We start from the raw sequence: 136,581 nt of genomic DNA on the forward strand, positions 1-136,581 counted from the left end.
AAACAATATCTCCCAACCCAATAGGACAAACTAAGATTATTCACATTTAACATTTCACCGTATCTTAATCTTAGTCGGGATTACCTCCAAAACAAAAAAATGCATGTAAGGAAAAAAAAATTGAATATATGTTGTAAAAAAGTATTTAATTTTAAAAAATATTTTGAAGTAATAACACCTATCCATTATGAAAAAAAAATTAAACTCATATTTTGTCGAGGAAATTAAATGTAAGACTACTCTTTTTTTAGTTAATGGGCTCAACTTTAATAAGTAAAGACCCATAGTCAGTCACATGTATTCTCATAAACCTATTCAGTTGTTCTTACTTTCCGTTCTGTCTCTCCAACCTAAAATATTTCACTCTTTTTCCTCTCTTTCTAAAGTTGGAACTAAGCTATGGAAGCTGCAAGACCCTCCTCCAACGTTCCTCCTCCATGTAAGTTAAACAAAACTCTCTTTCTTTTCCTTTCTTTTCATGTTCCAAGTATTGGTTGTTCCTGATTCGTGATCATAGACCTCACTGTTTTCCTTGCTCTTGGTTGTCAGCTCCTTAAGTAGTAGTCGTGTTGTGGTGCTTTGTTGTTGGAGCTTGTTTGATGGGTTAAGATATGTCAATGTAAGGGAAGCTAGGGTTTAAAGCTTTTTTATAAATTTTGCATGTTTTCTAGTTTCTGTATCATGCTTCCAATGCCTGTTTGATGTTCACATTGTATGAAAATGAGTTGGGTGTGGTGTTGCTTGAGTTTTTGGGTCTACATGTGCGAATATATGAAAAACTTGTTAATCTCGTCCAAACAAGCAACTCTCGCCAAAGTGAGAGTAGCATAAACTCAATTCTGCTTTTGCTCGAGTTGTAGCTCAAGCAAGGAGCTTCAGTTTTAGGCGAAGAGAAATCTCGCTCATGCAAGAAGGGCCCACGTAAGTGAAAATTCGCAAAAACATGACAGTGCTCACTGTTCGAGCTCTCGTCCGGGTGAGAATGCCTAGCTTAAGAGAACTTCTGTCGCTTAAGCGAAGACTTCCAGCTTGAGCGAGACTGGTGCAAGGATGTGCTTTATTGCTGCTCTCTTCTCTGATTTGGTTGTTTGTCTCCACGATTGAGTGATTTAACTTCAAGCATGAAGTAAGATACCATGTATGTTTTATGTGATATAATGAGGCTAAGATTTTTCTATGCTTGATATGAAATGATAATGGATGTGTGAAAATATGTATATGGTATGAGCTAGACATAATTCCATGAGTCTCTTAGGGAAATTTTATGGTGGTGTTTGTATGTATGTAATGGAATATGGATTCAAGCAAGGCTACATCCTAACACTCTAATGAATTAGTTAGACTCACATAGAATATACTGGTTTAAGTGGTAAGAGTAGCAGGAGATCCTAGTCTCTGGCAAGATAATGACCTTAGATGATCATTGACTAACCTTATGCTTGGTAGGGTGAAACTCATTGGCAATGACTCTACAAAACAGTAGAGGTCACCACAAGTGCAAGGAACCAGTGAATCCGATCTCATTACATGTATCCGAATAATGAAGTTAGAGGGTCTTTTATGCTTGCAATCACATGCTTTGTGTGCTTACTGTTTTTGTTTTTGCCTCTATTCATAATCTGTTTAATAAATTGTTTGTTCATTTATATGTTAAAAATTATTTTTTTATTAGCTTACCATTCTTTTCTCTGTGTCTGATTTCTTGTTGGTTTTTTCCTTTGCAAGGATCACCAAATTTTGGTGTGAGCAAATATGAAGACCCTTATTGATCACCATGGTGATGGAGATGTTGTTGTCTAGTTAGGCGCATTGGATCATGCTCTTTGAGCATACGTTGATGAACTGTTATTTTGAAATTCTTTGTTCTGTGAGCAATCCTTTTAAACAACTATTTCATGTTTAGTCTATGTTTATGACATTATTTTGTGTCTATGATACTTCTGTTCTAGTATATTTCGGAAAACTGTAATAAATTAATTCTGATATACTTATATTATTACTCTAATTTATTATAATTTTGTGATATTTTTATAGTGTCAAATCTCGTATTTATATTTTACATACTATAAAAATAAAAATTGAATTATCTTTCTTTTCTCTAACTTTTTAATTTTAATATATTTACATAAAAGAAAAGTTTTGTAACTTTAATTTATTAATGAACTTATGTTTAATATACTGAAAAATAATTGTTTCTGTAATTTAACATATTCTTAATAAATACACAAATTTACTTATTTATAGAACATTAATTTATTTCTGGGAAAGCCATTGCAAGCCTTTTATCATTCAAATATTTTTTTTAAAACATGACTAATAATTTACTGATTCAAATTATACCTCTTTAAATAATGTTTCCAGCATGATTCTCCAATAAAATTTAGTTATTCCGTTCTGATGACTCAGAAGTCTTTTTGGATAAAACATTAAGTTGAACTAAAGATTGATGTTTATGTTATAAGATAAAATACTTGTTTTTTTTTTATTTTATAAATTAAAAAATGTTTTTTTTTTTATTCTAGTAACTTCTATATATATATATATATATATATATATATATATATATATATATATATATATATATATATATATATATATATATATATATATATATATATTATCATTGAGTTAGGAAAGCTATACTAAGAATAACAAGTGTACTTTTTTTTACTGTGAAATTAAGCAAAACCCTACTTTTAATTTGAAAAGTAACATCTAAAACATCAGCTTCGACCATGTTGGTGTTCATCTCGGATTAAACTGTGTTGTTTGTTTAGTTTGCAGTTGGTACAGCAAACACAGCACATGCACTCTCCTTCTTCTATATATCATCTCCACCTCCACTCCTAAACGCACACACCGCATCTTCAACCCATCACAATGAAGATAATGGTAGCCGTCAAGCGAGTCGTCGATTACGCCGTCAAAATCAGGGTCAAGCCCGACAAGGTAAGAAACTCACTCACAAGCTCACCTTTTTTTTTTCTTTCCGCTCCCAATTTGGCTCAACACGACGCCGCTTTGCAGACGGGGGTGGTGACCCAGAACGTGAAAATGTCGATGAACCCCTTCTGCGAGATTGCCCTGGAAGAGGCCCTTCGCATCAGAGAGTCTGGCTTGGCCTCCGAGGTTGTCGCTGTCAGCATCGGACCCTCTCAATGCGTAGATACTCTCCGAACGGGTCTTGCCATGGGAGCTAACAGAGGCATCCACGTCGAGTCCACTGCTTCCCTGTTCCCTCTTTCGGTTGCCAAAATCTTCAGAAAGCTCGTGGAGATTGAGAAGCCCGATCTTCTCATCCTTGGCAAGCAGGTATTACTACTACTGTTATCCTTTCCTTCTATTTGTGGAAATTCAGGTTTTTGTTTGTGCGGGTGTTCTGCAGATCAATTATTAGAGTAGAAATTGTTGTTTCAACTTGTGTTGTTCTCTATAAAGTGTTCTTGCTATTTTTTTTTACAGGCTATCGATGATGATTGCAATCAGACAGGGCAGATGGTAGCAGGACTCCTCAACTGGCCTCAAGGGACTTTTGCTTCAAAGGTTAGCGTTGTCCATTTCATCATCTGCATAATTAGTAAACAATGTCTTCATGACTATCTGTGATGTGCTAAGTTACTTGTCATTTTAATGCACTGTAATCAGATTATTTTACTGTTTCTGTCCTCCATTCTTCCCAATTTGGTCAAAGCTAAATGTTTTTCTTTGAACATCAAATGGGTTCCTTCAAATGCAGTGACGTTGGTTGGGTTTTCTCATTTTTTTTTCCTACTATTTATCACTGCCCTGCCCATCTAGAATAGGATTATTGATGCCTTTGTGAAGTCATTAGGCGTTAGTCATAGGACTTCCTTTCTTCATTTTATTTTAGGATGGGTATATACATGACATGTTAAGTTGGGTATGTGTACATGACAAACCAACCGCTAATAGCATGCTTGGTTCTGTCGCCACCCCAGATAGTAGTGGTTTGTGGGAAAGCTCCAACGTTTTAGAACGAAGAACTTAGTAGTAGCTTTTCCACAAACCATGGTTTGGGGATTTTCAAAGCCTAAATCTAAGATGTTATCTCCGGTTATTATAGAAAATTTATCAAATCTTATGCATTACTTGTTGCACCCTTGACTAATTTGCTCAAGAAGGATAAACTTTTATGGGGAGCAGAGCAAACGAAGCCTTCTCCTTGCTCAAGCATGCTATTACCAAGGCACTAGTCTTAGTTTTACCTGATTTTTCAGAACCATTCACTTTGGAAACCGATGCCTCAGGGTGGGTATAGGTGCTGTCCTGAGTCAACAACAACATCCTATTGCTTATTTTTCATTAAGACTGATAAAAAAAGCCTCAGATCTCTCACGAACAACGATGTCATACACTTGAACAATAGAATTGATTGCACAAATTGATTGGGAATGACTTCACCATTGAGTATAAACCTGGAAAAGAGTGGAAAAGAGAACGTGGTTGTTGATTCTCTTTCTAGATCCTTCTTGATGGTACTATCTCATTCTCAACTCCAGCTACTTCCAGCTTCGAATCCATCTTCCCCTTTCCCTTCAAACAGCAAATGACATCAAACCTTTCCCTTCAAACAGCAAATGACATCAAACAAACACAGGCTAAGGGAAGCTCTTGCGTCAGACCTGCAATTGCATACAATTATGCAGATCTGTTTACAGAACACTCCTCCTAATCCACATTACTCAGTTTCAGATAAATTACTATATTGGATAGATTAGTTTTACCCAAGGGACATAATCTGGTGCATAAAGTTCTACAGAAGTTCCACAGTACATTGTTGGGTGGACACTCTGGTTTCACTAGAACATTGCAGAGAATCACAGCTCAAGTTTATTGGCATTGTATGCAAAAAGACATCAAGGAATTTGTGCAAAATTGTCTCATTTGCCAACAGGCCAAGCACAATACAACACTACCATCTGGATTGCTTCAACCATTACCCATTCCAACTCAAATATGGGAAGATGTGGCCATGGATTTCATCATTGGCCTCCCTTCTTCAAATGGGCATACTGTCATCATGGTGGTCATTGATATGCTTTCTAAATATGCTCATTTGGCAAGCTTGAAATCAGACTTTAGTAGTAAGCAGGGGGCTGGGTTATTTATGAGAACCATCGTAAAGTTACCTCTTCAATATTCTTGAATATTGATTGAACTTATCCTAGATTCCTTGTAAGATCAGACCTTGTGCCATCCTTTCACCTCAATTTTTCTATCAAAAGTAGTTTAGAATTTGGTCATTGTTGTTTCTTGTGTCAAACTGTTTGGTAACAAAAATTATTGATCAAGTTACTTAGCCACTGCTTTCAGAAAAAATCTCTTTATTTGGCACTTGATTTTCTTGGAAGGATACCCGGTCATTTGCTTGATTTGAATTAGAGTAATCAAGTTTTCATGTGGTAGAATTTATTAATTTTTCGTTATGTAGGCATATAGAACATGTTCTTTCTTCTGATTAAATTATTTTATAACTAACTGCTGCTTTCCAGTAGGTTGTCCTCGACAAAGAGAAACGGGTTGCCACAGTGGACAGAGAGGTTGATGATGGTATAGAAACTGTGCGTCTGAATTTACCAGCAGTAATAACGTGAGTGTCATATTCTTTTATGTTTTAAAAGAATGTTGTATCCACCCTATCTATATTTCTAAGAAGCCTTGCCTTTTTATACTTGCTCTCATCTGGGTTTATCTTTATCACATGGTGGTGACCTAAGACCCATTTATTTTCCATTTTCTTTTCATTTCTTTCACAACTAAATTTCAATTAATCAATTGGATCATGAAGCAACGTACAATCTTTTATAAACTAACTTCTCCCTAAATTCGTAAGAAAAGCTTTCTCTTTGACTAATATTATGGGTTTGTATGCATGTCATTGAAAAGAAGGAATATCATGTTAATTGTAAGGTTGTAGTTTTCGTTTTATTTTCTGTATTGTTTAGCATGGGAGTGTTTGAAATCACAACAAGTGTGGTATGAAATATTGTACCCTTTACCAAATTTCTGAATGCAAACATGAATTGTTTCTTGTTTAACATACAAAGTCACTGTGTCATCTTCAAATTTCCCTGGGATGCGCATCCTTATGACAACTATATCAAGTTTCGTGATTGTTCTTACAAGATTATCTCTTTTCTTCATGCAGCACCGATCTGAGATTGAATCAACCAAGGTATGCTACTCTTCCGAACATAATGAAAGCAAAGTCGAAACCCATAAAAAAATTCACTCCGGAGGAGTTGAATGTGGAAATAAAATCTGATTTGGAGATAGTTGAAGTGACAGAACCTCCCAAGAGAAAAGCAGGGGTTATTGTTTCATCTGTGGATGAGCTTATCGACAAACTAAAAAATGAGGCTAATGTCATTTGATTATTCTCTGTTTACCCCAGTTACTTCTCAATAAAAGATGAATAATCATGATCCGACATTCTTATATATTTCATCAAATAACACGATAAGTTAAAATAGTGTTCCTTTTTACTTTATTTATAGTAAAATTGAAATAGTTTGAATTGAATATAGAATCAACTATATGAAAAAGAAAATCACATTATATTATAGCAAGAGTTTCGGCAATAGTTATTTCCTTAACAAAAATCAACTTTTCGTGATTGGTAGTCATTTTCTATTAAAATATGAGAAACACTGGTGCCACTGTTAAATGCATTTTTGCATTTACATTATCCCAGAGATGAGCATCTAATCACAGGAAAAGAAATCCACAGTTTGATTTATAAATTGTAGTGTAATGTCAACTTGTTTCTGAACCACTAAAATTCAAAAATAATTTGTAAAATTGAAGAATTCAATCTAGTTAGTTCCACTATAGATTTTTTTTTCTTTTCAGAAATAATGTTTTGAAAGATATTATCTTAGTAAACTCCTAGTTATTCTGTTTTTCGCACTAATATGGATCACTATAGCAGTAGGGAATTCAGAATTCGGAGAACCAAATTCCCAACTATATTTCGTATCTTTGGCGACAAAAACACATGAAATTTAGTTTCTTGGGGTCGAATTTTGGAAGGTCTTTTTTTTTGTCGTACTATGTTATTTGAGGGGTGTCGAAAGTCCCATTTAATTAAAAATAAAGTTAATTTATAATATATATATATATATATATATAAATAAATTAAGTGCAAATCTAATTTTATAATTTAATTTTATAAAATTAAATTAGGTTTATAGTCTACAACATAATTTTAAAAAGTATGAGTTAGAGTTTATTGAAAATGGTTTAAGGGTTTTCGAGATTTAAAGTAAATTTAATAATGAAACATTTTTATTTATTAATAAAATAATTTGTTAAAATATATCATAATTTTGTTTTTTTACATTTGTTATGCAACATTGTCTATTAAATTGTCGGTACTAATTATATGATTAAGTATGTTTTTAGTTCTTTTAATGCAAAATTACAAATTGTCCATCTCCGAAATTTAGATAAATTTTTAAAAATTAATTGATATAGTCATTTTAATTTAATTATGTTTCTATACATTTTATGTTAATATTTGAGTTGTTTATTCCGTTTGACACATTCTCATTCCATAATGATAATGGTGGTAGAGGAGGAAGGAAAAAAGAAGAGATGAAAAGAAAGAAAACAAAGAAGTGGATGAGAAAGAAGATCTAATTATGATATTTATTGATGAATATTTACCGATGAATTTTAATTAATAATTATAAACTGCCATCGATAATTATTAAAAAATTCAAAAAACAAATATATTATGAACTAATTTTTTATGTATATATATTTTGTTTTTAAATAATTACCCATTTTTTTTATAGTGAAATACTTTGACCTTTCCTTCATGGTACTTTACTGGTCAATTACAATAGTTGTGGCCATTCCTTAAATTTGAAAGTTTTAAATGTTTAAGAAAGGAATAAAAAAGTTTTATAAGGTGGGGTCTTGTGAAAAGTATTTAGACAACGAAAAAATATTTCCATACTTAATTTGGTTATTCACCGCTAGGCATACAATCTTGTCTAATAGACGTCGATTTTTTTTTTCATATGTAAAAGATTTTGGAATAACAAATATATTAAAATTTAAGGAAATTAATTAATTAATTATATATATATATATATATATATATATTAATTAGGATCCTTCACATGTAATCCGTCTAAAAAGAAAAAAGAAAAACTTGTTCTTCTTTATTTATAATTTCTTTTGAAAAGTGATTATACATTAGCAATCAATTTTTTAATGTTAAATTAAAATATAATTTAAAATATTTAATAAAAATGTAGTTAGACGTTGGTATGGAATTAGAAGTTAACACCACTTAAAAAGAAAAGATACGTTAAAGCTGTATACTGTTGTAAAGGGACATGGTTTTTCAGGTTGGTTCATCGTACTTTTAGCATTTCTATTTTTATCTTATATCTATTTACAGTTTCATAAATTATTATTTTATTATAGCATTCATTAAGTATTTATTTTTATTATGTGAATGTAATAATATTGTATTATAAAAAGAAATTATGAACGACAAAAAGTTATGTTTCATTCCTCTGCATTTCAAAGGACATTTCCAAACACACGGTAATGCTACAAACTTTTACTTCAACACAAACACGATCTGATTTTTAAAAGGAATACTTGAGAGGATTGGAAAGCAGCAAACTTTGTTGGTTTTACAGAAAAGTGTTTATCCAAAAAAAACATAGAAACCTAGCTTCATGACTTCCATGTTCTGTTCTCTTCCCAATTCCTGTTAAATTGACTACATTCTGCATTCTGGGTCTGCAGAACTGCACTGTGATTTATCTGTGCTCTTCATGCAAACCACTTGGTCACGTTCTTTGCCCCATAACAGAAAGTAAAGACCAATTATGACAATGAGTGAACCTATGATGCTGAACATCCATCACAAACAAATTTCAGAAATGTATTAGTTAATTTCTCATTCCATCTACTGCATGTTCTACCTTAGGTAAGTGTCGCATGCTTTAAATCATGGATAATGTGATCAAGATCCTTATATCCTAATAACAAAACTGCTATAAATTAACTAAATATTCACTATTTTTAGGATAAAGAAAAAACGATCATGTTAAAACCAGCTTTAGCAGAATTGCATTCTTTTGTAAATTTTGAAAGGCATCGGTTATTACCTTCCCAAATAAAGTTTCTCACCAAAGACAAAGTAGGCTAGAATTGCCACCAATATAGTAGAAAGAGGGTTGAACATTGTGACAAAAACTGGTCCTCTTTTCTCAGTGCACCATAGTTGAATGTAGATGATCAAGCCAGCAACTACAACTCCCTGCGATCAATGATTGATATCGTTAAAATTATGGATTTTATGCTTCCTTTTTGTTGGTACTAAGATTTTATACACTTCATTTAACAGCTTATTGTATTATATATATACTGACACCATATATTGTGGACCACAAGTCAATGTTTAGCCCCATAGTCCATGCAGAAGAGTCGTGTTCTATTATAACAGTAAAAACAGCTGATTGTGCTGCTCCAACAAAGCACATCCACGTGGTGAGTGAGAGTTGAGCAGGGTATCTTTTCAAAGTCGATGCCTGAATTCCACAAAAACATGATAAAACTAAGAATTGTCACAATTTCTAGTTACAACCAAAAGAACACCAATAAGAATCCCTGTTGTCCGTATATAGACACGGATACAGATATCTCACACACAAACGGAGATATGATTAAATTTTAAAAAATATAGAACACGAGATACAATAAAAATTGTGACACAAATATACATATATATTAGTTTGAAACTGTCAATTAATACATTATCCGATTAAAATAAAAATAAATCTATTTATCTAATATTCAAAAAATGAAACGAAACGTAATGATTGTATAAGAAAACAAAAATGGTTATTAATATTGTGTTGAAATCATGTAAAAAAAAATCTTTTAAAAGTGTCTTACAAGTACAATTATTGATATCCTATATGTGTAGAATACCGACACTATTTATGAGAAAGTTATGATAGGTTAACAAAATGTTTTTGAAAAAGTTTTCACAAACTTTCTTATTCAGGCAAAAAAATATTATATTATTATTTTATTTTTACTGAAAAATAAAAATTTAATCTACTTTAATTCTATTTTTAGAATCTTCATTAAGTTTGTCAAAAATTTTGTTTTCAAAAGATAATTTTCCTTTATGAGGCGCGTCCCTGCTTCATAGATAAGAATAGAAAGTAGAAACGAAACTACTTTATGCATGGCGTGAAAAATGTAGACAGAAGTTGAGTTAAGGTGAAAACCTGCATAATGTACCATAAAGACCATGCAACACAGCTTGCAACTGTAAGAATCGAACCCTTTAACCAGTCTTCGGTGATAGCAGCACTTTTCGGTCGAATGTGGATTAGAGGACGCCATAAATTTCTCATCACGGGTCCTTTGTACAGGGTCATAATCAAAACACCAGCTAAGGAGATCATGGTCCCAATAACTTTTGCAATACCTCGAGGATTCCAAACATCAACAACCTCAAACCTACACATAACTCAACTCTTCTAAGGATTAAATAAATGTATTTTAATAACTCTAAATTCACGTCGATGAAGAATTAAGCAAACCTGATTGCTACTGCAATAATGAAGGTAAGGGAAGCTATGGTGTTGACCATGGAAGCAACAAAGGTCGGATTTGTGTAGTTCAGGCTTGCAAAGTACATGTTAAGGGTTACACTAACCCTGAAAATTTTCATGTTAGACAAATCAAGTTTCCACTCTAAGGTTATAAATATTAGAAGCATGCATGGTCCTTACCCTAACAGAGAAAGCAAAAAAATTTCCATGAGAAGAGCAAATGTCAGCTTTGGTCTAACATCTCTGCATGATAAAAGTTATAGGATCATACCAAACTCAATTGTTAGCATAAATTGAAGTTGATGAGGAATGAAAATGCAAAATTTGATATGAAACAAGTGAAGTGTGTATACATATGTACCTCTCCAGAAAGTATGCAAAAGGGAACATAACAAGCGTGGCCACAATATGGCGATAGGTTACATAGACATGAGGACTCATCCCATGATTGAAGGAGGCTTCAGTGATGAAATATAATAAGGTATATCCCACCTGAACTATAACCATGAACAGGTGTGGCTTTAACTCTCTGAACACAAACACATCAGAACCTCTTTTCTGTTGTTCCATAGCTTTAGCCATTACTGAATGACTATATGTGATTCAGAAGCTCAAAATATAGCTGATGAGCTTGTTGAATGTGATTCTCATTGCAGTTGATGCGGTATCATGTTCTTTATTAAATTCCCACAAAATGTACTCAACATTCATGACTAGACTGTGACTTCAGAATGCGCAACTAGATGGATACTGGAGCAGAAAAAAAAAAGTATATATTATCATTTTCAAAAGTATACTGATTGAACGTTTACTTACCCGAAACTATAACTATTCTCTTTATTAATTTATTTGTTGTGCTTGCTGAAGTAGAGTGAGATCATACGTGAAGCAAAATATAATTCTGAATTTGTTCACTTTTTCCTGCTATGTTTTGCTGACAAGGAATTTCTGAAACACCCCACACGTTAATCTGATTCAAATTTAAGTTTGAGACTAAGTCTTGTACGAAGTTACACTGCTAAATATTCTGAAAAACTCAATAATGATATGATAGTCGAGATAAATTTATATGGTCCAATGGCTGAAAACTACAGTGACCCCTTATAAAATGGTACGTCCCATTCATTTTTGTACTGATCTAATCTGATATGGGAAAAATAATTCAGTGCTTTAATAAATTGCCCCACAGTGGGTTGAGATGTTTTATTAAATTTATTAAAGCAATTCAATTTCCATGTAGCCATGCATTATGATATTTCAGGAAAGGAAATATAGCACTACTTTTGGTTTTCTTCTACCTAAAACGCAACATCTAAAGCAATTAACTTTTATTGTATGGCCAGTACCAAACACTATTAAAGCAAGGATAGCTCACAGCATTAATGGAGATTATACAATCTAATAATTTATTTATAATTTGTATATAATCCAAAATTCAGTGTCTGTCCTTTCATCTTTTTTGATGGGGATTATTCTTTAGTTGTTTGATTTTACAAACCTGCTATGGACTGAATCGGTATATGAGACAATAATTGTTATTCAATAATTTGGATACTTTTTTTATTTTCTTAAATCATTGCATTTCTTTTCGTTAACTGTTTTACTAAGAAGTGATGTTTCCGGTCAAAGCTTGTTTTGCTTGTATTTTTATTATTCCTGATCACATGTCACTAATGTAAGTAATCCTTAACCACCACTTGGATTTAGTCTCAAACAGAATAAATATCTATTAATTTCTAAATTATTTCTTCCTCTGTAATTTAAATACATTCCAATTGTTTTCCTTCTCACTTGGAATACAAACAGAAAAGATTAATTCCAAAGAATAGATACGTTACAAAAATAATAGCCATTTAGTAACGAAAAATATAAATAATTAATTTAAACTATCTTATAAATTAATGATTAATAATTTTTTATTTATAAAATAATATCTAAATTAATCCCTAAAGTAACTAATTATCTTAGTCTCTAAAATTAATTACTATTTATATAATAATTATACGATTAATCAACCATATATTTCACCAGTTTTCAAGTTTTGTACATAAAGTTTATTTTATTTGCGATATATATATATATATATATATATATATATATATATATATATATATATATATATATAAACCATCTGAGGTTTGAATTAAAAAGGAAACGAAAATTATTTAATTCAGATAAGGATTAACATTCCATTAATAAGGTAGTGTCTTTTATTAATATCTTTGTGTAATAAAAAAATAGGCTATACATCGAATATTATCAAAATTAGTAAAATTGAACAACAAGCACCAGTGGTCTAGTGGTAGAATAGTACCCTGCCACGGTACAGACCCGGGTTCGATTCCCGGCTGGTGCATTTGTAATTCTTTTTTTTTTTATGCTTTTCCTTTTTTATTATGATTCAATTTTTCAATAGTCGATGTATTAATTACAAAGTATGAATTCTTTTAAATTAGAAGTATTACTTTCAAACATTAATAGTTGCAGTTTAACTATATAAAAAAATTATTAATGAAACTTGAAAATTATTATTATAAAAGTAAAATAAATAACGTATAGTTGGAAAATTCTAGTTTAAATATTAGAAAAATTATTTTTATAAATGACATTAGACTTACTAAAATCAACTAGTGATATTATATCAATAAAATTATTATTATTGTATATTGCTATAATTATAAAAATAAACATAAATAATTTTTATTATTTTATTATAAATAGTTTTAATTTATTTTGTAAGTAGTTTTATAATTATGAAAATGATTAAGTTTAAAAAAGGGTCAAATTAAAAAATGTTAAATTTAAAAAAAACAATTAATTAAAAAGTAAAATTGATGAAATAATTATTTTAGTTTAAATAGTAAAATTGAAAAATAAATGTGAATAAGTTCATGTATATTCTAACATCCCAAATTAATAGAATAATTCTATTAAAACACAACTATAAATAATTAGAGCACCATAGATGAAATATAAAGACTTAGTCATTATAGTCATCCCAAATTATACCACAAAAGAGAACTTAAGGCACAAAACAATGCCAACAACAGAACTAAAAACAGTTTAGCAAAAGATTGCTGACAGAAGAAGGAATTACAAAGGCAACAATGCCTCAAAAGATGCCCAAAAAGAATAATAACTAAACACATAAACTAGACAGCAGCATCACTATCCCTACACAATCACCAGAAACTCCCATATCTGCTCACACCAAAATTGGTGATCATTATAGTAAGAAAAAAAAAACCAAACAGGAACACAACATAAAAAGAAAGGGTAAGCTAGAGATAAAAATAATTTTCATCATATATATATATATATATATATATATATATATATATATATATATAAACACTTAAAATTGTTTATCATCTTGCAAAAATTTGTTTTGATGTTAAGTTTTTAACATCTTTTTGTAAAATGTGTTTTGCAGATTTACAATCGACACAAATTAAAAAATTTTGGTTAAGCAAATCAGATTGAAATTTTGAAACACAAAGAACAATTGCTAAAATTTCTTTCTTAACAGTCGAATAATTCTGCTGTGCAGGATTAACCCACCACTTTACATAGAAATTCCTTTGTAATATTGGTAGTCTGTTTGGATGTTCTTTCTTTTCGAACTTATATTGCCATGAGAATACCCTTGCTAAGGAAAATTCGGAGTAGTACTTCAAATCTGCAAGAGTCATTAAATCGATATATCGATATATATATATATATATATATAATAAAAGAAGATTTTTAAACCGGCATTTCAATAAGCACACAAGGCATGTGATGACAAACAATAAAGATCCTTTAACTCAATTATATGGATAAATATAAAAAGATCAGATTCACTAGCTGCTTGCACATGTGGTGATCTATACTGCTCTACAGAGCCATTGCAATTAGGTTTGATCTTACCACGCACAAGGTTAGTCCATGGTCATCTAGGATCATTAGCTTGTCAAAGAGTAGCTTGGCAAAGGAGAGTTTTATACTATTCTCGCTTAGGCTAGAGGATTCTCGCTTGGGGGAGAATAGCAGTTTCTCTCCTGTTCTTGCATGCAACATCAGAAGCCATCCAAAAAATATATACATCATATTATCACACCATCATCCAAGCACTTCAACACAAAAACAAAACCAAAACAAGCAAAATATTTTAAAAACATGCAAAATCCTAGCCTCCCTTACTTAGATAAAGAGCTACACTTGAGATGAGAAAACCTTTAGTGGAAGGAGCACCAAGGCCACGAACAACTTAGAGAGTTGTAAGTGAGAACACAAGAACGAGAATGAAGTCATAAAGAAGACCCTATACAGAACCAAGGTTGGGTATTGAACTTACATGAAAGGAGGTTTCGACTAGCTCGGAGAGGAGTTTTGCAGTGCCCTAGCTCAACTTTCTACTTCAAAGGAGAAGAAAGGATGAGAACGGGTCTCGATGCATGCGAAAAAAAAAGAGAAAAGTGATGAGTGAGAAAGTTGAAGGGATTGTTTGAAATAGAAATAAATGGGCTGACCTAGGACCTACCAAGTTGAGCCCAAGACTTAAAAACAAGAAAGTGGACTTCACTTACATGTATATATAACTATATATGAATATATAACTAAATATATAAAAAATTATTTAAATGTTAAACAATTATTGTCGATTAAAATTTTTCTTAGTCAATATTTATAAAATAAATCAAGTAAACTATTGATATATAATAACATTTGAATTGGTAATAAAAGCAATATAATCACAGTAAAAGTTGATAAAATCATCACGAAAACGTGAATCAAATTATATAATGCACATTTTTTAAAAGATAGTTTTCCTAATATTTATTAGTAAAAATTCTCATATTACACGATATTTTTTTTATAAATTTGTTAAAAAGAATGTGCTAGAAAAGACTTTTTTCTGTTATTTTTTTTAAGAATCTTAATTGGCAGGTCATTTCTTTATGAGTAATTATTTTCTACAAAATTATAAAATTCATAAGTATTTCCTACAAAATTTATTATGAAAAGTATTTTATACAAAATAATTGGCAGCAATTTTGTGCAAATTTTTTTCATAACAAAATTTATAAGTATTTCTTACAAAAATAAAATTTTAAAACAAAATTAACAAGAAATATGAGTTGTTTTAAAATTTAACAAGAAATATGAGTTTTTTTAGTAGATTTTTCTACAAAATTCTGGTTGATATTAAGTAAAAAATAATAGTGGTTAAACTCAATAAAAATACTTCTAACTATCTAAAAAGAAAATATTTTGTATCAATAACAATAGAAATCCTAATCGACATCAACCTAAAATTAATAATTTTAATACTGGTTCTTTATTAATGTCCATAATCTATAAACAAAAGAACGAGTTGAAAAAGAATTACGATGATAAAACATGTGAGTTTGAAAATTGAAGAATTTTAATTTTTTTATTTTGATATTCTTTATTTTGAATAATCCAATTACTTTCATAAAGTTCTAAAGTTTCAATTTATTTGAAATTTTCATATTCTAATAATATATTTTGTTATAAAAAATTCAAAATTTCCATCATAATGAATTATTCTCTATAAGATTTATTGTTTAAATATACTATCAAAATTATTTTGATTCAGTGTCATTTTTAAAAGCTACAATTAAACTATGCAATTATATATAAATTTATATTTTATTAACAAAATAAAAACTTTTATTTTTTTAATAATTAATTTAACATCAAACCACAGATTTAGACATATATATAAGTATTTAAAGTGTGAACCCTTACTAACAGCTATAGCTTTTGGTCAAGTGGCTAGCGCTGCATGCTCATCCCTTTATTTTCCATAGTGGGAACAATTATTATGCAGAGGTGTATGATCTTATCTTGGTGAAGCAGAAGTTTGGCCCCGTTAACCGTAGGCAAAATATTAGTGCTTCCTATATGTTCCACTTTCTTTTCAACTGTGTACAGTAATGTTTTTGTGGTGGCGATGATACTGAATTCCACTTCGCTTTTTCTACTAAAATAATGCAATCACATTAACCCTTTTTTAGTGCCTTTCCTCGTATAGCATAAAGATGCCACCAATTGCATGCTTCGTATTTTCTCAGCCACAAATTTATCTAAACAAACTGCCAAAACTGCCACAATTGTTTTAGGAATTTGCAGTAAACATGTTACTTGGAACTGTTACACATGACAATCCCACTCAGCGAGCATGCATATTTGGAAAACGACAAATATATTTTAACTTAATTTTTTTATTATTTTTAACTCATCACTTCGATCATTATTAAATCATCACATTACATCATTAAAAAAAGGTAAAATACCTTTTTGGTTCCAATTTTTGTCAAAATTTTTCAAATAAGTCCTAATTTTGGTTTTGTATTCAAATAGATTCCAATTTTTATCAATTTTGTTCAATTGAATCTTTTTTTGCTAACACCGTTTAAATCATTAACAGCCATAAACAGTGAGTGTCACGTGTCATTTCGTGGTTTTTTTGAATTTTTTTGAATTTCTTTTTGAATTTTTTTGAAATTTTTTTAAAATGTACACGTGTCAATCCAAGAGTGTGCCACGTGTCACTTTGTGGTTTTTTTGAATTTTTTTTGAATTTTTTTTAAAATTTTTTTGAATTTTTTTTAAATGTCCACGTCTCAACACATGTCAAAGTCAATGTTCTAAATTCAATTTGGTCCCTATATTTGTTATTTTTGTTCAATTAGGTCCCAATTTTTGTTAACATTAACCAATTTGGTCTCTCTCCAAATTAAAACCAAATTTAATTTTTATATTAAAATTCACATTTTTTATTAAATATTTTTATATAATATATTAAAATTCACATCATTATAACTTTGATATAAAAATTAAATTTGGTCACATCTTCGATAAGAACCAAATTGGTTAATGTTAACAAAAATTGGGACCTAATTGAACAAAAATAACAAATATAGGGACCAAATTGAATATAGAATATTGACTTTGACACGTGACATACTACTGGGTTGACACGTGGACATTTAAAAAAAATTCAAACAAAATTCAAAAAAAATAAAATAAAAAATTCAAAAAAACCACGAAGTGACAAGTGTCACGCTCCTGGGTTGACACGTGTACATTTAAAAAAAATTAAAAACATTTAAAAAAAATTTCAAAAAAACCACGAAATGACACGTGGCAGTCACTGTTCATGGCCGTTAATGATTTAAACGGTGTTAGCAAAAAAGGACCCAATTGAACAAAATTGACGAAAATTGGGACCTATTTGAACACAAAACTAAAATTAGGACTTATTTGAAAAAACTTGACGAAAATTGGGACCAAAAAGGTATTTTAACCTAAAAAAAAATCAAAATAAATGATTTAATGGTGATTGAAGTAGTAGGTTAAAAATGGGTAAAAAAAAGTGGATTAAAATATCATTTTCCTTTGAAAAATGAGTTAAATATGTTTTTTGTCTCTTAAGTTTCAGTTAATTTTGAAATTAGTATCTTTTTGAAACTTTATACCAATTTAGTCCTTCATTTTTAAAAATGTGTGAATTTAATTCTTCTTATCAAATTTTATTAAGTTTATTTGACATTTTAAATGTATTTTATGATAATTTTTGAGTTAACATTAAAACGAAAATGTATCAAACGGTGTAAACAATTCAAATACTATCATGAAATGCGTTTGAAATGTCAGATAAACTTAACAAAATTTTGTTAAAATGATTAAATTCACGTATTTTTAAAGATGAATGACTAAATTGGTCGAAAGTTTTGAAGATGACTAATTTCAAATTTTACTAAAACTTGAGGGACTAAAAACATATTTAACCCTTAAAAAATTATTCATTGTGATTATGTTTATTAATATTTGGACAATAATAATATGAATTTTATTTTTTTGACTTTTATCCTCTATTTTTTAATGTGACTTAGTGTAGGTTATTGATTAATATATCACTATTTTTTTTAATTGAAAAAATCAATAATCTACACTAAATCACGTGAAAAAAATAAAGGATGGGACTCAAAAGATAGGGGTCAAAGTATAATTTTTCTTAATATTTGATACTATGATCAATTGTTATATTAATGCTAACGGAAAATAATGATAATATCATTCTTTCTTGTTTTCACATTGAATGTAAGCTAAATGTAAATCTTAATAAAATTGAGTTAAATTGAGATTTGAAAGGGATTTTTATTCCAGAACGAATAATCAAAAGGTTATGTTATGCAGGTACATATTACATTCTTGAAGGCACATTCCTTCCTACTTGGTATTGGTAATTAAGATTGTAATCAAAGGATCGAATAATTCATATGTGAAATTAATTATAATAATAGGCAGCATAAAGTTCATTCATTGGAGGTGTAAGGTTTCTCTCAAGAATTTCACCAAAGAAATCTATGTTATATTTTTAATAGAAAACACTTTTAGATGGGTCAAAAAATGCATTCAATAAACCCACATCACATCAAAGGGCCCAAAATTCTTTTATTCCGTGAGCACAGACGGCTAACAAAATCTGTAATTCACTTTTATGAAATTACGTCAAGATTACAACTTTTTTGTTCCGTGATTCAAGACGTTGTAAATTTTACCTAACCAAATAATTAAACTTTTCTTTATGCTGTACTGAATCTTGACACTAATAAAAATTTATAAAAGTAGTTATGAAAAACTATGGAATTCGTACTAAAGAAAAAGTTTTGGTTTCTCCTATTAAGAATCACTAGAGTATTAGGAAGCCAAAAATTGACTCTTGTGGGATGTTTGCAAAAAAAAATAATAAGAGCACTTATAGGGTAAAAATAACACTTAAATTGTTATAAAGAAGTATAATAATAATAACATTAATTATATTTTATATTAAATTACTTTTATGATAAATGATAAAATTTTATTTTTATATATTAAAATATATTTTAATTTATCAATCATATCACATCACTCTAAACTTTCATAAATTTTTATTTTATTTTTTTTTAATTTTTCATCACTTTCATTAATCTAAATAATACTATATTCATCCGTTTCTCCCCTTCTTCAAATTCATTCTCTCAAATCCATTTTCAAATTCAAATACAGAATAAAAAATAAAATAAATAAAACAAATAAAATATAAATTCTTGTAAGATACATAAAAGTATTAAATTTTGTTTAAGGTCAAAACATGTGTATTTTAGACTACAATATAAATACTTATCATTTTGGCCAGAAGTCTCTTGTTGTTAATGAGCTAAAAATTTAAATTCTTATTTAAAATAAATAAACAACAATGTTGTATCATTAGCTATTATATTATGTCATGTCACAACGGTAATAAAGTTTAATTGATTTGAATAGTGATATCTAATGTATTGAATTAAAGTTTTCATTGTACATACTTGGTAAATATAAAAATCTCGTTTTACTTCTCATTCAGCTATGTCTTAATTTGTATGTGATATGAACTATTACTGAAATTAGAATATCTCTCATTTGTAATAAGTTTTTTTGTGCTTAATATTTTGATCCTAGATTCCCAATATATACATTGTGTATATCATATAAATATATGCATCTCATTATTAGCACATTATATATATATATATATATATATATATATATATATATATATATATATATATATATATATATATATATATATATATATATATATATATATATATATTATACATGTATATAATCATTACATCATCGCACATTGCTTGAACGATCTTACTCTAACTATGCAACTGTAGCTTTCAAATTGTAATCCTACACCTTCAGCACATTCCATAATAAACATCCAAAAAAATATAAGAGAAGAAAAATCAAATAAGAGTTCAGAGAGAATTTGAATTCTAAAGAAATGAAATTCTTAATGAAATATAGAACAAATTATTGTAACACTTAGAGATGGCAAATAAACCCGTCCCCGTGGGTATTGTCTGAACCCGTCTCCGTTTTGACGGAGAATCCCCGCATTAACTGGGTATGGGTATGGAGAATCCCCGACTTTTTCAGTTGGGTATGGGGATGGGTATGGAGATGTACATATCCCCGCCATAATACCCGTCCCCGCCATATCTCTATTCTCGTTTAAATTATTAAAATATCTACAATTAATTAAGTAACCATATATATATATATATATATATATATATATATATATATATATTCTATTTTTTATTTCTTTTAATTATTTGGTTTGTCATGAAACTTATTCACATTTCCAAAATAATTTTTATCTTATCATAACCTTTATGTAATTATGTTAAAATAATGTATATTAATTAAAAAAAATTATGCTCACAATATTTCTATTATTTTTTTAATATGTTTATTTATTATATATTTTCCTTTTACATGAGAATGTTTATACTCTCAATTTAAGGTAATATAAAAAAAAATTCTTTACTTATTATTATTATTATTATTATTATTATTAATTTTTGTTTAATTTGAATAACTCTTTTGTTTCATTAAAATAATTTTCGTTATTTTTCAACCACTGAGTATATATGTTGATATTTGAAAAGTTTTCTTAGTTCTCTAAGATATTTTTCATCTTATCATACCTTAATTATACATTTGATTTCCTTTGTGCAATTTCTTTCGATAGTCTCTAAAATTATTTCTAAAACACACATTTGTTAGTTTTTTAATATTTTTATTTATTGTTTATTATTTTCATCATGTAGAATAATATTTCGATATATTCTATCTAATTATTTTTTATTTTATAACTCATTATTAATCATACTGTAATTTTTTCACTTTAAATTATGTTTGAAGTGGTTAAGATTATAAATATATATATATATATATATATATATATATATATATATATATATATATATAATGATATTTAGGAATAGTATATGATAATTCACTATAAGAAAAACATGAAATAATGATTGATTTAGTCATTAACCCATATCAGTCACTATTTTTCGTCATTGGTGGTAGTAGTTGATTTATTGTCTGAATTAGTGATTAAATTAGTGACCGATTCAATGATCGAATCGGTACTTGATTTAGTGACCAATTTAATTACTAATTTATTTATAATTTGATGACAACTTTTTTGGTCACTAATGATATTTCTATTTAATTTTAACCACTTCAAACATAATTTAATAATTAGTTCTCTAAGGTATTTTTCATCTTATCACATCTTAATTATACATTTGATTTCCTTTGTGCGATTTCTTTCAATAGTCTCTCAAATTATTTCTAAAACACACATTTGTTAGTTTTTTAATATTTTTATTTATTGTTTATTTTCATCATGTAGAATAATATTTCGATATATTCTATCTAATTATTTTTATTTTATAACTCATTATTAATCATACTTTAATTTTTTCGCTTTAAATTATGTTTGAAGTGGTTAAAATTATATATATATATATATATATATATATATATATATATATATATAATGATATTTAGGAATAGTATATGATAATTCACTACAAGAAAAACATGAAATAGTGACTAATTTATTCATTAACTCATATCAGTCACTATTTTTCGTCATTGGTGGTAGTAGTTGATTTATTGTCTGAATTAGTGATTAAATTAGTGACCTATTCAATGATCGAATCAGTACTTGATTTAGTGACCAATTTAATGACTAATTTATTTGTAATTTGATGACAATTTTTTTGGTCTCTAATGATATTTCTATTTAATTTTAACCACTTCAAACATAATTTAATAATTAGTTCTTTAAGGTATTTTTCATCTTATCATATCTTAATTATACATTTGATTTCTTTTGTGCGATTTCTTTCATTAGTCTCTCAAATTATTTCATAAACACACATTTGTTAGTTTTTTAATATTTTTATTTATTGTTTATTTTTATCATGTAGAATAATATTTCGATATATTCTATCTAATTATTTGTTATTTTATAACTCATTATTAATCATACTGTAATTTTTTCACTTTAATTGTATAAATAACTTTTATTTACTACAATATAAAAATTTAATGTAATTGCTATGAATATTTTTTTGTCACTATCCAACATATATTGAAGTTCAAAAGATACAAAATCTATGTCAAAATTTTATTATTATATTTATTATTTGTTCTTTGTGTCATTTTGATCAAGTGACGTATTATAACTTTTATTGGTGTATAAAAAAGAGATTCATTAGAATTTAAATAATTGAAGTAAACAAACATTTAAAATATATTTTAATTTGAATATTTGTTTTCCTTTTATATTTTTTTGAAATATTTTTTAATTTTATCAACTAAGTTCATCAATGTTGTAGTTTACAAATTTAATAAATGTTTTGGTTCTCATAAAATTTTATTTGGTATTCTAATTTAAAATGTAGACAATTATAATTTATTTTAAAGTATTTGATATGGAAGAAACAATCATCCTCCTAATATTAAATATTTGATAATATTATGTTTTCTTTACCGTAATTTTTTTTCTTTTATAAAAATTAATATTAGTTAGAACACGGGTACGGGTATGGGTACAAGATTATATTCGTTACCCGGTGGGGATGGGAATGGGACAAAAGTTTGATACCCGTTAGGTTTGAGTATGGGGATGAGGATGAATTTTTGATGCGGGGATGAGTATGGGATAACGAAACCCGTCCCGCCCCGCCCGGTTGCCATCTCTAGTAACACTATTATTATTTATACGTTAGAAAACTATATTTGGAAAGAAAATTTCAGGTCTTACATTATATAGATTCTAATTAGGCCCACCATGATTCATATGAGCTTATCCCTAACATACAATATTAATAAAGGATTTAGTGCATCAAATTAGTGATTAACACCATTACCATGCATTTCTTCTTGTCAATTTCATCATGTTTAGACATATATAACACTCTGGTCACTCTCATCGTGATCATCCATCATCCCCATCCCATCTTGGTCAATGTCATCATCATCATCCATCACATTTTTCATATTTTCACTGCACCATCACAACTTGTCTGTGAACAACACATAATTTTAATAAAATGAGGTGGTGGAAGAGTGTGTTCCACAACTATCTTGTTTCACTTCACATATACACTTTAAGGCATAGTTACCCAATTACATGACATTCATGTCATTCTCAAATCACTTTATATTGGCTTTAAAGGGCAAGTTCTTCGATTCCCACCAAAATTTCATCAAATCCATCGTACGACAAATTATTCGACAAACTCCTAACCTTAAAAGGAATATCACCGATCAATATCTACACCATGAAAAACGTGGACCTCCACCAACATAGTCCACACTAAGTTCATTTTGGAATCTTCCATGGAATATAACACAAAAGTCCTTTTAGTAAATCCACACTTAGTGGCGGATTTTTGAAAATTATTTTTTGGATGTCAAAATAGATATAAAAAGCTTTTCAAAGTCTGGATATGCAGAAATCAATTTTTCAACCCGCAAAATCTTTCTCTTAGCAATTGTCCACTTAGAATCAAACTCATGGCCTTAGGCTCTGATATCAATTGTTAGGATTGAACACTTTCCACTAGGCCAAAAACTATAACCATTAGTCAAGGCGCAACTATTTTTACTTAAGAGTGTAACAGCCCAAACGTCACGATTTGATTGTGACTCGGCCCACTTGGCCTCCGCCACGGTGGCTGCGAAGTGCAGATGTTCGATTTGTGGTTTTTCGTCATGTTGTGTGGTTTTGCGTCATGGGTTGCAGTATGGTTCCGTCGGACAAAGGATGTATGGTGTTTATGCGCGAGCATTGGCTAATATTAATGCAATGTGTGTGGGCATTGGTTAGCATTGATGCAGGGTGCATGGAAATTCTTGGGATGACTATTCAGAGTGAAAATTCTTGGGATGATTTGATTTCAAGTGGAAATTCTTAGGATGGTTTGATTCCAAGTGGAAATTCTTGGGTTTGTTTGATTCCAAGTGGAAATTCTTCGAATGGTTTAACTCCAAGTGAAGATTCTTAGGATGGTTTGATTTCGAGTGGAAATTCTTGGGATGGTTTGATTCCAAGTGAAAATTCTTGGGATGGTTTGATTCCAAGTAGAAATTCTTGGGATAGTTTGATTCCAAGTGGAAATTCTCGAAACGACTTGATTCCAAGTGATACCCCTTATGGTGGAGTATGATTGCTGGTATAGACAATGAAGATGTGTTTATTTTAATCGGGGTGAAGAATATTGGGTGATGAAAATAACATGTCTTGAAAAGTCCCACGTCGCCTAGGACAACCAAGGAAGTAGGTGTTAGTGACTATATAATGAGCTCTAAGTCTGTGATGTTTTTTGCCCCGAGTCAAATCACTTCAAGCTTATATTTGACTCTTCTTATAATAATCTTGTAATAAGAGTGTTGTGAGGTTTGATTTAAATTATTACTTTGGAGAGTGTGGGTGTACTCGGTGCCAAAGGGCATGGGTGTGTTGTCTATGTGTTTCCTTATGTTTATTTTATTTCTCTATTAATAAAGTGATTCTCGGGGGTTTTTCCCAACAATACTTTAGGATAGAGGAACTACTGCAAGGATTCCTTCTCAATCATGGATCGTGTTTGGTTCTCTTAATACATGTAGAAAACAAAGGATAAAGAAATACATGGAGAAGGAGAGGAGATTGTGTATTATATATGATACATGTAGAAAACAAAGGATAAAGAAATACATGGACAAAGGATAAAGAAATACATGGAGAAGGAGAGGAGATTGTGTATTATATATTGAGTGTTATAAAATGTTACAAGATGTATACACACAAAGGTAACCTGAGAGCAACAAGTAAATGGGTATATGCGAACATAACATGTTAAATGAGGTTAATTATGTTTTTGATCTCTTAACTTACACGAAATTGAAATTCATTTTTTGTCTCAAACTTTGATACAACTTGATCATCAAATTTAAGAAATGAATAAATATAGTCTTCTTAATTCAACTACATTGAATTTGTTTTTGACTTGTCAAATGACGATTTAATTTGTGTTTAAACTGTTTTCACCATATGTCTACCATGAACGTCGTTTAATACGTTAAATAAATTTAATGTCATTGGATTAAAAGAACTACATTTATTCATTTTTAAAATTCAGAGACCAAAATTTATAAAAGTTTAAGACAGATAAATTTCAATTTCATGAACATGTTTAGGGGTTCAAAGTATATTTAACCCCCTCAAATACACTAATTAAGATCCGTCCTTATCCATGCTCATCTTTTCCATCCACACACATTCGCTTACATTCTTTTTCGTCACCCCCTTTATTCATATTTTTCTCAACATCTTCATGGTGTTCTTCTCCTCATCTTCTTCTTTTATATTCATTTCTTTCATTCACATTCATCTTCCTTATACACATTCATCTTTTTCATTTTTTTTCTTTCTATTTTTTTCATTTATATTTTTTGAATATGAAAGTAATATACGAGAATTTATTTTTTATTGTTCGACTAAGCGGACACTAAATCAAATAAATCTTAAAATAAAAATATATTAGTATAACACTAAATTGTTTTAATAAAAAATAATTTAAAAATTAGTTATGAGTTAACATTGTCAAAAGCTCCTACTAACAAATTAACATCCGTGATTTTAAAATCAGATGCACATATTATGCAAATTTGGTTCTAAATATTTAGAGTCAATTTTAACTTGTTAGTGTCGACTCTTTACCAACACCAACATTAAATGTGTGTTTTCTCATATAGTGTTTTAATCACAAGTACCAATACCTCTGATACAATTTTCTAACGAGTACATTGACCTTATTAACTTGCTGTTTACAATTTTAGCTTCTGTAGTAAAAGTCTCGATGTTTTTACCTTCACCATATTTTCACATTTACAACCATATACTATATGTTAACTTTTTGAAAAATGTGGGTAATTGAAATGCGACAAATGTAAGATCTCACGAGTTTATATCTCCTTCTAAGTGTCATTGTCTTTTCACTAAAATTAAAATAACACCTCGATGCTAAATTTGAACTCCTTTAACCAATAAAAAGTTCAATAACACTCTTTGAAACAAGGAACTAAAATGAACATATACAAAACTTTGAATAGAATACTGTAGATAAACGATTGCATAGACAGGGGAAAAAACATATATAAGCCTAATATTAATAAAAAAAGTACTTTTTTAAAACTAATTACTTTTAAAAATCTTAGTTTTTTTTTTTTTTTTTCTATTTTTCATCCACCAAACTACATTTACAACTCTCATATCTTTTGTTCTTGAAGCAACTGCAGACACTTGTAATGACAATTATATGTTCTACACGGTTTCTTCTTAATGTTAGCGGTAGTGAGATGTGAAAAGAGAAAACCATCTTGCAAAAACATGCATTAGCAACCCAATTCCCTGTAAACATAAAATGTTTAACTTTGTTCTAGTTACATAGTTACAGGAACAGGAAATCAGCATAACACTTTGGTAACTTAATTTCTTTGCAAGGCAAAATCACGTATACATTTATACTCTTTACAATCTACAGCTAGCACATTTGGAGATGAAATGAAGGAATCGTTTTAAATGCGTGTAACCCTGTACTCTATTTCCTTTCCTATTGACACTTCCAAAGAAAATTTCCAATTAGATGAACACGTGATGGTATTCAAATATAGAGTATGCTAGCCTGCTGCTAATAGCCAGAGCATAATTAGGGATGATATTGAAATCGGTAACCAGCTCAAGAACGCTAAGGCCACTGAAATCTGGTACTTTTGGCATTCCTCTCCAAAATGGCAGTGCCCAAGATCATTGAAGTACAAAACTGTGATGCCAGCTGAGGAAGAAGCTGCAGCTAGTGATAGTGTTGCTGTTACCTGTACAAAACAGTCAAGAAGACTTTTGAATGAAAGATCATAACTTCAGAACTAATATTATGTAGCAAAAAAAATGATGAGGACACAAATAGGTAAATTCCTGACACATGTTGAAACACTATCCTTAAGGATTTATCTGCAGTACCAGTCAAAAACTAACTAGTAAGAGTAAAAGTTTAGGCAGAGGCTAACCCAATCTCCAACTACAAAGAGGCTAACCAGTACTGCGTTGTGGAGGACCTTCTTACTCACATAGGCATATGCGTCCAATAAAGCAATCCCAAAACTCCAAATCACTTGTAAACCCATTGAGGCTATCAAATAACTGTATCACAAAAGGAACAGTAAGCGTCAAGTTGATGTTCATCAACAACTTAAGTATATTTCCAGATTATCATGTCAACGATAAAACAGTTTATGACATACATGTTTTCAAGAGGTTCTTAGTGTCAAAGATTACAGAGAAAAACAGTTTTACTACAGACATCATTTGCTTTGGAGAACCAAAGCTCATGTAGCATTTTTAGTTTCATATCTTCATTTGGCATACACACCGATTAACAAGAAGAGCTTGAAAGTAATATTCATAGGCTTTAGGGGAACATGACAAGTAGAGGGAATATCATATGAACATGTCCGATAGTGAAACAAACTGAACTGAGATAGATTGCGCCTAATGAGTAATCTGTTGAAACAAAAACAATGACCTCGAAGTAATTGTTCAGTGTAATTCTTTTTCCACATAAGTATGTCAAAATCTTCGAGCACAACTTGAGTGAAAAAACCAAATGTATTTGGAATTGAATGGTTAGTAGGTCCATGTTCTATAGGTCTAACTATTTGAAAATCAACAGACAACAAGAATTGTGAAAAATGCTGCTGATATCAATGAATAGTTGGGAACTTGGGATGCAGTTATCAACCAAAAGTTATTAACACAAAAGTATGATGATTTCATAAGGCTCCCACCTAGTGGAGTCTAGAGAGGGTAAACAAACTAAAATTTTTTGTCATTAAACATGTAAGTCATTAAACATTACAGTTTATTGTCAATGCTGTGGATATATAACTAAAGATCAAGGAGGCACAGACACAAAATTACCACTTCTTATGTACAACTTAAGAACGAAAGATGTTTTGGTGAATCTTTCCAAGAAGTTACCAAATAACTTTAATCAAATTGTAGATAGTACCAAACTCAATAAGAAGATGCTATTCTCATTCTCATCATCCTCAAAACCATGAAATAACCTTTCATTCCTTACCTTTTACATGACATTCAAGTTCAGAAGCTCATTTGCTCATACAAAAAATCGGATAGTTTTTATTTAATTTGAATCCGCCACAATGTTATAAATTTGAATTCTCACTCTTGATAGGATAATTTCCATCTGTACACCTCCCCAATCCTCATGTAGCCAAGTTTTCCTCCTTAATTAGTTATTCATATTAAACCTTTCTTTAAGCAACTTCTTAAATTTCTTCAATCAATATACAAGGTTTAAGTACGTTTTTAATACCTATAAAATGATTGTGTTTTAATCCCTCTATAATTAGAAAACATTGCTTTAGTTCTTATAAAATGTATGACTTTTGGTTTAAATCCATATAAACTATAGTTCTCTGGTTTTCATTATTTCAAAATTTTACATCACCGTTTTGATCCTAACATCTATTGTTAAGATAGATAAATAACAAACATTTTACAGACCTTAACAGTTTTTTTAAAGGTGTAACTTGCTGATACCATGAAACAGTCTCTTTACTTTTCATTTACCTCCCAAGCAGTTAACGAGTGTAGCATGATACAAAGGATAAAAAACAGTATTTTCAATTTCAGAGGGATGAAAAACATAAAGAAAAAAAATCAAATTACGCATCTTTTACATGCACTACAAACATATTCACAGCCTAAGTACAATTATATATTTGCAAACCATTGGTGAAGGAACCTTCTATAAATTACCACATAAAGGTTTTTCAAAATTTGAACACGTCTACTTTTATGATACAAATTTGTTTTCTGAAGTATACTTTTGTATTTTTCACATGTGTTTAAAAGTACCTGCGACATACACAAAACTTATAGAGATTGATCAGCACCATGAACAAGTTGGTCCTGAATTACCTAATAAGTTATCCTCCATCAAAATAACTAGCACTAAGTTTCTTCTAGGGGAGACCTGTGTCAATTTCAGTTAAATGGTAAACAACTGATAAGAGAATTTCCACACAAGTTTGATCATAACGTGTTTGCTTTCTTGTTTCAGATGTGATTTTTAAAAGCTAAGAACATGTCTGGTTCCACATTTTGGATATGATTTTTATAAACCAAAAGTTAGCTTTTACATCCCATTCGAATCCTCTGTTTCCAAGCATAGCCTCAGTCAGGTAAAAACTGTGATTAGAAAGCTTCATGAATATCAGATTTCCCAATTCTCATTTCCCAACAACAATGACAAATTTCCACTACACATTCTTCACTCCAATCACGACCAAAACAGCCAAAGTGCTAAACCTGCTTGAAGAAGCTGGATTAACTCAAATTACATGCACAAAAACCGAATCAACAACAGTTGGCTAACATGCAAGTTATGTGTTTCAAGGATTTCATCAGTACTGAAACAAAGTCACACCAGAACAGATAAATGCAAGAAAAAGTTTCAGAAGAGCGAAATGTATAACTTATTACCAAAAGGCCGTAAAATTAAAGAAACTGGGAGTGGTAGCCATGGAAGCAATTGATCCAGCAGCAAAAACGAACTGTGATATCCTCAGAGCCAAAGCAAGGAGAGTGCCCGGTGTTCCAGGGAAATCTTTCATCTTTCCCTCCAAATCTAGGATTCTCAATGGCTATGGATGAACACCCATCTTCATATTTGACCCAAAAGTAAAAAAGAAAAGAAAGTTAAGAGTTTTAAGGCAAACAGATGAAGACCCAGAAAGAAAGAAGGGAAATTGAAATCTGGGGTGAGGAGAGACTGTCACGGGCAAAACAGGACAGGGAAATGAGGAAGTTAGATTAGATAGATAAGGAAAGCAAGGATGTTAAGGTTGGCAAATCGCAATAGTCAAACGTGTGACCAAACAGAACAGCCTCGGTTCGGTTGCTTGTAAATGCATTTCTCTTTCTTTTCTTTTCTTTTATTTTCTTTTGGTTATGTTCTTTTTCTGGCACAGTGAAAGTGAACTCTCACCCACGCGTCCCCAGTAGCGTGCAGGTTATGTCACAAAAGTGTATGGACCCACATTATGTATATACTATGTCATGTTCATATTTTTCATAAATTCTTTTTGAAATTGCCCATACAATTTTAGTATGGTCATGTCAACTTCCAAGGCTATGTTTGTCTTTTTATCAATATTTTTTTTTCTATTTTCTTGAACTTTGGGAAGAAAGAAGAGATTGATGTTATGTTCTGGGACTGACTTCTGGTTTAACAGAGCCGCCATCCCACAGAAATGAAGTATACTGGTCTCTTCAAAATATATTTTTAAAATATAGATTAAAATAAATATATAAACTGTCTATTTATAAGTTTTGCTTTATTTTTAACAAAAATGTTTCAGTAATAGTGTTTATTTTGAAAAAAAAAAAGGAATCACCATATTAAAGTCAAGGTTACAATATTGAATTGAAATAAAAGAGATTTTTAAACATAAGAATAGCATACCTTCAAGTAGACATTAGTCTTCTTTTACTGTAACTGATGCATGAATAACTTTTAACATAAGAATAGCAGACCTTCGAGACTACGACAAAACCTCTTCTCCTACCACCTTGATTTGACCATCTTAAGCAGTCACAGCCACAGCCACCAAATACTTGAAAATTTCTGTGTCACATAAAATGCACTGAAACTTAATTCAAGGAATACTTTTGTACTTGTTCCCTTCACAACAACCTTTCAAATGTAGAAGTCAAAGGTAGCCTTTTCCCTGCCAACATACTACTAAAAATTGACCTATAGGTATCAATTACAAAGATTGCTCAAGAAAAATCTAACTATTAGCTAGCATCATTTTCATGACATTAAGACTTTTACAAATTTAATGATATAATATTCATTGTATTTCTATTATTGGAATAGAAAAATTCTATACAGTAAACAAGAGGGAAGACCCAGAAAGAAAAGCTCCTAAAGAAAATAAGTAGAACAATCAGAGTGAATGAGAGAAGAAGAGCATAAGGGAAAAACTCGGGAATCGCTATAACTCTATTGATGGTTTGTTCACTTTGAAAATTACCTCCGGTGGATTGAGGATGAAATATATGTATGATCTTCAAGCAAACTTTTGATGCACAAGTCTGAACAAACTATTTTTCAGATGAGAAAATCAAAATATGAGAGGGAAAGTACTACTTTGTATTAGGATGTATTAGGAATAGAAGGTAATCCCCAATTGCTAAAACAATCTCATTTAAATGACACTCAATAATAACACTTTTGCTACAATTTTCAATTATCAAGTTGAATTTTCAAATATTAGTGCTCTGTATGATTAGGCACATAAATAAAACTCCCTATTTTTTGCATTTTAAAATTGTTTTAGAAAAAATGCAGATTTAGAATGAACCAGATTTAAATCACAGGACACAGCACAGTTTATTTAATTGAAAAGGAACAATAGAAATTGCAAGGAATTGCTATATAGGATAGCTTAGGTTTTATAGTCTTCGATGTGGGACCAGAGAGCTGTTTATACCCTCAAGCGTTTACAACCTTCTATGCATGCTAACGAGATTTCATAGTTGTAGTTGATTGGGACTACCGACGATTTTATTTTATATTTTTTAAAATTTATCACCTTCAGTCAGAATTTTGTAGACGATGTGGAACTAAGTAAGTTTACACCATTTTCAAAGAAAAACTTAGTCTTTGCCTTTTTCGTTAAGACAGTATTTCTAATTTACTTTTTTTAATAATTGTAGCCTAAACATGTTTCATTAATTCTCTCCTTGCTATATATATATATATATATATATATATATATATATATATATATATATATATATATATATATATATATATATATATATATATATATATATATATATATATAACTATTTTCTTTTATCTTTCGTAAACTTCTCCTTACCTAGCATATGTAGTTTCTTTCTTCTACTCTTTTAAGATTGTTCAAACTATTTCTCATATTTTACTTTATCAAATCCCACAAATGAGACTGTGACAGGAAGAGATGATTTTATTTAAATTTATGAATTTAATAAGTTTCAAATTATATTTCAATGTGGTATTGTTCATGTTGAAGCCTAAAATGTACAATTTAGTTTTCATTAAGTTATGAAATGTGTCGAAGTAAAATATTGTTTCAAAATCGAAAGAAATTATCTAAGATGCCGGCACAAATTTCTAAGATAAGAAAAATCTTAATTTCATCTATCATTAATTATAAAATTAATATTAACATTCGTTAAAAAAAATAATTTATTTTGTTATTGGTTTCAAAGTTATTGATTTTAAAGTAATATTAAATTTCATTAAGATAAGTATGTATTAACTCCTGTTGACATTCTTAAAGGGTGACAAACAATAAGTATTAATACCGTTGACTTCTTAATGGTGACAAACAATTTATACCTGATGTAATTATAAATTTACCTTCTACTGTCACCGCATTCTTTTATTGAAAAATAAAGAAAATCGCGTATCAGTTTACAACAATGTGAGTCACACTCAACTTGTATCAATTTTTAATTTAATGAAAGAAACAAATAAATTTTTCTCGCCTTAATAATCCTAATACTTTAAGTAGGTATAACAGGTTGAGTTGAAGACAAATAGTACTTATCTATTATTCATCTTACCGTTGAAACAAATTCGTTTGGTTATCTATTTTATTATTTTTTATTATTCGTGGGAGTATTAATAAAAAAGTATTTGGTCGTCCTTTTATACTCATGGATATACTCATAGTTATTCACACAGATTTTTATATCTATTTTTTAAAAATTTAAATTAAATTATTAAAGTAAAACTTAAAAATAAAAATTTAATTTTTAAAGTACAATTCAAAATAAATTAATCAATAACGTATTAATGTAAACAAATTTGATACTTTTAGAAAACAAATTAAAATGAGTTGTGTTAGGATATAAATTTTAGAAAATTAATCTTTCATAAAATAAATTCAAATTCCATAGGACTAAATAAAAAATATATATAAATATATGAAGCCAGTTTTGTAAACATTTTTTCATGATATTTCTTTATTAATAATTTTATTTTAATAATGTGAATTTAAAAAAATATTTAAATAAAATTTATTAATAATTATAGTGGGTGAAAAGTATATGTAGATCGGATGTCATGATATTTGTATATGAGGATGACAAAAACAAAAATCTTCGTCACCAAAGATATTTGTGAAAAAAATTCATGACGGATGATAAATATCGTTAATAGATATTCACAGGTAATAGATAAGGATATTTAATTACCCGATTATTGATGGAACGAGTACGGATATAATAGTATCTGACCTGCGATACTTGTTACTTACTCATAAATATTATATATTTATTTATATTTATTTTTGGCTAATAATTATCAGTGAGTTTTATGTTAATATTTTTTCAAATCAAATTATCAAAATAAAGTTATTAGTGAAATAAATATTAATTATTAATAAGTATTGATGTTAGTTTGGCCTGAAGGTCACAATCTCGCTAAAACTTTTAAATATTTTTGAAAAGTATATCCCAACATTTATTAAAAAAAAAATATATATATATATATATATATATATATATAATACATATTATATTGATGAAAATTAAACTATAAATATTTTTTTAATTACAAATTATAATATTTAATTTTAATAAATAATAAACCATAAAATTAAATATAAAAAAAATTATTGGGATGTTTTTTATGTTCTCTTTCATTGTTTTTAAGTTTTTCACATGTTCTATCTATCTTTCACTCTTATATATTTTCTTTTGTTCTTTTTTTATAAAGGAAATTAGACACAAATTCATTCTTTCCATTCTCATTTATTCATATGTTCTCTCTATTTTTTTTAAGATTAAAAAGGTAACTCTTTCATCTCTTGATAGTGAACTATTTATTTAATAGTTAATACTTTTTTCATCTCATAGGTTTTTTGTATATTTTTGTTTTGAATATTGAAGGAAGAGTTTGTACTTTGTGTTTCATAACCATTTTTAGTTTTGACTTATCAAGTTATCATCATATATATTTCTTTTAGTAATTGCGTCTCTCAATTTTATATTAAATTTTGATAAATTATTTTTAGTCTTAATTTTTTTTAAATGATAGAAAGAAAGATATCCGTGAAGATGAAAACCAGACAAATTTACTACTCTACATATTTTTAAGCATGAGGTTGAAGATTCAATTGTTGAATTAAACGAACCATTTTTTAAGATTCAACGAATCATAAGTGGAGTTTCATATTAATTTTTTTGAGTAGGAGTGAAAAAAAATGAAATTAGAAAAAAATTATTTAAAATGAATTATATCTCAAATATAACTTCAAAACTGTATTTTTTTTTTCAAGAAAAAATATACAAAGAAATTTCAATACTAAATACTAAATTATTTATACTCTTTTGTAATATCAGTAACAATAATTAAATATATAAATTTTAAATATATTATTTTGATTTCTTTAAATTTTTTTGTCAAGATCCATAATCGTCTTATGTGTGTTCATACAATACTTAACAATCAAACTCCAATTTGAAATTCTCTACTTCCTCCCCCTCTCTCGATAAACAATCATGTAGGGATTTCATTTTTAAGATAAATTAGATCGGGAAAAAGGAAAATATTATTACCTAATATCGGATAAAACTTGAGATTACTACCTTAAGGATCTTTTGCAAATGAAGAGAGAATAAACTTTTGCAGCTCTCAAGCTTTTTCATTAATTAATTTGATTTAACTTGGATTGGAGTAAAGAAAAAAGACAATGATTTATTTCAATAGTTATCCCTTATTATTAACTCTTTCTCAACCCATCCCCTGAGATTTATCAAATTCTTCCTAAAAAAAAGGTGGAGGTATCAAATCAATTAATAGGAAATCAACAATATAGTACGGAGTCACGCGCACTTTAAATCTTAAAGCGATTGCAAACTAAGTTAGTTGAAATCAAAGGAAAAAAGAAAAATGACAAATCAATTAAAGCAGTAAGATAAGCATATGTGTTAATGACAAAAATAAAAAAGTGTTAAGCAGTATATGACATTTGTGTTTTTCTTGCATAACATTTATCCTCCTCTCACTAAATATTCCTAATGTTTCGGACCTTAAATTTGGTTCAAATTCTTTTACAAATCAAAATAGAGACCAAATCCAAATTGATTACAATCCGCAGAACACTGCGACCCTTTTTCTTTTATTTTCTCCCCTTCTGCGTCTGCTGCTGCTACTTCAAAACACAGTCACAATAATGGGGTTTTCCTCCTTTCTGGGTCGTGTCCTCTTTGCCTCCCTTTTCATCCTCTCAGCATGGCAGATGTGAGTCCTCTCTCTCTTTCTAGATCCATTCGTAATGTTCAAATTATTTAATGTTTGTCCATTAAATTTTCATTTTTTCCATCTGGGTTTTCATTCAGATTTGTATTTTCACATAGCTATTGTATAAACCCATGATGTTGTTTAATGGATACATTTTTTTGTATAATTGGGCTTCTTCGTATTGCTCAATGATTCTTTTGGGAACTATGCTCTGTTGTTCCAGTTTAATGACGCGTCTTTTAGTGTGAATGGTTGTCTCTGGAACTTCATGGTTTACATTAATGTAAACTATTAGTTAATTGCTTAGTTTTCTTGGGTGTGCAGGCATGTTGGAATAAAAATACAAAGAGCAATTAGTAATAATAACAAAAGCGATCCTGAACCCTTGAGTTGTTCATTGCGTGTATGTTTGATGTTGATTTTCCTGTAGTTTCTTCCTTCAAACCATTGGAGATTTTTAAGTTTGCAAATTGCAATTAGTACTGTCTTTGATGTCAAGTACAGTCTGCAAATCGATGGTTTTAATGGCTCATTTAACATGGCTTGAATTCAGGTTTTAATGGCTCATTTACAAGGAGCTTCTAGGCATCAATAGTTGATGATTTCGAATGATCTAGTGATGTAGCCAAAATGTACCATTTAAGTGAGGTGCAAACTTTATGTCAAGAACTGATTTTGTAGGGTTGAATAAGCTTAAAACTCAAACTCTTACAGCAATAGTATTTTTTTTATGAACTATGCTGCCTGTAATTTTACATTTTTGTCTTTATTGGAGGATGGATGGATAGTGAATATAAGACCTCAGTAGAAGCCTTGTTGTGTATCTACTGATAAAGTAAGAACTAATCTGTGGCTTTCCAATGGCATTTATTACATAAAAATATGAGGACCCAAATCATTCATATGCAATTTGTGCAGAGACTACAGCTCTATTAAATTTTATTGTTCTGATACGATGTCTTGCAGACATGTCGGTTGGCATGCATTTCAGTAACCAGACACAACCTTTTCAGCAGTTTTAAGTCCTATTACTTTTTGTAACTTATTTCGTGGTGCATCACCATTTTGATGTTTATGAAAGGGCATAGCTATGTATACCTCGTACCTTGTTTGACAACATTTTATACTATCAAATGTTTGGTTGTTAATGTAATTTTTAGTTTGTTAGTAATACTTTTAAAGCAACATTTAGTACATTCCTACTTATATAGAATGCATATTGCCAGGTTTAATGAATTTGATGACACTGGTGGACCAGTTGCAAAGGAGTTGATTCCCAAACTTGCGCTTGTGAGGAGAAATTTATCCTCCAAACTGGGGGTAGCGGTACCAGACATTAATGTAAGGCCATCTTTTCTCACACTATCAACTTTTTAGAATGGAATTTAATTTTTACTTGTATAATCTTTCTGGATAAAATGTTAAATGCAGGTTCGGCCAGTCATTGCCTCTACCATATTTTTAAAGGGGGTTGGAGGAATTCTATTTGTGCTTGGCAGTACATTTGGATCTTATCTTCTGGTGAGGGCTTACTCTCTTGGCTTTGAAATGAATACATGTTAATCTTAAATTTACTTTTCAGTTTTGATCTTTGTTTTTGGTTCTAAAGCGTCATAACCCTGATTACTTTTATTTGTAGCTCTTTTATCTGGGACTTTCTACACCAATTCTGTGTGATTTCTACAACTATAGACCTAATAACCCTGAATACAGTTTATTGCTGAGTGATTTCATTCAGGTATGTGCAAACTATTGTTATTCATGCGTTCCTATCTGATGATTTTACCTGAGTCAGAACTTAAAATGTGTTCACTTTTTTTATGGCAGAACACAGCACTTTGTGGTGCATTGCTTTTTTTTATAGAGATGAAATACTTGATTAGCAGGAAACAAATCAGGAGGAAGACCCCAAAAGCAAAGACAGTTTAGAGATTAGAAAAAAGAAGTATGTATCTGTTGCCAGTAAAAAGGTTATTAAATTCTTGGTTGCAGCGTTATGGAATAATACTTAAACCCTTTTCGCATTGATTATTTTGTATGTGGGCACATAATTGAATTATGGACATGCTTATGCGTTCTCATGGAATTCTTTTGTATTGGCAGTAAGAATAGCTATTAACAAAAGCTTTGGATAGATTTTCTCGTCAATCAAGGTTTGATGGCCAGGATACTCTGGCAAATATTTACACAGACCAATTATCTCACAATGTTCAATCCGGTACAATTTGTTTAATGTTAACATAATTAAATGTAATTGAAAGATATCCAATACATGATATATATATATATATATATATATATATATATATATATATATATATATATATATATGTTTTTGGATCTTAACCGAGTCCAGAGAAACGTCAATCCGTCAAGTCTCTTCCCTCTGTATTTGCTGCATTGAAATGCAAGAACCTCATAATAAAATAGTGCAAACGAGTTTCCAAACACAAACTTATCATTTATGTACCAACAAGTAAATTTCACTTTTCTTGTCACGAAATTCTTCGATCCAGTAGACAAAATACTAATTCAACGTATAGTTCTTTGACTATTATCAATCCAATAAATTTGTGCATACAGTGAAGATCGACCACTGATATATTCCCTACCAATATTATTCAATTTTATAATAACTCAAAAAAATGTAGAAGTCTGTGTTAAATGCCGACTTGAAGCTACAAATAATTTCCTTTAGCCATTTGATAAACTAGAGACACCTTGTCCAAAGCCATAAAAACTGATACAGTACAAATATTTATAAGTGGTCTCGATGTTGGTTAACCAACAGGAAAGCGAAAGACAAATTTCACTACAAACAAGAAGGAAACAAAGCAAAGAAAAAGAGAAGGGTACATTACAAAAATAAAATTGTCCGTAAAAAATGTATTGTTCAGGAAGCATCAATTTCTCAACCAGTAGATGATATGTTCAAAGAATGTTACTAAGTAGCCACTATTGATCTGATTAACCACTAATAGCAGTTAATTATTCCTAAATTGGAAGTAGAGAAAATTTTGCTTCCAACCAAGTCGAAATTCTTCCTTCACCCCGTTATATACAAGACAAGTGCACATCATCAGCGAGCGGAATTTCGACGCAGCCTTGGAGGAAGTTAAGAACTTGATGATTAAATAGCCATCTAGATCGAGGGGGTGTTACATTACAACAAGATTTTTTTTTTTCACAAATGGATCAAACTACGAAGGGTCGACTCACAGTTCAAATAACTTCTTCTCGCGGCATAAAGTCCAGTCTAAATCATCCCCTGAAGCAATTAGACCACCACCATCAATGCTTAGGGACTCGGCACCTGAACATGACATCAAAGCTCGAAACTTTTCTTTGCCAAGGCCATCAATTTCCTGTTCATTATCCTCAGTTTCAGTAATTGCAATATCACTGCTCAATTTTTTACCATCTTTTGTTTCAATAATGACTTGAGGACCTGAAAATTTATTGATATCAGAGTCATTGACATTTTCCTCTTCATCTGACAAGCATCTACAGCAGTCACATTCATCTAGATCGTAAGGTTGGCTCAGTGACCCTTCCCTCCATGATATCCTCATTTGGGACTGTGAAGCATTCACTGTTGTAGAACTCGATAACCAAGGGTCCTGATCATCCAAAAATTTTGGAAGTTTACTGAGATCAATAGATTCACAAGGCATATCTAAACAATCAAATTGAAAACTTGAATTAACAGAATCCACCGGGGGCATCGAACTATTGAGAAGGAAGCTTTCTGATAGAAGTGCGTTTCTGATAGAATTATTCTCCTTTTGATTGTCTGCATGCACCAATGATGATCTAACATGTAATTCTGAACTAGAATCTGACTGTGGAGTTTGAATAACATTTCCACTGCCAAATGAATTCAGGGAAAAGGGTGAATTCTCATCAATGAGATTGTATCGATCGCTTTTTCCTTTTCCTGAGATACCTGCCCTACAAATAGGTGTGGGATTGGGAGAAAACAACAAGGATGAATAAGAAGGCGATAGCATGTAATCAGAGGGTACTTGAAATTCAGCAAGCCCATTTGGAGAAATCGAAGAACTGATTTTTCTCATGATACCATTGGCACCACCAGACAAATCACTGTTATCACTTACATCCCAAAAAGTCTTGGAACCGGATGATGGGGAAGTACTGGAAGCAAGAGTTATGGATGATGCTAGTCCCTGACTTTTATTTAGTCCATTTTCAAACTTCTGACTCAGAATGTTCTTTCCCTTCTTACTTGGAGAAGAAAGCCAATGCACTACAGCTTCAGTTGGCAAAGGTAACACGGAAGGACTAGCATGGTCAATACTGTCAATTACTTTTTTCTCATCATCATCAAAACTACTATCAGCTACTTTACCACTGCCTAAATACTTCTTCTCTACAGTGAGAATCCCTCTGGGCCTACATTTCCTCTTGTCAATAACACCAGAAACAACATAGCCAGCGCCATAACAAGCAGGTGTTACTGTTTTTGGAACCAGAGAGGACCCACATTGTATCTCTGGGGAAACAGAGTTGTGAATTGGAGGTGTTCTACTGATGCTTGCATTTGGATTCTCCTCCAAATCCTCAAAAACTCTAACATCTTTCAAACACGACCCTGTTGCGTTTTTGCTCGAAGGAGTCAAGTTTAAATCACCATGACACAATATGACATGGTCATGCTCACCGGCATTATCATTTCTGTCTACCAAGATATTCTCTTTTTCCTTTACCTGGTCTGATGAAGATGGCAACCTAGGTAAACACTTGCCACGGTCTTTGAAAGTGGAGCAAGTCTTGGACATTTGGTTTTGACCAGTCCTAGAACCTGATTTCTTCCCAGACTGCCATTGGTTGAGGCAAGGGGGCCTCTTCCTATGATTCCGTGGCTTATCCAATGCAAGTGTCTTAGTTTTCAACCCAGCATCACCCTTTGGAATGTTTTCCTTGGAGGATTTCGATTTAGAAAGTTTCAAAGCAGCTGCATGAGGGGCTGAGCTGGGAGTTTTAGTGAGATTCTTGGGTCTGTGGACAGGGGTTCTAAAGGAAGAGGATGACAAAAACCTGAGGCATCCCTTTGGGGCTTCAGTGGAGACACTGCTAGAAGCATAACTACTGTTGCTACTGGTGGAAATGCGGTTGAGATCCTGCAAAGGGCTTCTAGGACTTCGCTTCTTTTTCCCACAGGATGATGCAACTGTGCTTGGTGTAGGTGGTGGGGGCAATGAGGAAGATTTCTTCGATGAAAATGCTTTATTCATAGTGAGGCCTGCAGGATCTACATCACATTGAACTGATCTAGATGCATTAATTATTTAATTAATCAGTTAATTAACATCACATTGACACATTCTGCAAAAGCACATTAGTTTTTCAAACAAGATGAACCCAACGGTAATCTTCGATGGAAATTGGAAACCCAGCACCCAAATGTAATCATGCGAAAACAAGAATGAACAATTACTAGTACGGAAAATTGAAGCCGTAGAATTTCTAAGTTGGGTCATTCTCATTCAATTTCCATAACATTCTTTAAAAAGTTGCTCTGGGAAAAGAATGTGGTGAGAAATCGGAAAGGAAAGTATAAGTGGGTGTGACGTTACCTATGAAACGGTGTGATGGATCTGAGTGATGCAGATGAACCAGCAAAGGATTTCAAACTGCAACTCGCTTCAACCTTAACTGGGAACACTCCAACGATGAGTGTGTGGCGCACTTGCTTTGGTTTCGTTTTGTTTGAACATTTCACTTTAATTAAACTTTAAAATTAAAATGATAATATAATAATATTATAATAATACTTTATTTAAAGTTTAACTTAAGTGGTTTCATCATTCCAACCAATTCAAAAGCATGAACTGAAGACCGAAAAGACTACTATACCCTTTAACCCAAGTTCATAAATGGTTTAATACAGAAAATTCGTTTTATTCTAATTGCAGTAAAAATAAAATTGAAGCAATATATTTGCATATGGATAAAAGATTCATACGTTTAACTTAGGATGTTTTTAATTTATATTTATTTATTTTTTAAATAATTTGTTTAAAATTGTATTTCCTTTAAGAAATATTCATGATATCTATGGTAAGAAAATCTATGAACAATTTTTAGAAATAGATATCTTGTAATGACAATATAGGTAATGCGACGAATTTCTATCACATGCTCACTTATGGATTCAAAAACATAATTGACTCATTAGGAATAAATTTGTCATTATTTCAATGAAAAAAAAAAGTCTAACTTTTTTAGATTATCTCGTGTTATTGACATAAAGCATTTTTAGATTTTTTTAATTAATCTCTAACAAAAATTTAATTGATTATCATTAATTGTATAATATTCCAATAGTATAAAACTATTAAACAAAACATTTCATTACTGATAATCTTAAAATATAGAAAAACAAGATGTACTTATCACATTACAGTCATTCAAAAGATAAACTGAAATACAAGTTTATACATGACTAAAGACCCACTGGTTAATTAAGAATGCTTTTAGATTTTTGGGGTTAAATATACATACACAAAGCTCCGTCTTTTAAAAAAGTTTTAAACCTTTATAATTTTTAGTTTGCAATGATCTTAATCAACCGTCTTGAAATATATATCTTTAAATAAATTAGACTTATCACATATTAATTATATGTATTAATTATATGCATACATTAATGAAATTTTAAGGTTGTTACACTTAACATGTTTTTTAATAAAAAAATAACGAAGCATATAAACATTTCTAACTCAATCAAAGAAATTCTTAAAATTTTAACGTATAAAATTAACTCCTGGACTTATTTATATGACAGTAAGAATTTATATTCCTCAATTGATCAAGATAAATGGAGAGAAAACACATAAACATATAGGGAAAAGAAAAGAAAAATAAATTTAAAAATAAAAAATGTGTATAAATCAAGATTTTGATCAATTTATTAATACAGTCATTTATGGCTCTAAAAGTAAAACCAAGTTGTAAATCATAAATTTTTAAAAATTTGAAAAGAAATTTATAAAAGAATAAACTAAAACTTAGAAAAATTATACTTTTTTCTTTCAATATAGTGATGGAACTAGAGGTTTATAGAATATAGTATTGTGACGAAGTTGTGATACGCACTTTATGAACAACAATTGAAGTGAGAATAGACCAGAGGTGTTTTTGTTTTTAAGTTTGCCTTTTTATTAATTAAATATTTTTTTAGATAGATCCATTTTGATTCTTTCTAATTAATACAATTAGACACAATTTTAGACTGTTGTTTAAAACTAGTCACTGATTAATGATATTTTAATCATTTAAAGAGTAAAATATTTATTAAAAAATTGTAAATTATCGCTATTTAACTTTATACGAGCAAAAATATTTATTTTTTAAAAAACAAATATTTTAAAATAGAAATCTCATAGTCGGTTTAACCATTATGTAATATCATTCAACTTTTAAAATACTTTAATAACTTTATTTTATTACAGTTAGTATTAAAATTTATTTTTATTGTTAAAGTTTTTTTTTTAATTTATAAAACAATAATACCATAATAAATAATTCATATCAATTACGTTATTTTTCTATTTATTAATTAAAATCAAAAAGTGATAAAAACGTAGGGACTATATTGCATGAATTTGAAAATCAAAAAGATAACAAATGAATAAATAGTAAGAAGAAAATTAGTTAATTCTTTTTTAAAAAATAAAAACTATCATTACATTTCTAAATTGATGTAAAAAATAATTTGAAGAATAAATTATAATTTTAGTTTCCCTTCATTTTTAATATGTGGTTTTGATCCTTTATTTTTTGCAATCTTAATCTCCAAACGTTAACAAAATCCAATTTTTGTTTTATCATCAATTTTCCTATGTTTACATTTTATATCTTAATTAATTAAATAGCTTTTATAATATCTTAAATAAATTTATTACTTTTCTATAGTTTGATTGAATATATATATATATATATATATATATATATATATATATATATATATATATATATATAATGAAGCTTTAACTGAGATATTTTTTTTAATCTGTAAACTAAAATTACAAAAATAATTAGAACTTAACCTAAAAGTTATTATATTTTTAAATAAACATACTTTGGCTACTTAAAAATATAAATTTTTTTAACTTATGAGATTTGAGTATCTGAACCTTTATCAGGGACATTGTCAGATGTTTACTCAGTTTTGAACTGAGGAAGAACCGAAAAAGAAAAACAAAGGCTGAAAGGGAAAAAACCCACCAAATTTGAAAAACCTTTGTAACTCTATTCTCTCTCTGTCTAACTGCAACTACAACTACAACTTACTCTCTTTTCCATGGTATAATCTATTTCTCTATGAAACCGTTGCATTTTCAAACAAATTGTTCTCATATATCATGTTGGGGATGTTTTAATGTCACAGGATTACCTTAAATCCGCGCTTCCTTCTCAAATAATTTCAGAACGAGGCTCTAATCTGGTTGTTATCAACCCAGGTATGCAAAATATTCAATTTCGTTCACTACCCATTTGTTGCCCTGTTCCCAAAATAACACCAGAAGTTAACATATTCTAACTTGTTTGATACCATCCCCATATTACTCAGGTTCTGCAAATATTAGAATTGGCTTGGCTTCTCAAGACACCCCCTTTAATATTCCTCACTGCATTGCTCGCCACACCAAACAGACTGAGGGGAATGTCATAGATCAGGTTTTTCTGATAATTTGGTTGTTTTATTTTATACTCTATTGTATTCTGTTCCCCTCCTTTTTTTGCATGGATACATGTTTTAATTTAATTGTTGCTTTTTTTTTTACCTTTTGCATTTAGATGCTCAATAGTCATGTGGTGCCGGAACAGCACAAGGAAAGGGAAAAAGCTTATAATACTGTAAGTTATTACACACTTTGGTTCTGTTATTTTTTATTACAGTTTTGCTAATATGGATTTATACCCTTCTTTTGTTAAAAAAAGATTGCATCATTGTTGAAGATACCATTTCTGGATGAAGAAGCTCCCAGTAACTCTGTCCCTCGCAAGGTGTGTGGAGTGTTTATTCAGCTACAATTCAAATGATTAAACTGATCCTGTTTGTTTGTAGATCTGTTTTTCTTGTTTGCTGTGTCTGTGTTGTAATAATGTTTGGACCTGTCCAGATTTTCTCAGGATCTGTTTAAGCACGGGATTAATGTTTCCCTTTCAAATCTTTGCTTCTCAAGTAGTGTGATATCTGTGTACTTGATTTAATAAATATTTTGAGCTGAAGATAAGTGATGAACTTCAGTAGACAAACACGGTGGCAGACAAATATATTATTCATTAAGGAAAGAGTACTGTAATTATATTCACCCTTTTGAACATTCTTACTTTTCTATGGAGGTTTCTGCTATTTTAGTCCTTAATATAAGTAAACAATGCTATTTATATGCTTAACTGAGCTTTTATAGTTTATATACTATATATCACTTCTATTGTTTATACATATATGTTTTGAAGATATATATTCAATGCATGTCCTTATTCTCATGAAGTTTGTCGCTTCACTCATGTATCATCCTGACAGTTCTTCTTTCGGTGGTACTTTTCTTCTAATAGAAGTTTTATTTGAATAACAATGGAACAAAATCTAGCATGTAAAACTGGATTATAGAAGACAAAAGAGGCAAAATAATAGGTTATGCAGTGAGAGAGCAAGAAAGATAAGTATTGGGATGATTGTTTTAGCTGGCTATTCATTGATTCTACGAACATGTTAACGAGGATGGATTCTAAGGTTTCTGTAAGTCACGTTCCCATTCTCTTGTTCAGGCAAAACTAATCTATTTGGAAACTTCTATCAAATATTTATGATGTTGTTGTTGTTTTTTTTTTTCTGGGATTACTATACAACAATAAAACTTTAAGTGTAAACTACTTTTTTTTCTTAATTCATACTGTGACTTTCAATGTACATAATATGCAGATGGGACGTGTTGATGGACACAATCCTCATATTATCAGGAAAAACTTGCCCTTCACTTGGACTAATGTCATTGAAGAGGCCATTGATTCATCTGTATCATTAGGTAAGAGGAAATTGGCATGTTCTCATTGTGTCAATTAGCTTAGCATTTTATTCATTTAAGTTTGTTTTACCTGGAATCTAATATGAGCTGGATAGTACCTTTCATGTATTATACAAAAAAGAAGAAGTAATATTAGAGATGATGCATTACCTTATTTTATTATAAAGTATTTCAATTATTATATGAAAAACCACTTTAAGATAATTTTTACTCTTTTCCTTTTTTTGGTAACAGTAAATTAAAACATATTAGTCTTTCATTGTCTGGTTTGCTTAGCTGCTTGTTTTATTGGAACTGAGTTCCTCATTAGAAGCAACAAGTTGCAATGTTAAATGTTTTGTTATTTTAATATTAATTAGCACTATGTTATGAATTATATGTAAATTGGCACTTGTAGAAACTTCAAGTAAAGGTGAGAATGGTGAGTCTTCAGATCCAAAAGAAGGTACAGATTCAAAGGACATTAATGCAAGTGAAAGAAAATTCAAAGAGTTCATTTGTGGTGATGAAGCATTACGAATATCCCCAACTGAGCCGTATTGTATATGTCGACCAATCCGCAGAGGACACTTAAACATTTCACAACATTATTCCATGCAGCAGGTACTCACTACTTTCAAACTAGAATAATATTAGTGCAAGTTAGGAATTTTAGTTAGATCACACATGGTTAATTAGTGAGCAGAAAAGTGTATATATTACATAGTTTGAGAATTCTGTTTTGTAATATAGAGCTAGGTGTTTCATTATTATAATGTAATAGCAAAACATATCAGTGACCTTTATTTTTGTTTAATGAATTCATATCAATAGTTTTATTTGTAAAAATACGCATACCCTGCCTGCCTAGTCCTGCAAATTTCTAGTAGAGTTTTACTTTAAGTTTCTAAGTAATATGTTGAAACTGTATGCTTTGACTACTCAGGAAGACGTGATAAACAATCTTCAATAAATATACTATTACAGCATGACAATAATAGTGCTTTTAAAATATGCATACTTTACCTGCTTGTTCCTGCAAATTTATAGCACACTTCTTGTACGTATTACTAGTTAAACAGATTAGTCATGATAGAAAGAAAAATAAAAAAAGAACATGTAAAGCCTCTTGACAACCTAATGCTGTATGAGGGGATTTTCTGTGTCCTTTCAATGACAATTTGGCATTTTGTGCATATGTATCTTTGTCTTTGGTTTGATTACATAATCTCCACACTACATGCTAGCAAGGTTTTTGAGAAAGTATTGAGTTATTGTGATGAAGGTACATTGAAAGGAACATTCTTCTAATTGTACAGTGATCCTACTCATCCAGAATTTCGCACCTTCACTTTTTTTGTATTGATGTATGGAAGAATCAACACTGGATTCTCAATTAGAAGCCTCTGCTCAGTCTGAAATCTGAATAGATTTAATACAAAACCATTTGTGTCTTCACCTAATACCTAAAGCTTTTGAGATAAATTTGTCATTATAAATTAGTGTGTTTTTCCCTGGCGTAGGAGTCTGTCACACACTTCTCAGCTGTGCTATGTTTCTGAACTATCTATCTGCAAAATGATTAAGCTGTTAACCAGAGGTTGATCCATTTCCATACGACTTTTATTCTCCTGATTTCACTTGAGGTTATTTTCTTAGTTTGGAGATTTGATATACTGATTTGATGATTTCTTTCCTGTTATTTATGGATTTTTGGGCTTCTAAGTTATGTTTTGCGGCTTCTCAATATTCAATTGATTGGCAGCATGAAGATTATGAATAGGGAGATTCACAAAGCTAGAACAATATGAAATCATCATTCAAAACTTCCACCGGGAAAATGCCAATAACTTGGAAATTATTGGTTATGTTTAATGTTGAGATCCCGCATTGACTAAAGATGTGACCAATTATAACCACATTAATGGGTGTAGGATATCAAAATTTAACCATATCTTTAAGATTAGATGATTGAGTAGTGAGAATTTTGAGTGTCTTTGACACCATTCGTAACTCTTATTTTATATCACTGTCACTTGCCTATTATGCAGGTACTGGATGATCTACATACTATTTGGGACTGGATTTTGATAGAGAAACTTCATATTCCTCGCAATGAAAGAAATATGTATTCTGCTGTTCTTGTGATGCCAGAAACATTTGACAATCGTGGTATTTGGCAATCAGTTCGTTTAAACTGTGATAAATACTTGTCCTATATTTATTTGCATGTGCTTTTAGAATTCTTATTTTCCCACGCTTGATATAGTCATTTTATGTTTCTGTCCTTGCCACAAGCAGAAATAAAGGAAATTATATCTTTGGTGTTGCGAGAACTCTGCTTTGGCTCTGCAGTGGTACACCAGGTGTGATCTTCTATCTTGCTGTTATACCTTCTTATGATGATTGCATGTATAAATGACTATTAATATATGAGATGATACACATTCATCATCGTGGTTATAGCTGTTTTGTTGCTGCTCTTGATAATATTATAACCTTATTTCTGCGGTTTTTCCAACTCCCTTGACTATTATAGATGGATACATACTGGTATCATTAGCAAGTCTCATTCTTGAGGAGTGGGTTCAATCCCTCAAGATTGGATCTAAGTATGTTGGTTATGAAAATTGAGGGAAATGAACAAATGTGTATTGAGCAAAGCAGTTCAGTTATTTCCCTTAAGTTTGGTGTTTTCATGGTCATAGATTTGGTTCATACTTTCAAAATAAAACCAAGTCTTACTGTTGGAAGTTGTTGCAGACAACTTTGTTCAAATTTCCGTAGTCTCAAACTTTTTTCTCTTGGTTTACAAATCTCTATGCTATAATGGTCACGATATCTTTAATCTACATAAGGGATCATGATTTTGATGGATTATGAAATTCATTTATAGAACGGGGTTGGTGGAGATCAAACAATACATCATCTGATCAAATTGGAAGTGAACCCTTTGTCAGGATTTCTTAATTAGCTTCTAAAAATTTCATAAGGTGTTATTTGACTTGACCAGGAAGGTATTGCAGCAGTTTTTGGAAATGGATTATCAACAGCATGTGTTGTGAATATTGGTGCTCAGGTGACATCACTTATATGCATTGAGGTAAATGAAACTTATTTTATTATTAAACATATCTTATTTTAACTTATTTGGGAGTTTTCTATTAGGATATCTTGGAAGATGGAATAACTAAATGATGTATAACATTTTCCGAGCACAAATCTGAAAGTTGTATTTATGAATTAATTGATATTTCTATGATCCACTACTCTTAACAGCAGAAAGTTTGGAACTAGATTAACAAAAGCACTGTATGTAGATCAACATATCACTGTATATTTATTCAGCATCACTTGATAGTAGATTAATTACAACAGAAAATGTATGTAGGCTCCTGAAGTTTACTTCATTTTGAAGTAACTACCCTGAATTTGTAAATTTGCTAATCTGGAAAATTGTGTTCAGTTCAGTTGGTGTATCATCATTGGTAATGTAAATAACAATTACTTTTCTGCTATTCTTCAATTTTTGAAAGAGGTCCTTATTTTCTAAAATTACACTCTTGGTGACATTAAAGTTAAAATCAAATCACTAGGTTGCTTTCATGTGTTAATTAATATGACAATAACCAAACCATTTGAGTAAGTGAGTTTATGCCTAATTCAACCTCACAAAAAAGTGTGGTTTGCAACCTACTTATATTATATATATATATATATATATATATATATATATATATATATATATATATATATATTATCATTTGGCTATATCTCTAGATGATGTGAGATCTCCAATACAACTCTCACAATATTAATGTTTTCCCTCACTTATATGGGCTTTTCTTCTCCTGAAAAGTAGAAGCTCTTCCAAATGGCTTATATAGAAACTCTATTTTTGGTATTTTGTTAATAAGGAATGAGAAGCTTGGAAAATGTTAGGTCAAACACTACGTAGAGGGGATAGTCTGTGGATCAAATTATGCTCCATGCTGCTATCTTGGATTAGTAACTCTGGTCAGTGATATAACAAAAAAAAAATTCCACTGTGAGGTTGCCTTTAAATCTTATGTTGGCCGTGGTAAACATAAGAACTAAATATTGTTGATTGTGATGTTTGTTTTAATGATTTAAACTTTTTGCTGGTTACTGGATTTACTTTATCATTTCAATAAAACAACTTATATGGTAAAGTAGCTTCTCGGGCGACTTTGACACTAGTAGTTATTCTGAATATCATTTTGTTATTGGTCACATATACCAACTTTAACTTGTTTATTGGCTTGTGTATATTATTATGTTAACTGTCAATTTGAGTTCTTTTCACATTTGATGGTAGTTCAGATTGTTATGAAAAACAACAAGTCATTAATTCTCACATTTAAATTCTTCTCTTGTTGAATAGGACGGAGGTGCTCTACCTTCAACTGGAAAGACTTTACCTTTTGGTGGTGAGGTACAAAAGTAGTTCCATGCTTCTACCCATTACTGATGTTTTAAAATAATCCAAAACTTGGAAAATATTCACTTACCAGCATGCTTGATATACTAATTTTTGTTTTTCTGACTCTAGTTTTTCTTTGCTTATTTAGCAACAATGTTTCACATGTAGGGATGGCAAAAATATTTGTGTCCATGGGTATCCGTGGATAAAATCCGCGGCGGATAATTGATATCCGTGAATATTTATTATCCGCAAATAGTGTATATTTTAATACCCGTTTATAAATGGGTTGGGTGCGTACTTTGCCACAACCACAACCTTCTAAAACTGGAGCCACGACACCACAAAAACTAGTAGTGACTTGAGCTTTTCCATCTTGGATTTGAACATTGGTGTCATTGCACAAGAAGTTTCTTGATCATTTTGTGAAGCATAATTGGGTATTGTTGCTTGAGTCAGATTAAGAGAAATGGAATCAAGAACAAACTTCTTGCTGCACTTTTGAAGACATGACTCGTATGCAAGAAGAGCTTCAACTTCCTCAATAGAAAGAGGTCCAAACTTACTTTCAATAATAGATTCATAGTCTTAGATAAACCTTCAAGAATCACATCAATGTGTTGTTGAAGAGAAACATGGTCACCCACAAAGGCAAGATAGTCAACCAATGCTTTAGTCTGTAGAAGAAATTCCGAACTATTCTCAAGAGTAATGGAATGTAGTTTAGTGCAAGGTGGCACACTCCAGCTGTCTCATCTGTTTATAAAAGTACTCATGCACTTTATCCCAAATCTGATAGAAAGAATTGTGATAACATAGACTTAACCATGTCAATAGCATTTGATTTTGTTCCTATTGTTCCTAGGCACCATACGCTAGATTGATTTTTCAAGCAGCACGATCTGCTTCACAAAGAAAGAAACGGAGGTGGAATAGATAACTTATCTACAGTATTTTGAAAATGATGTCATTTGATGCATGGTTCCATCTGTTGCAACCAGAGCAAGAAGTTGGAATCATCTAGTTTCTCTGAAATTTTTATGAGGGCAGCAGATTAAGGTGAAATAGAGGAAGATTTTTAGCCATTAAGGATCTTTAGTCTCTTAATACCATATTAGAGTATAGACAGAAAGAGAGAAGAGGAGGAAGCAAGAAACATAGAGGCTAATTTTGTATTACTAATAACAGATTACAGGAGCTCTCTTTATATAGAGTAAAGAGAAGGACACAACTTTCAAGACCTAACTAACAGAAACAAAACAGCGTAACAACCATAACAGAAAACTTTCCAACGCAGCTAAAGAAAGCCGTGCTTGCAATGTATACTGATTCTCCGTTATGTAATAAATATGTTGCCATTTTCAATTTGCTTCTTTTTATGAAGATTTTAATATTATAATTCTTTGAATTATGTAGTGACATTTTTTTTTCTCCAAATTTTGTATATTTTTGGTAGTTTTTCATGTCATTATATAAATTACAACTTCATACTTTCAGGATATAACAAGGGGCCTTCTCTGGACCCAAAGACATCACCAGACTTGGCCACAAATTCGTACAGATGTTTTCAGAAAGCCTGTAGATCTGTTAATGTTAAATCAACTGAAAGAAACATATTGTGAAATCAAGGTGAGTTGTACTACTTCTCATTTTGCTTAGTTTGCAGTCGTCAGCCTGAGTATTTTAGAGCCCAGCCTTATTGAGTACGAATTTGACTTTTAATTTGAAAATTAGTTGCAGCATAATTGTGGCCATGTTCATCATATGTTTATCATGTTTCTAAATAACTTGAATATGAAAATTCTTTAAATAAAACAAGTGAGACTCTCTTTATGTGTCATGTGTGGCACCGCAGGTTGCATTTCAGCCCTAAACATCATTCTTATAGAAAAGGACACGTGATGTACATGAAATTCTGAGAGTAATTTGCTATTAAAAATACTTTTGTTGTGTTTATTATTGTTGGTAATGAGAAGGTTTATAGACTTGCTACTCCTCTTTGGTTTTCACTTGCTTCCAAACTTGGACCCTTTCTTTAATTATCTGGTGTCCTGTCTGTAGGAAGAGGAACATGATGCTGTTGCAGTAGTTCATTCATATGAGGACAAAGGCCCACCTATGTCTCACAAGATAAGGCTTACTGCTCTTAATGTATGTATCCAACATTTATTTTTGTTTTGCCCTCACTTTTAATTTGAACAATGCTATGACTGTGAAGTGATGTTGATTATTGCTTAGGTCCCTCCTATGGGATTGTTCTATCCAAAGCTTTTAGTTCCTGATGTGTATCCTCCTCCTCCTCGCACTTGGTTAGTGGATTCAAGAAATTATTTCGGTGCTGTTAGCATGTTTGTGAACAATTAATCTTATTGGTTTCCTTGACCAGGTTTCATGACTATGAGGATATGCTTGAAGATACATGGCATATTGATTTTTCCCGGAGGTCTGACATGTCAGATACCTTCTATCCCAATGTTAATGGAGGATTACCAATGTGGGAAAGCTATCCCATTTTTTCAGCTAAGCCAAAAAAAGAAGAAAAAGTGGGCCTCGCAGAGGCTATTACTAACTGCATTCTCTCAACTGGTAATTTTTTGTCCCTTTTTTTTTTCATTTTTTATGCATAAATTTGAAGCTTGTTTAACTGGTCAGTACCATGTCACAGGTCGCATAGACATCCAGAGAAAATTATTTTGTAGCATACAATTGGTGAGTTTTACATGTTGAGCTTGGTGTATAATTGTCTTGATATTACATACTGATTGATAGGAGCTGACATATTTATTTGGAATAGACTGGCGGCGTGGCTTTAACAAGTGGTTTAGTTGCAGCAGTTGAAGAAAGGTTTGTTCCAAATTTCATTGACCTTACCATGTTAACCTACCCGGCTATAAGCTAATTGGCTGATACTGATGTTTGGAATGATAATTCAATGTATTGTTTTATATTAGAGAAAAAGGAAAACTAGCCAATGAGGATTGGCTCAATTGGTGTGATATTGTAGATGTATTAAGTACATCTTTTCCTTCTTGATGTAATTATATTTTGCATGAAAACAAAATCTCTTTTATTATAATGATTGTATTATTTTTTAGTTTATTCATAATTTTAATGAGATTTGCCTACTTTTGGAACTGTTTCTTCTTTCCTCGTCCTGTTTTACATTATCCGTATCTTTTAATACTTTTTCTCTTACAGCACTGTACTGTTAGCAGTGCCCATCATTTTGTTTTTCCCTCGACCTGCTTTAACATCATTAATTCTATTTTTCATTTGAATTTCAACACCCTAGTGCGATGAATGATTATTTAATTATGTCATGATATTAATGGGATGAATCACTATTCTTATGTCTCAGAGTATTACACGCCATCCCTCCAAATGAAGCAATTGATACTGTGGAGGTTAGTTTACTATCATACGATCTAATGCTTATTTTTTAATTGTTTGTACTTTAAATTATACATTATAGATGTATCCAAATCTTTTCCAAGTGGTCATTAACAATAAAGGTTTGGCTACTATAAAGAATGGTTATTAAATTACCATGGTTTGACCTCTATGCAACCAAGGTCAGACTATTGAATTATTATGTAAAATTTAATATATGTTACGTTTTCTTTATATAATTATTTTTGTATATGATCTTATGTAACATTTGTACATGACTCTCAAGGTTCTACAATCAAGGACAAATCCGACGTTTGTGTCTTGGAAAGGCGGGGTGGTATGAATTTCTTCTCGGTTGATTTTTCAATTGTTTTTGTCATTGTTTTCCAATTCTACTTTTGAAATATTTGTTCATTGCTATTTGTATATAGCCTTAAATTATTGTAGACAGAACTTTGTTAATTATTTAGCTTTGGAAGTCATTTTATCATTATAATGTAATAGGGAAACAGAGAGTGAGTTTAGCATAAGGTAACGGTATTCATTTTATAACTATTTATCGTTTTACATATGTAAATTATCATTATTTTTTTAGAAATAAAATTATCACTTTCATGTACATAATAATAAATTTCTGTACATCAAGTTGGTACTTGGTTGGAAATATTCAAGGTGGGATTTTACATGACCTCTGGGATGGAAGTTAGTGTTTATTTATTGTGTTAATATAGTTAGTGGTCATATTCTGTGTTAACATAGATAGTAGGTAGTGGTCATATACCTTGTGTTGACACATCTTACATATGGCTTTGCAGATTCTTGGAGTACTTGATTTGGGTAGGGACGCATGGATAAGCAGAGAGGATTGGATTCACAATGGGATTCATGTGGGAAGTAGCAAAAAATACAAAGATTCCTATTATCTTCAAGCTCAAGCGATGTGTTATATGAATTCTTAACCATTGAAGACACTCAGAAATAACTATAGAAATAACTATAGAAAATAATGTTTGATAAGATGATTTTAGTTTAATTTACAGTTAATTGTTAATTCAAATGTTCGACATTTGCTATGAGTCTAAATTGTAGTTTGTATAGATTGAAATGATCTGATATTGTTAATCTATATATTCAAATATCTGAATAAATACGTTGCAAAGTATAATGAAACCAAAAGATATAATGGAACATACAGTTGGAGTCCCACATCGGAAAAACAAGGAGAAGGGGTTGAGGCTTCTTGTTATAAATAAAAGTGAATGTTACATTTATAAACTTAAAAAGGGTCGGTTGGCTAAATATGCCACGTTTGCCCTAGATAGGTGAATGCTGTATGGCTATCAAGACATATGGCCGACATAATTTATGGAACCTAAAAGGGTTGGCTCCCTTGGCCGACCCTCTAATTTAATTTAAAATTTTTATTATTAATTATTATTATTATAAATAATTTGTGAATTAGATTTATATAATGTTTAATTTTATAAAATTAAGTTGTTTAAATTATGAAATTTTATCATTTAAAGAACTTAATGAAGAGTAGTATTATAATTATAGTTTGCAAATTCAAATTTATCCCACCAATTAACATTTTATCCAATAATTTATTTATGAGATGCCTCATAATAGTACAACATTGTAAAATGACACCAATTAAAATATACATTTGTTTTATTCAATAATTTATTTATCTGATGCCTCGTAATATAACATTTTAAAATGATTTATTTATAAGACGCCTCATAATATAACATTGTAAAATGACTAGGATGGTTTAGATTCAAAGATTATCATAATAGTATTCTCAGCTTTGCCAATAGGGTTGATTTCACTCCATTGTCATTGTTCTATTTTCTTTGTCGTTGTTTTTCTATCCAACAACATGGGTGACCACTTCTGATTATTCATGTTGTTTTGGCTAACTATTCAATCAGCAACTATTGTGCTTTCTATAGTAGTCAAATATTGCGCATTTCTTTATCACTTTACCTGATGGCTTTCATCTCTAACACTACTTCTGAGTTGTGGTGGAGGGCCCAACTTCTAGAAAACATCTTTTTATCATAAATCCAAATATCACATTTTTTTTAATTAAGTATTTAAGGTAGTACTAATTACTCTGGTAATAGCTTTAGAGATTATGGGAGAAAAATTTATTATATTTAAAAGTTTATTAGGGTATATTACAAGTTTCCAAAATTCTTTTAAGGACAACCTACCATATCATGGGCGTTTTTTAAAAAGTATTTGTTAAATAAAGTTTTTTTTTATAAATTAAAATTAATTTATATAAACTAATAAATGATATTATTGTTAGTTTCTTTAAAATCTAATTCTGCATACACAACATAATTTTATTTTAAGAAAAATATCTTTTTCTTTTCTCTTTTCTTATAATTAATTTTAAGTTTTGGTCTAGGCACATGTACAAGAAATTAATATTGATCAAGTTTTGATCTATTTTTTGCATAACTTGTAATATATATATATATATATATATATATATATATATATATATATATATATATATATTTTGCTTAAATTAAAATTACAAATATCAAAGTCGTTTAAACAATATAGGTAAATAGAAGAATTTTGTTTCTTTAATAACTCACTTAACATCATTAAAATACCCTAAGTAAATTGTGCTCGATAAATATAAATTAGTATTTGTTGGAAAATTAAATGAGTTTAAATATCATATTGAATAAATATGAAAAATTAGAGTAATCAAATAGAACAAACTCTTTCAAAAGCTAATCACTAACAAGTCTAATATCAAAAAATAACCCAAACACAAATTAAAAGGAATCTAATGAAGAAAATAAAAATTCTCAACTACCTAAATGAAAAAAAAAATGTGAGTGATCCATAGATTTTAAAAAAATATATATTATAAAATAAATGTAAACTTCTTTTCATAATTAAATTGAATAAAATTACTCTCACTCTTAGATATAACATAAAACAAATGAGAAAAATACGTCAGAAATTTTTTCTAAAACAAATTTTCTAATTTATAGTTTATCGGGTCTATTGTTTCCTCCACTTTGAAATTGTTATACGACCACCCATTAATATTTAATTTCACACATGATATATATATATATATATATATATATATATATATATACTTTGATGTGAGAAAATGTGTTAGAAGTCTCACACTGACTGGATGACTGGATAAAGTAAATTAACAGTGCAAACATAGTCTTAATAAAATTACTCTTAGATGCAATATAAAAGAAATAAAAGAATATGTCTTTATATTATTATTCAATTATAAATTGATAAACGTAATAAGTGAGTTTATTTCTGTAAAACAATTTTTAATTTAGCATCTATCACTTTTTATCAATTAACTATATAATAAACTTTTACATTTGTACGTAAAAGTTGAACTCGTTGTTTGATAGTTTAATTAGAAATCTACGATGGTTTACAATGAGTGAACATCTATGCACCTATTACTTGCCTACTTTTCTTAATTAATTTGAACAAACTAAACCTGGTTTAAGATGAGATAACTTAAATTCCTATACCAATGATTAAAAAAAATATCTTAGATGAATTAATATGATTTTGATATCTGTTGTTCCATAAGCGCCACATGAAAATAAAATGTATTTTCATCATCTATCGTAGATGTGACAAAGCATTATTCAACAAACTTAGTTGCTAATTTGACTGAAATTTAAAATATTTCAGTCCAAATGATTAAATTTAAATATTTAATAAAATGAATAGTTAATCGTAATGTTTACATCTACTCTACTTTTAGATATTTCTAATTACCTTTTGTTATTAAAATTTATTTATTCTTCAATTGTTGTTTTTATGAAGAAAATATTTTATGAAAACTTAAAATAAATATAACATTTAAAATAAATAATATAATATTTTCAGAAATATTGAAGAGAATTTACGGTAGTTGGAAAGATGAATAATTTGAAACGGATGAGGGCTAAAAACATATAAATAATATTTTTTATATAGGAATTGGAAAAGTAACTAACTTCTTTAGTAGGGTTGTTTCTTTTTTAAATTTTAATAGATCTATTCTTGAAAACATAAATTTTCAAATAATTAATTTATAAGAATTGAAGCTCAAGAAAAAAAGGTTGATATTGTTTTTGGATGATATTTTTAAATTATGCTTCGAGAATAATGTTTCCAAAAAACATTTAGTGAAAATGTAATTTTATAACATGAACCAACACCCTCAACTGAATCCAGTAACACTATACTAGTGCTTGATTTGTGTTGGTTATCTGTGCAATAAGTCTGTGACACGTGGATTTTGTGAGTAGAAGGTATATAATTGACCACGCTACCTACACCTTAGCCGTTGGATTGAAAACGATTTCTGACCATTGGATTTGCAATTAGTTTATTTCTTGTTTTTAAGGTCTCCAACTTCTTACAAATGTCTTCAAAACCCTCCGACAAATTTTCTTGTAGACTTTCTCGGTCATAAAATCTAGTTTATATGATTCATTCAGCATCCGGATTAAAATAATCTTATACACATATTCATATTCCACCATTCCTTTAACTATTAAAAAGAATTATATTTATTACTCTCTGGATTAGCTAAATAATTATATCAGTAAATGTATTTTATGAATTGCGAAAGTATTTTAAAATATAGTTTTTGTCCTTACCCCATGGCAGGCGTTAACCAGATATATTCCTCCTGCACATCAAATCATATGTTCTGAAAATTCCCATCACTACCTTTTCTCTACAATATCTAGCCTGTTACCAAAAGGAGAAAGAAGAAGAGAAATTTATTTGATAAAGTAAAATAAATTTAGAAATGATAATGAGAGATTAATTAATGGAAGATGGAGGGATTAGAGTGATAGAATGAGAGATTAAGAGGAAAGAGTGAGGGTTTTGGCTTGTAGTGATGATGTGATTTGAGAGGGACCTAATAAGTGGGATTATTGTGTGTTGATAATAGAAAAACGTCAAAAGAAAAGAAACAAAAGAGGCATTATTTTTGTGTATTGATGTGTCTATCTTCCCCTCTACCTCTCTCATGTCTTAGATTATAATAATATCATTCAATTCATTATTCTGTGTGGTGTCTATCATTCAACCTTTGACTCTCATCTACTTTTTCCTCCTTTCCACATCTTCCAATCAAATGCCAAAACAACTCTCTTCCTCACAACCATGTCCACCACTACTTGCATTATTTTAATTTAATATAACATTTCAATTCTATTTATTTTCATACTAATATTTGAATATTTATATCATATTGAATTTGAAATGGCAGAAGGATTTAAGAAGAAAAAGATGAAATATTGAAAGTAGAAGGATGCTATATTAAGTAAATGAAACCCGTAAAAGGGGATAGTGAGCCATTGAATAGAGCAGCCAGCTAGCCAGCCAGCGGAGCCGAACCGAGCTGAGCTGTATGACAGATAGGTGGACCCCACTTTCATGACCCTTTCACTTCCCAACGTGTGTGTCTGCACTCTCTTCCTTTATTTCTTTATTACATATATAAAAAAAAAAAAACAGCACAATTTGCATTCCATCTTCAACATAATCACTCTTCTCTTCTGTTCTCGTTTCTTCTCTGGTGTTCCAATGTCAAATCCCCAGACAAACAATAACCGCCACCAGCCCAGCCGCCTGCAGCGGCGGGCCCCCTCCTCCCTCCAAATCAACCGGCCACTCAAGTGGAACGTCGCCATCCCCCTCCTCTCGCCCCTCGCCTCCTCGCCGCCGCCGCTCGAGGTTAAGCCGCCGCAAGAGGCGCCGCAGCACGAGCCGGAGAAGGTGAGCGTGTCCTTCAAGAAGTGGCAGCACCCGGCGGCTCCCTTCTGTTACGAGCCGGCGCCGATGGTCCCTCCCTTTGTTCCCGTGTAGATAGAAACAAAAGGAAGAGATAGCAGAAGGTTGCTGTTAATGGTCCATAATTAGAGAGAATTATGATCTAACGCTGTATTTTAATATTCTTCCTTTTTTCTTTGGGGGAAGCCTTTGCCTCGTTTTTGCACGCCGGGATATCACCAATTCATCAACACACACCCTGCGTGTTTCTTCCCTTTTTTTTTTTTTTTCTTTTTTTCAGCTTTTCCCTGTTTTTATTTTGCCTTTATATGCTGGGACTTTAATTAAAATTACTCCATAGGAACACATCTCTCTCTTTTTCCCTTCTTAATGTTCAGTTTTTGCACAATCTGTTTCTGTTATTCGTTTGTACGAATTATTCCAACAATAAGGAAACAATTAACGTAATCTTTAATCTTTAATGTTTTTCTTATCCGATGCCTCGGATGTTGTGTTGTTGTGGATGATACACCACCACCACCACCAGTCTGTGGAATCCTATATTGATTTCTTGAATGGATTTTTGTGTGCGTTCGAGCGGCTCAAGGTTTCAACTTCCAACACAATGGAATCAAATCACTCCTGTGCTGGTCTTTCCGACACGCTCAATTTTTTAGTGTTTAATTTTGCTGTGAAATGTTGTTAAATAGGTACTGAATTGAATTATATATATATGAAAAAATCAATAATGAAAATTGAATCTTAATGTTTAGTGGGAGGAGTCAAGGATGCGTCCTTGATTGTATGCCCCACAATTGACGATTTTTATTCTGGTTGTCTTTCCTGAGCGCGGTGTTCCAGATTGATCTTGGAACTAGTACTGCTGAAATTTGAAGTAAAAAATGTAGATGAATATGCATCCCAAAAGTAAAGAAGTTGAAGGTTGTCTGATTCACAACGTAAAAAAATAAGAATTAGTTAATTTTTATTTAACGTGATTTTTTTTTATTTTATAATTGATTTTAAAAAAAAATCTACGTTAAAATATCAATTATAATTAATTTTACGTTATTTTAATGTATAACCAAACACGCACCACGTTGATGCATCACCAAATACGCAGGGAGAATTATGACTTGTTAACTGTGGTACGGTGGTTTATGCGTGAGAATGAATAGAATGAGATTTGGCAGTAACAATGGCAATAGACAGTGTTGATGTGATGTTGATTGTATGCAAACAGCACATGTGGTGTTTCCGACATCTATGATTCAACAACTATCCAACCCACATGTCCACAAGATTGCTATTCCTAAATAATTCTTCCTTCTGTCACCAAAATCACAACTGTTTGCCCTCATTTTACAGATTCACCTTTTTCCCCTGTTTTTCAGTAATCAAAGTTTAGGTGAGTTTGGTTTTCGCAACTCACCAAATTTAAAACATGTCTATTTAATATGTCTAAGCCTAAGAAAGTTTGAGAATTACATATCAACAATATTTAAATTTAAGTTAACAGAATATTTCGAAAATATGTTCAACTTTGTTTACATTTTTTTTTTTGAAACGTGACTTACACATATTCTCCTAAAATATGATTTTATTAAAATTTATGACAATGATGAACACGTATAATAAGATGATTCATTCTGGGAACGCAATATGCTTCCTGTGTGTAAAAGTTGACGCACTTTTTTATACACTGCAATATGTGTGAAGTGAGATAATGTTAATTAAACAATATTTATTCTTAGTTTTAATGAAAAAAAAAAAAACTTCTGCAAATAAATCTGTGTCAATTGATATAGTGTGGGTGAGTATCTATTTAGATTAAAATTTGTAATAAATTAATGAATCTCATTTTTTTTAAAAAAAGGCCTACCATTTACAATACAAATGTTCCATGAAACCCAAGATAAGGTACTCATCACTTTGAAAGATTATATTACAAAATTGTGCGTATAAACTTTGAAACAAAACTGTTTCAAATAAGGTGAGACTTCTATTTTTTTAAATATTTTTCAAAACCTTTCCAAAATATCACGTGAATCGAAAAAAAAATGATATTTTGATACCCAAAACTTGACACTATTGTCTAATGGTTGTTTTTTGTGCGAAACAATCTTTTTCCAAATCCTAAATTATTCATTAAGCGCTTAACACTCTCAATGAATTCATTCGTAAACATGAGTGAAGATGAAACTAAGAATCAATACAGACTTTAATAAGAAAAAAATAATTATATTTTGAAACACATTTATAAGGATAAAATAACAATAAAAAGGTAAATTTTTGTACTTGTAAAAGAAAAAATAAGACGGAAAATATCAAATGAGTATAAACAAACTTTTGCGTAATGCTCGATAAAAATTTAGGAAGATTCGTTAAGGGGGAGAAAAAAAGATTTCAAAAATCCACACAACTACTATAAAATGTACTTCTAACCCAGATTGCTTCTTCTGTGACCACTTTATAATATGAGTAACCCTACATCTGCGTAATTAATAATTAGATTATCCTAATATGAGTTCAGGAATCTTAATATTTTTTAACAGAAAGGAATCTTAAGGTTAGAGAAGATGGCACATGCTTTCCGAAGTATCAAAAACAGAAGGTGATTTGTACTAGATTTATTGCTTTGTGACTATTTATAGGCATCAAATTTTAATTAATTTATCTTTTTTACGAATTAATTTTATTGAGATGTTGGGAAGTAATAACTTGTATGGGCATGAGAAGAAAGGTAATAGTACAGTAAGTTATTGTGAAAATTGAAGCGAGTTATTAATGAAATTGTTGAGGTTTGCGTTGAGTGAAAGGCAAAGATACGCAGATTTGAGTGGGGAAAGTGAAAGAAGAAAAGAAGAAAAGAAGGAAGGCATTGCAATGAGATAAAGTTATACGGCAAATATAGAAATGTTGGTTGCTGATACGCAAAGCAATATTCTATCTTCGTGCCTTTCTTTTTTTCTCTTTTGTCCTTTCTACTATACATCTTCCTCATGCACCCAACAACGATTCTTTTCTATTTCTTTCCCATTTATTGCTTAAGCCATTCTTGACATTATTAGGTAAGTAATATAGAAGGGATAAATAATTCATTTTGGTGTTAAAGTATTAATCGTAATTTATATATCAAATAATGATGCTAATTAATTCCTCAGATATTAAAATTTAAATCCTTTAAATGAATTCTTACTTTTTTTAGGAAGATATATTTTTTAATATTTTTATAAAATCAGACTATTAGAATGAATATTATAATTTAGTTATATTTTTAGTTAATGAGAGATCTCTCTACCATGATGTTTTGGTATGGCCGGTCCAGTACCGCAAAATTTTCGAATTATTTGTCTTGCATTTCTCCTATCTCTTGTCTGTTTAATTTCTAAGGTCTCTCGTTGGTCTTAAATCGCTTGGATGGTACTTGCATAAGGCATTCTGAATGGATAGAAAAAATAAATTTAAATATTATATAAGATGAAAGACCCATAACTTCATTGTCTTAAGGTTTTGAGATAAAAGTGATGTCAAATACCTTATATGTGTAAGGTTGATGTCATATATATATATATATATACATATATATATATATATATATATATATATATATATATATATATATATATATATATATATATAAATATATATATATATAGAGAGAGAGAGAGATAAAGAGAGAGAGAGAATAACAATTTCTCAATGATTATAACTCATATGAAACATAAACCCATCAGTGGTCAGTGGTATCAAAGTCGATGGTTCAAAGTGACTGACCACAAAACCATAACAAAAGCGATCACCATAGGCCGATGGTTCGAATGATTGACAACATAACCATAACACAAAAAAAGGGATCACCATACAGGAAAAATATACCATATGAAAAAGAAAAAAAAGGTACTTATCTGTGAGGAGAGATTGTTGGAAATAGTCCAATTGTGAGTCAAAGTCCCACATTGGATACAAAATACAAAGTTAAACACTATACTATATAAGATGAAAGACTCATAACCCAAAACACTCTGATGCCTAAATTAGTAGGTGACTAATCACAAGAGTATTAAGTGATGCATGTGTCTCAGCAATCATACCTTAGCCTTTATTCTTTTATTTATAATCGATGTTAAGAGCTTTTACCTTTTTGTTAACCTAATCACAGTCCAATCATACCTTAATCAACATTAGTTGGTTGATTCATGATTATCATTAGTTAAGTGTTAATCTAACTTTTATTTTCCAACCGATTGTTCTTGCCAATCGGTGTTGAAAGATGTTCAGCGACCCAAAGATGATTGATCACAGAATAATCAATCTAAGGATGATCGGTCCAAAGGTACACCATACACATAATATAATAAATGTTTTGTTATATATACATTTAAATCGTTATATTACTACACGTATTTTTAGAAGGTATTTATTTTATTTTAGTTGTTTTTATATGGAAGGAATATATTAGTAGATGTGTTTAGACAAGTTACAACTCATGAGTTTTACATTTCTTTTTCATAATAGATATAAAGACATTTTATTAGTTTTAAACATGTGTTGCAAACTTTCTATTGAAAAGAAAAAATATGTTTTCAAATACACGTTAATATATAATTCCTTAAATTCCGAATAAAGATAAGAATATAAGTTGTTATTGGAGATGCTACATAATTTAGAGATGAAATGAGTTTATCCTGATTGACTTATATTTTGTAGTATCATAAATTAAATGACAGAAACAATTAGATAAATTCAATTAGAATAAAAGTTATTAACGATATTATTAAAAATTCAAATAAATGTGAATTTATAATAAGAAAGTTCAGTATTATATATATATTATTTTAAGGTTTTGTGTTAAAGGTGATATAATTTTAGTTGATAAAGCAAGTAGTTATTCTGGGAGGGTGAAATTCTTTGTGGTGTGGCTTCCATGTGTTTTTGAGAAGAAGAAAAAAAATGTTGTAGTTGAAGAAAAGTGTTAGTGTAAACTAGAAATCCTAAGTAGAAAAAGAGGCTTTTAAAACAATAATTTGGTTTTGGATGTACTTTTTGTTCACACAAGAGATCCATCCATATCTGCATGTTCATCAGTTATTGGAAGGAAAAAGAAGGAGCTTTCGTGTCACATTTAGACTAATAATTGGTCATTGAAAAAGAGGCTTTACAATAATTAAGATATTATATATAATATAAGGTTTTTCTTGGCAAACATCTTAACAAAATGTTTAGGGACTAATAATTCATCCATCAATATATAATAATTTCCAAATTTTAGAGTTATTCATATAATTTGCTTACCTAGTTATCGGTTTCTCCTTGCACTTCCACACAATTTTTCTGTATCTTCAAAAGATTTCAATTTTTCCATAATATTCTTCTGGTCAATAAAAATTAATAACTCTTTATTCTTTTCTCTTTTCTCTTATTTATTTACTGTACTCTTCTGACCAATAAAAATAAATTAATCTTTTCTTTCTTTTTTTCTTATTTATTTACTGTACTGTTATCACTCAATACCCCAAACTAATAACTAGGAGAATACAGTAATTGGAGGTGTTCAGTAAGAACACTACCATAAAGAATATAAAAGAGAGAAGAAAAAAAGGTGATTTATTTTTATTTATCACAGAATTTTTTTGTTGAAAAATTGAAATCTTTTGGAGGTCCAGAAATATTGTTTGGAGGTGCAAGGAGAAACCCATGTTATTGTTGTCCTGATTTGTAGATATTTGTATGGACTCGGCCCAGAAATGACAGAGCACAGCCCAAAATATCGGGCTTAATAGCCTGGACCCATAATTTGGCAGACAACAGCTGTATGATACGACGTACGATTTACGCAACAAACAATGCTTGAATTTTAACGTACCACTACCACAATAACAAACTTCTAAATTATAAAAGAAAAATAAGAGGTAAAATAAAAAGCTAAAAGGCACCAAATGTTTTTATTACGTTGAAATCGACGTCTTACATTTTTAGAAACAGCTAAATGTAACTTCTATAAAAAAATATATTACATAAATTAATAATTACTATTGAATATTTAATTTTTTTTTATTTTTTTTTCTCTTATAAATATAAATAAAAGAATTTATTCAAATAATTATTTACGTATTTGTGAGGATTATAGTTTATTCTTGAATTCACCAAGATTATTAATCAAATTAAAACTATAGGTCTAGTTAATGATTAAACTGAATTAACTCACTCTTGCTTTCATATTATTCTTATCTCTAATTCAAACAAAACATCAAAACATTTATTTTATCCTATGCAGTTTTATAAAATGAATATAAATCGAAATGAATTTGTCTAGCAATACGAACAATATTTTTTATATATTCATGGATGAATTATTGGTTCCTCGTTGTTTTGTGCAAACTGCTGGTTATGAAGGACAAATTAAGAGGGTTAAAATACTTAACTCATAACACACTTTTTGTTGACTTCATAAGATAATGCATGGCTCGTCCAATCCTAAAATTAAGTTATAAATGAAAAATAATATACAATTTTTAAAAGATAATACAATTCTAAAAACTTTAATAAGTTTTAAAAATGTAAAATTATAACCAGCTAATAATTTTTTTTTAAATATAACTTTTTTCTATAATAAAACTCAGTAAAAGCATTAAAATTTTTAATCAAAATTATTTATTCAAAAATAAATAAAACTTCATAATGATATATGTAACCATTTAGTTTTACATTTATAAACTATTTCATTAATTAATTTAATAAACATTTTGAATTCAACAAAGAGCTTATCAACTAAACATATCTAAGTATCATCAAACTCAATGAAATATTAATATATAATTTCTAGGACATTATTTGAATATATATATATATTAACAATTAGAATTTGCATGGATTCCCGTTGTATACTCAACGTCTCCCTTTGTATCTTTCAATATGTTTCAATCACTAAAAAGAAGTGAAGTAAAAAAAAAGTATTCGCTAAAATGTTTGATTTTGTTATATTTTAAACATATAAAAATATTTTGTAGTATTTTATCTTTTAAATTAAGATTATCTCTATTATTATGAAGGTCATTTTATTAAATTTTAATTTTGTATCTGTAGATTTTATGTTAAATAAGTCTAATTAATATTTTATTCAATTAATAATAAGAATATATATTTTTTAGATAAAATATATTTTTTAATTTTTATAGCCTAATACCTGTATATCATATTAATTTATTTTACTACTAATGTCTTAAAATTTGTATTTAAATTCATAATCTTTTTCTACGATTGGTAATAGATACTAGTAATGCAAACAATTCAAAATAATATACTAAAAGAAAAAGAAAAGCTGGAATGATTCAATTCAAAATCGTGAGCCCTGACTTCTGACGCCACTTTTCAAAATTTGATTTCTTTTTTGAAATTGAATGGATAGTTCTGAAATAGCGATGAAAGCAAAACCAAAGCAATCATTCACCTCCCTCTTTCGTCCCTCTCTACCCTTTTCTATTTCAATTCCTTCTTTCCCTCCACTTTCTGTCTCTTCTCTTTTCACCTGAACATTTTTTTTCCCAGTTATCCTCCATCCCTCATCGAGTTTTTTTCTTTGGCCACGCACAAACAATCTCATTGCACCCTTTGCTTTCTTTCTCCGCCCCACCAACAATTCCATTCCCTAAACCGCTGTTCAGCGTCAAAGTTTGCAGCTTTGACAAGCTACCAGGCTCTTTTATTTTTGTTCCCCACAGTGGGTCTTGTCACGCGATTTGAATGAAGGGCATTTGGTGAAAGTGGTACATAGCTATGGTCGCTGAAGCTTGGATTGTGAAGATGGGTAACCAGGTAAGTGCCAATCTTAAACAAGCTCTTCTTCTTGAACCCTCAGCCAGGAAAAAGCACAACCCCAAAAGGCAAGATAGTAGCAGTAAAGAAGTAATTGGAATTCTTTCTTTTGAAGTAGCAAACGTAATGTCTAAAACCATTCATCTTCACAGATCCTTGTCTCATCCTGAGATTATGAAGCTCAGGAACGAGATTTCCAACTCACAGGGTATTCAAAACCTGGTTTCCTCCGAAGAGGGTTATCTTCTCGAGCTGGCTCGAGCAGAGAAGCTTGAGGAGTTGAACCGTGTTGCTAGTGTGGTTTCTAGGTTGGGAAGGAAGTGTTCTGAGCCTGCCGTGCAAGGTTTTGAACATGTTTACGGGGACATTGTTAACGGGGTTATAGATGTGAAGGAATTGGGGTTCTTGGTTAAGCGTATGGAAGGAATGGTGAGGAAAATGGATAGGTATGTTAGTGCCACCAGGAGTTTGTACAGTGAAATGGGGGTGTTGAATGATTTGGAGCAAGCAGTAAAGAAGTTTCAGCATAACCAGCACGAGGAGAACAGAAGGGCGTTTGAACAGAAACTCACATGGCAGAGGCAAGATGTGAGGCATCTAAAGGAGATTTCACTTTGGAATCAGAGCTTTGATAAGGTTGTTGAGTTGTTGGCCAGAACAGTTTGTACCATTTATGCTAGAATCTGCATAATCTTTGGTGATTCTACGTGGAGGAAGAGTACTACTAGTCTTGGGCTTAGTGGAGATTCACCACCACCCATGCGAAGTGAATGCAAGCTAATGTCTGGCCAGATTGGTGCTCCTTTGAGTTCTGAGAAGTTGAAAAGCAATCATGGCAAGAGAAATAATGGTCATGGTTATCATTTGGGTTCCACTGCAAGAACTACTGTGGGAACAAGGGTAACTGCTTGGAAGCCTCAAACAGATATCAGGAGAGGTGAATTACCATATCTTCAACTTGAAGATTTTGGTTTTCCTTGTGGAACAAGTCCGGGGAAACTTTTCATGGATTGTTTAAGCTTAAGCAGCTCGATTTCGAAATTTGATGATGACAATGATGATTATGTTGTTGACAGTGAGGAGCAACATAAGATTTCAAGCTATCATAGTATTGGTGTTGAGAATAAGGTGAAGAAAAGGGAGCAGTTGTACCATTCTGGTGATCTGAATCATGTTCACAGTAGCGTCCCTATCACTGGAGATCTAAGTTTGTCAAGCTTTGGTCCCCACAGTAGATTGACACTTTATGCTCCTCCTTCTACACTTGGAGGGTGTGGTCTAGCAATGCACTATGCCAATGTGATAACCGTGATAGAGAAGTTCCTAAAGTATCCACATTTAGTTGGTGAGGAAGCTAGGAATGATCTATATCAGATGCTACCATCGAGCTTAAGGTTGTCTCTGAAAGGCAAACTAAAGAGCTATGTGAAGAACTTGGGCATATATGATGCTCCTCTTGCTCATGACTGGAAGTTAACTCTAGATGGGATACTGAAGTGGCTTGCTCCACTGGCTCATAATATGATCAGGTGGCAAAGTGAGAGGAATTTTGAGCAACACCAAATTGTTAGTAGGACATATGTGCTGCTATTCCAGACATTGTATTTCGCTGATAAGGACAAAACAGAGGAAGCTATGTGCCAACTTCTCATGGGACTCAATTACATATGTCGTTATGAACAACAACAAAACGCCTTGTTGGGTTGTGCTAGTAGTTTTGATTTTGAAGATTGCATGGATTGGCAATTGCAATGTGGCGCTTTTCCCAGTTGACATCATTTTGATGCGGCATTGAATTCTAAACTTAGTACATTTAGGACTCTTGTTAAAGGCTTGAAAGGGGGCAAAAAAGGATTGTACTGAAGTTGTAAATATGTTTTTTGTGCAGTTCACTTGATGCTTTACACTATGCTTTCGTTATTTATTTTGGGTACACTGCTTAAATTAAGCTTTATCACAACTGTTATTGTTATGAATGACACAGACTAATATTGATATTGAATTTATCCATGTCTTATTTCTTTGGTTAATGTTCATTTATTTGTACATTTACTTCAAGCTATGTTGATATCCTAAATCTCTTATACATTTATTTCAAATCTTTTACTTATTAGTTTTTAGTTGTGATTTATTATGATCGAGTAGTAAGGTCTAATATTGACTTGTTTGTGTGGTTGAGGAACCGATTCAAAAAGTGCGTGTGAAAAAAATTTGAATTGTAAAACTTCAAATTTCAAACTTAAGGTACCTCTCAAACTTATATACCTGGACTGCGTCAACATTCGGGTACAGGCTCATTAAACCTGTGTTTTGGATCTGCACGTGAAAAATTTAAGAACGAAGAAAAATAAGGGAAGATAAAAAATCGAAATATATATTTATTATAAAAATTAGGTTTAAATATATTTGATTCCTATTTAATAATTATATTTTAATAATATTTTAAATTATTTTATTTTATTTAACAATTAAATCTAAGAATTATATTCAATTAATAATTAAATTTAATAATTTATAATTGAATTTCAAAAATAATTAATAAAAACGTGCAGAAAAAAAATATTAGTATAATATTTATAAAAGATATTAAATTCGGTACCGATTTGAAATACACAAAATTATTCATTTTAACCAAAATTGAGATTAAAATGAAAAAAAAATAATAAATATACATACTGAATTGAACAAAAATAATAAATATAGGAACTAAATTGGACAAAAAGAAATAACACAACTACAAACTGACACGTAGACTAACATTGAGATGTGATACAATTATGACTTGACAAATGAATAATTTTTTTAAATTAAAAATAAACTTAAAAAAACAAACAAAAAACGAGATGATACATGACATGCACGATTTAAAAACGTTAATAATTTAAACACCGTTAGTAAAAATGATCAAATTGATCAAAATTTAACAAAAATAAGGACCTAATTGAACATAAAACTAAAATGAGGGTCAAATTAAACAAACACAACGAAGATAGAGACCAAATATATGTTTAAACCTAACAATTATAAAAAAAACATAAACTCTATATAAGCTTCATACATCAAAGATCAAAGTACTAAAGTAAAAATTGTCCAAATAAAACAATATTTTACTTCTACTAAATGTTTTTAAATTTATGTACATTAACTTTAAGAAACTAAATTATGGAAAGACTAGTATTTTTTTAACTATGTTAATTATCTTTAAATATTTTTTAAAAATATTAAATTTGGTAGAAAATAATTAATTAAATAAAGTAAATAATCATTAAATCTTATAAATTTTAACTCTGTTCAGAATAGTATGTTAAAAAGATATACCTAATCATTCCACACTCATATGAGAGAAGGGGCTGAAGGCTAGTAATGAAAAGAGGAGAGTGTTTTATTATTATTATTATTATTATTATTAATATGAAAGAATTAAATTATTCCATCAAAATTTGCAGCAAAATACTTATTGTTGAATTAAATAAAGTCAGATTTCTATAAAAGAAGGAAGTTACTCTTTTTGTTTCCTTTTAATTGTAAGATTTTTAGAAAAATATTCCCTTCAGTATGTGTACTTTGCAAAACTTAATATCATACTGATTACTTTTTTTTTTATTAATTACACTCTTATGTGCTTTTTAATCTCTAAGTAATTTGATGGGTGAAAAGACAAGAGAAAGAAAATTTCAAAAAAAGTTTTATGAAAATAATTTTTATTGTATTTCTCCACAAAACAATCTTAAAAACAAATAAAAAGGATTACAGGGAGTGCAGAATAGTTAACAGTTTTAAAATATAGAAAAAAAGTAGGGAGAGTTTAAAGATAAAAATAGAGATGCGAAAAGAATAAAAAGGATTTTAATCAACGAGTTTTGTTTGCTCAATTTTTTGCTAAGCAAATCTGTTTTGGTTTTCCGCATTTCTCAAAAATCGAAAATGAATTTTTTTGCCCTTCATATCAGGAATTGGATGCGAATGAACATCCAAACTTTATGTCACTCTGACAAAGCTACTCGATGGAAATATCAATTCTAACTATTTGTTTTGAAATCGATATAAAAAAGTTAAACTTCTTTTAATTTGAGTTGTCCTAACTTTGTTTTGTTTTGTTTGATTTGGATTGTACTGGATTTTGGTGTTTTTTATTTTATTTTTTATTTCGCTGATCCATTTTATTTAATTGGATTCTATTTTGTTATATTATCTTTTTTTATACAAGTTTTTTTTTTCTCCGATAAATATTTGTCTTGTGTAACACTTTGGTCTGCGTAAAAATAAAAATTGCGGGTTAACCCATCGGCTCATTTTATTGTGAGACAGGTTACACAATTCAACTCGTTAATTATGTTCCATTTTATTAATTTGAGTTTCATTATATTCCTTTATACAAATTGTTTGTTTTCTTTGATTCGTATAAGTATTTGACATGTGTAACACTCTGGTCTACGTAAGAGTGCAAAAAAATAAATAAATAAAAAACTGGTGGGCCAACCCATGAGTTCATCCTATAGTGGGATGAATTACAATATTCAATCCGCTTTTAAGTCGCAGGCCAACCTGACCCGACTCGTTTTTTTACGGGCTAATAGCGGGTCGGGTTAGCCCGTTTTGTCACCTCTAGCATACACTAAGAAAACTCAATCCTAATACTCCTAGGATTAGTGTGAACCATCATCACTTAGACCAAATACATAGATCATTTCATCATTTACTCCTTGTCATTATTATAACTAGCGTAACATAGGCGTTATCGCCCCTTTGTATACGCATTTTTAAATATGCATGATATTATATTAGTAGGTGGTGATATTGTAATGTTGTTAAGTTAAAATACAAAATAAATTTATATTTATTAAAAATAAAGTGAGATAAATCGAGAAAAGATGAGAAAATGACGGTTATTGAATAAAAAAAAGAAAGAAGATACATAATTTTATAGAAAACATTGTTAATTTTTAAAAATTTAACAAATAATTATATTGTAAGTGTAAAATTGGAATTATTTATTGTGGACATAAAAGAGGGAATCCTCTTTATATATAGTTATAGATTATATCAAAACACATAAAAATGCTCAAATTGAAAATGATTAAACAACTCTGTCATTCTTGCTTAGCAAGCTCATCCATTCGCTCAAAGACTAGAGGCCTTGTCCAACTATCCTAACACTAGAACAATTTTTGTAAGAAATCATCAAACCAGAATCCTAATCATAACCCTAAACCATAAATCCTAATTCATAAACCCATTACCCTAACCCTAATCATAACATATAAACCTTAAACCTCTCACACACACAAATCCTAACAGGAACTCTTCTAAATAACACTAACGTTTTTTTTTTCGATTCTGGGTCATTTTTGAATAGAAAATTATAAAATGGGGTTGTTTGACTAGATATTTATAAATTAGGGTAAAGTCGAGGTGATTTTTGCTGACTTTAAAGAGGAAGTCATTATGTTTCAAAAAAGTTTTTTCAAGAATCATGATAGAAGCAAAGTCGCTAAGTGTGATGATGATTTCTCTTTCCTAGTTCCAAAGAAATCATTATGAGTTATAGCAACATTAGGATGAAGCCATTATGAGTCTTGACGACTTTTTTTTATCAATTTATAAAAGTCATTATGATACATTACGACTTTACTTTTGAATACATTCTTGGTGACTTTTGTCTACATGGCGGTCAGAGTCCGATGAACTTCATCCAATTTTATAATTTTTTGGTCAACTAATTCTATTTTGTAATTTCTGGAAAAAACTGACCCAAATCTAAAAATTAACCAACACTAACACCGGACACTAACTGTTGCACACACTTTTGGATAATTTATATCGACTGAGATATGTTCCTCCCCTTATCTCTGTTTCGCTTATAGTTGAGTTACATATTCTCTAAATTAAAAATATAGTTTAGTTGGTTCAGGCTTACAAAGATAAAGTTATTCTTCACCTTTAACCAATTACATGTCTGAAAGTCCAAATGTAATGAGTTATTTGGCGCCACACTCTTATTACTATGTTTATATTTTTTTTGGTAGCACCAACTGCTTAGTTGGTAATATTTCATATTACCAACTGCTTATTGGATAATATTTACTCAGAACCTTCTAAATTTATGTTTATATATTTTGGTACAATTTGTTTTGATGTTTGAGTTAAAAATGTTAAATTTTTAAAAGAAAAGTTATTTACCCAATAGTTAGCCTATAGGCGAGATTTGAACATGAAGCCATAAATTAAGACTTTAGTGTTAGACTTTCTAAAAAAGAAAAACAAAGAATTAGCAAGTGATGATTAGTAAAGATTAAATCAGCATGGCACACAAGTAAAGATTAAAATCAGCATGGCACACAATTTTTTTGTGAACAAATAAAAGTATTCAACTCCAATGCCAAATATTATTCCTTTAACAAAAATAATAAAATATCCTTTACATTTCAAGGAGAAATAAAAATTAAGTTTCAAAGTAATGTTTTTCGTATCTTTGTTGCTTTTATTTACCTGTATGGAGGGGTTTGTTGTCATTTTGGTAGTTGTTAATGATAAAATTATGGTAGAACAAAAAAAAATCTTTAATAAAGGACATCTTTGGACAATATCAAAGACGAATTTAAATTTTCTACTAGATTTTGTTGTGTTATTTTTTATTGTGTCTTCATAATATACTGATTATCACTAATTTTGACGTCTTAAAATATATTAAAAAATATTTAAAATATCAGCACAATGTATTTTTAATATTCAGGAGAGGATAATAAAAAAAAAATACAATAAAGAATATAGACTCATCAAAGACATGTATAATGGAGTAAGTCGCAGAAAAAAAGTCAAAACTCATGTCTAATATGAGTTTTTTGGGAAGCAATTGATAAAAATAAGATAATATAATTGACTTGTGTAACACATTGCAAACTGGAATGGGCAGGAGCAACGAGTTATATGGAGAAGATTTGAACGAAAGAAGGTATAAGCATTCTTGATCTCTACATGTGTTTAATTTCTCCTCTATTTTTCTTTCTCTATATTTTAATTTTCTTAATTGGAGAAGAGAATAAACAATTTTTCGGAAAAAGACAACGAAATGTAATTGGTCCATAAAAAAATGAAGTTTAATAGAGGAAGAAACTAAAAGAAAATTTTCCTCTCATTATAGTTTCTAACTTTCTTTCATTAAGTCTCCTATATGGAAAAAAATAGTAAAATATTACTTTACTTCGTAATTTAAATAAAAATGTCTTGCTAAATTGGCTTAAACTCTACATCTATACTTAGTGTTTGTATTGGATGTAGAAAATATCCATTACTTACACACAAAATTGTAAGAAAAAACTGTAAATAATCATAAAAATTCATAAAAATAATACATCAACAAATAAAAAAGGAATCAAAATTGAATAATCATTCTCTTAGCTTAAATTTATAAATTAATTTAAAGATTAACTTTATTTTAATATGATCAATAAACAAAATGCATAAAGACAGATATATTTAAGAAGAGTTTTATTTGAAGTAAGAATAAACCAATCAATAAAATTAAAATAAATATTTTCTAAGCTTATAACCAAATTCACAAATCAATAAATAAAAAATATTGCATAATTCAAATTATATTTTCTAAGCTTATTTCTCTTTAGAAAAAAAAAGTTAGACTTACTAAAAATTACAATATTGAATTTAAGACATACTACTACAAAAATGTTCCTTGAACAATGAGTTATTTAAATAATGATAATCTAATAATTAATGTAGAAAGATATAAGGCGTTAAATTTATAATGTTTTACAAGCTTTCTATATGTTTTGTCTAATAAATGATATGATTTTGGATATTAGTTAAGTCATTAACCGATATTGAAAGTTTTTTTTATATCTTTTACCAGACTATTGATGTAAAAAGACATTCAAAACATAATAGATCTTTCTTATCGGCAAACATTATACAAATATTAGAGTATATGTATACTCTAACCTTTTTACAAATATTATAAATTAAGTTCTTCAAGTATATATGTTAAAGAATTTGTTAATAACTAATTTACATACCAAAACAATATTGATCTCCATATTCCATAACTTCCAAAAGAAAATTTACTCAATGCTATATAAATATAGCTAGAATGATTACCTCAGTGATCAGCGACCGAGGTTAGAAGGAGAAATCGGGCCACGATCCCCCCTCCTCCAAATTTTTTAATTTTTTTACATTATTTATATTTTTAAATTTTTTAAATTATATACATTTTTTAATTTTTTTAAATTGTATTAAGTAATATTATATTAAAAATTAATAAAAATTAAATTAAGTATTTTTTTATTTATTTTATAAAGTATAATAAAAAATAATAAAACATAAAATCAAATATATAAAAAAATAAAATTATTAAGATATTTTTTACTTTTTCTTCCATAGTTTTTTGAGTTTCTCATATATATTGTATTAATCTCTCATACTGATTTATTTTCTTTTGTTACTAAAAAAAAGTTAGACAGAAACTCATCATTTTTGTCCTCGTTTTTTTATATATTCTCTTCCATTCTTAAATAAATAAAAAAGATAACTTTCTTTTGTTTCTAGTGAAATATTTATTTAACATTTAACACTAGTTTTTATCTCATGACATTTTTGTATATTCATTTTTTATTAATATAAAAGAAGAAACAATGCATTATGTGATTTGTCATAGTCGATTTTTAATTGTAACTTGATTATCATAGTATTTTTTTAATAATTATGTCTCTCAACTACTCTTTTGATTAGATTAAGATAAATTATTTTTTATTCTTAAACTTTTTTTAAAATGGGTATATTGATGAAAAACAAAAAATAAATTTATTTTTTAAAATTGATAGAGAAACTACAAGTGCAGATGAAAACATGATAACATGATTGCTCATCACATAACAATGAAATGAAAGCTTGTGACTTTTTTTGAATTAAATGCACCTTAATAAAATTGAAAATGAATATTTTGCAAATAATATGATTACTAACATAGAAAAAAGTTAACTAAAAAATTTAATTATGATTCAATTACCATAAATTTAAAATATAAACAAATGATAGACATTTATATATATATATATATATATATATAATTTTTTTATAATTATAAATATACTAGATTATGTATTTATTTTTATTGAATTAGTCACATCAATACTAAATATATGGACTTTTATTTTGGTTCATTCAGAGAAAATTTTGGTAAAAATCCCCCCGTTCTCGATAATAAAAGTATTGTTTCATTGTTCGTTCTACTTAAATAGCTAGCACAATAGATCCAATCGTCAAACTACTTACGACTCTTGCTACTTATCTTCCTAAGATAAAACCATCACCAAACAGTCTCATTGTTCATTTCAATGTTGTCATGATTATCATTAAACAGACAATAAATTGTTGTGTGTGTTGCCTCCATTAATTATCTAACAGTCTTCTACTTGTAACCTCCTGCAAGCTTCATTCATCATAATAATTACCCTTGCATGGTCTTCTCTCACCATAAACTTTTGCCATTATTGTGTGATTTTTTTTTTGTTACATACCTAACTCGTATAGTTATTGGGTTATTTAAAAGTACATTGTGTAATTTAGTATTTAATACCATAGAATGGTGTTGTGTGAGAAATTTGTCACCACACTATCACAAAACAATCTTTTATGTTGGATATTTATGAGTTTTTTTACATTTTTACTTGATGTAACAATCTGATAGGGATGCAAGTGACAGTTTATATAAGACAAAATACTTGACATAAACTTACATATGAGATGTTGATGTTCAACATAAATTTTTGCGTTTATTTTCAGATTTAATTAATTTTGACGTAGACTGAAATATAAAATAAAAACAATACTAATGTTAATTTAAATATATTGAAACATATCGTTATGAGAATCATATTGCAAGAAAAGAAAAAGTTGACAACCTTAATTTAAATAATTTTACATCAGAACTTATAGGGTGTGTTGTAAAACTCAACAATTACGTCAAACTGTATGTAGTGTAATGTAAATGTCAAGTTTTACGTTAAATCCCTAATTGTCGTATATAAAAAGGTTTTGATTATTTACAAAACCATACATTTTATTAATATTTTTCTGAGATAAATTTAAATTGTGTGACATAAAAAATTAATTTTGCTTTAGTGTCATAATCAATCATAGAACTTTTTATGATAACTCTAGTTATTATAAGTTTTTTCATTTTAGAAGTAAAGTGATGAGTAAAATAATGTGGATTTATGTAATAAGAAAATGTACGTGATAATATGTTATATCTTTATGGAATTTTGTGTGTGAAGTAATAAGGATCAGAATTCTTAAAAGAAGATTTCATTCTTGAATATTGTTTATGCTAAAAGGCTTGTTCAAATTCAAGAAGCAATTAGTGATTTAGTTGCATATCAATATTATAGATGTAATTGACCTTTCCTATGTTCAATATAGATTTTAGCTTAGGTTTGTTTTGATTTAGATAGTTTCTTTATTAAGTTAAAATGTTTGGCAAAAGCAAAGAGACTTTAAATTTATGGCTATTTAACAAAAACTATTCTTTTGTTGAATTGTTGTAAAACTTTAGATATCAATAATTTGTTATTGTTAACAGAAGAAAAAGAAATCAAATAATAAGATAAAAATTAAATTATATATAAATTTTATATTAGTACTATATATAATGTACCTGATTATATATGTTTATTGTTTTTTTTTTGAATGAAGGAGAATAACTAAATAATAAAGAACTAAGAGTAGATGGGATAAGGAATGAAATTAAAGTTGGAAAATAAATGTAGAGTGGTATGATGAGAACAGTAAGAAGAAAATTTATCTAAATGAGAATAAATATTATTGAATATTGCAAAACAACATTCATAATTTCACAAATTAAAATTGATATTTATATTATATAAATTTTTTTTTATTAGTGTACCGAATCCTCTTTCCAAATTTATCACATGTAGGTATATGAAAAGTTATACATATCTAAAATTGATATTTAGTTTGTTCAAATTATATATTTCATTAAACATTATGCTTCAGAAATTTTCCGCTTGCATATGACACGGATACACTATTTTAAAAATATTTATAATTATTTATATCATAATATGTAGATTTTTATAGTTTTTTTAAAGTATTTATGATTAGATTTCTACATATACCGTTACACAATTTTTATTCGATAATTATATTATTATTTTTAAATATGTAGTTGCACAAACATGCTAATAATTGCATTTTTTATTTTTTGTTATAATCGGTCTCCAAAACAAACAACTCAACATATTAAAAATTATAATTACAACTCAACATATTTTTTGAACACCAATTTTTAAAAAATAATAATAATATTTCAAAATTTATTTAACAATTTAACTAGTGTTTTTATACTTCCAATTACACCATATATCTAACATACTAGAACAACTTGAAATAAGTTTCTTGTAACAATGTCATATATGGTTCTCTTACTCTATATACATATAGATATATATATTCTCTTACTGAACATTGACAAATGAAAATATGCAAGTAATCTAATTTCATCAATATTAAAAGACATACCTGAATTCCTAATTTGACTTTGCAAATTGTATGTAGAAAGATTGAATTCCAGTAGTCATTTTCTTTACTCCAATGCCTTGAGGACACTATTTTTTTTAAGATATAGTTTATCTTAAATTTTATATTATATCACTAGAATTTAGTATTTAAATCACTTTAGTTAAAAACATAAGTATATTTATGTTCAATATATATATATATAAAAGTTAATGAGGATACATTTTCTTGAATTTTCTTACTCTTGTTCAAATTTCATCTCATTTATTCTTTTCTTGGCACTACCCACAGATAAATTTGAATCTAATCAGGATTTAAGGTGTTCAAAAAATTATTGGCCATATTTTAGAATTTTTAAAGAGCTGCCTTCTTCTTCACCAACTCTACTAATTTAAGGATTTTTCTTAAATTTCAAAAGAGGGTGAAAATTAAATAAGAATGTTCTCAAATCATAAATTTAATGGTGCAACTACAACCAATGATAAATATTAAAATTTTCAAGTTGATTTTAAATCTAGTAGAGGCTTTCAATTAAGTAAGACGTTTAAAAGTGAGACACCCAATTTTACAATTTGAAAATTCTATAGTAAAATGAGCTAAATTCTCAAAATTCAATATTAATTCTCTGGCTTCTTTTATGGTAATTTACTTTTTAGCCTTGATATCATCAACTCATAAACCTCAATATGTTCCAGCCGACAAATCTTAAAGTAGGCACTGTTATCCACCAAAAGAGCACATTTATAATAAATAAATAATTAAAGCACTATAATAATGGATTTGTCAAGATGTGATCTTATTCAATTACTTGTTTCTGAATCTTAACTGGTACAGTTTTAAGTTGTAAGAAGGTTATAAACCACTTCTATTAAACCAAATAAGCTTTTTCCTAAGTCTTCCTTTTGAGGATAAAACATTATAACATGTTAAGAAGATATGTATAAAAAAAGAACACATTAAATGATTACAATTTACGTGTAAATATATATTTTATGACAAAAAAAAAAAGCTTCACTTTGGTTAGTGTAGAGATATAGAAGTAAAGAACACATCAACATAAAAAAGTTAACAACTCAAGCCGGCCAGTAACATTTGTTTGGCATGGACAGTGTCAGAGTTGAGTAGTTGAAATGTATCAGCAGATGAAGGGTTCACCAATATAGCTTCTTCTTCCTCTAATTACCTTTCTCACACACTTGTTCTTTCTTACTCTTACCGTAACGGTGGTATGTATCGGGCCCCGAGAAAACGACGTGCCCGCACCTGCCTACACGCACGCTACCCCACAAAACCCTAATTTCCAAGACCCTCTAAAAGCAGTGCTTATTGTTAGTTCCCATTATATAATACCAGAAGCAACAAGCAAGGATTGGGAAAATTTTTGAAATAAAGATAGTAATAATAATAATAATAAAGTAAGAGAGAAAATATATTGGCTCCCTTAGTAACAGCACAGCACACGCCAAGAAAGAGAACAAATCAAAAACATTTCTTCTCCTTTGTTCTTGTCAAATAGTAGTAGTTTAAGGTCTGTGTTCTTTCTCTTTCTATATCTTATTGTTAGATAGTACTGTCCCCTATTTTGGTTTTCTTAATGATCTCTCTCTATCTTTTTTCTGTTTCTGCCCTCGTATTTGCTCTCTCAGTGCTTGATTCTGTGAAAGGTTTCGCATCTGTTCTGTCTCATGTCCACTCAGATCACTTCTTCATAAATAGCCAAAGAATAATCAAACAAGTTAAAGAAAAAGAAGAAGAGAGAGAACAATTGATGTTCGTCTGATCTTCCATCCTTTTCTTTCCACCTCTTGAAAAAACCTATTTGATAAACTCTTTAGTACCCTTTACTTGATTCTTCTTCAGTATCTGAATCTAATTCGCTCTTCTAAGCACCTCACCTCTCATTCCTTTACTCTCTTTCTGGCCTCTCATCCATGGGACCAACCAAACATCATATCTCACAGGTCTTCCCAGAGAAAACACCTACCCAAACCCTTTGTTTCTTATGAGCTATGCGGGTTTGACTTTTATCTTATTTTAATTTTTTTTTCTCTCTTACAATTACAACGAGGTGAAGGAAACCTAGGAAGACAAAATCAAAACCCCAATCACAAGAAGGTAGCTCACAGGTCAAATTTGCGTTTTCTGGTAAAGGCAATTGAGCTTGCTTAATTGCTTTCTGGGTGTGAAGTAACTGCTATATAATTTTCCTTACCTTAACCTGAATTAATCTTTGCAGTAACAGTAACTCTGGCAAATCCTTGGTGGACAGGTCAGGGAGGGTTATCTGGGGTTGACCCAGGAACCCATTCACCTGGCCTAAGCAAACGCCACACCGACCTTGCAATCAATGAAACCAGTGGTGTCCATAATATAGAAGAAGATGAAGACAATAGAGATGAACCGAGAGAGGGTGCAGTTGAGGTTGGAACCCGCAGACCGAGAGGAAGACCTCCCGGATCCAAAAACAAGCCAAAACCACCCATTTTTGTAACAAGGGACAGTCCAAACGCCCTGAGGAGCCATGTGATGGAGATAACCGGAGGAGCTGATGTTGCCGAAAGTGTAGCCCAATTTGCAAGAAGGCGTCAGCGTGGGGTTTGTGTGCTCAGTGGGAGTGGCTCAGTGGCCAATGTTACTCTTAGACAACCTGCGGCTCCTGGAGCTGTGGTGGCACTTCATGGGAGGTTTGAGATTTTGTCCCTCACCGGGACTTTCTTACCTGGTCCTGCTCCTCCGGGATCTACAGGACTCACGGTGTATCTTGCTGGAGGACAGGGCCAAGTACTAGGAGGGAGTGTGGTTGGGCCTCTAGTTGCGACAGGACCAGTGATGGTGATTGCTGCAACTTTTTCTAATGCAACATATGAGAGACTTCCACTCGATGAAGATGATGAAGGGCCTAGTTCCGCCGCTGCGGTACAAGGAGGAGGATCGCCACCACCGCCACTTGGAATTGGAAGCGGTGGGGGTGCGCAGTTGCAGGGTGGGATCCCAGATCCATCATCTTTGCCTTTGTATAATCTTCCACCAAATGGAGGAGTGGGTCAAGTGGGGCACGAAGCCCTTGCTTGGGCTCATGGACGAGCACCTTTCTGAATTGCAAAAAGTGGTAGAAGAGTTGCATCTAATAATCAAATTTAACCTGCTTATTGTATTCATCTTGTGCTGTATTTTGAAGGCTAGGAATCGGAAGAGTTGCAAGGTTAGAGTACTAATTATATATATATATAGTTGTGAAGAACAGTGAGAGAGGAAGCTATAGCTAGCTACCAAGCAAGCATGCTTATTTTATGATGTACATGGATTATGAACCATCTTTTTTCTCTTTTGCTTCTGTGTTTTGAATAAAAAAGATGATCATGGGCGTCTTTTAATATATTTATGAATAATTTAGTGGTTTTTTCTCCATCTGGTATTTCTTTTCGTCCCTTTATTTCCTGGTTGCATTTTTATTTGATTTCTTTATTATTTTCTTCTATAACTGATGCATTTCATGGCTGTGGTTTAAATATATGATAGAATGGAATGATTAGACTCTCAAAATATGGGGAAGTTGGAGTTTTGAAGGGAGGGGAGATGATCCTAATCATGGGTTGATATGGTTTCTCAAACTTCTTTCACTCTTTCCTTTTTCTGAGATGGGAAAAGAAACCAAATCACTGTTAGGGTTTGTAACCTTCATTAAAACTTCTGCATCTGGAATTTGCTTGTGTGATTGCACAGGGGATAGGGCTAATGCGCAGATCTATTAAATGCTGCCTTCTAGATTCTTGTTCAAATGAATTTAACAAGGATTGGTGTTGTAGGTATACATACATAGATAGATATAGATAGATAATAAAACCTATAATTTTTAATAGGTTAAATATGATCTAGTATATTCATTTTGTATATAGAAATAATATTAATATCACATTATACTAAACAAATCCTTTTATTATTTTGTAATAATAAAAAATCATCGTCAAATATTAAATAAAAATTAGAACAATATATTTTTAAAATTTGAAAAAAATAATAATTTAAAAATACAAATACAAAGAACAAGTTTTAAGAAATTACAAATACCGAAAACACAATTTTTTTTCCAACTTTGATTGGATTCAACGCAGTGTATAAATTTAAGGTCACACAGAAACATCCAGATTAATAGGGCATGATGAAGAAAGAGTGATATATATGTGAGTTGAAAAAAGAAAGAACTCAGCAACATTCATCTGTATAAATATTATGATTCTCTTTTGTCGGTTGTGCAACCATGTTGCATAGAATTAAAGTTCTATAAGCTTTACTGTGGGGTATATCTTCCATAATCTGATGTTTATTCTAGACGACACTGTCTCAGTTTGGGTATGGCTCTCTTCTTTACATTGATTTGGTGAAGTCCCAGAGCCTTGTGTTATTCTACACGCACGTGTTATGTTTATAGGATTTAAGGTGAGTCCCATGAAGACACTCATAAAGTTCATTTGACAGAATGGGGAATTTTCTGCCATACCCTATACATGGATCGATTAGGATGCTACAAAGAGTGACTCTTTCCCCAATATATATTTGAACATAATTGAAAACACTGTTTTCTTCTTTCAAACATTGAGCGTTGTCTTCATGTGCCTGGTGCAAGGTCTCTAATTTAGAAATTAAAATATGGTTCAGACTATTTCGGTTGCAATATGATAATATTATTATAACTGTTCTTTTTCTTGGTCCATGCCTCCTTTAGTTGTTTAAGGGTCATTTACTTGATATGAAAACCCGGTAAAAACATGGGAAGATAGACATTTTAGGGGTGACATAGAAACATGTTGGATATTGACCTTTGTTTTTCTTGCCAATATTATATCAGTCATCTTACAAAGAAATCAAAACTATTATTCGTAAAGTAATCAATAATTAAGCATTTTCACTATTAGATCAACCAATGTGGGTAGTTAGTTAAAAAGCATATATGTTTAAACAAGTTTTTTCAAAATGACTTTTAGGACAAAAATATTAAATGAAAAATGATTGAGTTTTTTTATAGGTAAATCAATTTAAATACAAGTTCAAAATAAAATATTTGAAAAGTTATATACGAAAATTTTGACAAATAAGTTTATTCGTAAAGCCGACTATAACTAACTTAAGGAAAAATTTATGTCATTACAAGCATTGCGTATGATGTCAGATTTTACATCTTTTGACTTTAAAATGGTTTGAAATATGTATCGAGGCTTCAATACACGGAAAAAAGATAAGAAATTAAATGAGTAAAAATTTGTGGAAAAGAAATGATAAAGTGTGTTTGACATTACATTTTAATTGTTTGATTAATCCATAAAATTTTTAATTTAATCAAAGTATTTAGGTTACTGTTGTAAAATCTTTTTTAATAATTGAATTAATTATAAAACATATAAACAATATATATATATATATATATATATATATATATATATATAATACTATCGTATAATTTTTACTTAAATTCTCTCATCATCATTTTCTCTCATGTAACACATAATCATTACAATAAAATAGAAATCATACAAAATAAGGGAAGCTAGAGTTTTTAAATCTTTCATGCATCTATATACCAGAGGTATCTAACTCCACCCATTGGCTACCTCTCATGTCATAAGTTATTGATATAACTAATTATAGACAATTAACTCTATTTTTTGAAGACTAATCCCTTGAATTATACTCGAAAATTTATATATGTCATACTAGTTTTACTAAGTTGTTATGACAACAATGCTACATATCAGAAACTCAATCCACTCATATGACATCTCTATGATTTATCATTCACAATTCTTGTTTACACCGTAAACTAGGTTATAAAAACTTCCATTGAGTCTCACCACATGATATTTTTCTCTATATGAGTTCAATATTAATAGAGTTATCAAAAACTCCATTTCAATATACACTACAAGAAAATATTTTATTAATAATCAATTTTAGTAATCAAAAGTTATTAATGAGACATTTTCTTGTAATGACACAATTTAATCATCTCAATATAGTAATCCCTCTCTAGAAATAACTACTTTCAGGACACACCGTATGTTATATCACAATCACAATATCATATACTCTCATTCGTATACATATTAACTTAATTCAATTACTAATACTATCATATATTTACCATTTATCAAATTTAATAACATTCAACCCTATATATTAATAAAAAAAAAGTATAATAATCTAATAAAAGATAAATAAAATTTAGAATTTACAAATATTAAAATTTATCAAAATTTATAAAATACTCTCTCACTCAATCCATAATTGGTTTCCCTAGCAAATTATAAATATATGTTACAATTCATCAAACCATTTTGCTCGACAAGGGCATCAACACCCTAAAAAATGACTACTTGTCCAATGAGCAAGATAACATGAATTCAAAGTAAAGGTAGGAAAAGTCAATATAGCCAGGCTCAAAAAAATTAGTCTAAGTGGGAGGTCTATAGAGTTACAAGTAAGCGCAACATCAGAAGCCATGCAACTCATATATTAAAAAAACTCATATTTCTTACAAATTTTGTTTTGAAATTTTTTTCGTAGGAAATACTTACAAATTTTGTTGTGAAAAAAAAATTGTAAGAAATTCCTACCAATTTTCTTACAAAATATTTTATATAAAACGCAACAAATTTTGTAGAAAATACTTGTAAATTTTTGTAGTAAAATTTTACCAACAAAAAAATTACCTGTCAATTAAAATTCTTAAAAAAGATGACAGAAAAAAAAATTTCTTACAATTTTTTAACAAATTTACAAGAAAAATCCCATGTAATATGAGAATTTCTAGTAGTGTTATAAGATGAGAGCCAAGTTGTTTTCTGAAATAACCATAACAACAAGCTTAAACTCTAATGTTTACAAGAAAAATAAATAAGAAACCATAAGTGACAATGATTTAAGGAATTAGGATTTAAAGAAGAAGAAAAACAAATTAAAAAATATCCTTGATAGTAAGATCCTAGCTCTACTATCACCTATAACATTTAAAAACCACTTGATCTAAAACTTCCAGATTTTGTATGTGCCTTTCTGAGAAAGAATTGGAAACAAAGGGAGTACTTACTCTATAGTTTTTCAATTAAAATATCTTAATATTTAAGTTTTGCCAGCAGAAAAAAAAAATTATTACAAAAGCAGGTCAAAGATAATGAGTAGGATTTTCCAAAAAATAAATGAAATATTAAAGTTAGACTTTCCTCGTAACATTTTTTTTTATGAGCAAATTTTTCAATTAAATGAAACCTTTGAAATGCTCCTACCTATATACTCCTAACATGAAATATATTTTTTTTTTCTATCAGCAAAATATATCTACAGAGCAACGGCGGATCTTATAGAAGCGTTAGGGACACGGTCCTACCAAAATTTTTAATTTTTTCAAATATTTAAAATAATTTTTTAGATTAATTTTTATATTTCTTTTATAAAATATAATATTTAATGTTAATAAATAATAAAATATAAAATTAAATAAATAAAAAATAATTAAATTATTGAGATATTTTTCTTATTGTCTTCCCAAGTTTTTCACATATTGTATTCATTTATTATTCTTGCATATTTTCTTTTATTTTATTTTTTTTAAAATGAATAAAAAATTAGACACAAATTTATTCTTTTCGCTTTTCATTCTCATAAGTTCTCTTTTATTCTTCAAGATAAAAAAGTAACTCTTTTGTGTCTTGAAAGTGAAATATTAGTTTGATATTTAGTTATTTTTTCATCTTATGATTTTCTTGTATAATTATTTTTTATGAACATAGAAAAAAGGTTACATACGGTATGTTTTTTCATAACCATTTTTTAAATGTGACTTGATTATCATAATTCTTTTTCTTAGTAATTATGTTTCTCAATTGTTGATTAGATTTTGATAAATTATTTTTTAGTCTTAAATTTTGTTTAAAATAGGTATATAGATGAAAAATAAAATAATAGGTTCAGTTTTTTCAAAAATGAGAAGAGGACTGTGAAGATGAAAATAATACAAAATTACTTCTTCACATGTTATCAATTTTTCAAGTATGATAATAAGATTTAATGGATTCAATTGTTGAATTAAAGAACCCTATCTTAAGATTCAAAGAATTATAGGGGAAAGTTTCATATCAATTCTTTAGAATTATAGGTGAGAAATTTTATATTAATTATTTGAAACTTATTATAATTTTTTTTTTCATAAATATGGGAATATCCCGTGAAAAGTGAAAGAGATTAAATTAAAAAAACTATTTTAAAATGAATTTTATATTAAATACAATTGATATATCAATCCTTATACATAAAAATATTTACATTGTTCATGTTTTAGATCTCTATAAAAATAATTAAAACTCTACATTTCAAAATATACTTGACATATAAAATATATATGACTATTAATTATATATGTGTATTACTTTGGATTCGTTTACTCCAAAAGTAAATGAAATGAAATACTCCCGATCTCACTAATAATATATTAATGGAGGGTAAGAGAATGTTAAATAGTATTCATCTCATTATTGAAACGTGTTCACTTTTTATTTTCTCTTATGTAACTATGCATACATATTCACAATTGCAAATTTAAAATACAATTAAGGATAATATGAATATAAAAAGTATCCATTATATATTATTTCAATAAAGTATACTTTAGTGTTAATTTTATTTTAATAATTTAAATATTTTTAAAAAAGTTGTTTTAGCATTTATAAAGTGTTGGGATAACATATAAGTTTTTAGCTCTTCTTTGGGTAAAAAAAAATTAAAAAATAATGTGTTTAGATAAAAATTAAAAATGAGATAATATCGAGATGTTGGATGTTGGTAAGTGATAAATACTTCTATCTAAAAAAAGTCATAATTGAGGGAAATTTCCAACAAAAACAAATATATGCATATTAATTAAAATAATTCTTGTATTATTATTATTATTATGATGACAAAGAGAAGGATTATTGTTTGGGTATTAGAGATCATTCATCTTAATTATATATTTATTATTATTTTTTCATCAGTAATAATCATTTTTTTATCAGCAATAACTCATATATAAATAAAAGAATGAGACATTAGGATGTTTCAACCCATGTACAATACCAATAAAAACGGAGGAGATACAAAAATGAACTAGTAAATCTCTTTTTCAACCTACAAACCTTTAAGCAACACCCAAACCTCGCATAAGACAAAACACAAAAAAATTCATGTTATTATCTATATAGACCTAAAATATTTCAAAGAATATATGTATACAATTATATCATAGGGTCATATCTTACCAAGATAAATCTAACAATCTACATATAACATAAAATAAAATTGCAAAAAGTTGAGGTCCAACACACTCCCATGAATCAACCTTTCAACTAGAACCAGCAAGAAATAATTTCTCTTTCAGAGTAACTTGTTTCTGATAATTCCAAGACATAGCTATCTCTTTTGCAATAAGTTTGTCTATCAACATTTCCAAGACATTAGTAATAATCATAAGTACCATTATAAACTTAATCATTGCCAATCATTGCCATTGTGAACTTTTTATCCTTTAAATTCTATTTTTATCGGATTTGGGAGTGTGGACACTTTGTACAGGTGGCAAGATCTAAGTGGATTGGAGAATCCTAATGCATGCTCATGAAGACTAGAACTCCGGAGAAGATCTATTCGAGAATCATGATGTATGTTTCCGATGGCTGGAACACAAAGAAGATTCACCTGTAAAAGACTCTCTAACACTAAAAACAATAAGAGAATAAAGATTTTTGATAAGAGTGGGTATGAATATATGAGAGTTTATGTATTATTTAGGAATACTAAATGTATTTATAGGACATTTTTGAACATTGGATAAACACTCTTCCGGCTAATTGAAGTATGTCTCATTTCCATCAATCACTATGCGTTTTTTTTTTCATACACCTTTGACCTTATTAAGTTTATAAAACGTTTTTCATATATGCAAAAGTTCATGTTCAAACTACAAAACAACTAGTGTTGGTCAAAGTTTTCCGCGTCCCGGTTAAGATTTTCCAAAGCTTAACAAACCTAACCAAAACTTTAATTATTTAATAAATAATGAGGGTTTAGAAACATATTTCTTAATATGTTTATGATTCTTTGTTAAAATTCATTAAAAATAATAAATTTTATGACTGAAACTTGTTAATGCAATAAATGGTTAGATTTAATATCAATAGATTTGAGTTAATAAGAAGAGGTGTATGTGAAACATACCAACCGATTAAAAATTAAAATCATATTACTCTCTTTAATGAAACCTTTTTAAAAAGATGTTTAACTATAACCTTGAAGGTATCCTAGAGGCATAGTAGCTGCTTGGAGGACCCATCTTCACATGGATTCACGTGTCCTACTTCTTAATCCTTGATTATTTAATTCCAATGTTGTTATATATATATAATCTTGAATACAACATTCCAAGGTAAAGCCACAATTTTAATGGCCCCACTTTTAGTTCAATAATTACGAGACTCTCCTTAAGATAATCCTAGCTATTTTGTTGTCCTATTTGCCTTTAGAAGTTTAAGTTTAAGTTTAAGCACACCACCCGTTTGAAGTATTTAATTATGTTTTGAGATTAAAAGAAGGAAATGAATTATGATTAGATTTAAAGAAATCCACTAAGGTTGCATTAATGAAATGTCGACCAGGCATTGAAAGGTTTTATATATAAAAGAGAGGGTGAGAATTGAAATGGTGGGGTAGAATCAGATGTCACCCAAGAAAAGTGCCGGAAAATATTGGCTTTACTTAGAAGATCTATTGCTATAGTTGGTTTTGTCGTGGAGTACACATCATCTTCTTTCACCCAATCAGTTGCGCTAATTCAACTTAATTTTCCGACATCGCCTTTCAATAATTACTTCTATTGCAGACACAAAAATATTAATGTTATTGGTCGGAACTGTGGTGTAAAAAAAATATATGTATATGCTCTTAAATGGCTCCAATGTGGCTCCAAGTTTATCTAATGACCAACTTCACTATCGCTATGGTTTCATTATGTTCATGACTTTTTAGATTGTTATAGTGGATTGATGTCTGTCAACAAAGCGATTAGCTGGTTAAGATCCAAACCCTATATCAGAATGTTTCTTACTACTACCAATGAAAAAATCTCGTTTGTGGATCTTTCATATTGTTTTTTAAATTTACAGACACGTATTTTATAGTAAAAAATGAGTTTTATGGAACTAAAATGATAGTTAGTCACAACTTTAACATTATTAAATATTGTCACATAAAGTTTATGTTATCATGATATATAGGCTTATGTTCCTGATAAAAGAAATGATAGGCTTATGTTCTCCCACCTTGAAAGAAGAAATGTCAGGAAAACCAAACAAGAAAACAAAGTTGGCACCATAGGAACGGAAGAAGGATGAACCTAATCGAGGACTCAAATAAATTTAAAAAATTAAATATGTTTTTAGTTATTAAATTTGAATATAAAATTGAAAGTTGTCTTTATTATAAACTTTAATATATATTGGTCCTTAAACTTTTAAAAACAACATATAGTTTTTTAATTAAACGATGTTCCAAATAAATGTTCAAACGATGTAAACAACTCAAATGTTATTCTAAAACGCGTTTAACACGTCAAAACTTAAACACGATTGGGTTTGGGGTTTGGAGGATTAGATTTACTCATTTTTAAAATTTATCAAAATTTGGAATATAGACGAATTTTAATTTCATTTTAAATTTTAGGAACTAAAACATATTTAATCCTTTTAAAAAAATGTAGCATATGTCATACAAAATTGTAATGCTCATTATAAATTTGCTTCCAATTCAATCACTATAAGAAAATTTCTCATTAACAACCAATTTTAGTGACAAAAAATTGTTAATCACTATAATGATTATAATTTAGATATTAATTTACAAATAACAAATTATTGGTTACTAAAATAGTTATTATTATGAATAAAAAATTATTGTTGGTATCTAAATTGGTCTCTAAAATTTATCTACCAAGATTTTGATTACTAAAGAAATTAGTTTATAAATCAGTTACTAAATATTAATTACCAAAATTTTAAATACCAAAATAATTAATTTCTAAATTAATCTCTAATTAATTAATCTTGTGAAGCTTCCAATAAACCTAACACAACTAGAAGGAGCAATGTAGGCTAATTAGTGCCATATTTAGTCCATCTTATATTTGGCCCTTTAAAAATATGCGAAAAATAAGTTAAGAGAAAGGCTTAATCTGCATAACTATGATTATGGATCTACAGAACAATCTACATAAATAAAAGAAAAAAGGAAAAAAATATAAAAAATCCTTTCGTAACTTTTTAATCACAAATATGAATATCTACAAAGATTTCTTACAAGTATAACTATTAACAAAGAAAACTTGAAGATTAGTCTTTCGTTATTAACTACAACTAAATAAGGAAAAAATATTGAAGTGTCTCACGAAATACAATATACATTTTCACTTCTAAATATGTGATATTGATAAAATAATGAATGGAAAAATTGTCATATTCATCCGAGTTACAAGATGAGACGGAATACTCCAAACACTTGTTGTATATTATAATTATAATAGTAATTAAACACAATAAAATTAGTGAGAACTTTGTGCACACATAAATATATTATATTTAAATTAATCTCATTTTAAATTATTTAATTTTTTAAATAAGTTGTTTAAAAAATATAATTCAAATATATTGAATTTTAATTTTAACGTTTGCACAAAGAATCTTAATCATTATCAAATAAAAAATTATTTTAATGTTTAATAATTGTGAATAAGTCAAAAATATAATGTTAACAATCCTATTTTAGTCAAATTTAATTAATATTTTTTTCAGTAAAAAAATTTTAATTTCATATTGACAAAATTTTTTCCGTAATTGATGTTGATTGAGATTGTTTTTAATTGATATTAACCGTAATTATTTAGGATGCATCAATTAATTTGAATTTTTTTTGTCAACTTACTTAGTATTGGCAGAAAATCATAGCTAATACTCGTTAAAAGCTTTCCTAGAGTGCACTATAAAAAAATTATAATAAATTGTTGACGAAAACTGGTTTAGTTAAAAAATATATTTAATTATTTTATCACAAATAAAATAATGATTGGATAAAATATATGAATTAAAGCGAATTACTCTAAAGTTAAACTTTAAAAAAACTGGTTTCACGAAATTCAACATAATTATATAAAGATTTAAATAAATTGTATTATAGTTTAATTTAAACTATTACAAATTGTTTGAATTCTTGTTCATTAACATCTTATTTTAGATTTAGAATATAAGTTATAGACTACTTTAGCTGAACAAGATCTATTTATAGATAATTCAATTTTAAAAAACTAAATTAATTAACATAGCAATTCAATTTTTTTATTCTTTTATAAGTTAGTGCAGTTCAAAATCAATGTGATGATACTATATATTAATAATTAACTTTATAATTTTGTAATTTTATTTATAAATATATTTTTCAATTAAATAATTATATATGTTGTAGAGCTCATTTTTGTTTCAATATTTTTTTGGGTTTGGTTTAGTTAAAGGGTCCAAGGCTGGTCCACATGTTTTCCCAAGACTCCTACTAGACTACTCACTCACTTCCATCTTATCTCCTGACCGAACAATAGCTCACTTACCTTTCCCCCTCTTCTGAAACAAAAGCTCTATTAGGGCTTAAGCTGCATCATCCTCCAAGCTTACTGAAACGTTCTCCCTTTTGCATAAGTTGAACACCAAAACTCTGTGTTTTCCTTAGTTGAACACCAAAATTCTGTCTTTTCCTTCTTTTCCATTTTAGTTGCTTTAGTTTTGTCTTGGGTTCGTCTCTAAAGCTTTATTCTCGTTCTTGTGTGCATACTTTTCAGCTCTTTAATTTGTTTCTGGAGTTTTGATGTTGTTCCTGTTAGAGCTCTCTTTCTACAGGTCTATTTTCTAATTTCAAGGTAAGGAAAGCTAGGGTTTTGCACGTTTTAAAAATATTTTTGCTTATTTTGGTTCTATTTTTGCGTTCTTAATGCTTGAATGATGCTTGTGATTGTGTGAAAATATACTGTTTGTGTGGATGGCTGGATTTTTACTATTGCATGCAAGACTAGGAGAGGAACTGTTATTCTCGCCCGGACGAGAATCCTTTAGCCTAAGCGAGAGTAGCAGAGAACTCTCATTTGCCTCTACTCGAGTTGTCGCTCAAACGAAAGCAGTCTCGCCTAAGTGAGAAGGTCTAGCTTAAGCGAGAACTTGCAGTGATGCATTGTACCCTCTGTTCGAGTTCTCACTCAAGCTAGGACAGTCTAGCTTAAACGAGGGGACCCTATCGCTTAAGCGAGATCTCTTAGATTGAATGAGAATGAGGCAAAGTGGCTTCAAACTCTGTGATTTCACTTGTGGATTGATTGAATTATTCTTAGAAGCATGAACATGTGACTATGCATGTATTATGGGATATTTTGAACTAAATTTTTTATGCTTGGAATGAAATGAGAATGGATGCATGAGAATATGTATATGGTATGTGATTGACGTAATTTCATAAGTTTCTTGAAGAGATTTTATGGTGGTGTTATGGTAGTGTATGTAATTAGATAATTATTCAAGCAAGGTTACATCCTGATACTTGAAAGAATCAGTCAAACTCATGTAGAATAGATTGGTTCAAGTGGTGAGAGTAGCAGGAGGTCCTAGTCTCTGGTAGGATGGCCTTAGATGATCATGAACTAACATTGTGTGTGATAGAGTGAAACCCATTGGCAATAGCTCTGCAGAGCGATAGAGGCCACCACAAGTGCTAGCAACTAGTGAATCGAATCTCATTACATGTATCCGGATAATCGAGTTATAGGATCTTTGATTGTTTGCTATCACATGTTTGTGTGCTTACTAATTTGCTTGCTTATAAACTGTTTGCATATATGTATATCAAAAATTTCTTTTTCTCTAGCTTATCCTGTCTGTTTGTGTTTGTTTCTTATTTGGTTTTCCTTTTTGCAATGACCACCAATGTTGGTGTAAGCAGATATGGACACACTACAATGTAGTTTAGTTATGTCTTGGATCTGGCTCACTGTTGAGCCTATTTTGAAGAACTCTATGAACACTCTTATGTTATATTATTTCATGTTTAAGTTATGCTTAGAGTATTGTATTGTGTCTTTAGTATTTCTCTCGATATATTATGGATAATTATAATGGCATGCTATCAATACTCTACTTTATATTATAAATTATGTAATATTTTATTTATTAGAATTATTCTGTTGGATGTAACATACCCGAATTTAAGTATATGCTAGAGTAAATATTACAACAGTGGTGTCTATAAAATTTTGCTTGCAAATTTATGACGCTGGGCTCATATCCATTTAGTAAATATTTATTGTACAAATTGTGAATGTCTTTTGTGGATATCATAGAATTTAAGTCGAATTATCTCCTCTAGATCTAGATATGGGCCTTTGGCATCCACTTAGATCCTATAATTGGGCTATAATCTCTCATTCTTTTCTTTTTTGCTTTTTATTTTCTTCAGAAAGTGCAATTATTGCTTAACTTTAAACTTTTCAAACTGGTCCTAGTTCTAATACAGGAGTTATGACTAGAAAAATCGTACAGATGAATAGTGTGGGCCTTTCTGAAATTAGTCTCAATTTTTCTTTTAACTTTGGTATAGGCTCTATGACCATTCTTTATCATTTGGTTTGGGCCAATGGTATATAAACATTCCAGGAATTTTCTTACTGCACCCCAATGTTTCTTTACTACACCCCATAAGGAAGTTAAAAAGTTAAATTTGTCTTACTCTTCATAGTCCTCGTCCCCATAATACTTCCATACTTTCTTCCACTTTCACCCCATCTTCTTCTTCTACCTCCACCTCCACCTTATCTTTTTTGTCCACCTCCAACTACACCATCTCCATCTTCACCTCCACCCTAAAAAACATTCACAATTGTCCATTAAAAAAAAAGAGAAACATCCAAAATATGAAATGTAAGGAAAAAAATGAGAATCAACGATAAAAAATGTGAAATGTAAGTTTTGAATTTCACAATTTATGAATATTTCAGATTGTACAATTCACAATATAAATTTGTATCACTGATTTAATAATTCAAAAAATAATACATTCTAAATTGTATAATCTGTAATATATAATTACATTTCAAATTGTTGAATACATAATGTAATTTTTTTATTATAGATTGTATAATCTGCACACGAATTATGAAATTCAGAATTATAATCACCTAAAGGTATGAATAGAAGTTTAAAAAATATGGAAGTGCAAGAAGAAATTCTCCAACATTCCTTATCATTTCGTTTGTACCAATGGTATGTCATTGTGTTTACTACATTCTGCACATCCACGATTACTAAGTGCACGCGAACAATAATAGCAAAAGACTCCAACACCTTTCACCATTCACCATTGCACCACATTACCAACCACCGTTGTCACTGTTACTACCATCGCTCTACCATACTTACATAGGAGAGAGAAGAACACAAATGCATACAATAATTTATTCTAAAATACTTTTTTCAAAACATATTTTATATATTTTGAAAAGTTCTTATGAAAACGTATTTTATGTATTTTGGAAAGTTTTTTCCCCAACACATTCATGTATTCTAAAAAGCTCCTTTTAAAACGCATTTTACATAAAAATGTCTTGAATGTTATGAATTAATGATTGTCCATTGATTTGATACATTTACTCATATGATTCATTACTCATTACTCTTTATGGTAGATATTTGTATTAACTAAGTTGATTTGTTTCCTTTATGGATTACATATTGTATCTATAAACAGGACTCTTCCTATCAATAATAAGACACAAAATGAGTTGCTCCCTATTCTCTATTCTCTATTGTTTCTTCTCTTCTCTATTATTTATTATTCTCTCTATTATTCACTTTATTTCATAACACGTTATCAGCACGATGCTTCAACCAATTGAGGACTAGTGGAAGCTTTTTCTCTATAACGACAGTGCTCTGCGTGTCTCAGTCCAGGCTCTTTCTAATCCTTTCTCCAATTATAATTTTAACTTATATTCTTCCTCTTGTGATAAAAATTGTTTGATCTTATTAATTTTCATCTTCATCTTATTATTTATTTTTATTATGACGATGATTATTATTAATATTATTATTTTGATGATGATGATTATTATTAATATTATTATTTTATGTGTTAGTTCTAAACACGCGAAACGTTGCAAAATTTGGATTTGTGACCCTTGATATTGTAAGGAAGAATTCCTTATATTGGATTTTAAATGTTGAAATACATTTAGATGCAATGGATAATTGGATACCATTAAATAAAGAAATAAAGCATCTAAGCAACTAATTTGTTCATGCGACAAAAATATTGTGAAAAAGGATTCACAAATATTATGAATTTATTTCATGCCTATGTATGGCTGGCTGGACAAAGCAATAAAGCTTTTGATGAAAAATCATGAGATCCGCCTAATCTGCTCCATTCCCAGAAGTGAATGCAGCAATCAATATTATGAATTTATTTCATGCCTTTGTATGGCTGAAAAAAGCAATGAGCTTTTGATAGAAAATCATGAAACCTGTCCAAATTGGTTCTGCTCCATTCCTAGAAGTGAATGCAACAACATTTTATTTATATTTTCATGATCGATCATGATCTTGATTTTGGACATGGTTATAAAGAAAATTTCAAAGACACATTTTGTCACCAGAAGTGGCACGATAATGAGAAAAAAGAAAAAGGAAAATGTGAAAATATTGACAAAAAGATGAAGGTATATATTATCATTACGATGGTAAAGGCCATTTGAGTTGTACTTATTATACACTAGAGCATCTTACAAATAACGAGAAGAACAAAGAAACACACTTTGCTTATGAAGATGGTGATTCTGATTATGGCCATATGGATGTTACTCATCTTAATATTGTTATTTTCTTTGCTAAAGCAAATGAAAGCATTGATCACCTAATTGATTATGAGAGTGTTGAAAAAAAAATCTCATATTGATATTTACGTTTATATGAAAAACGAATGTTTTGCACTAGTACCAAAAGATATGCGTCTTATTGATAGTACAACAACTTATACAATTTTCAAGAGTAATAAATTTTTCTCTTGTTTGATAATGTGAGACATCGATGTTAGTATTATTTATAGTACTACAAATATATTTGAAGACTCTAAAAGAGCTACTATACTTCTACCAAGAAGTTGAATAGAAACTTATTAAGTTTCAATGATATTTGTCTGAATGGATATTATATTGACAATGAAAAAGATATGAAATATCTTTATATCTCTATGATTGATTTGAAAAAGAAAGTGTATTGGAGAAATTATCAACATTCTCTTATAGTTTGTACTACAAGTTTATTAGTACAATTTAAATGCATGTCATGGTAAACCAGAAATTTACAAATCAAAATGATTGCCTTGTTTGACATGATCATTTATTATGATGCGAAAAAAAAAAGGGTTGAAAAACTCATGTGAACACGTTTGAAGCGTGGTAGACCTATTGGTTCCAAAGATAAAAACTCTTGAATGAGAAAGGGGGCTAATATGCAAAATAACCTAATCGAAAAGGTTGAAATCCCAAAAGATTCATTTGACATAATTAATGGTTCGGTTCAAGAAGAACCTCAGGTACCTGAAATGGTTGAAAATGATAAGATCTCAATAAATTATGTCATGAATCATATAATATGGAACCAAAATAAAGTTAACATTGACGAAACTTTTACTTATAACATAGCGATGAATGCTATGAATGACAATGAGGATCAATAAGCAATGATCATTGAAGATTGTCGGCAAAGAAAAGATTGGCCAAAATGAAAATATGCAAAGAAGCATAATTATATTTGTTTGCTAAACGAAAGGTTTTTGAACATATAGTTCGCACACCTGAAGTTATGAAACCCGTTGGGTACATATGAATTTTTGCGCAAAAATCAAATTAAGAATGATGAAATTGTTAGATACAAAGCACAATTGGTTGCTCAAGGTTGTTCACAAAACCTTGTATTGATTTGTGAAAAAACATATTCACTAGTATTGGATGTAACAACATTGCAATATTCGATTATCCTAGTTGCACAACAAGGTTTGCATTTACATCTAATGGATGATGTTATAACCTATTCGTACGATTCTTTTGAGAATCATATTTATATGAAAATCCCTGAAGGATTTTATTTGCCCAACAAGACAAATTCTTAAGAGGGTTATTCAATAAAATTGAACATGCTCTTTTATTGATTAAAGAAATCAAGACGTGTGTGGCATAACCGTCTTATTGAGTACTTATTAAAAGAAGGATATAAAAAATGATCCTATTTGGTCTTGTATTTATATGAAAAGATCCAAATAATGAATTTGCCATAATTATTGTTTATGTAGATGACATAAACGTCGTTGAAACTACTAATAAGCTCACAAGGCAATTGAAAGAATTTGAGATGAATGATCTTTGAAGGGCAAAATCTTGTTTGAAATTAGAAATTGAGTATTTAAATAAAAGTATTTTTATACGTCAAGAGGCTTATATGATTAAGGTGCTTAAAATGTTCTAAATGGATAAGTCATGTTCATTATGCACTCCAATAGTTGTGAGGTCGTTAGATGTTGATAAAGACTCTTCTTAGACCTCAAGAAAATGATGAAAATCTTTTTGGTCTAGAAGCACCATATCTTAGTGTCATAGAAACACTAATGTATCTTGCGAATTATACTCGATCTAATATTGCATTTGCTATAAATTTGTTAAGCAAGATATAGTTCTTCAACTACAAGAAGAAAATGGTTTGGAGTAAAACATATACTTCGTTACTTTAAGGATACTACGAATATATTCCATCCAAATGATTCAAATTCAGACCAATGGGTTATGGATATGCATGTTATTTTACATATTCTTACAATGTCATAATGGTTGATCACAAACAAGATGTTTGTTCAAATGTGGTAGCACAATGGTTTCATTAAGGTATATGAAACAAACCATAGTAGCAACATCGTCTAATCGTACAAAATTACGAGGAAAGTTGTGAATATGTTTGGTTAAGGTTTATAATTTAACATGTGCAAGAAACTTGTGACTATCCCCGAGAAAGATGAAATCAACAACCATATATGAAGACAATAGTATATTGTTCAATTGAAAGGATGATATAGATATCCAAAAATTCGTTCATCTGAAAATATGACAAGTCTATTTGTAAAGTTTTTGCCAAGAAAAACTTTTGAGCAAATGACTCACAAATTCGGACTCTGTCACCTTAATGATGTAAGTTTACATGAGAGGGAGAAATAGAATATGTGATAAACAATATTGTATTAAAGAATACAGAATGTTGTACTCTTTTTCCTTCACTAGGTTTTTTTTATCCCAAAGGGTTTTTCCTAGTAAGGTTTTAACGAGGCACATTCTTTATCAATGGACACTCAAGGGGGAGTGTTATGAATTAATGATTGACCATTGATTTGATACATCTACTCATATGATTCATTACTCTTTATGGTAGATATTAACTAAGTTGATTTGTTTCCTTTATGGATTACATATTGTATCTATAAATAGGACTCTTCCTATCAATAATAAGACACAACATGAGTTGCTCCCTATTCTCTATTCTCTATTATTTCTTCTCTTCTTTATTATTTATTATTCTCTCTATTATTCACTTTATTTCATAACAATGAAAATTTTGTTTTAGGAATTTTGTTCCAGGAATTTTAGAAGGTTTATTTTTGGAAAGTTTCGGAAACATATATTTCAAAAGTCACTTTTACAAAAAAAAAAAATCATTTTGAAAACTTGAAGAGTACGTGAAGCAATTTTTGGAGTACAGAAAGTAAAAGCCTATGAATTCCTGTGCCTGAAGGACACCATGGCCTAATAAAAATTTTGGACTTGGGATTCCTTTTGGATTTAAAATTTACTTAATTATTTATTTTTTAAATGCAGCTAAAGTTTATATAATTAAATAAAAACACATATTAATAGACATAAACATTATGTCTTAAATTTATCTTATTCCGTACAATATTTATTTAGCAAATAAAAATATTACTTTTAGTTTTATGAGTATAAATTAGTGTATATATATATATATATATATATATATATATATATATATATATATATATATATATATATATATATATATATATATATATATATATATATATATATATATATATATATATATATATATATATAGTATTAACAAGATTTTGTGATTTTTTTTCATATAATTTTTATGTAAAACTTCGTAAAATATTAATATCATGTAAAATTGATAAAAGGTTCCATGTATTCATAAAAAAAATCCTACAAAACAAAAAGAAAAAAATCGAATAATAACATTAACCGCATTAAAATATGATACACAAATAATATACCAATGTTCAAGATTTGTTGTGATTTCATCTTTCATTATCTATGTAATGAGATAATTAAAGCTGTCAAAACGGGTCATCTAACACAATTCGGCTCGGCCCGCGACGGGTTGACCATTTAATGGGTCAACCCAACCCGGCTCACTTATTAGCGAGCCAACAAAATTAGAACCCAACCCGACTCACCACGGGTTGGCTCACTGGCACACTTAATTAAAAAACACACACAATTTTTTTTCTTCAATCTCAAGAAAACTAAATTATAATTCCGATTAAAAATCTAAATAAACTTCAATACAATCCAAATAAAATCCCAAATTATGTTAAACTTCAAATACAAACCAAAATCATAAAAATATAAATTACTATCTAACATCAAATCATTATTCTCACTTATCAAACTATAGTATTAGAATCTTGAATGAATAAATCCACAACATTTTCATCTATTGAAACATCTTCTTTATCCCCATCTACAATATATATATATATATATATATATTAAATATTTAAAATTTATTGGCGGGTTAGTGAGCCAATCCGGCTCATCACGGATTCAACCCGAATGAGCCGGGTTCTTAATGGGTTGGATTCATTTTTAATCCGTACTGAAATTTGTAATTTTTTTTCAATCCAACCCGATCCGAACCCGTGATGAGCTGGGTTGACTCGCGGTTATAACCCATTTTGATGGCTCTAGAAACGATAGAAACCCTTTTAAATGCAGATATATGAGAGTAGTAGCATAGCAATTACCAGCTACATATATTATAATTATTTTACTTAATTAAGAATTGAATAATTTATAAGTTTAATTATGTTTAGTTGAGTTTTAAAAGATTTTGATACGTTGATTATTTAAAATACTATATTATTTGATTTTGTTGTTGATATGTGATAGTTAGGTCATGGAATCCAATATTGAAATGAGAAAGGATAAAAGTAAGAGAAAGCAGAATAAAAACAAAAATGGCAGAATTTAATTTGCTTGAATCTTAGCATAGTATTGGTGAGGAAGTTATTCCAATACCTAACTGTACTTACTCAACTAACCACTCAAATTATATCCAATAACTCAACCCATGCCATTCTGCAATCTGAATTTTCAAATCTATAATAATAATTTGGCACTGAGTTGAGACAAATGATGTAGTTATTTTGTTGGGAGATTCCAAATTGCAATCTTATAAAGATCCATTTCCAATTATAATTAGATGGTGCATGTGAAGCACCAGAAATAGAAAAGGCACATAGACACGCGCATCTGCACGTGTGATGAAAATCATATTGTGTTTATAATAATGAATGAATGAGGTGAAGCAGTGGAAGAGAGAGAGAGAAGAGAAGAGTATAGAAATGAAGTAGGAGAAGATGCAGAGCCCCTGCCACAACATTCATCACCTACGTAATAAAAAATAAATTCAACTTCTTCGGAACTTCCAACTTCAACTTCTATATAATAAGCTTCAGGACTCTTTCCTAATGACGATCCAACAAATTATATTTTATCAACATTTGCTATAAATAAATTCAACCTTTCATGTCAAATATATATTTAACTCCGGCTGCAAACTGCAACTCATCTCATATATTTATAGGTAATATGTAATCATCAAAGTGTCTCTCTTTCAACAAAACCAGAGACATAAATCAAGAACAAAGAGAAAAGAGAATCATCTCTTTAATGAAATAGTATTCGATATATGATTATAAGTGTCTATATCAGTACATCAGTTTTTATACTTTTATATATAGTCACATAAATTTAAGAAAATCTAGAACTTTACAAAAGTCCTGAGCCCAAAAACATAAATTAATTTATAAAAGAAAATCTAAAGCCTAAAAACATAAAAACATAACTAATTTTTAAAAGAAAACCAAAAGTTCAAAAACAAAAACCAATTTTCCTAAAACATATCATTGAAATTTGATTCAAGTCATGATCTTCATATTCTTTAAATTTCCCTTGTAGCATCAGGAGCCTTCAAATTAATTTGATCTTGCGATATCTTGCTCCCTACCCTTATGTTATCATAGAACCTTTAAATTGTAAAGATTTATTTTTAAGTTCTTTATGTATGGAATCCAAGAATAGTCATCTATCATTCCCTCCTTCTCGAAGAGAATTTACCTTCAAATTCGTACCACTTGAAATTTATGAAAAAGTCTTCTATCGAAATTTAAAATGTATATGCACTAAATTTAAATTTGTGTTTTAAGGTTTTTCTAGTATTGACTAATTATACTAAATAAAATAAATATTAGCATACACATAATAAATGATAATAATAATAACTTTTCAATTGTTGTTCGAGTAAAATTTGACTTATCTAAATAAAGTTCATATTTTAACTTTTGGAATAAAAAGATTAAATTGAAAGAGCGAATGCTACCAAAAATGGTATTTCACGCTTATAATATTATAATCGTAATTTTTGTATTAATCTCACCTACTCATACCCGGAGTGAAGACTAATAAGTAAATCTCAAACATACAGAACGATATATGTTATAATTAATATATAATTTTGGTCCCTATATTTAAAAAAAAAAAATCCCAATTTTCAGATGATTTTAAAAATAATAAACGGCGTGTCACATGTTATTCACAAAAATTGAAAAAACAAATGTTTTTGACTTCTGAATTTTGAACTGAATTTTGAACTTAATTTGAAAATAATCTCTAGTCAAAATTTGATATATTTGGTCCATTGTACATTCAAAATCATTGTTAATATATAATAATCATATTACTAATAATAATAATATATAATAATAATATTATACAATTATTAATAGTATTATTATTACATATTAATAATAATAATTATTATTATATATTATTATTAATAATATTAAAATATATAATATTATTATAATTATTAATAATATAGAATAATAACACTAATATATAATAATAATTATTATTATTATTATTAACAATTAACAAAAATTATATATTAATATATGAGTAATCATATTAATAATAATTAATATATTAGATAATAATATTATTATAATATATAATAACAATTATTTATATATTATTATAATAATATTAATAATAAATAATAATATTATTAATAGTAATATTATTATTATATATTAACAATGATTTTGAATGTGTACGGATGAAAGACCATAATAACCAATTTTCTACCAGATATCATTTCCAAATTAAGTTCAAACTTCAGGGACCAAAAACATATGTTTTCCGATTTTTGTGAGAAGCGTCAGCTAGGCCGACCCTAGTTTTTTCTTTTATAAAAAAACATGTTGTACCCCGTTTGTTATTTTTAACACCGTCCAAAAATAGGGATAAAAAACAATGATTTTGAAAGTACAGGAACCAGACAGTGACCAAATTTTGACCAGGGACCATTTCCAAATGAAGGTAGAACTTCAGGGACCAAAAACATGTTTTTTGTTATGAATTAATGGTCGTCCATTGATTTATACAATCACTCATATGATTGATAATCATATTATTCATTACTCTTTATGATGTAATATTTTGTATTTACTATTTGATTTTATATCCTTTCTGGGTTACCATATTGTACCTATAAATAGGACTCGTCCTATCAGTAATGAGACACACATAAAAACAGAAGTTGCTCCCTACTCTCTCATTCTCTATTCTTCCTCTCCTTTGTCTCTCTTATTACCTTTATTTTATAACACGTTATCAGCACGAAGGTTATCCAACTGAGCGTGAAGGCATATTTTTTTTTTTTCTCCCTAAGAACAACGCTCTATATTCCTTAACCGAGGTTCTTTCTAATCTTTTTCTCATTCACAAACTTTATCTCATTTTTTTTTTTTTTTTTGTGTAATGATAATTGTTTGATTTATTTTTCTCTGTCATATTATTATTATTATTATTATTTGATTTTAATAATTTCATACATGAAATTTGATTATATTAATATTTTATGTGCTAGTTTTAAACACGCGAAACGTTGCAAAATTCTCTGTCATAATATTTTTATTATGACGATGATTATTATTAATATTATTATTTTGATGATGATGATTATTATTAATATTATTATTTTATGTGTTAGTTTTAAACACGCGAAACGTTGCAAAATTTGGATTTGTGACCCTTGATATTGTAAGGAAGAATTCCTTATATTGGATTTTAAATGTTGAAATATATTTAGATGCAATGGATATTGGGATACCATTAAATAAAGAAATAATGCAACTAATTTGCTCATAACAAAAATATTGTGAAAAGAGACTTCACAAATATTGTGAATTTATTTCATGCCTATGCATGGCTGGCTGGACAAAGCAATAAAGCTTTTGATGAAAAATCATGAGATCCGCCTAATCTGCTCCATTCCCAGAAGTGAATGGAACAATCAATATTATGAATTGATTTCATGCCTTCTTGTGGCTGAACAAAATAATGAGCTCTTGATGAAAAATCATGAGGCCCGACCAACTGGTTCTGCTCCATTCCCAGAAGTGAATGCAGCAACATCTGATCCATATAATCATGGACGAGGTCAAGACCATAATAATAATCGTGGTCGTAATTTTGGCCGTGGTCGTAGCCATGGTCGTGGTTGTGGTCGTGCTATTAATCATGGTCGTGGACATGGTTATAAAGGAAATTTTCAAAGAGAAACTTCATCAACAGAAGTGGAACAAGAATGCGAAAAAGGAAAAAGAAAGGGGTGAAAATAATGGCAAAAAGGCTGAAAATATATGTTACCGTTGTGGTAGTAAAGGTCATTGGACCCGTGCCTGTTATACACCAAAGCATCTTGTTGAACTCTACCAAGAATCACTTAAAAAGAAGAATGTAGAAACACACTTTGCTTATGAAGATGGTGATTCTGATTATGGTCATATGGATACTACTCATCTTGATATTGGTGATTTCTTTTCTAAACCCGATGGAAGCATTGATCACCTTATTGGTGATGGGAGTGTTAGAAAATAGTTTTATTTTATGATTAATTTTTAAGACAATGTTTTATATTTAATTCATGTTGCTTTTATATGTACAAGTTTTTATGTTTTTATGAATAAAATCCTCTATTTTATTTTATGATTATTTTTTTTGTAATAAGACCATCACCAGAAAAAATTAGAAATGAGTCAATCTCATTTTTAGAACGAATACAAGGTGATATTTGTGGTCCAATACACCCACCATGTGGATCATTTAGATATTTCATGGTATTAATTGATGCGTCCACTAGATGGTCACATATTTGTTTACTATCAACTCGAAATCAAGCATTTGCTAAGTTATTAGCACAATTGATCAAGTTAAGAGCCCACTTCCCAGATTATCCAATTAAGAAAATTTGTCTTGATAATGCTGGTGAATTTACATCTCATGCTTTTAATGAGTATTGTATGTCAATTGGAATTGAAGTTGAACATCCAGTAGCACATGTTCATACTCAAAATGGACTTGCAGAATCATTGATAAAACGTCTAAAATTGATTGCACGACCTTTACTTATGAAAGCTAATCTTCCAATGACTACTTGGGGATATGCAATTCTGCATGCTGCAGTATTGATTCGCATCAGACCAACAAGTTATCACAAATACTCTCCTTTACAGTTGGTTTTTGGTCAACAACCAAATATTTCTCATTTAAGAATTTTTGGGTGTGCTGTATATGTCCCAATTTCCCCACCAAAAAGGACTATGATGGGTCCTCAAAGACGTTTGGGAATATATGTTGGATATGATTCTCCATCGATAATAAAATATCTTGAACCATCAACAGGTGACTTATTTACAGCTCGATTTGCTGATAGTCATTTTGATGAATCAATTTTTCCAACGTTAGGGGGAGAAAGAAAGAAACTGGAAAAAGATATTGGTTGGAATGAATTATCATTATCTCATCTTGATCCTCGTACAAAAGAGTGTGAACTAGAAGTTCAACGGATAATTCATTTACAAAAATTGGCCAACCAATTACCAGATGCTTTTACTGACACAAAAAGGGTAACTAAGTCGCATATACCCGCTGCTAATACTCCAATCAGAATTGATATTCCTGTTGGACAATCTAATATAGCAAATGAATCTCAAACACGCCTAAAGCGTGGTAGGCCTTTGGGTTCCAAAGATAAAAATCCTCGTGTGAGAAAAAGGGAAAAAAGGCAAGATGGCCTAATCGAGGGGGTAAAAGTCCCAAAAGATTCTTTTGACATAATCAATGATTCGGTTCCAGAAGAACCTCAGGTACCTGAAATTGTTGAAAATGATGAGATCTCAATAAATTATGTCATGAATCATAAAATATGGAATCGAAATAAAGTCAATATTGACGAGGTTTTTGCATATAATGTAGCAAAGGATGTCATAAGTGACAATGATGATCAAGAACCAATGACAATTGAAGATTGTCGGCAAAGAAATGATTGGCCAAAATGGAAAGATGCAATCCAAGCAGAATTAGATTCGCTTGCTAAACGAAAGGTTTTTGGACCTGTAGTTCGCACACCTGAGGGTGTAAAACCTATTGGGTACAGATGGGTTTTTGTACAAAAACGAAATGAGAATGGTGAAATTGTTAGATACAAAGCACGGTTAGTTGCTCAAGGTTTTTCACAAAGACCTGGTATTGATTTTGAGGAGACATATTCTCCAGTATTGGATGCAACAACATTTAGATATTTAATTAGCCTTGTTGCACAAGAAGGTTTGAATTTGCACCTCATGGATGTTGTTACAGCCTATTTGTATGGCTCTTTGGAAAATGATATTTATATGAAACTCCCTGAAGGATTTAATGTGCCCAACAAAGCAAATTCTAAAAAGGATTATTCAATAAAATTGAATAAGTCCCTTTATGGATTGAAACAATCAGGACGTATGTGGTATAACCGTCTAAGTGAGTACTTATTAAAGGAAGGGTATAAAAATGACCCTATTTGTCCTTGTATTTATATGAAAAGATCCGAGAATGAATTTGCCATAATTGCTGTTTATGTAGATGACATAAACATAGTTGGAACTCCTAATGAGCTCACAAAGGCAATTGATTGTTTAAAGAAAGAATTTGAGATGAAGGATCTTGGAAGGACAAAGTTTTGTTTGGGATTACAAATTGAGTATTTAAACAAAGGTGTTCTTGTACATCAAGAAGCTTATATAACGAAAGTGCTTAAAAAGTTCTATATGGACAAATCACATTCACTATGCACTCCAATGGTGGTGAGGTCATTAGATGTTGATAAAGACCCTTTTAGACCTCAAGAAAAAGATGAAGAACTACTTGGTCCTGAAGTACCATATCTTAGTGCTATAGGAGCACTAATGTATCTTGCTAATTATACTCGACCCGATATAGCATTTGCTGTAAATTTGTTAGCAAGATATAGTTCTTCACCTACAAGAAGACATTGGAATGGAGTAAAACAAATACTCCGTTACCTTAAAGGCACTATGAATATGGGCTTGTTTTACCCAAATGATTCAAAATTAGATCTAATGGGTTATGCAGATGCAGGTTATTTATCAGATCCTCATAATGGTCGATCACAAACAGGATATTTGTTCACATGTGGTGGCACAGCGATTTCATGGCGATCTGTGAAACAAACAATAACAGCAACATCGTCAAATCATGCAGAAATTTTAGCATTACATGAGGCAAGTCGTGAATGTGTTTGGTTAAGGTCTATAATTCAACATGTGCGACAAACTTGTGGTTTATCCTTGGGAAAAATGAAACCAACAACGATATATGAAGACAATAGTGCATGCATTGCTCAATTGAAAGAAGGATATATTAAAGGAGACAGAACAAAACATATTCTTCCAAAATTCTTTTTCACTCATAATCTTCAAAGAAATGGTGATGTAGAGATCCAAAAGATTCGCTCATGTGAAAATCTAGCAGATTTATTTACAAAGTCTTTGCCAAGGAGAACTTTTGAGCAATTGGTTCATAGGATTGGACTCCGCCATCTTAATGATGTAAGTTTACATGAGGGGGAGAAATTAGAAGATGCAAAGAACAATATTATATAGAATGATGTACTCTTTTTCCTTCACTAGGTTTTTATCCCAAAGGGTTTTTCCTAGTAAGGTTTTAACGAGGCACATTCTTTTATCAATGGACACCCAAGGGGGAGTGTTATGAATTAATGGTCGTCCATTGATTTATACAATCACTCATATGATTGATAATCATATTATTCATTACTCTTTATGATGTAATATTTTGTATTTACTATTTGATTTTATATCCTTTCTGGGTTACCATATTGTACCTATAAATAGGACTCGTCCTATCAGTAATGAGACACACATAAAAACAGAAGTTGCTCCCTACTCTCTCATTCTCTATTCTTCCTCTCCTTTGTCTCTCTTATTACCTTTATTTTATAACATTTTTCCCTATATTTAAATTAAGCTTACTTTTAGTGTCTAATTTGTTGAAAGTCTCTCATCAATTATAAATAAGGTCAATTTACAATATATATAAATGGGTAAAAATCGTATAAGTCGGCTTGTATTGTTAAGTTAGGCTTAAATTCACTTTTTAACATACTATCAGAGTCGTGGGTTAAAGTCTATCATAACAAAGTTTGTTCTTTTTTAGGTCTATTATTTCACCCGTCATCGATACACCTATTAATGTTTAGTTTTACACTCGATGTATTCCTTGTGGATTCAAGGAAGGTGTTTCTTCATTCAAGATTGTGAGACTCAAAGGAGGTGTTCATCCTTATGGTGAATTTTAAGAGTAACCCATGAAGGAAGTGATAATATTAAAAGGGTAAGAAAAAAATTTTCTCATCCAGGAGTATGAGATATTCTGGATATTACGAAGGAAAACAATATACGATGTGCAGAAAAGATTCACCCACATTGTCAATCATCTCTCTAGGTTATGTAAAAATTTTGGATTGATGAACTTAATATAAAAATCTTGAAATCCTTGAACATGTCTTAGCAACCAAACATCGGCGATCCTTCATTAGGACATAAGGGAGTCACGACTCCCCAATATTTTTTTAATTTATTATTACTATTATTATTATTATTATTATTATTAAAATTATATTTATATATTATTGTATTGTTTTATTAAATTTAGGAAAATTTCTTACAACTTTATTTATATATATTATTAATGTATATATCTTTGTTGATTAAAAAATAAAATAAAAATCAATTTGATTGATATCAGTTAATAAAACAATATTAGGGTTCTATCTTTAGTGATAATAAAGTTAGTTCTCAATAAATCATCGAGAGAGCAGAGAATAAAAAATAAGTAAAGAGATAAATCGAAAATGAAAATTGGAGAACAAAGAATTGAAGAACGTATTATCAAAATGTCTCTCATGAATCAAGATTAGTAGTCTATTAGTATTCTATTATGATTTATGTATCTTATATTTATTATGTTTCTATTACGATGTTTCTTCCAACTTAGTATGAATCCTAATTTTAGAGATTTTTTTATAAAATTGAGATGAATACTAGTTATATTTTTATGCAAATTAATATAACTTTAAATTATAAAATTTAAAAATTTGTTTAAAAGAGAAAAAATTTAAAAGCACATTGTTTATTCCCTGCGACATTCTAATAAATACATCGAACCAACTAATTCATAGTGTAACAAGATGAATTGTATTTTGTCTAACTCAAAAAAAGTGAACCAACCCTATTAGCTTGATTTGAAAGCTCCAAGTCTATAACCCTCTCCGACTCCTTTTTCTAACATGTTTGAATGGGTGTTAACAAAATTTATTTCGACAGATATTGATTTTATTCAAATTTAATTTTCAAACGAAGTGATTTAAGATTGGATATATTTTACCTTGAAAACAAGTACGCTACGAAACTTAATATAAAATTGTCAACTCAATACAAGTTATTTAGTGAAACTGAAAATTTGAGGCAATATAAATTTTATGAGTCGTCAAAATGAATTTTCATCATATCCAGCATCAAGCTAAAACATTCTAATAAAACAAACTTGTTTGTTTTTAATTCAAAACAAAGTAGGTTTACATCACACCAATTAAGATTACAAAATATGCGAACAATGGTTTTTTTTTTATACATATTAAAATATATTGAGTTTGTTGGGGTGTTGAAGAGGGTAAAGTTGAAAGTGAGAAAAAGGATAAACAATGGAATGTGACAAATAGACCAGCAGAAGATATAAATAATGATAATAAAAGGCAAGTTGGGCTAAGTGTGTTAGAGACACGAGGAAATTAAAATAAGTGATGGGTCCACGTGAAAATGACAAGTGTTCTAGGTACGTGCTCAGATTCATGCATGGTTTCAACTTCAAAAATATCTGGCCCATACCTGGAATCAAGTTTATATAATTCTCTGAAAGAGAAACCGATTGCAGATTCTGAACCCAATAAAACCTTCCCTCTTTTGCAAATGCACCTGCACCAACACTACAACTTCAACACTCTTACGTTTCTTTCTCTTTTTCTTTTTCCTCCACTTTTCGCTCATTCATTTCGATAATCTCAAACCAAATATCCAACTCTGTTAGTTATTAAAGCCTGTCCCTCTCGGTGCGTGCCAAATGTTGACGCCACAACCTTCAGACACTTTCATGCCATTTTTTTATCACCCTACTTCTGCAAGACATTCATTATTGTGTTAACGTTATTTAATACCATTACGTTCTCATCATTGATAATAACGTTCCGTAGTAAAAGTAGTGGGTGCTTTAATTGCTCATTTAACAATTCAAACAGTTTTTTCAAGAGCTTGATAAAAGAAATACTATAAAAGAATGAATGGATATGTGGGAAGATGCAAGTACTCGATTTGAAACTACATACATGGCAATAACAACGTAAAGACATTGATTGAAAAGGAACTAATCTGTATACCATTTTTTTTTCTTATGAAAATCGTGTGTATAATAATAACATCTCTAAGCTGAAAATTGCTAGCACGAGGGAGAGCCAAGAGCCAAAGAGTGCTGTGTTTCTAATTCTACCAAGAATGTGCCTTAAAATAACTTAAATACTTTATGCTTAAGTGTTACAACTTGCACCCTCCATTCTCACAGGACATTATTTCCCTGCATCAGGATTCTTCTGAGTTCACTAGCAATTCCTTGCAACAAAACTGGTTTGCGGATAACTCCATTAATACCAACTTGCATGCATCTGTCCCACAAATCTTCTTCTGCACTTGCAGTCAAGGCTACAATCATTGGCCGATTTCCACTTCTAAACTTCCGAATCCTCGTGGCAACTTCAAACCCATCTAAATCAGGCATGTGAAGATCTAAAAGAATGACTTGAATGGAAGATCCAGCAGGTCCAATGACAGTAAGGCATTCAAATCCTGAAGTAACAGGAGTTACAACACAACCTAGTTTCTGAAGCAATTTTTGGGTCACTGCTCTATTTACATCATCATTGTCCACTAAAAGAACTTGCAGACTTCTCAGCATTGAATTCGAATCGGAACGCTCTGAACCTTCTCCAGGCTCAGAGATGGCTATGGTAATGGATGGTCGTAATTGAAACCGCAGAAGAAGTGTCATACTTTGAGGATAACCATGAGCACAAGGTACTAACCATATGTTCCCCTGCATCAACTGAAATTAACATCATAGAAAGAAATTTAGTACTAAATCAACGCAACAAAAAGAATCACAGAATACAATATAATTCAAATCCCAAAAAAAGTACCAAAACTACACTCTAATTCATATAATGAATTTTAACTGATAATACAGTTGAACATTTGTCTATGCAATAGATAATAACATCAACATGCATTACCTCCAATCTCCCATTGCTTTACCTAAAACATTTCAAGCAAGAGAGAAAACAAACAACGAAAATTTCAAACAAAATAACCAAATTCAGTTTTTATGTTGTAAACAACCATCCTCCTGGTGAATTTATCTTCTAAAGGCTCACAAAAGGAAAAATTAGATTTGGATACTGAAGAACTGTATAAAATGGATTCTCACCAACACCTGAAAAATACTACTTACATAGCATACTATCATTGTAAATCAGTGTCTTAATCCATTTACTATGGCCATGCATTCATAGGCTTTATGAAACTCACCTGCACTACCCTCTTGCAAATATTGAAGCTCAATCTGCCGCCAACCCTATCACTGTTATATTTCCTACCCCCAAGTCCTGACGAACTCCCCACCTCAGAATCACTACTGTTGATCCCTATCTCAAATCTAATATTTACATCACCACTAGAAGAGCTTGGTCTCCAGGTTGTCCACCCTTTGTCACTTCTTCCCTGACTTCCAGTTTCTGCAAAAACCCGAAATACTAGGATCCCTCCCCCGTGGTTGTGTTGTAGTAGATTCCCAACCATATGTAGAATCACCTGAAAAACCCTCCTCTCATCACCCATAACATTGTCAGGCAGAGACTTCTCAACCTCCACCATAAAACCAAAGCCCCCATAAACACACATGCATTTTGAAAGGCAAGCTGCTTCCTTCAGCATGGAATGTAACCCAAAAGACCTTATCTCCAAAGGAAATCTTCCATCATCCTTGGTCGAGTTGTCCATGGCATCGTTTATCAAGTTTGATAGCACATTGCTGGTCCTAAGCATTGCATCCACGATAAGTTTCTGTTCATACTTTAAATTATCATCTTGTATCATTGAAAGCAATCCCAAAATTGAGTGCATTGGCCTCCTCATTCCATCACTCATGACTTTCTGAAATGCATTTCTTGCCTGGCTTGCCATCAGAGCATTCCTTTTTGCCTGTTGCAAAGCTCGATTTTGCTCCTCCAACTTCTCTCTCATAAGTTGGGACTCTTCAAGAATTGCAGCATGAGATAGGGCCACGGCAACCTGATCAGCAACCACCTTAATTATCTCCAGCTCCTGATTGCTCCAAGATCTAGGCTCTCCAGTGGGAAGAATTAAGACCAATATTGCATAACAAGTCTGTCTTAGTTCGGGTGTACCTCCTTTGAAATTACAAACACGTAGCATAGGCATTCGGATTGCTGCAACTGGCCCTGCCTCTCCAGAAGCTCCACTACTTCCAACAGCAAGTGCTGAGTCGGGGCTAAGTATATTCACCCGATCGCTTCCCTTAATTCTCACAACATCTGGATCATTAATGGGTATAGACAGATTAAAATTCCTTCCATTTAATTCATGAGTAAGGTTCATCTCAGTTTTATCAACATTAGGCATCCACACAGCACAATTTTGCAAGCTCAGTGTTTTAGACAGCTCCACCAAAGTGGTATACAGAATAGTGTGTCTGTCCAGTGACTTGCGTATCTCCTGAGTGAGCATTCTTACATGCACTGCAGCCTCCCTTTGCCTCATAATATTATCAACCTCACGTCCAAGATCCCATGTCTTCTTCTTCAGCATGAACTCTCTGACCTTCACCTTGAGAAGCAAAGGAATCAGAGTAATGAGGGTTATGGCGGTGGCACATGAAACCAATGCAGTGAGAATTTTAGAGACAGTTAGTGCCACCATAAGTTGGAAAGTGTGAGGACCATAGGTCCACCCATTGAGCAAATGTGTCAACCCACATAGTACAATGAAGGCAATGAACTGAATCAGGACCCATTTGAATGGGACGTTTGAGCAACTGATAAAATAAAGCAGCTCAATGGGGATGGAGAAGTAGGCCACAGCAATCAAGAAATCACCAACTCTCTGACACTCCAGAATGCTTTCAATAGTCCACAAGCTGGCCTCGTCATCGCAGTTACATCTAGGAAATCCATTATCATTTGCAGATACGCATATGAGGACAGAGGTAATCAACAACCCAGATGCCACTGCTTTTAACATTGATCCAATATGTTGCTGCTTCCTCAATCCATCAAAGGATATAATTTAATGGGCCATAGCACTCCCCAGTGACCAACCAACCTCCTCCCTTTCAATTGTATTGCCCTATCAACAGGTACACAAATTGAAATCTCAGTAAGATCCAAAACAAGGAAAAGGAAATACACGAGATCCAAATCAGTGAAAAATTAAAAAATACAAACAAATCTTTAACTCTTTTCCCAAATTAAACGATCTAAAACATTTCACTCTCATAATTTCAGTTTCCACCTTCTTTCATGCCCCTATTAATGGAGTGGTATGAATCAGTGAATAATACAGTGCCAACAGGTGAAGAGGACATTTCCATCAACCCAAACGAAGAAAACCCCATGCAAAATAGAAGGATAAAAAAAAGGAATAAAAGAATCAGGAAAACCAAGCTATGCTATAAACCTGGGGGAGGCAAAGCCAAAATAAATATTATTAAAAAACAAAGTCCAACAGGTTTAATACTCCTTCAACCCCCTCCCAACCCACAAAAAAAAGAAATAAGAAAAAAGACAGCAAAAACCCAGTAATGTAGTCCAAAAGAAAAGGCAACAGTACCTGAGGAATTACAGCCCCTTAATGCAATCAGATATCACTCCTCCATCAGATCTTAACCTTACCCTGGAAAGACCAAAACCGTGTTAAAGATACCTCTCTCACTAACAACACATTAACCAAATCTCCTGTAGCTCGTTGAGCATCAAATCAAAAGGCTCCAGCGGCAAAGTCCATTACTTTATACACGTTTAATCAACAACAACAACATCAACAACAAGTGCACCCACCTCCACCATTGGGAAGACCAAAGAAAGAAACCCACTTGAAGGAGCCACCAAATCCCAACATATCAATTAAAAAAAGGGCATCTTCACTGTGGCCCAAGGAGGCGCTGTAGCAGGAAACCGGGTTGCGGAAAACCACTCCTCAAGAGCAGTGCCGGTAGAAAAACGAAAACAACAGAGAGGAAAACGCCACAGGCGAACCCAGGTGAAGAAGAGAAAGAAAAAAAAAACACCAAGTGTTGCGGTTGTATGCAGGGAATCTTATTAACCTTTTGAGCAATACCCTTTGTGTATTTGGCAATGCCAAACCACAAACCATGTAGAGAGAGAAAGCGCCGTTGTTTCGTGGGAGAGGAGAAAGAGGTGAGTTGGATGGGATTTAGAAGAGGAGAGAGAAGGGGGACCCACTTTCTTACATGAAGAGAACTTGGACGCTCTTACGAACCAAAACGTCCTCGTCACACCAAAAAAGATTTGTTTTATTTTTCACCCTCTTTCCTTTTCAGTTTCTCTCTCTTTCTTCATGTCTCCGTTTTTTATACTATACTTTTCTTATTTTCAATAAAAAATTGCTTTTTATTTTCCTATGAATTCCCCATTCAATGTTCGATCTTCTTGTGTCAGAAGCACGACTTGTTTCCCTCCTCTTTCCCTTTCCCTCTCTCTCTTCTAGTAAGAGTAGCAGAAGAAGAAGAATGGTTTCCAATGGTGTTTGGAATTAGGTGCCACGTGGCTTTAGCAGATGCAAAGCTGGGTCATCTTGTTAATTCAGACGCGCACACAGAATTATCCGCATGCCTGGATAAAATAAGACCAAGCTATTGTGTTATCCCAAATTGTAAAACACTATCAGAAAATTATATATATATATATATAGCTGATAGGTTATATTTTTTCATATATGTGTTATGGTTATAGGACATGGTCATGGATATTGAGAGATTGTGGTTTTATATAGTTATATGACATTAGTTTTACACATATAAGACCTTAGACACCACATTGACATCAAAACCTTAAGGCAATGTTGTTATGGGTTTTTATTCTTATATAGTTTTTAACTTTGTCTATTATATCCAATGTGGAACTTTTCGACTCACACTTGGACTATTCCCAACAATCTCTCCCCAAGGCTGAGTCCCTTTTTTTTTTCTTTTTCATATGGTATATTTCCCTTCAGGTGAATGAGTGACCCCTTTTTGGTTATGGTTATGCAGTCAGTTACTTCGGTGACCCCTTTTTTTTTTGTTATGATTATGGTTATGTGGTCGGTCACTCCGAACCATTGGCTCTGATACCACTGATGGGTTATATTTTTTCATATATGTGGATTATGGTTATAGGGCATAATCATGGATATTGAGAAATTGTGATTCTATATGGTTATATGACATTAATCTTATACATATAAGATCTTAGACATCACTTTGACACCACTATTGTTAGATTCATGTTGTAGTCTTTTTGTATTCCAAACTTGTTACTTATGCCAAATGAACATCTCCACAGACATAAATTAAATTCGGACAAAAACTTAAATGCAATATTGCTGGTGGATTGTTATTAAAACATATTTCATAGATATTCTCAAAAATTCCTTAAACCTTGTGACAATACATTTAAGGTGTGTAAATCGAAAAACTAAATATTTGCGTTAGATAATACAATGTGTAAATCTCACGCCATTATTGTTCAGTTGATAAATAGTTGGTTGTGGGTAGATGGATTGGTAGTAAATTTAATTTACGTTTCACTCAAGAAATCAATTTCCACTTTTATACGGATATTCTTAGTACAAATAAAAAGAAAAAGCATGTATGCATATATATGTATATCTTGCTTAATAATTAAATCACTTGAAGAGGCTGGTTGATTTGAAATTTTCAAGACAGCCATGGAATAAAATCATTGGAAATATGATAAAGGACGACACGGACAAGCTTATTCACAATAAACGTCAAATTTTATAATTTTATGTTTTGAATGGTATTGTAAATTGTATTCATTTATTTATTAAATCATGTTATATTTATCGTAGAAGCTTTCAAATGATTAAATTTAGATTCGGTTACTATTTTCGTTTTTATATTTTGAGTTTTGATTTGTTTTAATTTTAATATTTGTTTTTGTTTAACCAAATATCATTATACATTAAATGGATTCAATGTAGTATTTTTTATTAAATTGGTATTAATGTTTTTTAAAAGTTGAGTACGTATTAATAAATAAAAAATTTAATTAGTAATTTAACTTTTATACTTTCATGATTTTTTTATATGGAAGTAAAATGTTTTTGGTCATTGTCCTCCACTGATTTTAAGAAAGAATCAAAAAGTTATAGATTTATGTGTCATCTCTAATGATATGGTAGACAAAACTGGATGTACAGATCAATATTTGATATGAAGAAGACGATTTTAGTTATATTGTATCACCTAAAAAAAGAAAAGAGGGTTAGAGAGGAAGAGAAATGTTTGGACTCACACGTAATAACCTCTTAACAAAGTTAACATTTATTTCGTGAAAGAAATTATATTGTCTCTATTTAAATAATATATAGACTTAAATGAGTCAAGAAAATAATATAAGGACCAAATTAATAATTAAACATTTTACTAAATTGACATGTGATCATCCTAAAATAGATGGAAGGAACCACGTTGAATTGATTTAGGATACAGTGAAATTTATGTAAACACAAAAGATCATATTCTATCATATTGCTATATTATGGAGCCTCTCTCTCAATGTTTGAAATGACACAGGGGTTTACTTGGATGGTGGACCCAAGCTCTTTATTTATAGGAATTTTTGAATGGTGCTCAATCACAGGAGTTACTTCACAAGTGGGTTTCCTTCTCAACTCAAACCCTTATCCTAGTGCTTAGCACGTGACCTTTCTTGGAAGGGTTTTCTTGGCTGCTTAGCCTCATGGATTTTGGCTCCAGGTTTCCTTGCAAAGAGGGTTTCCTCACGAGGCTCAACTTCATTTCTTATGCTTAGTCAGAAAGTCCAAATATGTTGTCCTATATTTTCTATTTCCATGGCTCAGTTCCAGTACTGTGGTTCGGCTACATACTTGATATTTTCTTTTATTTTTACTTCAAAAGAGAAAAATATCATTATAGTTCATGAAAACTATATTTCTCAATATCTCATTTTGTATCTTAAGCTAATGAGATTTGTTTTGTACACTAATAGCATCATTTGATACATGATAAGTGTCAAATTCAAATGAAAAATTTACTTATTTTTTACACTTATCAATTGTTTCTCTAGAAAGATATGTCGCTTGACTAAATGTAGTCATTCAAGTGAGAACCATTACAATGATGCATAAGTTCTTAAATGTTAAAAATCATGAAACTATGTTATAACACTTAAAGTGATAGTATGATTCCTCAAACATGATGAAACGATGTGTTTTATGTTAGGCTGGAAGTTTTTGAAAGATATCAAACAAATGTATCACTAAGAGTGGTAAGAATCCTAAAGTATAATGTAAGCATTTGAATGACGAATAAATGGAATCACTTATATTCTCTAGAGTTGTCTTGTTCAAACAATACAATTTTTCTTAATTGTTGAAAATATGGTGACTCACATGACACCTAATTGTGACGATATAACATTTTACGAGTTTAATTTCATATGATGATATATAAGATTAAAATGTAATTTTTTTTATGGATGAGTGACGAGAAATATTTAAGATTGTAACAAGTTAAGTTAAATAATCATGATATTAAACATAAAACATGTTAAAAATATGTGAGAAGTTAAAAATATTGTGTGCAACTATAAGAGCATAAATCTAAATATTAATTTAACAGGCGATATAGTTAAGAATTTTGGTATCTTTATTATAATATTATAATTATAATTATAATTTGTGATATATGATAGTATATATATATATATATATATATATATATATATATATATATATATATATATATATATATTTGGGAGATTTTGTATTTCAATTTGATATATATGTTTTATATACCAAGTGAATATATATATATATATATATATATATATATATATATATATATATATTAAATTTGAGGAAAACAATAAACATGAATTATATACAAATTCTTATTATAAATGTTAAACTAAAAATTCATATGATTTTTTTTAAATTATGTAAATTTCAGCAATATTTGGCCTGTGACAAAAGAAAAATACAAATTTAACCTCAAGCGTAAAGTGTTATATATATATATATATATATATATATATATATATATATATATATATATATATATATATATATATATATATATATATATATATATATATAAAAGAGTTGGGTCAATAAAAATAATATGTTTTGAAAAGTCTCACATTGTCTAAGATATTAGTGACTATATAATGGACTTTAAATTTATGATGTTCCTTATTCCAAGTCAAAGACACTTTAAGCTAGTGTTTGGCTTTTCTTATACTTTTGTAGTATGTAGTAGGGTGTTGTGAGGTATTTAAATTATTGTTATAGGGAGTGTGGGTGTGTTTGAGGTCAAAGGGTTGAAAGTATGTTTTATGTGTTATACAAATTTACACATAATGATTATTCTTTACGATTGTGGTTTTTTTGGTATTTGGAGTTTTCACATTATATCTTTGTGTGTTCTTTGTGTTAATTTTATTTCTCTATTAATAGGGTGATTCTTGGGAGTAAAGATGATAATATTCTTAATTGATTATGTGTTTTTCCCAACAAATTGTATCAGACCTATGGTTGGTAGGATCTTTTCTTAGTATGCTCTATGGTTGCAGCTTAATCTGATCTCCCACATCAGAAAAGAATTGATTAATTCCTTGTTGTTAGAGAATCATACTTGATTGTTGAAGTTGCAATGAGAATTTTGATGGAAGGATCGTTGTTGGTGCTTTATTGGCGGCGAGATGTCATGGTGTCATGGTGATGCTACGTCAGTAGGTGTTACGTCGACTGGTAATGCGTCTCTGGGGAAGGAATCAAATGGCACGATCTGCTTTGAAGTGCGGACGTTCGATTTGTGTGGCTTCTTGTAAGGTTCATTGATTTTTTGTCATTAGTTGTGGCATAATTTTGAGGAATGGTGTATAGTGTTTATGCGCGAGCATTGACTAATATTTATGCAAGGTGTGTGATGATTATACACGGCCATTGGTTAGAATTGATGCAGGGTGCATGAAAATTCTTGTGGGATGACTTAATTCAAAGTGAACATTCTTGGGATGGTTTGATTCCAAGTGGAAATTCTTGGGAGAATTTGATTCCAAGTGAAAATTCTTCGAATGGTTTAATTCTAAGTGAAATTCTTAGGATGGTTTCATTTCGAGTGAAAATTCTTGAGATGGTTTGATTCGAAGTGAAAATTCTTGGGATGGATCGATTCTAAGTGAAAATTCTTGGGATAGTTTGCTTTCAAGTGGAAATTCTCGGGCCGATTTAATTCCAAGTTATACTTTTTATGATGGAATATGATAGGTGGATTAGACAATGAAAATGAGTTTAATCAAGGTGAAGAATGTCGAACTGATGAAAATAATATGTTTTGAAAGTCTAACATCGCCTAGGATAATATAGAGGGTAGATGTTAGTGACTATATAATGAACTCTAAGTCCATAATGTTCCTTGTCCCAAGTCAAAGACATTTTGAACTAGTGTTTGACTTTTCTTATACTCTTGTAATAGGTGTTGTAAGGTGTTTAAGTTCTTGCTTTGGAAAATTTGGATAAGCTTGAGGTCAAAGAGTTGAGAATATTTCTTGTATATTGTACAAATTTACATATAATGATTATTTTCTGCGGTTGTGATTTTTTCGTACTTAAAGTTTCCAAGTTATATTATTGTGTTTTTTATATTAATTTTATTTTTGTATTAATATAATAATTCTCATAGATAAAAACCATAATATTCTAAATTAATGATTTATTTGTCTCTATGATAAGTGACACCAAAATCAAAATCAATAGAATAAGAATATGTTTGGTATGGAAATTGAGTTGAAAAGAAAATGCCCTCACACCCTGTCTGTTATGAAGAACAGTAAACAATTTGCATGTATTCTTTCATGCTGAGAACACATGTTTTGTATTCCTTCACAGTGAGACGAAATAAAAGGAAAAGTGAGATATTTTGAAAGCATTTTAGTCAGAATAAAATATAATTAAATATTATATAAAATTAGTAGGTAAGATTTAAAATAGGAATTATAGATATTATATAAAATTGGTAGGTAAAATTGAAAATAACACAAAGAATGACACGAGTATTGAGTGTGTGTGAATCAACATTCATTTACCTTGAAGTAAACTATCAATGAAAATAATAAAATAATTTAAATTATTATAAAAATGATTAGTATTTAGAATTAATATTATCATACCACTAATAACAGTTGACCATAACACATTAAAAATTTTAACCTTCACATTTATTTAAAAAAAAATCAGAATAAATACAAAAAAAAAAAATCACATATGATACCATATTAAAAGAAAAAGAAACAAAATAATTAATCGAATCACTATGTATTTTTCACAAATATGGGATATATATATATATATATATATATATATATATATATATATATATATATATATATATATATATATATATATATATATATATATATATATATATATATATATCATCAAATAAAGAAGATTTTTTTATGTGTAAATTATTTCCAAGTATATTTTTCGTTACGTAATTGTTTACAAATTTTACTTTTTAAATGACTATTTTTTTAGTTTAACATATTTTTCTAAATTTAATATATTTTAATTTTAAACAATTTATAAACTAAAATAACAATTTATAATGAAATATTAAATACAAAATAAATAAAAACTAAGTACATTAAAATTATGAAAACTATTTATATTTTTTTAATAATTATAATTTGATTAATTCTTTTATCATAAAAAATAATATATATATATATATATATATATATATATATATATATATATATATGTATGTATGCACATAAGTATACGTCTTTACTAGTACATATAATAACAAATCTTACAAATTAAAGATGAAAATAGGTCGTACTTTTTGTATATCTATATACCCATAAATGTTTTTATATTTTTAACTTTCATTTATTTTCGTTTTTTTTTTAAATACTCAAACTTCCTTTTAATTCGGAGCTCCTTTTGAAGTGACTGACATTTTCCAACCAAACGGTTTAATTGCTTTCTTTTAAAGTTCTGGATTTACGATTCCATGCCATTTTATAATTTTGCTATCGCTTATACCTTTTCCTTTCTTTAAATTTAAGTCTAATTATTTCTACTCATTTTCTTGAAATTTAAGTCTAATTATTTCTACTCATTTTCTTGAATTTATCAGTTCAAGCCATTGTTTTTCCAACCACTTATGACAATTATGTAAACTTTGCAATTTTGATAGTTTTGTCAAATTAGTAATCTCGAATAATGAATGTTAAGAGCTACATTTTCTTTAAATAATTAGCTATATATGTAATAAAAGTTTGATTTGATTAGTCACTCAAAAAGGAGTTATAAAAGTTTGATTTGATTAGTCAATGATAAAGTTGATTTTAATTATTTTTATTAATAAATGAAGATAAGGAATAACATTTGTACACTCGTGTAGTATGAAATGAGAAGATATTTTTTCATTCGTGGAAAAGGGAGAAATGGAGTATTGCAAGTTGTTCATGGAAAAAAATTCCTGAGATGCACAAGAACAACAATAAAAGGTTTAATATTAAAGAATTTTAAAATTTACATAAGAAAAATAAGAATTCAAAATATGTCATATTATCTTCCTTCTTAAATTGATTTATTTTTGTATTTTCTTTTTCATGTTTACACTTTTTTTACATATTTGAGTGAAAGTGCCATTTATATTACAATTAATGGTGATTATTTTTTGTTCACACTTCTTATTTATTTTTATCTGAAATAAATGAGAAAATGAGATTTTTAAAGAATTTTATTCTATAAATTTTTAATATATGTTATAAAAACGAATAAAGTGAGGAAGAGTTTTAAAACTTCAAGATTGTAGTTTTAATGATGTCCAAAAGAAGAATAATCACATGAGGTAGTGTCATAGTTAGTATTCCTGGGTGATTGAGTTTAGAGATGTTATGAGTCAAACTTGATGTCTTAATATTATATTAATCACAATAAAATTGATCAGTATCGAATGAATCGTTTACATTAAAATGGTGTAATCAATTAAAATGGTGCACATCATCTCTCTGAATTGAATAACCCCAATTTTCATAATTCTAAAAGGTGTAAAAGAGAGATTAGAGAGTTCTTGGAACATTTTTTACTAAGTACTAATCAATTTCAACTTCTTCATCAATATTTGTTCGAGATTGCTTGGTGGAAGGATGTTCTTGCTTAGCTTAGGATGATCATATAAATTTGGCTTGATTTACAGGTGTATTCGTTCCTTAACTTTTATTATTGATTTTCAATTTTGTATCACTAAGTAGGTGATGGTGTTCTTTATGCAATTGTGTGTAGCATTGCATTAGGAAGTAATTCTTGAGAGAGTTAACGAGGTATTGATATCTTAGGGTTTATAATTATTGAGGAGTACTTATAATTCTTGTAAAACTATTTGATATAGTGGAAAGCTTCTAGCTCGGATTGCTAGAAGAAGACTGGACGTAGATTCGTGTAGAATTGAACCAGTATAAAATTCATTGTCTCTTGTCTCTTTCCTTGTCTTCTTTACAAACATTCAAGGATTAAATGTTCATAAACTTATCATCACATTAATTCTTTATCAATTGATTAAAGAAGGTTTTGAAATATATTCTTGAACCAAAAAGGGATAATTTTTTGTATAAATTAATACATCCTCTCTTATTTGTGAGTATTAGTCTCATCTATTTTAACAATGTATAAATTGAATTTTGCTTAGTAAGTAACAACTTAATATGACTTAATTCTTCATAATGATTTTCCCTTTTTCGAATAGAAACTTTTTTAGTGATTTTCTAACAAAATGTAATTCTTAATTTATTTTGATATGATTATAAATTTAAGTATTAAATACGTTTATAATATCTTAATTTAAACATAAAATTTGAATATCTTTATTTTTCAAATTTTAACATATTTTGGTTTTTAATCTTTAAAAATAAATAAATAAAATTATTTAAACTCAAACAATATTGTTTGACATATAAAAAAAATATAATGTATTTATGTAAAAAGATTATATATATATATATATATATATATATATATATATATATATCATAAATTTTGAGTATTATTTAATTTACCTATATCATATTTATCTTCACTTTCTTTATGTTTTTTGTTTTCTTTTCTCATAAAAATGATAACATAAATTCATATTATACATATTCTATCACACATGAATAGATGTGTACAATTTCCCACCTTGAGACAAGCTACATATGTGGACATCCAAAACAATTATGTGACTTTTAGAGGACAAGGATTGCACTCCTACATACTTTGGTACCAATATGCCTAATGGACTCCATTATTGTGATTTTACGTTCACACTATACATTATGTTATTAGAGTAAGCTGTCTTTAAAAACATAAAATAAGATTGTAATCCTACTAAAAAGAATATGTTTATATGTATATAGATGAAAGTAAACCAAGTAATAATCTATAATTATGATTACATCTTTTGTAAGATTTTTATAAAAAAAAATGTGAAATATATTTAGTGAGTAATTAAAGTGTTGCACTTTACTTTAGAAAATATATAATTTATAAGTTAATCATTAGATTAGGAAAAATAAAAAGAAAACTTCACTTATAATCTAATCAAAATTAATACATTTTATCTATAACAATATATAAAGAGATCCTCTCTTTTGTATCCATATTTCATAATACCAATTTTATCCTTTACAATATAATTATTTATTATTTTTTTTAAATTAATAGTTATTTTTACTTATTTTCTATAAAAGTGCTTATTTTTATTTCTTCTTTTTATTCATCAACAATTAATTTTTCTATTAATTTCACTTTATTTTTAATAAATATAAATTTATTTTATATATTAACTTAATAATATTACATTATTATCACCTATTAACATATTATCATTTATATATAAAAAATACGTATACATATACAGGCGCGACAACACTTGTGTAGACGTTAGTTAACTATAATATAATTATAATATAATTAGAACATGACACTATTCATACGACAAAGCACATTAAATCTTTAAATTTGTTTCTTCTAAAATAAAAAAAATAAATAAAAGATTAGTATTGATGAAATATGCATGATTAATATACGTACAGGTAACGTAGAATTCTTTTGCATAAATTCCCATAATCGATATATATTTCATAATCTAGTAATAGATTTATTTAGGTGATAGAATTGTGTGAAAATCTTCTTTACTAATTTGAATTCCTCAAGTCTAAAGATCCGTCTATGGCTATAGTTGACTTTTATTGCCATCAGTAGTTGAATCTTATTAAGAAATGTATGTGTTGCCAATAAAAAATCAAAGTTAAATCAAACATTTTCTTCACGTGCTAAAATGTGTGGATGTAAGGAGATGGAATTTGATGTGCAAAAAATATTTACATTGTTTTAAAAAGAGCAAGTGTTTTAAAAGAAATAACACTGAAATTACTTTTTATTTTTCATATAATGATAGGCTTCCACTTTATGATAAAGATTAATATTGTATTCATCTAACAAAATTTAGACGTTAAAACTTAAAACAAAAATACTCAAGCGTTGGTGTGATATCCAATAAATAAATGTTACATAATAAAATTAAAATATATTATGTTAATTTTATTACATGAGATTTAACCGCTAACCGTTGACGTTAGTATTTTATATTTCCAAATTTAAATTTATCACCATTATTTTTCTGTTATGATTTTCTTGTTTTCTCAAAATGACAGTTTTCGTCCTCTAAATCAAATTTTTGAAATAATTTACATTAGGGTGGTGATACTTGAAAACAATATTAGACAAAATTACGTTGATTTCCATTTGAAATATAATAATCTTTTAATTATTTTTATAGTTTCATAATTTAAAAGTATAATATATATTATTATAGTGCCAAAATTTATTTTTATGTGAAGTGTTAAAGAAATATTTTTTTTTACATTAACTTCGTTATGATATATGATTTTTTTTTCTTTAACCTCTCTCTTCCCACATTTTCCTAAGAAGTTAAAGTTTAGTATAGCACTAATATTGCTTTCACGTATTTATTGGAAGGGATTTAATGTTGAGAAGAACAAGAGAGACATAATTTATTGATAGGTTACGTGTTCACTTTTAAGTATTTGAGAAAGAGAAGGAAAGGAAGGAAGAACAAAATTCCCTTATTCTCACGTCTATTCTCATGTGCTATAATCTGAGGATGATTTTAGAAAGGTTATCATTATACCCTCAATTCCTTTATGCTTTTCTTAATTCACGTTTTTTTTATACAAAATGTTGTTATAACTTCTTTATTGTTGAGTTTTATATTGGGTACAAAGTGTTTGTTATCTCAACAATTTTATGTAAATTAATGATGCAAATCATAGCTAATAAAGTAAAAATATAACTTTTAAAATTACAAAATTATGGTTACAACAATAATTAGTACTTCAAATTGTTAAATTGTTTATAAAAAAATCAACAAGTAAATATATTGTATTTTTATTATTGAAATATATATATTTTTAATTTATTCATTTAAAAATTTTGTATAAAATAAATTTAACTCATCTAAATATAAATTTAGATTACTTTTAACGTCAAGAAAAATTTGGTAATTTTGTTTTTTTTTTCCATTCAACTCAATTCTTAATCTATCACACTAATCCAATCATTCACAAACTTTCACGATCTTTATTTATAAATTCACTCACTTTCATATTGAAATCCATTAAAATAACAACACAAACTTCACTTTATAATTTATACAATTTTCTTTTCTTTTTTCTCCAAAAATTAATCTTTATAGGTGAACACATCCTAAATACCATGCCATAATTTGTCCAGGAGACACAAACTTTAGTGATAATTTAAATTTGAAGACGGATTTAAAGAGTAGGTTTAAGCAGAAAAAAACGTGAAAGTGAAATTGTTTAAATAAAAAAAAAATATGTGAGAAAGGAAGAGATTTAAAATGAAAATTTATAAAGTTATTTATTAATAAATTTGATAGATTAAAAAGTATTTTAATTAATAAAATGAAATATTATCTTTTGTCTTTAGTTATAAAAGTATTTTAAAAAAAAATGTAATTAACTTTAATTACATTAAAATAAAATATATTATTATTGTCATTATTTCTACTGTTATTATAATTAATTTATTCTTGTGCACCTGTCTTATTTTTGGAATTTTAGTTGGATTTTTATGCATAATGTCATTTCAAACTTAAAAAATATTTAAAAAGGCTAAAAATGTAAAATATGTTTTGTGCATGCGGCTTTGGGGCTGCTGAAGCCAATGCCCTTCCTTTTCATGCTAGCAAATTAATTCAAAGTAACATTGAGGTTAATTTTTATATATTTTTATTCAAATATTTTTATTAGAATTTGTATTTTTATTAAATATTCTTAATAAGGTTAAGTTTATTTAAATCTACATTTTAGGTTGAATATTATTTATAATTATTTTAAAGTTGTTCTGAGAAATTAATGTTAATAAAAACAAATTCAATATTAGTTTCAACTAACAAATAACAAATATGCTAAACTTGATGATTAATTACAATTCATAAAATAAAATAAATTTATCAACTTTTTCATTATTTTTAAATAATTGTATATTTTAAAAATGTGTAAAATTAAAATTTTTATACAAATGATTGAGTTTTTTTTAAAAATAAAAATTTTATAAATTTGAATATAAAATTTTAAAATAAATTTGAACAATTTTATAGCAATTTAAAACAAATAAATTTATAATTTTGAATATAATTTTAAATAAAGGTCGATGTAAAAGTTGTTAACGATAATGATGTGCAAGACAGTGAGGGTTGATGACGGGAAAAGATTGTTATCCTCAATGAGTTTATGCAAATTACGAGTGGTAAGTACATCTCTTTGCAGTATGTCAAATGTTTATTTTATAGCACTGGGAAGAAGATATGATCATATGACGTTGTATGTCAAATATTTATTTCAGGATTCGAAGAAGAAGAGATTATATTGAAACTTCGTTGAGTATCTCTTTAAATTATAAATTTTGGTGAAGGAAAGATATATTAGTTCTCAAGACTATTCACCAAAGTTCTACATCAAATAATATGAAGAAGAAAACAATAATATAATTCTATAAAAATGAATAGTTGATTTTAGAATGGTGGTCACAACTTAATAAATATCTTAGATGTATAGAAGTTTAAGCAGTTATGTGTCATTGAATAGTTTTTAATTTTGTATAAAAAAATCACATGAAAAGATTTGCACTTTTTATCATATATGTTGAGAGTAATGATATTTTTGTTCTAGTGTTAAATCATAATAAATTTATTTTATGCTTTTATTTTTATGTTGTTTTTAATTATAAATGTACTTCCGTTAGAATTGTAATTTTCCCTTAGAAGTAAGGATGACAAATAAATTTGTCCCGTGGTTATGTGGCACTCATTCCTGCGACAATGAATTTTTGCATTGACTGGGTATTGTCATTCCTGCGACAAGGAATTCTTGTCTTAACTGGGTATTGTCCTTCTTATGACAAGAAATTCCCGCATTGAATGAGTTTTGGTATACGAAACATCCATCTTTTTAAATTGGGGATGAGAATGTACATATCTGCCTTGTCCCCGTCCTTATATCCGCCATAATACTCATCGGTGTTTAATTTATTAAAATACACATAGTCTATTAAGAAATCCTTTATATATATATATATATATATATATATATATATATATTGCACTCTTTATTTTTTATTTATTTTAATTGCTTGGCTTGTTATGGAATTCATTCGCATATCGAAGGTAATATAAAATACTTATCTTCCTTATACTATTATTATTAAGTTTTGTTTCATTTGAAAAAAAAAATTATTATGATAAAACAATTTTTATTATCTCTAAACCATTCGACTAGGTTGATATTGAAAAGTTTTTTGAGATCTCTTAGGTCTTTTCCTATGTGCGACTTTATTTTACGATCTATTTTCCATTTGATCATTTTTTTCTTATTTTTTTTTTGTTTATTTTTATCATGTACGAATATTGTTTTGATATTTTTATTTTTATTTTCTAACCCATTATCATATGTGTGATCTTATCACTATAATTGTATAAATAAAATTTATTTACTATAATATAATAATTGAATGTAATTGTAATGAATTTTTTTTATCACCACCTAACATATTTTGAAGTTTAAAAAATGAAAGATCTATTTTGAATTTTAATTATTATTAGTTTAAACTTTATTTCATAAGAATTTAAAAATTTGAAGTAAATATATATTTCAAAATATTTTTAATTTAAATATTTGTTTTTCTTATATATATATATATATATATTTAAATTTTATCAATAATTTTAACGGTTGCAAATTTAATAAATGTTTTAACTCGTAAAATTTTATTTGACATTTTATTTAAAATATATATAATTATAATTTATTTTTAAATATTTTATATTAAAAAAATTAAAATATTTTTATTTTAATATTAAATATTTAATAATATTATATTTTTTTATAACAATTTTATTATTATTTTGTGAAAGGTAATTAATTAATATTAAAATAGTTAGAGAGCGAATACAATACAAATACAAATATATACCACGATGAAATATAAATTTGATATCTGTTTGTTTAAATAGGAAGATGCGAATACATATATTCTTTAGATATGAATATATGATAAGAAAACCCGTCTTTGTTTCATTCTATTGTTATCCTTCTTTAGAAGTCTAATTCCTAACACTGTAATAGGATGATATTGTTTTAGTAAAACATATCATAGGATGACGGTAGAAAAAAGTATTACTCCCTTCTATTTTTGTGACATTTTATAAAGTATCTTTTAATATTGATATCTTTATAATATTTATATACTTTATATTTATTTTTTCTAGTAAATAGTAAGAGTAGTTAAATTTTGTACTAATGAAATAGTTATAAGAAAAAATAAAAAATATTAAAATAGAGATTACCAAGATGATTATGTTAGAAATTCCGTAGAAATGTAAGAGATGGAATATGATTGAGTTCAATGCACCTTGCTCTACAAACCAAACTGATTCATGTACTGGGGATAGGTGGTCACGAGATTTAAAAGCACTTCGTAAAGTCTATGTATCCCAAAAACAAAACAGATATCATTATTCTTATAATTGCGTCATTAGTGCACTTGTCAAACCATGTAAATTCCAACACTGCCTTGTGGAATTCAAAAACTGCTGTATCAGTTACACAATTTTTATTTATATCTGATTATGAATTTTAAGAACAAAATATAATTAAACATTGTTTAGTGATTTATATATTAAAGTAATATTTTCTTAAGAAGTATAATATTTATATTTTTATAACATGAATTAAAATTTAGCAGAATTATACTTTTATGGCATTTTAATATAAATAATTGCATCGTCAAAGTTTTTGTTTACATGAAAAAAATTTACTTTTTAAAATTTAAAAATTATATTTTTAATTAAATAAAAGAAATAAGTATCATTTTATTAGCATATAAGTTAAAAAAAAAAAGTGGATATGAGTTATTAAAACAAAATAAATGTAGTATGAATATATATATTTTTAAAATATGGGAGAAGTGCATAATGTTTTTAAATTTATATTTTATTGGGAATGCTAGTGTATTTTTTTTCTTTTACATAATGTTTTTAAAATTTTTACATGCAGATTATAGTAACTCTGTTTTTTCTTTAAATAATGGTGGATGGGTGGAAAATTATGACATTGTTTGACTGACAAAAAGAAAACGCAATGAGATGAAGAAAAAAAGGTGAAGAGGCTAATTTAGACGAAATTGGTCATTTTTCAAATTCCCTGTTTGCATTGGAAGATACTATATATAAGATGTCAAAGGCAAATTTAATTCCAACAATTTATTACTTTTCTTAAAGTCAGTTTTTTTTTTTTTTTTTTTCTAAAAGTTGAACAAATGGCAAACCGTTTACAAAGGTTAACATACATCACTAAATCAAATATCTAGGTCCATTATCTTGATTGGGATGCATTTGTTCCTAAGGAAGGTAAAGACCAATATATTATTCATAAAAAGTTTTTAAAAAATGCAAATTTTCAATTTATTTATTAAATCTTCAATCCAAATCAAAATAAATTAAACAATTAAGTTAAAGAAAAGTTAGACCCAAAATATTATAAGCAAATTCAATTATAAACAATTTTTAATTATTCTCTTGTTTGATTTTGAATGTCCATGACATGAGATCTGCTTTTAGTAACGACACAATTTTAAATGGACAAAAGAGAGAACGTTTATAGATAAGTTAAAGTGTTCATGTTTATTTTATTATATTTTTATTTCACGTTACTTTATTTTATCTCTCTCCAAGTCTGGAGAATAATTAAAACATTGTTATGTTATGTTATAGTTTTGATGGGGTAAAAAAGTTATGATGAAGCTTAGTCGGTCAATTTTTTTTCACTCGGGTATACAGTTCAGTTTTTCTATTAAGGAACTTATCTATTTTTTTCTTCTTTTTAGGGTGTTTTGTAAATGAAAAATGTTGTTTTGTACATGATTTTAAATTTGAAGAGTTATTAGAAACTATACTGAATTTATGTAAATGACAAATGAAGATTTGGTTAATAACATATTATCTTCAAATAAGAATGTTGATGACATCATCTAATTTTCGGGAAGATAACAAAATTAATAAATAGAGTAGACACCAAAATATTAATAATGAAAGAATAACCTATTGGGCCTAGTTCAATCAAAATTTTCACTAATAATAATTAATGAATACACCACAAGTTTCACAAGTTCTCTTTAAGAATTAATAAAATATTATTCTCTTTGTCAATAAAGTGGATAACAAACCCTATGGATACTTAAATAAACAACCGAGGGATAAGTCTAATATATAAGATGAGGAATAAAACCTTTACCTATGATAGATTCTCTCCACAAACTTACACATGATCAACTGATTGCTCTTTTGTACTTCTTCACTATCTTTGATGACTTCTTTTCTTTTATCACCAGATGCACTCACAACTTTTGTTTATCCGACGCTCACAACTTGTCTCTGGGTCTCTCACTCTATTTTCTCTCTTTTTAATTCTGATGTCAGAGTTGCATATTTTAAATTGCATAATGGGCTTGAAGCCTATAAAAAATATTTTCTTTTTAGTTTTCTTAATTAAATCAGTATATGCCTAATAAATCGGTCACCCGCCTGACAAATCACCCCCTCACCAATTAATTTAGGCCATAGTCAACTAAACAGGTTTACTCCTTGCAGATAGTATATTTTCCTGCAAGTAAGATCTTTGTCATATCTTACCCATTATCATTAGTATGAATTTCCTCTAAAGATAAGTGTTCTATTTATAATGCATTATGTATCCAATGATATCAAATTTCAACATGCTTTGACCTTGAATGAAAGATTGAATTCTTGTTGAGATGAATTTCACTTTGACTATCACAATATTAACACGTTTTTCTTGTGATAGTTTCAACTCTTGTAAGAATTTTTGCATCCACAAGAGCTCCTTAACACCTTTTGTAACAATAATATATTTTGCTTATGTAAAAGATAGAGTAACACAATTTTGTAATCTAGATTGTCATGACACCACTCCCCTACAAATGTCATCATATAACGAGAAGTAGACTTTCTATAATCCATATCATCGTCACCCCTGAATGAGGGAGTTAGTTATTCCTAAACATATTGAATGTTAGAATAATTATGAAATTGAATATTGAACATTCGATCAAATTTCTTTCTCTTGAAGTGTGTTTTTAACTTATATCAGACCTTCAATTTATCAATTTTAATAATTAAACTGAGCCTAAAATTTGGACTTGATTTTATACTTGAATAAACTTTAATATATATATATATATATATATATAATATGTTCTGAGATTTTATATTTTTTATATATTCTTCAAATTGAAACTCAATGGATAATTTATTTTATTAATATATTATTTTAATATTCAATAATTTTCATTAATTTTGTTAATAATCTTCTTAAATCTCTAAAACTTTTACTTATATGAAAAATATAAATCAAATAATTACTTTTCAAAAATTTATTAAATGAAACTAAAAATATATAAAAGTATAATAATAAAATAACAATAAAAGATGAAAATAAAAAAAATAAAAAATAAAAACATCATATGCTAATCATCAAACCCATTATACTCTACAATCCAAAAACCTTAAGATAGTTTAAGAATCTTCTTTTTTTATATAGTACTCAACTTTTCTTACTTTTTATCTCATGAAATTTAAACTCAAACTTATAAAGTATAATCAAATCATATATAATGATTTATTAATCTTGATTATGATTAATATCTGCCATAAAATATTGGAGTTAAGTCATACAATTTTTTGTTTGGTACAAATACTTAAAATTCTACACTTAATTAAAATGATTCGAGCATAATTTATTAAGAACAACGACAATTAAATAATTCCTCTTTATTTTGTTATTAACTTAAATAAACAAAATTGCAAAGTTAATAAATCAAGTCTTATAGAAGGGTCTTACCAATTTGATCTCAAATTTGTTTTTAAAACCGTCCAGTACAATCGCACTTATCCAAAAGCTTTGTGTTGACAATGACGTAAATGCCCACAGTGTTCGATTGTTACTTCTTCACCTTTAACTAATTTTTTTTTTCCTTTATTTCCTGCTTGGTAATTTATTGAATATAAAAATGGTTGGAAGGAAAAGTTTGAAATCCTTGAAGTATACTAAAAGATTGAAAAGGTTTTAACAGACGTAACAAAGAAGAAAGGTAGAATATTATTGTAAAAAATGTGACAGTAAAATGTCAAAGGTATGACAAATCGCAATAAGCGTTAATGATTTGTTTTCTCCTTTTGGTAAACATCGGAAATTTCAAATGAATACCTCTGTTGATGATTGTCACTTTCTTAGACACTTAATTAAAGCCATGAGAAAGGGAAAGGAAAAGGAAAAGAGTGTGTTTTACTTTTACGGGGAACATGCTTTCTTTCTATGTTTTTCCTCTGTCTTTTAGTTCCCTAATTCCCTGTATATCAATATTTAAAACCCAACCATCAACTTATATATTGCTAATCTTTTCTTACGCTATTTTACACCAATGAAACATATACCTTACAAAAAAACATAGTTGAAATTTCTTAAAAAAACACCACTCTTGTTCATTCAAGTGGTTTAAGTTGCTATTAAAGATAAAAGAATTTGTTTTGGATGATACAACAAAAATAAATACTTGTTATAATTATAATTGTTAAAAAACATATAATTGAAGAAGGATTATTCTTTCACTCAAATTGTTAATAGACATTGAATATATCACATGATTTACTTTAATGCTGTTTTATTATTTAAAAATGAAGTTTTAGTGATGGATATCATGAGATGAAGGGAAAATGCGTAATAAGGCACTTTTTTTTTAATGAATAATGAATAATTTGATTATAAAATTTTGAAGATGAGGTATGAGTAAAGGCATGTTATCTAATGCATGCACAGAGAAAAGAAGTACATAGTGATAGTATTGACGAATACAATGTTTGAGGTACATGCGCCTCACCTTGACTAGTTTGTGAATGGTGGTGGTATAGGACCAAGATGTTAATTCACCAAAGAACGCATCTTCCAACACCACACAAACTTTCTTTATGGAACATCTCATCACTTTCAAAGATGTTATCAAACATATTTTATGTTTTTGAATATTAATTGTACTTCAATTTTGATTAAATATCTCTTCGATTTATCTTTAATTTTTTAGTGTATTACATTTTATTTTGTTTAATTTTGTTAGTTTAAGGTGTTGATTCATTGACCAGATTGAAGATGAATTTATTCTCATAACGTATTTTCAAATGAATATAACTGATGTGAAAATATCATTACTCTAATTTATATATATATATATATATATATATATATATATATATTACAAGAAAATTCTTAATTAGAAATTTATAAATAAAAAGTGATTAGTTACTATAATGATTAATTTATAAAATTAAAATTTATTGGTCACTATTATAAATAAAAGTTTATAATTTTTCACTAAATTAGTTATTAATTAATTAGAAACCAATTCAAAAACTAAGTCATTTTCGTAGCTAAAACTTAGGTAGTTAATTTGTAGTGACCAATTTATTTTGATAGCCAAAATCATGATACCTAATTTTAAAGACCAATGTAGTGAACAATTGTATTTTTTTCATAATAGTGACTATTTTAGTAACTAATAATTTTTAATTTTATAAATTAATATCTAAATTGGTTACTAATCATTATTGATATCAAAATTGGTTGCTATTCAGAAATTTTCTTGTAATATATATAAATTTTTGAAATACATAATAAAAATAAAACGGTAAAAACTTAAAATCTAAAACCGACAATATATCAAATACAATGCTAGTGGTATAAATTGACTTAGTAATAGAAGTTGAAAGGAGCGGTGAAAAAGATTATGGATTCGATTCCTCATTTATATTTGAGTTATAAAAATGATCTGAAGAGTTTAGAAGGAATACTGAAAAATATTATGAGTTTATCTTTTCATAACAAAATATTAATAAGTAATATTTATGGATAAAAAAATATGATTGGACATGTTGGTTGGAGTGTGCACCTGTAATTGACTAAGAGATGAGGTATAGTGATGAGTGGAGACACGTAGAAGGTATCCAGCTAGCTTAATCCATTATAGGAATGAGTATGGATTAGAAGTTTTGAAGTTAGAAGAATAGGTGGCATGCCACATGTAAATGTGTTGAAGGAGTCAAATTTCGCGGTTCATGGTTTGACAAATGAAGCATGCTCTCAAAATATCTATCATATGGCTTGCATATATTTATTATCTCTCCGCCCTCCGAACATGTATGTCTTTGACAAAAACTAAGGACTAACATGGTGAAGGCAACTCAGAATGAAGAAAAGTAGGTCTTATGTTGTTGTCTCGGATTCTATGGCTGCGTATTTATTAATGCATGTATTCTTTAACAACCTATTTTTTCAGTTAAAATTTATTAATCATTTTTTATTACTAAAAATATATATGTTGTTCTTAATTTTTCAAAAAGTAAATGATTGAAGTAGATGTTGAGATTAACATGAAATTTGTAGAAAATTGATTTAGTTTTTGAAACTTAGGTGTGGTGGGAAGCGCCAAGCAGCAGGTCATGGTCACAGAAACCTCCTCCATCTGTGTCTCACAATGACTCTATATAGGTCAAGAATGGAGGGCCCTTTTGCTTTTAGGTTTTCTACAACTCATTTACGCAATACATTGTATTCTGGTTTCATTTCATGCATGCTCTCAACTCATTCCTTTCTTCCTTCTTTCCATAACCTAATAACCCTAACCTTTGACTTTTTCTCTAAACACAACACATTCCTTTT

General features: G+C 29.2%; 10 protein-coding genes and 2 non-coding genes across 21 annotated transcripts; 8 read left to right on the plus strand and 4 right to left on the minus strand.

The window, feature by feature from the left end:
• The first annotated feature begins 2,686 nt into the window (after positions 1–2,686).
• ETFBETA (electron transfer flavoprotein beta) lies at positions 2,687–6,493 on the plus strand. Its single transcript, XM_028078695.2, has 5 exons — positions 2,687–2,949; positions 3,028–3,312; positions 3,463–3,543; positions 5,517–5,611; positions 6,170–6,493. Exons 1-5 carry the CDS (start codon positions 2,881–2,883, stop codon positions 6,393–6,395), a joined length of 756 nt encoding a protein of 251 aa, XP_027934496.2. The 5' UTR covers positions 2,687–2,880; the 3' UTR covers positions 6,396–6,493.
• Positions 6,494–8,520: 2,027 nt separating this feature from the next.
• LOC114189713 (WAT1-related protein At5g07050-like) lies at positions 8,521–15,109 on the minus strand. Of its 3 annotated transcripts, none has more exons than XM_085675446.1 (8): positions 14,953–15,109; positions 10,978–11,366; positions 10,797–10,859; positions 10,605–10,721; positions 10,287–10,521; positions 9,420–9,578; positions 9,156–9,307; positions 8,521–8,897 (listed from the first exon to the last, which is right to left on the minus strand). In XM_085675446.1, exons 2-8 carry the CDS (start codon positions 11,196–11,198, stop codon positions 8,765–8,767), a joined length of 1,080 nt encoding a protein of 359 aa, XP_085531572.1. In that variant the 5' UTR covers positions 11,199–11,366; positions 14,953–15,109; the 3' UTR covers positions 8,521–8,764. The 3 variants fall into 3 exon arrangements, with proteins under 3 accessions (XP_085531572.1, XP_085531573.1, XP_027934171.2); XM_085675447.1 differs by lacking the exon at positions 14,953–15,109 and adding an exon at positions 11,500–12,391; XM_028078370.2 differs by lacking the exon at positions 14,953–15,109 and having other exon boundaries at positions 10,978–12,391.
• TRNAG-GCC (transfer RNA glycine (anticodon GCC)) lies at positions 12,902–12,972 on the plus strand. Its single transcript has one exon. It is a non-coding gene; the product is annotated as a tRNA-Gly (tRNA).
• An 11,800-nt stretch (positions 15,110–26,909) lies between the features above and the next one.
• LOC114192582 (CASP-like protein 5B3) lies at positions 26,910–30,487 on the minus strand. The gene is made up of 3 exons (XM_028082344.2): positions 30,082–30,487; positions 27,582–27,714; positions 26,910–27,389 (listed from the first exon to the last, which is right to left on the minus strand). The coding sequence occupies exons 1-3, from the start codon at positions 30,210–30,212 to the stop codon at positions 27,195–27,197; spliced, it is 459 nt and encodes a 152-aa protein (XP_027938145.1). The 5' UTR covers positions 30,213–30,487; the 3' UTR covers positions 26,910–27,194.
• Positions 30,488–35,676: 5,189 nt separating this feature from the next.
• On the plus strand, positions 35,677–38,036 carry LOC114190556 (HR-like lesion-inducing protein-like protein). Its single transcript, XM_028079492.2, has 5 exons — positions 35,677–35,902; positions 37,129–37,243; positions 37,334–37,423; positions 37,542–37,640; positions 37,730–38,036. Exons 1-5 carry the CDS (start codon positions 35,835–35,837, stop codon positions 37,829–37,831), a joined length of 474 nt encoding a protein of 157 aa, XP_027935293.1. The 5' UTR covers positions 35,677–35,834; the 3' UTR covers positions 37,832–38,036.
• A 538-nt stretch (positions 38,037–38,574) lies between these two features.
• LOC114190092 (GPI-anchored adhesin-like protein) lies at positions 38,575–41,656 on the minus strand. 4 transcript variants are annotated; one of them, XM_028078859.2, is made up of 3 exons: positions 41,500–41,656; positions 39,351–41,189; positions 39,132–39,267 (listed from the first exon to the last, which is right to left on the minus strand). In XM_028078859.2, exons 2-3 carry the CDS (start codon positions 41,155–41,157, stop codon positions 39,260–39,262), a joined length of 1,815 nt encoding a protein of 604 aa, XP_027934660.2. In that variant the 5' UTR covers positions 41,158–41,189; positions 41,500–41,656; the 3' UTR covers positions 39,132–39,259. The 4 variants fall into 4 exon arrangements, with proteins under 4 accessions (XP_027934657.2, XP_027934659.2, XP_027934658.2 ...); XM_028078856.2 differs by having other exon boundaries at positions 38,575–41,189; XM_028078858.2 differs by having other exon boundaries at positions 38,575–41,174; positions 41,500–41,628.
• A 2,407-nt stretch (positions 41,657–44,063) lies between these two features.
• On the plus strand, positions 44,064–54,881 carry ARP9 (actin-related protein 9). The gene is made up of 20 exons (XM_028078643.2): positions 44,064–44,231; positions 44,316–44,388; positions 44,499–44,605; positions 44,726–44,785; positions 44,870–44,935; positions 45,858–45,960; positions 46,358–46,563; positions 47,991–48,111; positions 48,241–48,305; positions 48,953–49,042; positions 50,345–50,395; positions 51,881–52,012; positions 52,445–52,534; positions 52,622–52,692; positions 52,770–52,969; positions 53,049–53,092; positions 53,178–53,227; positions 53,742–53,787; positions 54,060–54,110; positions 54,589–54,881. The coding sequence occupies exons 1-20, from the start codon at positions 44,229–44,231 to the stop codon at positions 54,730–54,732; spliced, it is 1,773 nt and encodes a 590-aa protein (XP_027934444.1). The 5' UTR covers positions 44,064–44,228; the 3' UTR covers positions 54,733–54,881.
• Positions 54,882–55,051: 170 nt separating this feature from the next.
• LOC114192861 (U11 spliceosomal RNA) lies at positions 55,052–55,179 on the plus strand. Its single transcript, XR_003606180.2, has one exon. It is a non-coding gene; the product is annotated as a U11 spliceosomal RNA (small nuclear RNA).
• A 4,125-nt stretch (positions 55,180–59,304) lies between these two features.
• Positions 59,305–59,929, plus strand: LOC146884855 (uncharacterized protein At4g14450, chloroplastic-like). The gene has a single exon (XM_085675791.1). It carries the CDS (start codon positions 59,378–59,380, stop codon positions 59,657–59,659), a length of 282 nt encoding a protein of 93 aa, XP_085531917.1. The 5' UTR covers positions 59,305–59,377; the 3' UTR covers positions 59,660–59,929.
• Positions 59,930–66,938: 7,009 nt separating this feature from the next.
• LOC114190819 (uncharacterized) lies at positions 66,939–69,388 on the plus strand. The gene has a single exon (XM_028079868.2). It carries the CDS (start codon positions 67,340–67,342, stop codon positions 69,149–69,151), a length of 1,812 nt encoding a protein of 603 aa, XP_027935669.2. The 5' UTR covers positions 66,939–67,339; the 3' UTR covers positions 69,152–69,388.
• Positions 69,389–80,344: 10,956 nt separating this feature from the next.
• LOC114191380 (AT-hook motif nuclear-localized protein 20-like) lies at positions 80,345–82,339 on the plus strand. 4 transcript variants are annotated; one of them, XM_085675453.1, is made up of 2 exons: positions 80,345–80,459; positions 81,168–82,339. In XM_085675453.1, the coding sequence occupies exon 2, from the start codon at positions 81,458–81,460 to the stop codon at positions 82,025–82,027; it is 570 nt and encodes a 189-aa protein (XP_085531579.1). In that variant the 5' UTR covers positions 80,345–80,459; positions 81,168–81,457; the 3' UTR covers positions 82,028–82,339. The 4 variants fall into 4 exon arrangements, with proteins under 4 accessions (XP_085531579.1, XP_027936350.2, XP_085531578.1 ...); XM_028080549.2 differs by lacking the exon at positions 80,345–80,459 and adding an exon at positions 80,466–81,076; XM_085675452.1 differs by lacking the exon at positions 80,345–80,459 and adding an exon at positions 80,466–81,057.
• A 28,883-nt stretch (positions 82,340–111,222) lies between these two features.
• On the minus strand, positions 111,223–115,377 carry LOC114189903 (ethylene receptor 2-like). 2 transcript variants are annotated; one of them, XM_028078632.2, is made up of 4 exons: positions 114,994–115,377; positions 114,767–114,829; positions 112,448–114,283; positions 111,223–111,965 (listed from the first exon to the last, which is right to left on the minus strand). In XM_028078632.2, exons 3-4 carry the CDS (start codon positions 114,176–114,178, stop codon positions 111,423–111,425), a joined length of 2,274 nt encoding a protein of 757 aa, XP_027934433.1. In that variant the 5' UTR covers positions 114,179–114,283; positions 114,767–114,829; positions 114,994–115,377; the 3' UTR covers positions 111,223–111,422. The 2 variants fall into 2 exon arrangements, with proteins under 2 accessions (XP_027934433.1, XP_027934432.1); XM_028078631.2 differs by having other exon boundaries at positions 114,767–115,377.
• Between the last annotated feature and the right edge of the window lie 21,204 nt (positions 115,378–136,581).

Source organism: Vigna unguiculata, chromosome 7 (genome assembly GCF_037176805.1).
Source record: "Vigna unguiculata cultivar grain cowpea cultivar isolate G323 ecotype 2 chromosome 7, ASM3717680v1, whole genome shotgun sequence".
Classification (NCBI taxonomy): domain Eukaryota; kingdom Viridiplantae; phylum Streptophyta; class Magnoliopsida; order Fabales; family Fabaceae; genus Vigna; species Vigna unguiculata.

What these genes read in the sequence shown, in the direction of transcription:
- LOC146884855 (XM_085675791.1), top strand. Translation starts at nt 59,378, where the DNA reads ATGTCAAATCCCCAGACAAACAATAACCGCCACCAGCCCAGCCGCCTG.
- LOC114192582 (XM_028082344.2), bottom strand. Translation starts at nt 30,212, where the DNA reads ATGAAAGATTTCCCTGGAACACCGGGCACTCTCCTTGCTTTGGCTCTG. An exon ending in TTTAATTTTACGGCCTTTTG is followed by an intron (nt 27,715 to 30,081) that starts GTAATAAGTTAT and finishes TTTGTGATACAG; the next exon opens with TTATTTGATAGCCTCAATGG. An exon ending in TCTTTGTAGTTGGAGATTGG is followed by an intron (nt 27,390 to 27,581) that starts GTTAGCCTCTGC and finishes TGTTTTGTACAG; the next exon opens with GTAACAGCAACACTATCACT.
- LOC114190819 (XM_028079868.2), top strand. Translation starts at nt 67,340, where the DNA reads ATGGTCGCTGAAGCTTGGATTGTGAAGATGGGTAACCAGGTAAGTGCC.
- ARP9 (XM_028078643.2), top strand. An exon ending in TAAGGCTTACTGCTCTTAAT is followed by an intron (nt 52,535 to 52,621) that starts GTATGTATCCAA and finishes ATTATTGCTTAG; the next exon opens with GTCCCTCCTATGGGATTGTT. An exon ending in GTTGCAGCAGTTGAAGAAAG is followed by an intron (nt 53,228 to 53,741) that starts GTTTGTTCCAAA and finishes CTTATGTCTCAG; the next exon opens with AGTATTACACGCCATCCCTC.
- LOC114189903 (XM_028078632.2), bottom strand. Translation starts at nt 114,178, where the DNA reads ATGTTAAAAGCAGTGGCATCTGGGTTGTTGATTACCTCTGTCCTCATA. An exon ending in TTTGCAAGAGGGTAGTGCAG is followed by an intron (nt 111,966 to 112,447) that starts GTGAGTTTCATA and finishes TGTTAATTTCAG; the next exon opens with TTGATGCAGGGGAACATATG.
- LOC114190092 (XM_028078856.2), bottom strand. Translation starts at nt 41,157, where the DNA reads ATGAATAAAGCATTTTCATCGAAGAAATCTTCCTCATTGCCCCCACCA.
- LOC114189713 (XM_085675446.1), bottom strand. Translation starts at nt 11,198, where the DNA reads ATGGCTAAAGCTATGGAACAACAGAAAAGAGGTTCTGATGTGTTTGTG. An exon ending in TGTGGTCCACAATATATGGT is followed by an intron (nt 9,308 to 9,419) that starts GTCAGTATATAT and finishes CATTGATCGCAG; the next exon opens with GGAGTTGTAGTTGCTGGCTT. An exon ending in GAGAAACTTTATTTGGGAAG is followed by an intron (nt 8,898 to 9,155) that starts GTAATAACCGAT and finishes ATGGATGTTCAG; the next exon opens with CATCATAGGTTCACTCATTG.
- LOC114190556 (XM_028079492.2), top strand. Translation starts at nt 35,835, where the DNA reads ATGGGGTTTTCCTCCTTTCTGGGTCGTGTCCTCTTTGCCTCCCTTTTC. An exon ending in TAGCGGTACCAGACATTAAT is followed by an intron (nt 37,244 to 37,333) that starts GTAAGGCCATCT and finishes TGTTAAATGCAG; the next exon opens with GTTCGGCCAGTCATTGCCTC. An exon ending in TGCTGAGTGATTTCATTCAG is followed by an intron (nt 37,641 to 37,729) that starts GTATGTGCAAAC and finishes TTTTTATGGCAG; the next exon opens with AACACAGCACTTTGTGGTGC.
- LOC114191380 (XM_085675453.1), top strand. Translation starts at nt 81,458, where the DNA reads ATGGAGATAACCGGAGGAGCTGATGTTGCCGAAAGTGTAGCCCAATTT.
- ETFBETA (XM_028078695.2), top strand. Translation starts at nt 2,881, where the DNA reads ATGAAGATAATGGTAGCCGTCAAGCGAGTCGTCGATTACGCCGTCAAA. An exon ending in TCAGGGTCAAGCCCGACAAG is followed by an intron (nt 2,950 to 3,027) that starts GTAAGAAACTCA and finishes GCCGCTTTGCAG; the next exon opens with ACGGGGGTGGTGACCCAGAA. An exon ending in AATTTACCAGCAGTAATAAC is followed by an intron (nt 5,612 to 6,169) that starts GTGAGTGTCATA and finishes TTCTTCATGCAG; the next exon opens with CACCGATCTGAGATTGAATC.